This window comes from Salmo salar, chromosome ssa25, assembly GCF_905237065.1.
Source record: "Salmo salar chromosome ssa25, Ssal_v3.1, whole genome shotgun sequence".
Lineage (NCBI taxonomy): Eukaryota > Metazoa > Chordata > Actinopteri > Salmoniformes > Salmonidae > Salmo > Salmo salar.
In genome coordinates, this window is record NC_059466.1 from 24,594,494 (window position 1) to 24,738,672 (window position 144,179).

A 144,179-nucleotide genomic window follows, 5' to 3' on the forward strand; every position below is an offset into this window, starting at 1 on the left:
GGAAAACATCACGGGGTGTTAACTTTCTGAAGGCATTGTACATGGTCTTATGTATGTTATTTCAATCATGTTAAATCAATTGAATTACAGTGCCTTGCAAAAGTATTCACCCCCTTGGTGTTTTTCCTATTTTGTTGCATTACAACCTGTAATTTAAATTGATTTTTATTTGGATTTCATGTAATGGGCATACACAAAATAGTCCAAATTGGTGAAGTGAAATCAATTTTAAAAAAAGTTTACTCTAAACGGAAAATTGGTGCGTGCATATGTATTCACCCCCTTTGCTATGAAGCCCCTAAATAAGATCTGGTGCAACTAATTACCTTCAGAAGTCACATAATTAATTAAATAAAGTCCACCTGTGTGCAATCTAAGTGTCACATGATCTCAGTATATATACACACCTGTTCTGAAAGGCTCCAGAGTCTGCAACACCACTAAACAAGGGGCACCAACAAGCAAGCAGCACCATGAAGACCAAGGAGCTCTCCAAACAGGTCAGGGACAAAGTTGTGAAGATGTACAGATCAGGGTTGGGTTATAAAAAAATATCAGAAACTTTGAACATCCCACGGAGCACATTTAAATCCATTATTAAAAAATGGAACGAATATGGCACCACAACAAACCTGCCAAGAGGGGGCTGCCCACCAAAACTCATGGACCAGGCAAGGAGGGCATTAATCAGAGAGGCAACAAAGAGACCAAAGATAACCCTGAAGGAGCTGCAAAGCTCCACAGCGGAGATTGGAGTATCTGTCCGAAGGGCTACTTTAAGCCGTACACTCCACAGAGCTGGGCTTTACGGAAGAATGGCCAGAAAAAAGCCATTGCTTAAAGAAACATAAGCAAACACATTTGGTGTTCACCAAAAGGCATGTGGGAGACTCCCCAAACATATGGAAGAAGGTACTCTGGTCAGCTGAGACTAAAATGTAGCTTTTTGGCCATCAAGGAAAACGCTATGTCTGGCAAAACCTAACACCTCCCATCACCCTGAGAACACCATCCCCACAGTGAAGCATGGTTGTGGCAGCATCATGCTGTGGGGATGTTTTTCATCAGCAGGGACTGGGAAACTGGTCAGAATTGAAGGATTGATGGATGGCGCTAAATACAGGGAAATTCTTGAGGGAAACCTGTTTCAGTCTTCCAGAGATTTGAGACTGGGACGGATGTTCACGTTCCAGCAGGACAATGACCCTAAGCATACTGCTAAAGCAACACTTGAGTGGTTTAAGGGGAAACATTGAAATGTCTTTGAATGGCCTAGTCAAAGCCCAGACCTCAATCCAATTGAATCTGTGGTATGACTGAAAGATTGCTGTACACCAGCAGGAACCCATCCAACTTGAAGGAGATGGAGCAGTTTTGCCTTGAAGAATGGGCATAAATTCCAGTGGCTAGATGTGCCAAGCTTATAGAGACATATCCCAAGAGACTTGCAGCTGTAATTGCTGCAAAAGGTGGCTCTACAAAGTATTGACTTTGGGGGGGTGAATAGTTATGCACGCTCAAGTTCAGTTTTTTTGTCTTTATTTCTTGTTTGTTTCACCCCCAAAAATATTTTGCATCTTCAAAGTGGTAGGCATGTTGTATAAATCAAATGATTACAAATCCCCCCCAAAATCTATTTTAATTCCAGGTTGTAAGGCAACAAAATTGGAAAAATGCCAAGGGGGGTGAATACTTTCGCAAGGCAATGTATATTTTGCGACTAGGCTGCTGTCTGTAATTTTTGCCTGAATGTGTTTCGTGATATGTGTGCAATGATGTGCCCAATCTGTGATTTACTGCATTATTTAGTGCGTAAATAACGATGCATCTGGTATGATCATCTTAATGCTTAAGTTACATCGCAGCTGTAAACGAGTCCCTGTACTGGGCTGGTCTGGTTTTGTATCCACCATAGTTGCTGGGATCGTGCTGGAAAGGCCAACGTAAAAGAAAAATACATCTGGTCACCCCTCAGACATTTTAGTAAATTTCCATGTTTTTGTGGTTGGTCAACTTTACCTGACATCTGGCTGATTTCCATTTTTTTCCTCTGTTAAGGATTGTTCCATAGGTATAATTAATGCATAATGATACATGGTTATAAAGGCTTTTACATACTTATAAGAAGATATAAAACATTATACCTTCAGGCTTAAAGTAACATGTTAAATTTCCATGTTTTTGGCTCCAGAGTCTGGAGGCCCATTTATTGAACAGGTCCTGGTGCTACAGAACTACGCTGAAGGGTGGACTGACGGGAAATGGGAGGAGAAAGTGGACCAGCGACCCTGCGTTGAACGGTTATTGTACTCCAAAGACAAACAGGGTTATTACAGGTACAGTAATCACCAGTTTCAGAGATGGATAGGAACATAATAGATTCAACACTACATTCCAAAGATGCATAGGACTACTGCATGTGGACACTAACAATGAGTTTGGCATCTGTGCTTACCTACCTTTATGTCTCGCAAAGTTGAATTATCAAAGGTAAATACTTGCTTCAGCTATTAAAATGTGTTTTATGGCAGTGGAACAAGCTGTAGTAGTAGTAGTAGAAGTATAGTGGGTGTAGTGAGTATGACTTATATTCATATAAATACAATTGTCATGTTCGTTGTGAGCAGTTTTCCCTAATTTCAAAGCATGTCTCACCTCTTTCTTTTCCTTCCTCTCCCTCTGTTAGAGGATGGTTTTGGGGCTATGAGGAAACCAGGGGTGTGAACGTCACTTGTCTGTCAGCTCAGGGCCACGCCTCCATCCTGGCACCACTCCTGCAGAACAACATCACATCAACGTGAGTCAATAAATGTCCATGTGTTTGGCTAAGATAGATACAATTATTGAATCCGAATCTTGTCTAAGGATGTGATATAATTATACAACCACTACAGGTTTAATGTGGACTTCCTATTTAAACTAAAACAAAAAGTAATATTCTAGAGTTGGCAGCATAGTCTTTATTGGATTTGTTGTATGTACTGTATGAGATGTGGACATGTGTTCACTGATGGAGCTCTTTCCTTTCATATCCCCGCAGTTCTGTGATGTTGGACAAAGCAGAGACTGTCCTCCATGATCACTACGCAGGAAAGGACTACTGGGATGTAAGTCTGATGTCAAGTTGTAAAGAATGTATCTGTCTGGTAATGGTTGACAGCCTACAATCATACAGTTGAAGTCGGAAGTTTACATACACTTAGGTTAGAGTCATTAAAACTCGTTTTTCAACCACGCCACAAATGTCTTGTTAACAAACTTTATTTTGGCAAGTCGGTTAGGACATCTACTTTGTGCATGACATAAGTAATTTTTCCGACAATTGTTTACAGACAGATTATTTCACTTATAGTTCACTGTATCACAATTCCAGTGGGTCAGAAGTTTACATACACTAAGTTGACTGTGTCTTTAAACAGCTTGGAAAATTCCAGAAAATGATGTCATGGCTTTAGAAGCTTCTGATAGGCTAACTGACATCATTTGAGTCAATTGGAGGTGTACCTGTGGATGTATTTCAAGGCCTACCTTCAAACTCAGTTCCTCTTTGCTTGATATCATGGGAAAATCAAAAGAAATTAGCCAAGACCTCATAAAAATAAATTGTAGACCACCACGAGTCTGGTTCATCCTTGGGAGCAATTTCTAAACACCTGAAGGTACCACGTTCATCTGTACAAACAATAGTTTGTAAGTACCACGCAGCCGTCATACCGCTCAGGAAGGAGACGGTCTCCTAGAGTTCTGTCTCCTAGAGATGAACGTACTTTGGTGCGAAAAGTGCAAATCAATCCCAGAACAACAGCAAAGGACCTTGTGAAGATGCTGGTGGAACGAGTAAAACGAGTCCTATATTGACATAACCTGAAAGGCTGCTCAGCAAGGAAGAAGCTGCTGCTCAAAAACCACCATAAAAAAAACAGCCAGACTACAGTTTGCAAATGCACATGGGGACAAAGATCGTACTTTTTGGAGAAATGTCCTCGGGTTTGATGAAACAAAAATGCAACCGTTTGGCCATAATGACCATCGTTTTGTTAGGAGGAAAAAGGGGGAGGCTTGTAAGCCGAGGATACCATCCCAACCGTGAAGCACGGGGGTGGCAGCAGGTTTTGGGGGTGCTTTGCTGCAAGAGGGACTGGTGCACTTCATAAAATAGATGGCATCATGAGGAGGAAAATTATGTGGATGTATTGAAGCAACATCTAGAGACTTCAGTCAGGAAGTTAAAGCTTGGTCGCAAATGGGTCTTCCAAATGGACAATGACCCCAAGCATACTTCCAAAGTTGTAGCAAAATGGCTTAAGGATAACAAAGTCAAGGTATTGGAGTGTCCATCACAAAGCCCTGACCTCAATCCCATAGAAAATTTGTGGGCAGAACTGAAAAAGCATGTGTGAGCAAGGAGGCCTACAAACCTGAATAAGTTACACCAGCTCTGTCAGGATGGATGGGCCAAAATTCACCCAACTTATTGTGGGAAGCTTGTGGAAGGCTACCCGAAGCGTTTGACTCTGTAACGGCTGTCTTCATAAATGGACCAAGGCGCAGCAGGTATGTGAATACTCATCTTTAATTAAAAATAAGGAGTAAAGCATCCACTTAACAACACAAAAAAGCTGACAACAGTGCCAGTTCTGCAGGCTATAAACACAGTGCAAAAACAACCACCCACAACCCCCAGTGACAAACATACTCCTACATATATGACTCCCAATCAAGAACAACAATCCCCAGCTGTTCCTGATCAGGAGTCACAAGACACACAGAACATTCAAACACACACACAAGACTGCCACGTCCTGACCCCCAAACTACTACAACAGCTCCATCTGCTGGTCAGGACGTGACAGACCCAAGTTAAACAATTGAAAGGCAATGCTACCAAATACTAATTGAGTGTATGTAAACTTCTGACCCACTGGGATTGTGATGATAGAAATTAAAGCTGAAATAAATCATGCTCTCTACTATTATTCTGACATTTCACATTCTTAAAATAAAGTGGTGATCCTAACTGACCTAAGACAGGGAATTTTTACTAGGATTAAATGTCAGGAATTGTGAAAAACTGAGTTTAAATGTATTTGGCTAAGATGTATGTAAACTTCCGACTTCAACTGTATATTGTAATTAATTATAGGTCATATTTCATAGAAATCTGGTAACACTGGTAGTTACTTTAATGCAGAGTAGTGAATAGTTCTTCCTGATTTGTTTAACACTCCTCCATTTTGCCTAAGTCTTTTTGTGTCTTCTCCTCTGTAGACTCGCCGCAGTATGGTCTTTGCCAAACACCTGCGTCTCCTAGGGGACGAGTTCCGTGCAAAGTACCTGAACTCCACAGACGAGCAGGACCAGACCATATACAACGAGGACTGGACTCGCATTAAGGTTTTCAGACCTTTTCACATACATACACACCTTGCACATTTAAATTATATGTATTTATCTATCCACATTGATTATTTGTTGCACTAGCAACATGTACTGTGTTGGGAAAAATGGGGGGGAAATGTCTTAAGCTAAGAATAGTTCTGTTTTGCTATTGGTGGGTAATTTTAATTGGGCATGAGTGGTTTGACGTGTTATTCATTTCTGTGTGTAAACTCAGAATAAGCTGGGTTCTGCCAGAGGGGGGCCGTACCTGGGTGTCCACCTGAGAAGGAAGGATTTTATCTGGGGTCACAGAGAGGATGTGCCCAGCCTCAAAGGAGCTGTCAAGAAGATCAGGAACCTCATGAAGAAAAACAAACTAGACAGAGTCTTTGTTGCCACTGACGCAGATGAGGAAGGTACAGTTGTACTTTGGTGCCATTGATTGATGTTGAAAGTAAGATAAATAAGTTGAAAATAAAGCCATTCATATTTGCAGCCCTAAGGAAATAACAAAATAATTGTGTTAGGAATTAGAATTTCAGTTGACTTTTGAAATGGAATTGACCCCAACCGTATAACCCAGTAGAGGCTTGGCAGGTTTATGCTGTCTGTAGCCTACTCCACAGAGAGTCTGTGGGTTATACAATGACATTAAGGATTGTCTTTTTCATCAGCTCTCCAGACAAAATTATAATTTTAACGGTCTAGATGAAAATAATAAATTGTGTGAGATTTAATCAGGTAACAATAATGTAAATGCCTGTGCCAAAGCCTGCCACCTTATCCCCCAACGGGGATGTTTCTTTATAAATGCCTAATTGTCCTTTTTTCTACTGTACTTTGTTTTTTGATTATGCTTACATGTGTATGATATAATGTATTATACAGTAGAATTTGAGTTGTTGTTTTTGTATTATTGTATCATTGTGGAGTGACACTTCAATACACTTTTCTAATCTAATCTCTAGATCTAGACAATAGGGCCAGTCAGAGTATGGCTCTAAGGCCAGTGTGTTCCTGATGAGGCATCTGTCTGTCTTGTGCAGAGCTGGAGGAGCTGAAGAAGATATTACCAGAGATTACACGCTTTGAGCCCACCTGGGAGGACCTGGAACTACTCAAGGACGGGGGCGTGGCTATCGTCGACCAATGGATCTGCGCACATGCCAGGTACAGCTCTCCTCACAATGAATGCTTCTATGTTCCACCATTCAGTTGAAAGAACATGTTGCACAATGTGTGCAGACTGAGGGTGGGGAGCTGTGACAAGTACACATGATGCAGACATTCTTGTACTTTTCTTTTGTTGAAGTGCACGCGATCATACTTTAGTTAAACAGCTTTTGTTACCCTCACGTTCTGTAGGCTACAGTAGGATAGTGGGTCATGTGATACTACTTACAGTATTGTAATTATTTTATTAGCATGTAGGTGTCCTTTTAAGATCATATTTTTATCAAATGTCTGTAAAGGTAATTTGATTGTCAGAGCAGTGTAAAAATAGGCCGAAACAATTCCTTAAAACATTTTCGAGGTTTGCTTTACATCATCATTACTCGACATCAAAATGTTTAAATGTAATAAGCCACCCATGATAGAGGGATAAACAGTATCATTTAAATATTCTTGAAGGAGTAAAGTAAGATCATTGAAGTTTCTGTATCCCATTTTAAATGTGAGATGGAAGATCTAGGTGTTCATGATAATACTCTGTACTTCAAACATACTGTATATATATTGTACTCTATGTTGTCCAAGATTCTGCTGTTAAATTAAGTAAATATTTTCAACTGAACTAATGGATCATTTGGTACAATAGTTGTTTTTGTCACCTGTGTAAGTCAGACCCACATATGGACCTGAAAGCCATTGTCCCTTAAAATCATCTGAGGGTGCATTCCAGTAACATTAGATTCTGGATCACTCCACTAGAAATCTAATACAGTACTGGAGTGTTAAACACATAATTACACTTCTACTGCACTTTAGAATATTTGCACTGCATTTAAATCTATATTATTAGCCTGTTGTGTATTGTATGGGGTGATGATGAATGTGAAGTCTATTGTATACTGTATTTCGTGTGTTGAAGACTTTCTATTGATTCGATACTTGTAAAATGGACTTGTCTTTCTTAATTGCCTCTGGTGGGATAGATAAAGTTGCATTGAATAACCTCTATCACCCTCCCATTTCCCAGGTATTTTATCGGAACATCTGTGTCGACCTTCTCTTTCCGGATCCACGAGGAGAGAGAGATTCTGGGATTCGACCCCAAAACTACCTACAACCGCTTCTGTGGGGACAGTGAGAAGGAGTGTGAACAGCCCACACACTGGAAAATAGTTTACTGATGCAATGACGTGACATCCCTCTCAACAGCTCTCAAAGAACATGCCAATTGCAGTGTTAAAGTGGAGCTTTGTTATTTTTAGATATACAGTTGAAGTCGGAAGTTACAATACACTTAGGTTGGAGTCATTAAAACTTGTTTTTCAACCACTCCACAAATTTCTTGTTAACAAACTATAGTTTTGGAAAGTCGGTTAGGACATCTACTTTGTGCATGGCACAACTAATTTTTCCAACAATTGTTTACAGACAGATTATTTCACTGTATCACAATTCCAGTGAGTCAGAAGTTTACATACACTAAATTGACTGTGCCTTTAAACAGCTTGGAAAATGACAGAAAGTGATGGCATGGCTTTAGAAGCTTCTGAATGAATAATTGACATTATTTGAGTCAATCGGAGGTGTACCTGTGGATGTACTTCAAGGACTACCTTCAAACTCAGTGCCACTTTGCTTGACATTGTGGGAAAATCTAAAGAAATAAGCCAAGTCCTCAGAAAAAAAAAATTGTAGACCTCCACAAGTCTGGTTTATCCTTGGGAGCAATTTCCAAATGCCTGAAGGTACCACGTTCATCTGTACAAGCAATAGTACGCAAGTATAAACACCATGGGACCACGCAGCAGTCATACTGCTCAGGAAGGAGATGCATTCTGTCTCTAAGAGATTAACTTACTTTGGTGCGAAAATTGCAAATCAATCCCAGAACAACAGCAAAGGACCTTGTGAAGAAGCTGGAGGAAACAGGTACAAATTATCTATATCCACAGTAAAACATGTCCTATATCGACATAACCTGAAAGGCCACTCAGCAGGGAAGAAGCTACTGCTCCAAAACCGCCATAAAAAATCCAGACTACGGTTTGCAACTGCACATGGGGACAAAGATCGTACTTTTTGGAGAAAGGTCCTCTGGTCTGATGAAACAAAAATAGAACTGTTTGGCCATAATGACCATCGTTATGTTTTGAGGAAAAAGGGGGTGGCTTGCAAGCCAAAGAACACCATCCCAACCGGGAAGCACGGGGGTGGCAGCATCATGTTGTGGGAGTTCTTTGCTGCAGGAGGGACTGGTGCACTTCACAAAATAGATGGCATCATGAGGAAAATTATGTGGATATATTGAAGCAACATCTCCAGACATCAGTCAGGAAGTTAAAGCTTGGTCACAAATGGGTCTTCCAAATGGACAATGACCCCAAGCATACTTCCAAAGTTGTGGCAAAATGGCTTAAGGACAACAAAGTCAAGGTATTGGAGTGGCGATCACAAAGCCCTGACCTCAGTCCTATCGAAAATTTGTGGGCAGAACTGAAAACGCATGTGTGAGCAAGGATGCCTACAAACCTGACTCAGTTACACCAGCTCTGTTAGGAGGAATGGGCCAAAATTCACCCAACTTATTGTGGGAAGCTTGTGGAAGGCACCCTGACACGTTTGACCCAAGTTAAACAATTGAAAGGCAATGCTACCAAATACTATTTGAGTATGACCCACTGGAAATGTGATGAAAGAAATAAAAGCTGAAGTAAATAATTCTCTCTATTATTATTCTGACATTTCACATTCAAATAAAGTGGTGATCCTAACTGACCTAAAACAGGGAATTTTTACTAGGATTAAATATCAGGAATTGTGAAAAACTGAGTTTAAATGTATTTGGCTAAGGTGTATGTAAACTTCCGACTTCAACTGTATATATATACAATATATGTTCTAATAGTGTTTTTGTTGTGTCATGTTTTTATTGTTTTGAGAATTGTGCAAACTGTGAATAGACAAAAAGCTTCAAATACGTTTTATAGGTCAGATGTTTTCAAGGTCACCACTTTATTTTCACTTGTTTGCACTCATGTCTGCTAACTTTACATATATAAACCATTGTTTTATCAATCATGATGGCACCACCTATTATGTGTGAAAATGATAATCAGATTTGGCTGCAAATAATGGTATACAGTTCCTTTCAGAAAGTATTCAGACCCCTTGACTTTTTCCACATTTTGTTACGTTAAAGCCTTATTCTAAAATTGATTAAATAAGAAAATCCTCAGCAATCTACACGCAATACCCCATAATAACAAATCGAAAACAGGTTTTTAGATTTCTTTGCAAATTTATAAAATATAAAAAACAGATTATTTACATAAGTATTCAGACCCTTTTGCTGTGAGACTTGAAATTGAGCTCAGGTGCATCCTGTTTCCATTGATCATCCTTGAGATGTTTCTACAACTTTATTGGAGCCCACCTGTGGTAAATTCAATTGATTGGATATGATTTGGAAAGGCACACACCTGTCTATATAAGGTTCCACAGTTGAAAATCCATGTCAAAGCAAAAACCAAGCCATGAGAGCTCAGAGACAGGATTGTGTCGAGGCACCGATCTGGGGAAGGGTACCAAAACATTTTTGTAGCACTGATGAAGGTCCCCAAGAACACAGTGGCCTTCATCATTCTTAAATGGAAGAAGTTTGGTCGTCTGGCCAAACTGAGCAATCGGTAGAGAAGGGCCTTGGTCAGGGAGGTGACCAAGAACCCACTGGTCACTCTGATAGAGCTCCAGAGTTCCTCTGTGGAGATGCGAGAACCTTCCAGAAGGACAACTATCTCTGCAGCATTCCACCAATCAGGCCTTTTATTGTAGAGTGGCTAGACGGAAGCCACTCCTCAGTAAAAGGCACTTGATGAAAACCTGCTCCAGAGCGCTCAGGACAACAACCCTAAGCACACAGCCAAGACAACGCAGGAGTGGCTTTGGAACAAGTCTCTGAATGTCCTTGAGTGGCCCAGCCAGAGCCCGGACTTAAACCCGATCGAACATCTCTGGAGAGACCTGAAACTAACTGTGCAGCAATGCTCCCCATCCAACCTGACAGAGCTTGAGAGAAATTCTATAAACCTGTTTTTGCCTTGTCATTATGGGGTATTGTGTGTAGATTGATGAGGTAAAATAACGATTTAATCAATTTTAGAATCAGGCTGTAACGTACAAATATGTGGAAAAAGTCAAAGGGTCTGAATACTTTCAGGGGAATTATTTGTTGGGTTAACATGAATTGAAAGAGCAGTGTCTTCTTTCATTTACTTCTGCCAATTCAAAGTCTATTTGGTTGTGAATCTTCCTTATTATGTTGTACCACATTTTGGTGAGCTTGAGAAACCTTTTTTCTTTTTCTTTTGTTTTCCTTTGTGTGTAGCCTATGATAGAAACTTTGCTGCTTGGTTGACAATGCAGTTTTCCAACAGAGAGAAGCAGATAAGTGGCTAAATATAGTATGTTGATGTGCCATTTTTGTTCCACTTGACCTGTTAAAAGGTAAGTTCAAAGCCGCATAGTGAACATGGATTAATATTTGAAACCCCAAATATAATCTTTTTTTTATATGATCAGATATCAACATAACTCTGACAAAGATTACAATTACAGTAACGTTTGTTCTACAGACTACATTTTTGTATTTTTCCACTTGTATGTCTGTCATTTGGGAAAGGATTTAATTTTAAACTATTTTCAAGACTCATACCGTATTTTCCCTGATTACATAATCCTTTTTCTTTCCTTTTTTTCTTACAACAAAAGGACTGAGACTGACACAAAGCTTTCACCTGTCAAGATGTTCTAAGGTGACCGCCATTAAAGAGACTATTTTCAAAGAACTAGACCCAGCCCTGTTTTTATTCCTGAGAAAGCATCTATGTTCAGTGTCGATGAGGACATGTATTGGTTCATTTCAAGAGGAAAAACCTCAGAATGTATCTTATCAGTTGATCAAATACACTTTGCTTGTACAATTGAGAGTTTATTGTTTTAATAATGAGAGTTGACTACTATAGCACAACAGTAGGCAATAATCATATTCAAGAGTTGGCTATTGCCACTAGTTGTTTGGCTATGAGAGAGGAGTTTTGCAAGTCATTGTATATGTTTTTCAGGTTTTTTAAAGTCTGAAATAGTTCAATATACACTACCGTTCAAAAGGGTGGGGGTCACTTAGAAATGTCCTTGTTTTTTAAAAGAACACCAAATTGATCAGAAATACAGTATCGACATTGTTAATGTTGTAAATGACTATTGTAGCTGGAAACGGCAGATTTTTTTTTTAATGGAATATCTACATAGGTGTACAGAGGCCCGTTTATCAGCAACCATCACTCCTGTGTTCCAATGGCACATTGTGTTAGCTAATCCTAGTTTATCATTTTAAAAGGCTAATTGATCATTAGAAAACCCTTTTGCAATTATGTTAGCACAGCTGAAATCTGTTGTTCTGATTAAAGAAGCAATAAAACTCGCCTTCTTTAGACTAGTTGAGTATCTGGAGCATCAAATCAACTTTTATTTGTCACAGGCGCTGAAAAGAACAGGTGTAGACCTTACAGTGAAAAGCTTACTTACAAGCACTTAACCAACAATGCAGTTTTAATAATAGAAAAAATCAACAAAAAAATAAACGTATAATTAAAGAGCAGCAGTAAAATAACAATAGCGAGGCTATGTACAGGTACAGAGTCAATATGCGGGGGTCACCGGTTAGTCGAGGTAATATATATGTATATGTGTAGGTAGAGTTATTAAAGTGAATTATGCAAATCAAATCGATTACAGGCCCAAAATGGCCAGAAACAAATAACTTTCTTCTTAAACTTGTCAGTCTATTTGTCACGATGTGCGCAACTGGTTGCAGGAGAGCAGAGATGGGTGAAAACAGGTGCACTTTATTCATGCCCGAGGAAAACAGCGAATACGCACAAAGTACACAAACGGTACAAAAAAACTAAACACACGGGTAAAACACATACCCGGCGCAAACCAGCCTGAAGCGAACCACACGTAACAAACAAACAATTCCACACACAGACATGGGGGGAACAGAGGGTAATATACAATTTGTCAGATGAGGGAATGTGAACCAGGTGTGTGGAAAACCAAGACAAAACAAATGGAAAATGAAAAGTGGAGCGGCGATGGCTAGAAGACTGGTGACGTCGAACGCCGCCCGAACAAGGAGAGGGACCGACTTCGGTGGAAGTCGTGACACTATTCTTGTTCTGAGAAATGAAGGCTATTCCATGCGAGAAATCGCCAAGAAACTGAAGATCTCATACAACACTGTGTAATACTCCCTTCACAAAACAGAGCAAACTGTCTCTAACCAGAATAGAAAATGCAGTGGGAGGCCCTGGTGCACAACTGAGCAAGAGGACAAGTATATTAGAGTGTCTAGTTTGAGAAACAGACGCCTCACAGTCCTCAACTGGCAGCTTCATTAAATAGTACCTGCAAAACACCGGTCTAAATGTCAACAGTGAAGAGGTGACTCCTTGATGCTGGCCTTCTAGGTAGAGTTGCAAAGAAAAAGCCATATCTCAGACTGGCCAATAAAAGTAAAAGATTAAGATGGACAAAAGAACACAGACACTGGACAGAGGAAGATTGGAAAAAAGTGTTATGGACAGACAAATCTAAGTTTTGAGTTGTTCGGATCACAAAGAAGAACATTCGTGAGACGCAGAGAAAATGAAAAGATGATGGAGGAGTGCTTGACGCCTTCTGTCAAGGATGGTGGAGGCAACGTGATGGTCTGGGGGTGGTAAAGGCCTGCTGGCCCCCCTACCTCTGAGGAAGCACAGTTCCCGCTCAGCCCAGTCAAAACTGTTCGCTGCTCTGGCACCCCAATGGTGGAACATGCTCCCTCACGACGCCAGGACAGCGGAGTCAATCACCACCTTCCGGAGACACCTGAAACCCCACCTCTTTAAGGAATACCTAGGATAGGATAAAGTAATCCTTCTAACCCCCCCCCCCCTAAAAGATTTAGATGCACTATTGTAAAGTGGTTGTTCCACTGGATATCATAAGGTGAATGCACCAATTTGTAAGTCGCTCTGGATAAGAGCGTCTGCTAAATGACTTAAATGTAAATGTAAAGTGGTGGTAAAGTGGGAGATTTGTACAGGGTAAAAGGGATATTGAAAAAGGAAGGCTATCACTCCATTTTGCAACGCCATGCCATACCCTATGGACGGCGCTTAATTGGAGTCAATTTCCTCCTACAACAGGACAATGACCCAAAACACAGCTCCAAACTATGCAATAACTATTTAGGGAAGAAGCAGTCAGCTTGTATTCTGTCTATAATGGAGTAGCCAGCACAGTCACTGAATCTCAACCCTATTGAGCTGTTGTGGGAGCAGCTTGACCGTATGGTACGTAAGAAGTGCCCATCAAGCCAATCCAACTTGTGGGAGGTGCTTCAGGAAGCATGGGGTGAAATCTCAACAGATTACCTCAACAAATTGACAACTAGAATGCCAAAGGTCTGTAAGGCTGTAATTGCTGCAAATGGAGGATTCTTTTACGAAAGCAAAGTTTGAAGAACACAATTATTATTTCAATTAAAAATCATTATTTATAACCTTGTCAACGTCTTGACTATATTTGTTATTCATTTTGCAACTCATTTCATGTATGTTTTCATGGAAACAAGGACATATCTAAGTGACCCCAAACTTTTGAACGGTATGTTAGGTTTACACAAGCACTGTGTTTTCTCAACCAAATACCATTAGGTTAGTATAATATCTTTATTATGAATGAATAACCAGTTTTAGTAGTAAGGAGATACAAAGAGAGAGGGAGAGCACAAGAGAGAAAAAAATAGACCAGTTTTAGTAGTAGGGAGATACTTCACTTTAGGCAGACACCATAGTGAACTGAGTGAGGTGGCTAGAAGCCTTCTGAAGGGCCTCAAATCAGGGCATGTAAGTAACTTGACTCCTTTGGCTCTAAAAAGGACAGACTGTGTCTAACTCTGATGAACCAGCCCTGATTTACATCTCCCTTCCCCATGAAAATAAAGTCTATGAATATAGGTCCATTATCATTTGTACACAGTTTCAATTTGGTTTTAATTATTTAAAAGAATACTGAGGTTGTTTAGTTGTTTTTTTTACTTCAACCACCTGTGGGCCGGATTGGACCCCCTCGTGGGAATATGTTTGACACCTCTGATCTGAAAGCACAACCAAATTCCAATGGAAAAACAACGTTGGATTTTTGGTTTGGTTATCAACAAAATGTGTTATCACTGTGCTTTCAACCATTTAAAAGCACAATAATGTTCAAATACAATGTCAGATATTTTGTTTATTTATACAACAATTTAACTGTGCTTCATCTAATAGCACAACCAAATGACCTGGATTGCAGTTGAGATTACATTAAAAGTACATAGCGCAAGTTATCAATACTGTTCAGGATTCTGCACAGATTATTAAAGCAATTGTGAAGACTTCCACAGACCTGTCACCTTTGCAAGCTTTATATGATTACATAAGACATTTATAGTTCCATTAGGCCAACCTCAAAATGTGGCAATGGATGTGTTACTCATTTTAAGGATAAATAACTACTATTACATTAGTTTGTAAGATTAGGCTATTTACTGTATTACAAAAATATTACTGTAATTGTGTTTGGTTGACAACGCAACCAAACATCAACATTTAAAGAATGTCTAATGCTTGGATAGTTACATTACAAATGAATTACATACAGTACCAGTCAATAGTTTGGACACTCCAACTCATTCAAGGGTATTTCTTAATTTTTTACTATTTTCTACATTGTAGAATAATAGTGAAGACATCAAAATGATGAAATAACACATATGGAATCATGTAGTAACCAAAAAAGTGTTAAACAAATCAAATATATACACTGCTCAAAAAAATAAAGGGAACACTTAAACAACACAATGTAACTCCAAGTCAATCACACTTCTGTGAAATCAAACTGTCCACTTAGGAAGCAACACTGATTGACAATACATTTCACATGCTGTTGTGCAAATGGAATAGACAACAGGTGGAAATTATAGGCAATTAGCAAGACACCCCCAATAAAGGAGTGATTCTGTAGGTGGGGACCACAGACCACTTCTCAGTTCCTATGCTTCCTGGCTGATGTTTTGGTCACTTTTGAATGCTGGCGGTGCTTTCACTCTAGTGGTAGCATGAGACGGAGTCTACAACCCACACAAGTGGCTCAGGTAGTGCAGCTCATCCAGGATGGCACATCAATGCGAGTTGTGCCAAGAAGGTTTGCTGTGTCTGTCAGCGTAGTGTCCAGAGCATGGAGGCGCTACCAGGAGACAGGCCAGTACATCAGGAGATGTGGAGGAGGCCGTAGGAGGGCAACAACCCAGCAGCAGGACCGCTACCTCTGCCTTTGTGCAAGGAGGAGCAGGAGAAGCACTGCCAGAGCCCTGCAAAATGACCTCCAGCAGGCCACAAATGTGCATGTGTCTGCTCAAATGGTCAGAAACAGACTCCATGAGGGCCCGACGTCCACAGGTGGGGGTTGTGCTTACAGCCCAACACCGTGCAGGACGTTTGGCATTTGTCAGGGAACACCAAGATTGGCAAATTCGCCACTGGCACCCTGTGCTCTTCACGGATGAAAGCAGGTTCACACTGAGCACGTGACAGACGTGACAGAGTCTGGAGACGCCGTGGAGAACGTTCTGCTGCCTGCAACATCCTCCAGCATGACCGGTTTGGCGGTGGGTCAGTCATGGTGTGGGGTGGCATTTCTTTGGGGGGCCGCACAGCCCTCCATGTGCTCGCCAGAGGTAGCCTGACTGCCATTAGGTACCGAGATGAGATCCTCAGACCCCTTGTGAGACCATATGCTGGTGCGGTTGGCCCTGGGTTCCTCCTAATGCAAGACAATGCTAGACCTCATGTGGCTGGAGTGTGTCAGCAGTTCCTGCAAGAGGAAGCATTGATGCTATGGACTGGCCCGCACGTTCCCCAGACCTGAATCCAATTGAGCACATCTGGGACATCATGTCTCGCTCCATCCACCAACGCCACGTTGCACCACAGACTGTCCAGGAGTTGGCGGATGCTTTATTCCAGGTCTGGGAGGAGATCCCTCAGGAGACCATCCGTCACCTCATCAGGAGCATGCCCAGGTGTTGTAGGGAGGTCATACAGGCAGGTGGAGGCCACACACACTACTGAGCCTCATTTTGACTTGTTTTAAGGACATTACATCAAAGTTGGATCAGCCTGTAGTGTGGTTTTCCACTTTAATTTTGAGTGTGACTCCAAATCCAGAACTCCATGGGTTGATAAATTGGATTTCCATTGATTATTTTTGTGTGATTTTGTTGTCAGCACAATCAACTATGTAAAGAAAAAAGTATTTAATAAGATTATTTCTTTCATTCAGATCTAGGATGTGTTGTTTAAGTGTTCCCTTTATTTTTTTGAGCAGTATATTTGAGATTCTTCAAAGTAGCCACCCTTTGCCATAATGACAGCTTTGCACAATCTTGGCATTCTCTCAACAAGGTGTGCCTTGTTAAAAGTTCATTTGTGGAATTTCTTTCCTTCTTAATGTGTTTGAGCCAATCAGTTGTGTTGTGACAAGGTAGGGGTGGTATACAGAAGATAGCCCTATCTGGTAAAAGACCAAGTACATTTTATGGCAAGAACAGCTTAAATATAAAAAGAGAAATGACAGTCCATCGTTACTTTAAGACATGAAGGTCAGTCAATCTGGAAAATTTCAAGAACTTTGAGAGTTTATTCAAATGCAGTTGCAAAAACCATCAAGCACTATAATGAAACTGGCTCTCATGAGGACTGACAAAGGAAAGGAAGAACCAGAGTTACCTCTGCTGCAGAGGATAAGTTCATTAGAGTTAACTGCACCTCAGATTGCAGCCCAAATAAATGCTTCACAGAGTTCAAGTAACAGACACATCTCAACATCAACTGTTCAGAGACTGCGTGAATCTGTTGTATTCGGTGCACTTGACAAATAAACGTTGATTTGATTTGCTCTGTTGAACATATTCTTTGGAATGACTTCAATAGCAACAGTGAATATATTTAGTTATGAAGAGGTTTCTTAATAATCATTCTCAACATAGCACATTGCTAATCGTCAGTGACAAATATAAAAGCTAAGCAGTGCTGGTTTTGGTTAAAACCCTGGATGAGAGACCAAATAGCTGCATGGCAACACTACTGTAGGAAGTGATGCCCAGCCTATTGTTACTTGTTTTGATAGTGGATATAAAGTTGAAAATCTGACATTGTTTCAAAGGCACATATTCAACATATTTTATACAAGATTTGTCTATGTTGAAAGTGGGATACAATAATGAAATAATCCTGTGGTTAAAATGTCAATCTCAAAACAACAGTTTATGTTGATTACTTTTTACAAATCCAGTGTATTTTAAACATAGATCCACGTCACAATACGTTGACAAATGACGTTGAAACAAACTGATTCAACCAGTTTGTGCCGGGTAGGAAGCTGTGGTTTGCAATATGTAACGTGTTTGGTAACGTAGACTGCCTATTTCTTGCCACTCACTATTAAGACCACAATTAGCTATTGGGGATCAGCATTTACAACACAAATCGAAGGCAAATTAACTTCATAGACAACATTTTGTAGCCTGCATTAAAATAGTTATAACATTTTATAATATTAGCTTGGGAGCGAATTTTACGCACGCACGCATGCACGCACACACACACACACACACACACACATTCAAATAAACAGGACAGGCAAGTTAAAACACCCGCCCCTTAGTCTACATTATTAGTCCATGACTGTCTTTGAAGCACCTACAGAAGCCAAGAATCACGGCAAAATAATTTGGATTCAGACAACACTGGACTGTAACTGTTGGCTGGGCCCACAAGTTATTCCGCATATTATACTAAATCACGAAAAGCTGTGGATTGAAGTAGCCTGTTTTCTTTATTTTCTTCAAGTTGTTCCGACTGACGGAGAGCGGCTGCTAGGATTTACTTTTACGATGTCCCGGTTGGAGTCTGTCGATAATATCCGATAAGGACTTTAGGCTACCAGGGAAAAATTAAGAAGAAAATGTAACCTATTTGAAATTGAAATGTTATTTTCGTGTTATATGTTTTGTGTTCATTTGAATATGTTCTAAAGATGATGATAGCCAGGCTAATGTGGGGAGAATCTGTAACATGATCGAATTGATATACAAAATAATGTTGGCCTAGATCTGGTCAAATTGTATTAGGGAATTCAGGTCATGGTCTAGTTTCTCTATCTTTAAAAAAAAATCTCTAACTATTTACAACCAATGTTATATTCACAGAGACACAAAGTAGATAGACTACATTAAAGCCAGTTGCTCAGATTGTAATGCATTCCAAATAACACGACAAAACTCCACACTTTTCCTATCTTAGAATTCGGCATCAAGGAATCCATAACGAAACCCTATAGGTTTTTTCCATAGTGTCTGTTAAATGCAATGATTTGATGACTTTATATAACGGTACAAATAGTACTGATTATATTATAGTACTGAGCATATTATAATGATTAGTATTTTATAGTATTCAACAATGACATATACATCATTTGACAAGTCCTTTTTCCCCCCCCATCGTTTTCTCCTCCAGCTTCCTTTACTGATGGCCGGATTTTTCCAACAGCTGCGACTTTTACTTTGGAAAAATGCCCTTGGTGTCATTAGACAACCGGTAGGTAAAAAAAAACAAGCATTCCATTGGTTTATTGTGAAAGCTATTCCTTCAATAATTATATGAGGAGCATGAGTGACATCTTGAACGAAAATAATGTCATGCCAAACTAATTTTGTCATGTTCTAAGTCTCTGATGATCTATTACACATTAAGACACACATTTTATATCACCATTACATGTTCTGTAATTTTAATGCACTTATACAAATTTATACAAAACTATGAACAAATGAAAGCAACATTGACTGTCTTCAGAAATTGTATGTATTTTTATCTAGTCTAAACAATGTAAGGTGTTGTGTGTGTTAGGGCTGGACTGTCTGATCTGAAACTTTGCATTCTGTCCATCAGGGCTGGACTGTGGCCCTCCTGGTTTGGCCACTGGTCATCTTCATCATCCTGGCCATCACCCGCTCCCAGTTCCCCCCTAAGCTGAAAGACTCGTGTAAGTAAAGGACCGTTTCTAGAGAGGTGCACTGATTTATGACATTGCGTAATAACTTGTTGGTGAATCTATGGCACATTTAAAAAAATATTTACTCCTTGAGATTAGAAAATACATTAGTCAATACTAAACTAAAGTGATTTCACTTGAGTTAATCATATACCATTTTTTTACAGGTGTATGTGGTCATTATACTACTGCGTTAAATTACATTTCCTTTAGTGACAGAGTTTAACTACTGTGTTTGCTTCATCTTCAGTCATAATGTTTTGTCCTGGAGATCTTTTCCAAAGCTTGAAAACAACAGATGAAAAGATTTGTGTGTATGTTTCCCTCCCTGACGTAAAACTCTAAAGAGTTAGTTAAGATGGCCAATGTGACGTGGGAGATCTCGTGACCCTCACAAAGCTCCTCATCATGTGATTCAGCAAATAAAAGACAACTAACAATACAAATAGGAGTGACCGAATTGTGTTAGAGTTGAGATGCCATCATGATTGGTCTATGGGCTTTCGTATAGCAATACCAGTAAATTGTGTTGTTTCTGTCCAGTTTTAAGTCAACAAAGCATGACCAAAATAACTTACATTTAAGATGCATAATTGGTAGGGCTGGGAATTGCCATTGAACTCACGATACGATATTATCACGATACTTAGCTGCCGATACAATATGTATTGCGATTCCTATGATTCTCACGATTCTATATGTATTGCAATTTGATACTGTGATTTTATTGTGATTCGATGTTCTGAACATATTGCTGACCACATGTCTGCTGGAGAGGGACAAGAGAGAGCCATGAGAAATCTAGTTTTGATCAGTCATGGAAATAAAAGTACTGAAAACAAATTGGCTCCCCATTTAGAAAGAAGATGGAGAACAAGCTATGAAGGAAAAGTACTGGAGTTTTGGTGCAGGTACAGCCAACTAGCGCAAAAATAATATTGCGATATTGCCAAAAACATAATATCCCGATATGAAACTATCGATTTTCCCCCCATCTGTAATTATCGAATAGGATTTTCCACCTGCCAGTCCCAATTATTTTAGCTTTGTAGAATTGACAGACAAGGTATAATTTGTCTGTCAACGCCAGGGCAGGGAGGGTTAATGATAGTGACCCTTGCCCTAAATGACTTGACACCACAGAGGTCATTCAGAGGCCTCCATTGTTTCCAGTGTGGTGATGTGTGGGTGCTCCAGAGATTGGATGGAATGTTTATTTACTGAGGTTAGATGAAATGAAAGACACCATCTTCTGTTCTTCATTGCTCGGAATGTCCTATGTCCTCCATCAAGTCATATTCTCATAGTGTTTGCTGTATTATCAGTTTTTATTAGTAATGGGCCGGTCAAATGATGAGATCAGTATTTTTTGTAATATAGATCATTACATTTCTCCATATTCATTACCAATCCAAATAATCAGGTTAGCGTTCACTGTATATGTGTTTGATATTGCTTAGTCATGTTTGTGTAACCTTTTGATCATGTGACACCTGTAGGTGTGACAAGATTAATGACCTCCGAGACAGGTCCAGTGTTTCTTCATGTTTCTTCCATAGGCTCTCTGGACATAATGGACATTTGTTTGCTTAGAAATCATTTCACCATTTGGAAAATTATTGCACCAATATAAGTTATTGTATTATGATGGAATGTAAATTATGCAACAGAACTATGTGAACTACGTTAAGGGTATTTGAAGTAATAACATATTATTAACTATCATAAGGTGATTCATGTGAGAAACAGTGGGCCTAATAATTACCAGTAGTTTCCACTTTATTACTATGTTATTACCTGTATATTCCAACAGTATTTGGTGTCAGGTAGTTACCAACTATGTTGAATTGTTTGTAAGTAAGTCCTATAAAATACACATTTTTACTTTCCTATGAAATACCAGTTACTTAATACTGAGAAACATTACTGTAATGTCTATATGAAATACCAGTTAATTAATACTGAGAAACAGTACTGTAGTGTCCATATACAGAGTATGTTTCTATTCCATGTTATAATGTTAAGTGCTACCCAAATGACTGAAATCCTTCTGTTACTCCGTTAATGACTGTTATTGGGGTGTCTGTCTGTCTGTCCCAGGCTATGTGGCCCCGAGGAACCTCCCCAGTACAGGTTTCTTCCCCTTTCTCCAGACCCTCATGTGTAACACAGACAGCTCCTGCCACAACACAACTCGTCTGTTTGCCAAGAGTTCAACTAAAAACACCAGGGCATCCTGGACAGAACACGATGCAAAGAGGTACTCTGTCTTCACATAACTTTGTGGTTTTATATAGTGCTTTTCCAGATGCTCCAAAAAAAGTACTTTGCATAGTAAGGGGGGACATTCAACTCATCCATCATTGGCCATTCTCATACAACATTCTCCTGGACCTGAACTACTGTGCTTCTGTGGTCAAGATATCTATCAGAATTGGATGATGCTGTGGTTTTGATTTTGCAATTCCACTGCCTAGAAGGATAGAGTCAGGGAATAGTGTGAGGAAACAGGCTGTCTTTGATTTTAGAGCAGAAAGGCCTCATGAGTCATAATATAAGTTATAAAAGTCAAACCTCAACATCCACCAGAACTGAACAAATGAATATAATGATAACCCAAAAGGATTTGTTTTTACATTAAGTCGTTTGTGGATGTGTCACATCAATTATTCCTCTCAGATTCATCAATATTGTGATACCACTGAGGAATAAATATATTTTTGTTTCGCTTTGAGGCTCATTTTATCTTCTGGTATAGTTTTAGTGAGTAGAGAGACACAAAGAGACAGGCCGGAGATCAGCAACCCCACACAGCACAGAGGAGGGAGACTCCTTGATGGTACTGCATCACGTCACAAGGGAGGGGATTAGTGTCTTCATGGAAAATTACCTTGGGGGGGGGGGGGTAAGCCTCAGACAATAAACACAATCTCTGGAATGCTTTCTAACTCTGTTTTTCTCTGCTGACTGATAATGGCCTGTCGTCCACAGCAATGAGAATGTCGTTAATTAGATGTTTTTTTGTAGTAAAGTTTTGAATTTATATTGGTCAACAATATCATTTAAAATAATATGTTTAAGGTAAGATAGATTTTAGTCATTTTCTGAACATTTGACCTTGGAAAAGTTTTGCTATGTAGAGTTAGGTGTGTTGCATATTTCAAGTTCCTCTGTGGAATCAACTGTGACTCCATCATTATGTTAAGTCCATGCTGCCATTGTCACTTAATTCTACCTATTGTTGTTGAGCATAACAACATTCAATGAGGGTACCAACATTAGGAGAACCTGTTTGGTTTCCCCTTTACCTGGTGTAATACCTACCTGATTGCATGGCTGACTGACAGATTGCTTTCACAATGCCTCGCCCTTCATAGCTTCTATTTTCTACATTTTTGTTTGGACACATCTTTAGCCTTTTATAAATCCTCATTATCATCGCCATTCAAGTGTAGTAAGTGTTTGTTTGTGTTAAAAACAACAGCTATTACATAAGTAACTGATGGGTGTTTGTTGTCAAAGTGTAGGGTTGTGTGAAAAGATTGTGAAGAGGCTATGCATGATGGTAGGCATTTGTAAAGGTCATTGGTTGTCATTGTACTCTACTGTATGGTACATTTGTACTTTCTCATACTGATGCCTTTTATTTGAATAGCCTAGGAGGCTGTCTGTTTCTGCTCTCTCATTATTGAATTGTCATGCCAGACTGTTTGGCTTGACAATGAAAGCAATGGAGTTGGAAAGAGCACAAACAGATCTGAAACCAGTCTAATTGGTCCCCTCTCTCACCTTACCCTCTCTCTCCACCCCTTCTCTCCTTGCATAACCACTCTCACTGTACTTTCTCTCTCCTCTCCTCCCCCTCTCTCCATATATAACAGGGTATCCCTGTTGCCCCATGGCACCCCCATGCTAATGGACATTGGGATGGGTGGTAGAGTCCGTGCTGTGCTGCACGAGACATCTGACCAGCCTCAGATCATGGAGCTCTGGGACAAGTTTCTGAGTAGGTCCACTTCCTCAGTAACAGAAAACCATGGTCTGGTCCCAGATCTGTTTGTGCTCTTGTCAAATCTATTGCTGTCATTGTCAAGCCAAGCATTTCTGTCAATGTTTGGCATGATAATAAGTAACAAGAAGTTGACATGATAGCACAAACAGACTGGCACTCAGGCTAGAGAAACCATAGGAAAGTCTAAAAACATATAGGCGAACTGCTAATAAATACTACACTCAATATGACTATGTTGATTTGTTTCCCTTGTAGCCTATGTTAACAATCTTTGTGGCAATGTCTCTTGTTTATATTTGTTACAATTTATACAAGGATGGTGTAATGAATGGTACCATGCTGGCCTATATATTAACTATATCCTTCATATTTTCCAGATGCCAGCCACCAAGATAAATCAAAGTACAACTCTCCCATGGAGGGTTTTAACAACACCCTACTGGGAGACAAGGTGCGTCTGATGGAAATCATCAATATGTACAGTACCAGTCAAACGTTTGTACATTGTAGAATAATAGTGAAGACATCAAATCTATGGAAAAACACATACGAATCATGTAGTAACCAAAAAAGTCTTAAACAAATCTAAATATATTTTATATTTGAGATTCTTCAAAGTAGCCACCCTTTGCCTTGATGACAGCTTTGCACACTCTTGGCATTCTCTCAACCAGTATCCAAAATAAAAAAAGTACCCTCTGCCCGGGCCTGACAGTATTTAAATTGAATACAGTTTTGGACAGAGGCTATTGTTATAAAGTTTGTTTTTTCTGGGGTCATATTGACACCTGAGGCATCTCTTATTGTAGATAACATGGATGGCTAACTTTGTCCTTTGGGTCATCATGACTGAGGTGGAACAGTAGTAAACTGTAATACTTCTAATATAATTGCTACCCTCCAGTAATCTCTTTTGAAATACTCATTATATTACAGATGTATTTGTTTGGAAGTGTCTATGGTGTGGAGTACTCTATACACGGGTTATACAGTGTTCATTTCCCTGCAGTGTTAGATTTAGTGTAGGTCTGTAATGTTTGGAAAGAAGGACAAATATGGCAACCCATAAATCAATCACAAGAGTATTCTAGCCTGTTAGAACAGTTATATGGGTGTAGTCTACTGTCTTAGGTTACTCAGAACAACCTTTTTCGACAGTGATTATGTTAAGAAAGTGGTTTGTATTGAGATGATGTGCTGTATATATAACTATTTCCAAATACCTATGTGCCATCCTTCTACCCTGTGCGAGCGAGCAGGAAGCGCTGGATGCGATGCTGGATTCAGTGAACCTGTTGAAGAGGTCTCTGTGCTCCTTCTCCCTGATGGTCCTTAACGGGTCCTCCATGTCCTCCGTCGACCCCCTCACCTATGGACTGGTCACCTTCTGCAAGTCCAACAACACCCTGCTGGAGGTCTCACTGCTCACCATCAACCAGGTGTGTGTGTGTGTGTGTGTGCTCTCAAATTTCCTCTTCCTCACTGTTCCAACAGTGACAAACAAGACTTGGAAGGATGGCAACACAATACTAATATTATGCAAATTCAGACATAAGATAGATGGATCATGTTTGATTTTTAATGTTGAAGCATGCTGCTGGTTCCCTCAGTTGCTGACGGACCTGTTGCTGAAAGACCCAGCGCAGGCCCTGACCACAATGGGCACGGCAGTTGTGGTGTTTGAGAGGCTGCAAAGGGAGACTTCGCTGTGGGAGGGGCTACTGGGCCTGCCACGTCTCCTCATGCCCACCACCCCTGATAAGGTCCTGGATCAGGTGCTGGATGAGGGGGAGAGTCTTCTGCAAAACATTAAGAGGTAATGTATTAATCAAATGTATTTTACATCAACAGTTGGTCATTTGTGGCTCAGTTGGTAGAGAATGCCTCTTAGAAGTCTTGCAATGCCAGGATCATGGGTTTGATTCCCGCTAATGCCATCCATATGAAAATGCATGCATGCATGATTGTAAGTCGCTTTGGATAAAGCCTCTGCTCAATGGCATTTACTATTATTAGTTGTCACAAAGTGCTTATCAAAGTGCTTACCAAAGTGCTCAACAAAGTGCCTAACAAAGTGCTCAACAAAGTGCCTAACAAAGTGCCTAACAAAGTGCTCAACAAAGTGCCCAACAAGGTGCTCAACAAAGTGCCTAACAAAGTGCTTAACAAAGATCCTAACAAAGTGCTTAACAAAGTACCTAACAAGGTGCTTAACAAAGTGCCTAACAAAGTGCTTAACAAAGTGCTTAACAGTAACCCGGCCTAGAGCACAAAGAGTAAGCAGAAGCACACCGACAAGGAAACAACTAACTAGAAAGAAGGACCCTAGAAAGGAACCAGGCTCTGAGGAGAGTATTGTTGAGGAAGCGGGCAGAGTTTGGGAGGAGAGAGATAGTTGTATTATGGAGGGTATACTGTTGATGGAGTTTTACACTGTACTGACCTTAGCTTCCAACCCTGGGTGGTTCTGGGTGTAGGGTGTAGTTGCCCTTTAGATGGTGATTTGGGGTCAGTTTTGCATTTCCCCCACCAATGGTTTAGGTTAGGATTGGGAGAGGGGAAGCTGATCCTAGATCTGTACCTAGGGGAAACTTCAGCCTGTAGCGTGGTTCTGTGAGTTTAGCAAGAGATAGATAGTTGTAGAGTACAGGATGAACTATAGAGGGAGTTTTTGACAAACACTGCTGCCCTTTACCATTCCTTTTTATCTCAACAATCTGGTTTGTCAGCTGCACCATGGTGGAAAAATGCGTACCTCCTAAGCTGTGTGTTAATCATGATGAATGACAGGCTCTTTCTTCTCCACGACAAAAGTAATGTCAAAACTTGTTTCTTTAAGATATTACATAAGCATAATGAACTCATCTTGCTGCAGGTGTCTGGAATGTGTGTGTGTGTGCGTGCGTGCGTGCGTGTGAGTGTGTGCGTGTGTGCGTGCGTGCGTGCGTGCGTGTGTGTGTGTGTTTCAAGTTTTATTTGTCGTATGTACGGCATACACATGTTATACACGAAACGAAATGCTTACTTCCAGGTTCCTTCTCGACAATGCAACAACAATAAGAAATAAGATACGATAAGAATACAAACATAAAGTAAACTGCTCAGTAGAATAGAATAAACATTGTAGCATAAGTATAGTACAGGAAGGCACAATTTATGATCCAATATTGTGCGTGTGTGCGCTACGTGCATGCGTGCATCCATGTGTGTGTGCTTCCGTGCATGTGTGCACATTCAGATATTTACATGTCTGTGCTCACCATAGCCTACATTAGTTGAGTAAATCATTATCAGGCATCTGTTTTCTCCTCCTCCCCTTTCCTCTCCTGTGTAGGACTATGGCTGCCATGGAGAGCAACTTCCCAGAGGCTAATCTTTCAGCTATCTCCATGGTGAACCCTGCTATTGTCGGAAGCATCAACCTGCTCCAGTACATCAGGAACTGGCATGGCAAAGGTACAGTACCTATGCCAAGAACAAAGCAATCAACAAAATCAGATCTGTTTATTAGACAATTTATTTAAACACAAGTAGAAAAAGACAACATGCACAAAAAATTTATATTTACATTGTGGTCCTCTTTAAATCACCTCCAACCTTTTTCTTACATCACGTTTGATCTCCATGTCTATTTACTATCTCTATTGGTTTCTGATGACTCTCTTATTAACATCCTTATTCTTTCTGTAATTACTACTTTACCTCAAGCACCAAATGCCCATCTGCACTCATTTACATGTTTTTGATTTGTCAGTGTATTTATTCAGTTGGGAAGACATACATATAATCTGATGCTCAGAATCAGATGCATTTTACATTTTTTAATTCAGACTCCACATGCAAGCCCACAACAATAATCCTTTATCCCAAGGGAAAACCCCTAACTAAAGCACAATACTGTTTTGCTATGTTATGACGTTATCATCCGGGTTAATACAAGATGCAATGGCCCTAATAACTATTAAATAAAGTATCAGGAATTTCTGACCTGTTGCTTTTGGATAAACAATTTGTGCTAGAATAAATACTGGCAACTACAAAACTCTTACTCATTTCAGTTCAGCTTTGTGAGTCAGCCAGGTTATTTGGAAGAGGACAGAGGTAGTGTTTTTATTTGTCATGACTTACAGAATCAAACAACATTCTTTTGATTTAGAAGGGAACACTATTGAAGAAAAAAGAATGTGAATGTACGTCCAACATTTATACTAGACCAAAATACAAACCCCTCAGAGGAATGTTGACTGTCATGTTTTCAGCCCTCACTTGTCAGTAACCTCTTTAGATAGGCCACTTTTATCTGACATTTCTCAAAATATATGATTTTACACAGATGTCTACATCACCCTTGGTGATGTTATCATGGTGCCACCCAATACCTCAGCACCAGCAGCCGTCAACGCCCTCATGCAGCAGGTCAGGATACCACTAGACAAGGTAAACCTCCCTTCCCTGGCCAAAGACCATGTTTGAATGCTTTAGAAATGTGAGTTAAGCTTCCCTAGCCTGGTCCAGATCTGTTTGTGCTGTCTAGGTAACTCCTGTGTTCATTGTCGTGTTACATTAGCAAGACAGCACAAACATATCTGGGACCAGGCTAAAGATTCCATTCCCTGGGCTAAATCTGTTCTTAGTACAGCACAGTATGTGTCTGAATATCCTCCAGTAAATAAATATTTAGCCTGTATGACGGGCATGCTAAATAATATAATCTGATTAGTCTAGGTACCAGGAAGTGACTAGGAGCGCTTCTATCTGATATCAGGATGGATGTAAAACCTGTTCTTACTCAACAGTGATACTCATCACCACTTTTCTAAAAGGGACATTATAGAAGTATCCTTTTGAAGGAGATATGTACAATTACTCCTAAAAAATTATGTTAGTTCAAAGTAATTATGGGATTATTAAAGTATAAATTACTTTACTGATGCATACCCAAACATGAACCTCTCCAACCCCAACCTTTAGGCTGTGGTGCTTACAATGGACAAGGCACTCCTGCATTCCTACATATGTTCAGGAAACCTCAGTGTTGAGCTCCAAGCAGCTTGTACTGGAGGGACAATGGATATGCTGCTGGGGTGGATCAGTGCCGACAAGGTGGCCCAACAGGTATGTGTGTGTGGGTAGGTGGCGATGTGTTTTGGCATCAGCGCAGAGATGAGCAGAGAAAAGAGGAAAACAGACAGTGAAGGTGATGTCTGGGGTAGGGCCGTTGCTGTCTTTCATTTCCTATCTGAATAGCATTACAAACCTTTTTTCCCCTTATTCTATTCTCTGTTGTTCAAATGTAAAGACATTAATATATTATATAATTCCACTTTCTCTCTATCTCTCTTCCTCCTTCTCTCTCTATTTTTCCCTCCCTTCCTCGCTCTACCCCCTTCTCAATACATACACTCAATCAGAGACACAGCTGCAAACCAAACAAAGGGTTACCTTGGTAACATCCTAGCTTCAACAACATAACAGAGCAGTGGGGACTGATGGGGGAACTCACAGGGCCATCTGTATAACAGGACCCCAGAGATTACCAATTACACCTTTCTGCCAGGTTGCCACGAGGCTAGGGGTAGAGCTTTAAACTTATTACCAGTCAGAGGCAGAGGCAGTGAGCTAAGCCGCCTCTCATCTGTGTGCTCACTCACTGAACTGTCTGGTTCAGAAATAATATATTTCTTGGATGATAGCCTGACTGTTTTTTCACTAATGGACTGATCTTGTGATCAGTGGTTATTGTACATACGTACAGTAGGCTAACATCAATCTCTTAAAAGCAGAGGGAATTACGATGTCATTGGAGATTCATTGATTAGAGGTCAATTCCATGTTAATGCAGTCAATTTAGGAAGTAAGCAGAAATTCCAATGAAACATTTCCTCATTGATAAAAAATGTCAGCTTACTTCCTGAAATGAAATTGACGCCAACCCTGGTTCCTTATCTCTTCCCTCTCTCCTCCCCTTTATCTTTCCATCTTGACACACTTCAGGCTGACTGTTTGATCTCTAATGGGATTATATGATGATCAGTGGTAACTGTATTAAACATACTGTGCATACAGTGTCGCAAAGGAGATTGGGGTTCAATGGGGTTTATTGGTCCTCTGTGTGACTTGCTGTGTTTCCCCTCCTCAGAGCCTCCTGGCCTGGAGTAAAGACACTGCTCCGGGGGATGTGACCTTCACCAGAGGCCTCGTCCATAGCCTGATGGGACTGTTTGTGGCCCCCGAGGGCCAAGGCTCCTCCAACAACACCAGGTCCCAGCGTAGCAATGACATGCAGCCTCAGACCATAGAGGAAGAGCTGTGAGTGAATATTGTTTTGTTTCTCTCATTGTGTAGTTCTGGTGCTAGATACATGTCAAATACTGCACATTGGCAGTTCAATATTTAATTTCTCATTCAACAAGGTTTGGAAATAGACTTAAAGTAGTCGTCGGTGATGATAGGACTTTCACTTGAATCTACCTGAAATAGGTGTAACTGATCTTAGTACCTGACAGCTTCAGAATAGTCTATAAACTCCATAAGAAAGTATATTGCCAAGCAAAGAAGCCCAAAGTCTATCCATAGTGTCCATTCGCCCATGGGTGACATCTAAACTCTGTGTTGGCAGGTTCCTGAGTGTGGGCTCAGTAGCAGTGGAGCTTCTAAAGGGCATTCCTGGCTGGAACTACGTTCAGATGGCCCTCACCACCAGCCATGCCTCCATGCAGCTGGCTACGACAGGCTTGGATACTCTAGTGGGTATGTACTGTGTGTATAGTACTGTATGGGTGCTGCATATACTGTATCCGATGAAGGTGAACTGGAACTGTATACTTTTGTTGTGCCAATAAAGCATTTTGAATTGAATTGACCATGGTCACCTTGTGTTTTATTTCTGACACACAGAGATGATGGGGAAGGTGTCGACGGACGCCCATACCTACCAGGATACCTTTCTCTCCCTGATGTCCAACCAGGCTGCTGCTGACAACTTTGCTGGACAGGTCATGGACTCAATAGTGAAGACAATCATGAAGGTGAGTGGACTGGCTTTAATTAGGAAAAGCAGGCAAAGCTGGTTGAAATGACATCATAAATAGAACTAAAGTACTTATAACCTGTACTTATAAACAAAACATGTAAAGTGTTGGTCCCTGCAAACTTAATGCCTCCTTGGTTAACATCATGGGAAAATCAAAAGAAATCAGCCAAGACCTCAGAAAGAAAATTGTAGACCTTCACAAGTCTGGTTCATCCTTGGGAGCAATTTTCAAACGGCTGAAGGTACCATGATCATCTGTACAAACAATAGTACGCAAGTATAAAAACCATGGGACCACGGAGCTGTCATACCGCTCAGAAATGAGACGCGTTCTGTCTCCTAGAGATGCAAATCAATTGCAGAACAACAGCGAAAGACCTTGTGAAGATGCTGGAGGAAACAGGTACAAAAGTATCTATATCCACAGTAGAACGGGTCCTATATTGACATAACCTGAAAGGCCGCTCAGCAAGAAAGAAGCCACTGCTCCAAAACCGTCATAAAAAATCCAGACTACAGTTTGCAACTGCACATAGGGACAAAGATCATACTTTTTGGAGAAATGTCCTCTGGTCTGATGAAACAGAAATATAACTGTTTGGCCATAATGACCATTGTTATGTTTGGAGGAAAAAGGGGGAGGCTTGCAAGCCGAAGAACACCATCCCAACCATGAAGCACGGGGGTGGCAGCATCATGTTGTGGGGGTGCTTTGCTGCAGGAGGGACTGGTGCACTTCACAAAATAGATGGCATCATGAGGCAGAAAAATTATGTGGATATATTGAAGCAACATCTTAAGACATCAGTCAGGAAGTTAAAGCTTGGTCGCAAATGGGTCTTCCAAATGGACAATGACCCCCAAGCATACTTCCAAAGTTGTGGCAAAATGGCTTAAAGACAACAAAAAAGGTATTTGAGTGGCCATTACAAAGCCCTGACCTCAATCCCATTGAACATTTATGGGCAGAACTGAAAAAGTGTGTGCAAGCAACTAGGCCTACAAACCTGACTCAGTTACTCCACCTCTGTCAGGAGGAATGGGCCAAAATTCACCCAACTTATTGTGGGAAGCTTGTGGAAATCTACCCTAAATGTTTGACCCAAGTTAAACAATTGAATAGAAATGCTACCAAATACTAATTGAGTGTATGTAAACTTCTGACCCACTGGGAATGTGATGAAAGAAATTAAAGCTGAAATAAATAATTCTCTCTACAATTATGCTAGGTAAAGCTCCGCCTTATCTCAGCTCACTGGTCACTATAACAACACCCAACCGTAGCACGTGCTCCAGCAGGTATATCTCACTGGTCATCCCCAAAGCCAACACCTTCTTTGGCCGCCTTTCCTTCCGGTTCTCTGCTGCCAGTGACTGGAAGGAATTGCAAAAATCGCTGAAGCTGGAGACTTACATTTCCCTCACTAACTTTAAACATCAGCTATCTGAGCAGCTAACCGATCACTGCAGCTGTACATAGTCCATCTGTAAATAGCCCACCCAATCTACCTACCTCATCCCCATATTGTTTTTATTTACTTTGCTGCTCTTTTGCACACCAGTATCACTACTTACACACCATCATCTGCTCATCATCATCTGCTCATCTATCACTCCAGTGTTAATCCGCTGAATTGTCATTACTTTGCTACTATGGCCTATTTATTGCCATGCCTCCTCATGCCATTTGCACACACTTTCTTTTTTTCTATTGTGTTGACTGTACGCTTGTTTATTCCATGTAACTCTGTGTTACATGGATCTGGCACAGATCTGGGGAAGAGAGTTCCTCTGTGGAGATGGGAGAACCTTCCAGTAGGACAACCATCTCTGCAGCAATCCACCAATCAGGCCCTAAAGGTAGAGTGGCCAGATGGAAACCACTCTTCAGTAAAAGGCACATGACAGCCCGCTTGGAGTTTGCCAAAAGGCACCTAAATTCTCTCAGAAAATGAGAAACAAGATTCTCTGGTTTGATGAAACCAATATTGAACTCTTTGGCCTGAATGCCAAGTGTCACGTCTGGAGGAAACCTGGCACCATCCCTATGGTGAAGCATGGTGGTGGCAGCATCATGCTGTGGGGATATCTATTAGCGGCAGGGACCGGAAGACTAGTCAGGATCAAGGCAAAGATGAACGGAGCAAAGTACAGAGAGATCCTTGATGAAAATCTGCTCCGCAGCACTCAAAACCTCAGACTGGGGCGAAGATTCACCTTCCAACAGGACAACGACCCTAAGCACACAGCCAAGACAATGCAGGAGTGGCTTCGGGACAAGTCTCTGAATGTGGCCCAGCCAGAGCCTGGACTTGAACCCGATCAAACATCTCTGGAGAGACCTGAAAATAGCTGTGCAACAACGCTCCCCATCCATTCTGACAGTGTTTGAGAGGATCTGCAGAGAAGAATGGGAGAAACTCCCCAAATACAGGTGTGCAAGCTTGTGGCGTCTTATTCAAGAAGACTCGCGGCTGTAATCGCTTCCAAAAGTGCTTCAACAAAGTACTGAGTAAAGGGTCTGAATACTTATGTAAATGCAATGTTTCAGGTTTTTATTTGTAATAAATTAGCAAAAAATTCTAAAAACATGTTTTTGCTTTGTCGTTATGGGGGTGTTTTAACAGATTGATGATGAAAAAAAGATGATGAATACTTTCTGAAGGCACTGTGTATGGGTTATATGACTGATATTTTCAGTGAAATGGTGTTCTTGTTGGTTTCCAATAGATCCTAATGGCTCAGGGACATTCATTCATTCAATCATCAATTAATTAATTAATTAATAGATTAATTCATTCAATCATTAATTAAGAAATAAATAAATGCATGTATTCATTCATTCATTACTTGTTGGTTTCCAGTAGGTTCTAATTGCTCAGTGACATTCATTCATTCATCCATCCATTCATTCATTGCTTGTTGGTTTCCAATAGGTCCTAATATCTCATGGACCAGTAAGGTGTGAAGATCTGCTGGGCCAGTGGTCCTGGATCTTCTCTCTGAGCTCCATGGACCCCAGCCTGTGGAATGCCCTCTTCTGCCCAGGGAACAACTCTCGTCTCCCAGACACTCTGCTGGCTGAATGGATGCCTGTGGTTGCCAAGGTAAGTCATGTGTACCTGGACAGCTCTCACAGGTTGTGTCTTATTGGCTAGGTCTCCCTAGAAAATGAGGTTATGATAAAATAACTGAAGACTAAAAGGTTATCACAAAAGCAGAATAAAAACAACACAAACCTCCCTCAGACCCAATACTGGTTTAGACCATGTAGGTCATTTCTATTAGAAACATTGATGAATGGTCTGTTGAGAATACAGTTGGTCGTAAACAGTAAACAGAAACTGTGTCATATATGAGCCTATGGATTTTCTTTCTATATTTTTTCCCCAGAAACCATTTTCTGTCATTTTGAGAAGTTACTTTAAGTACATTTTTTGGGATATTAAGACATTTTAGAATAAGCCAGCAATTGTTGTTATGTTATATCCTAAAACATGTATATTCAACTTTCTTTGATCATTTTGTAATTTCCTTCTATATCCAAGGCGACTCAGCTTATGAACATAGTACAGGGCACTACCACCGCCAATGTCACCCTTCCCATGATCCTCACTGAGTGGCATGCACTGGCTGGCTCTTTTGTCAGCGGTGAAGTGGCCTTGAGGAACTTCAGTAATCTGTTGGATGCTGCCTACCTGGTGGGCTGGGTCCCTGAGAACATCGCTGCAGTGGACTGGACACAGATTCTCATGACAAGGTTAGTATGTACACACACTAATGAAGGCCCTTTGGCCGAAACGTTGGTCAAATAAATTGACCAAGTCGAGATGAGTGTGTACTTTCTTTTTCATTTGTCATGGTCAGTGTACCTTTAGTAACCACAGAATGACCATACTGTCTTGAGATAATATAATCAAGGTTTGTGTATAAATTAGTATACAATATCCTTGCATCCACAAGCGGAGTTATCAGTGTGTACAGTACCAGTCAAAAGTTTGGACATACCTACTCATTCAAAGGTTTTTAATTATGTTTACTATTTTCTACATTGTAGAATAATAGTGAAGACATCACAACTATGAAATAACACATACAGAATCATGTAGTAAAAAGTGTTAAACAAATCAAAATATATTTTATATTTGAGATTCTTCAAAGTAGTCACCCTTTGCCTTGATGACAGCTTTGCAAACTCTTGGCATTCTCTCAACCAGCTTCACGAGGTAGTCGCCTGGAATGGATTTCAATTAACAGGTGTGCCTTGTTAAAAGTAAATGTGTGGAATTTCCTTCCTTCTTAATGCATTTGAGCCAATCGGTTGTGTTGTGACAAGGTAGGGGTGATATACAGAAGATGGCCCTATTTGGTAAAAAACCAAGTCCATATTATGGCAAGAACAGCTGAAATAAGCAAAGAAAAACAACAGCCCATCATTACTTTAAGACATGAAGGTCAGTCAATACGGTAAATTTCAAGGACTTTGAAAGTTTATTCAAGTGCAGTCGCAAGAACCATCAAGCGATATGATGAAACTGGCTCTCATGAGGACTGACAAAGGAAAGGAAGACCCAGAGGTACCTCTGCTGCAGAGGACAAGTTCATTAGAGTTAACTGCACCTCAGATTGCAGCCCACATAAATGCTTCACAGAGTTCAAGTGACAGACATATCTCAACATCAACTGTTCAGAGGAGACTGCGTGAACCAGGTCTTCATGGTCAAATTGCTGCAAATAAATCACTACTAAAGGACACCAATGATAAGATTAGACTTGCTTGGGCCAAGAAACACAAACAATGGACATTAGACCGGTGGAAATGTGTCCAAATTTGATGAGTACAAATTTACTCCGCCGTGTCTTTGTGAGACGCAGAGTAGGTGAACGGATGATCTCTGCATGTTTTGTTCCCACCATGATGCATCGAGGAGGAGGTGTGATGGTGTGGGGGTGCTTTGCTGGTGACAGGGTTAGTGATTTATTTAGAAATCAAGGCACAATTATCCAGCATGGCTACCTGTAACAAGTGCACTGAGAGTCTGGAAGCAAGTTCAGTGAGTGAATGTTTTAATAAATAAAAGTAACATAATACAAGACAAGGAAACACAAACAATGCACAGACATGAAACAGAAACAGAAACAATGACGCCTGGGGAAGGAACCAAAGGGAGTGACATACATAGGGCAGGTAATCAAGGAGGTGATGGAGTCCTGGTGAGTCTGATGACGAGCAGGTGCACGTAACGATAGTGACAGGTGTGCGCCATAACGAGCATCCTGGTGACCTAGAGGCCGGAGAGGGAGCACACGTGGCACTACCACAGCATTCTGCAGCAATACGCAATCCCATCTGGTTTGCGCTGAGTGGGACAATAATTTATTTTTCAACAGTACAATGACCCAAAACACACCTCCAGGCTGTGTAAGGCCTATTTGACCAAGGAGAGTTACGGAGTGCTGCATCAGACGACTTGACCTCCACAATAACCCGACCTCAACCCAATTGTGATGGTTTGGGATGAGTTGGACCGCAGAGTGATGGAAAAGCAGTCAACAAGAGCTCAGCATATGTGGGCACTCCTTCAAGACTGTTGGAAAAGTATTCCTCATGAAGCTGGTTAAGAGAATGCCAAGAGTGTGCAAAGCTGTCATCAAGGCAAAGGGTGGCTACTTTGAAGAATCTAAAATCTATTTTGATTTGTTTAACACTTTTTGGTTTCTACATGATTCCATATGTGTTATTTAATAGGGCTGATGTCTTCACTGTTATTCTACAATGTAGAAAATAGTACAAATAAAGAAAAACCCTTGAATGAGTAGGTGTATCCAAACTTTTGACTGGTACTGTAGGCGAGCCGACATCATGAAAATATTGAGTCTATCAACATGCATTAGCAAATACAACATGCAGAAATGGTACTGAATACGTCATTGATGTAAAGTGAGATTCCACTTGACCGTTGAGTCACAGTAATCTCCTTTTATGCGCTCTGGACATACTTTGGTAGGTCCCTACTTGCTAACGACCATCAGGTCCTAACAACCTGGTACTCAGGGCTCTATTGTCCCTCCATCAGGTCCTAACAGCCTGGTACTCAGGGCTGTATTGTCCTTCCATCAGGTCCTAACAGCCTGGTAATCAGGGCTGTATTGTCCCTCCATCAGGTCCTAACAGCCTGGTACTCAGGGCTGTATTGTCCCTCCATCAGGTCCTAACAGCCTGGTACTCAGGGCTCTATTGTCCCTCCATCAGGTCCTAACAGCCTGGTACTCAGGGCTCTATTGTCCCTCTAACCACTCTGATGTCAATGCAAATGAAATCAAAAATCACATCCAACACTAATCATCAAAACAGTATGTGCTTTTAAATCTCACCTCACTGTGATGATCAATTTGAAGAAGGAAGTTCAACAACAAGTTGAAGCTGAGTGGAAAAAATTGTTGTTTTGGATGTTGTTTCAAAGCCTTAACATAACAAAATGGATACCACTTTCTAAGGTGATGATTAATTCAAAGCACCCATATGCATATTAGAATGAGCCCTAAAAACTAATTTGTACAATACATATCCCACCGCTTATTACGCATGGCAGAAAAACATCAAATAAATCTGATTTAAGATGTCCTTGCTACATCATTCTCACGTCACCCCGCTCCTCCGCTCTCTCCACTGGCTTCCAGTTGAAGCTCGCATCCGCTACAAGACCATGGTGATTGCCTACGGAGCTGTGAAGGGAACGGCACCTCCATACCTTCAGGCTCTGATCAGGCCCTACACCCAAACAAGGGCACTGCGTTCATCCACCACTGGCCTGCTGGCCCCCCTACCTCTGAGGAAGCACAGTTCCCGCTCAGCCCAGTCAAAACTGTTCGCTGCTCTGGCACCCCAATGGTGGAACAAGCTCCCTCACGACGCCAGGACAGCGGAGTCAATCACCACCTTCCGGAGACACCTGAAACCCCACCTCTTTAAGGAATACCTAGGATAGGATAAAGTAATCCTTCTAAACCCCCCCCTTAAAAGATTTAGATGCACTATTGTAAAGTGGTTGTTCCACTGGATATCATAAGGTGAATGCACCATTTTGTAAGTCGCTCTGGATAAGAGCGTCTGCTAAATGACTTAAATGTAAATGTAAATCATTGGTCTGGCCTATACTCCAAAATGAAACAAATTGGAGTAGGCCTAATCACCTTTGAATGTGTATTGTATTATTATGCATACTGGATGGACTGGTTCACTTATGCTATGCCCCAAATTTCTATTCATGAGTCTGGGAGAGAATGAATAGCCCTAGGCGTTGCTGTTGGTTCATTGATTGTGTAGGGGAGCTTACAGGTAGCCTACAATTATAGTGTGTTTGTATTTGATTTTGAATAGCCTAGTAATAGGGTATTTTTTTTATTTTCATAATTAATCGGGTGGCACATTACCTTTAGCTATACAGAATATCTCACCACCAAGTGTTTCCATCTCCTACTCTCTCCTTTATTCCTTTCTGGAGCATTCAGAGAAGCTGTACTTCGTTGTGAAAACATGTTACTATTGATGTTCCCAAACACATTTCACTTGGTTTCCCAAATTAAGCACTGGGTAGCTGCAGAAACAGGGTTGGGGAGCCCACGTCATGCAGAGTGTGGACGAAATATTAACTGTCGCGCAGCAATAGCATGCACCTCAAACAGTGGTTGATGCATGAAGTGAAATAAGTGTTCTTGTATTTATTTTGCAGCTGCTCATATTAAGCACAGCTCTGCTATAAAACCGAAGTAGGCTACCAGGAATCATTGAAAAACGGACCGGTGGGAAGCTTGCGGCCTCCATTCACTGTCTTTATCCCCGCCCCCTGTTCCTGCCCATTTGATAATGGGCCGTTCTAAATCGAAACTAATTTGACATATTTGTGAAGACAAGATAAATTGAGAATAATCTTATGGGTGAAAATATGATCACTTGATGAGAGAACAGCTGTGCATCCTGAGGTAATGAACAGAGTGCAAGCTTTCTCAAATCATCAATAGCCTATACTTTTGTCATGCAGCCCATATATGTTTAGATTTCTAAGACATTCTAAGGTTTATCATTCACAACAACATTTTCCAAATAAATCAAAATCTATCTTATAGGACCTGTTTCAAATGATCACTTTTACACTGGTAAAATCTTATTTTATTCAGCTATATTCAATTATATTCTTCTTACTATAAAGTCATATAATATAAAATAATGGCACGGGACTTTTAAACATATCTTGTCAGCTATATGAACAAACCTAAAGCCTACGGCATGGAGCATAGCCAGATAACATACAGTATGCCAACTCATATTCTGTTAATCTGAAATACATTTTCTTCATATCATAATGTTTCTTTAGACCTGACTAAAATAAATAATAGTTTTATTGTGATGGTGCATATTAAATTGATTACTTAGACTTTTTTAAATGTAGATGTTCCAAAGGCACATCAGCGGCTTGTATGTGTGGAGGCCTGGAGATGCTAAACACGTTTATGCTAATTAACGGTCAATTTTTTTGCATGACAATAGCCGGCTGATAAAATTTCATGACCACCACAACCCTAGCTGAGATAAGGTATCGCTATCCAAAATGTTAGTGGGATATGTAAGTGTGTATATGTTATGAGTTGGTTGTCATGTATAAACTCAACATCCATTTCTCTATGTCTCGCAGGGGTTTGGGGGCATTCATCACTATGGGCTCTCACCTCCAGAACAGCTCAATGTGGCCTTCTATGGAGTCATACTTCCACATCGCCTACTGGATAATGAACTACCAGCCCAACGTCACCGCTTCACCAAATTGTGAGTCAGGCACGCATACACCAATACAACAAACACATAAAGAACACACGCACACATAAGGTAAGGTACGTACAGTGCATTCAGAAAGTATTCAGACCCCTTGACTTTTTCCACATTTTGTTACTTTACAGCCTTATTCTAAAATTGAATAAATAGTTTTTTTCCCTCATCTATCTACACACAATACCCCATAATAACAATGCAAAAACAGTTTTTTTTTACATTTTTGCAAATGTATTAACAATAAAAACAGAAAATAACATTTACTTAATTATTCAGACCCTTTACTCAGTACTTTGTTGAAGCACCTTTGGCAGTGATTACAGCCTTGTGTCTTCTTGGGTATGACGCTACAAGCTTGGCACACCTGTATTTGGGGAGTTTCTCCCATTCTTCTCTGCAGATCCTGTCAAGCTCTGTCAGGTTGGATGTGGAGCATTGCTGCACAGCTATTTTCAGGTCTCTCCAGAGATGTTCGATTGGGTTCAAGTCCGGGCTCTGGCTGTGCGACTCAAGAACATTCAGAGACTTGTACTGAAGCCACTCCTGCATTGTCTTGGCTGTGTGCTTAGGGTCGTTGTCCTGTTAGACTGGGGTGAAGGTTCACCTTCCGAGGTCTTGAGCGCTCTGGAGCAAGTTTTCATCAAGGTTCTCTCTGTACATTTCTCTGTTCATCTTTCCTTCAATCCTGACTAGTCTCCAAGTCCCTTCTGCTGAAAAAAATCCCCACAGCATGATGCTGCCACTACCATGCTTCACCGTAGGGAGGGTGCCAGGTTTCCTCCAGACGTTTCCTCCAGACACTTGGCATTCAGGCCAAAGAGTTCAATCTGGGTTTCATCAGACCAGAGAATCTTGTTTCTCATGGTCTGAATGTCTTTAGGGGCCTTTTGGAAAACTCCAAGCGGGCTGTCATGTGCCTTTTACTGAGGAGTGGCTTCCATCTGGCTACTCTGCCTTAAAGGCCTGATAGGTGGAGTGCTGCAGAGATGGTTGTCCTTCTGGAAGGTTCTCCCATCTCCACAGAGGAACTCTCTTCCCCAGATCTGTGCCTCGACGCAATCCTGTCTTAAAGATCTACTGACAATTCCTTCGACCTCATGGAGTGGATTTTTGCTTTTGTCATGCACTGTCAACTGTGGGACCTTATACAGTGGGGGAAAAAAGTATTTAGTCAGCCACCAATTGTGCAAGTTCTCCCACTTAAAAAGATGAGAGAGGCCTGAAATGTTCATCATAGGTACACGTCAACTATGACAGACAAAATGAGAAACAAAAATCCAGAAAATCACATTGTAGGATTTTTAATGAATTTATTTGCAAATTATGGTGGAAAATAAGTATGTAAATAAGGTATTTTTTTATAAAAAAAAAAATAATAATTGCAAAAATGTTAAAGAAATCTGTTTTTCGCTTTGTCATTATGGGGTATGTTGATAGGGAAAAACATTTTTTTATTCTATTTTAGAATGAGGCTTTAGCGTAACAAAATGTAGAAAAGTCAAGGGGTCTGAATACTTTCCAACGGTACTATATGCCTTGTCCAAGACAGTATGGACCATAGGGCAGGAGCCTATTACCTGTTTTTGTAAGGTGAGGCAGCTTGATGTACAAGTAGACCGCCTGGAGGGTTAGGGTCAGTTTTAGTTCACAAGTACACAAATAGACAGTATGATATTTACTTCTTGTTATAACTGATCAGTTACGTGCCAAGAGAGCTAGCAATTTGATTACTCATTATAATGAGGAATAAACAAACGTTTATAGTCAGCAATATCCAGTATCCATATCCAATGCTCAAAGTTACATGCATTTTTGGCAATATAGCCACCATTGCACGTGTGTAAATTTCAATAATGTGACTACTCATTGCCCTGGTTGTCTTGGTGTTGTCATCAACGCTGAGCAGTAGCTCTGTGACAAAGATACATAATGACAAGATACTCTGTCTGGCCCAAATGGCACCCTATTCGCTATAGAGTGCACTTCTTTTGACTAGAGCCCCCTGGTCAGAAGTAATGCCCTACATAGGGTGCTATTTTGGATACAGGCTCTGTCTGTTCCACTCATGAGCTCTATCTGTTTTAAAACAATATATATGAACTGTCATAACAGGTACAGTTGATTCTACCACATACGCCTACATCTGCAATACTGGGTTTACCTGGCAGCAGTTTATCCCAACCACCGCTGCTCTGGTGCAGGAGTTTTCTGCTAATCCTGCTGTATTACTTAGGTAAGTAATCTCATAGGGCAGAGAAGGATAGAGCCTGGCCATAGGTGTGTAGTCTATGGTATAGGTTGTGTCCAGAATGGCACCATTTTCCCTACTTAGTGCACTACTTTTGACCAGGGCCCATTGGGCTCTTTTCAAAAGCAGTGCGCTATATAGGGAATAGGGTGCCATTTGGGATGCATCCCGTGCCTCTCAATAAAGTGTTATCTAACTACTGTAACTTCACTAATGCCACAGACTATCTCCCCTGGTGTCTTTCCTTCTCCTGCTCACATTGTGTCTAATTGTTCCTCATATTGTAATGACTCCGATTCACACTTACTTCTTGGTGATGCGCTCTCATTGATCTGTTTTGTTGTTGTCAATTGATCATATTTTTTATGACTAGATTATTATTATAACATATAGACTAGTAGATTATTACTAAAACAAATTATTTGTTATTGATTTTGATTAGTGGTTTATTAAATGTAAATGTACCTTTTCTAGTTGATTATGAGGCATGTGTTTGGTGCCAAGTGAGAAGATAACAAACATTTTTGTTATCTTTTCCACAGGCATGTCCAGGGCTCCTTGTCTTTCCTCCAGGCTGTCTATGGAAACATTGCCACAGGCCCAGTCACCCAGCTCCTCAGCTCTGACCTAGTCCTAGGGGACGGCTCCATCCCAGCCCTCCTGGAGAACCTGATCACCATCCTGAACAAGGACATCACGCTGGTCTCCAACCTCATGTCCCTGGAGCAGTTTAGCACCAACTCTGAGCTGCCCCTCTCTCTCCTGGGGGAGATGTTAGAGGCCCTGGGCCTGAAGCCTCTGGAAGCCCTGTGGACCGAGGGAGGTGGATCCCAGGCCCCCAATGCCTCATCTGTGATGGCCATTGCCCTGAAGGTAGCCAAAAACATTAGACAGAGATTAAGCCTAATTCTGGACAAGAAAGCATTTTCAAAGGAGATTCTTTATTGAGCATGATTTTTAGTCCAGGACTAAATTTAATCTGTGTCCGGGAAACCAGTATTTTGTATTTTGTATTTTGCAATTGTATTATTTATTCAAGATCAATGTTTTTAAGAAACTGTAGATTTGACTAAGCTTCAGAACATCATTAAAACACCCCAAAATATCATAATATGTAATAATAATAAAGTCAATGAAAACTTCTCAGGTGGCCAAGAACACCCGGCATCTAGTTACCGGGCTCCCTGTCGAGAACGCCAACATGCCAGACCTGGCCGGGGTGGAGGCTCTGCTGATGCAGTGGCTCTCAATAGCTCAGGGAAACCTGACCCTGCCTCTGTCTCTCAGTATGGGAGATGCTCTGACCACCTACTCTGGCTCTTTCAACTCTACCTCCCTGGCCTTCCTCAGACAGCTGCTCAATCCTCTTACCAACCAGAGCTCAGCGGGCATAGCAGACAACATCCTGCGGGCCATGGAGCGGCTGAAGACTGTGCTGGATGCTCCTAATGGTGACTCAACGCCCATTCTCCTGGGGTACGTGATCCAACTACAGGAGTTGCTGGTCTCGACTCTACAGCTACGCAGACATGAGCAGCTCTTGCTTCCAGATGGGAACCTCACCACAGCTCAGGTGACAGACCTCCATTTGGCTGTGGTGGACCTCTTCCAGCTCCTGTACGTCCAGCAGCTCAGCCAGGCTGGGGATCAGGCTGCCTTACAGACCCTGCTACAGAGACTCTCGGCCCTACTACCTCTCCAGCTCCAACAGCAGTACCTTGGGATGGTAAGCCACTTCCAGGCTGTGATGGAGAGCTTGGTGTCATGTACAGCGGCAGGTCAGGACTGCATGGCTGCGGTCCCACAGGTTGGTTTTGTATTTGTTTTGCTATCCATTGTCCTTCATTTTTTTTAAAGGCATTTTAAATCCAATGTATTATTATTTGTATTATTATTGTTATTATTACAGGTGCTCCAGATCCTGGCAGCTAGTGGGGACCACATGTTTAGTGGGGGCCAAGCTAAACCCAGCGTGTCAAACCAGGAGTCCATGAAAGTGACTGTCAACCTGCTTACTCTCCTCTTCGCCTGGCACGATACTGACATGTCTAACAATATGTCCGTCACGCCAGAGTCTGTCCTCAAGACCGTGGCCCAGACTTCCTTCTTCCTCCAGCAGATTATATCGACTCCCAACATCAGCGTATCCTCTCTCCAGCAAGCTATGCTACAATCCAACCTTACCCTGGGGGAGCTGGAGAAGATGGCTGCCCTGGCCAGCGCAACCAACGCACCAGCTCTCCTGGCTAGCATCATGGGCGTCATCAACGTGCAACAATGCCTGGAGCCCCAGCCCAACAATCCCATCAGCCTTGCCCAGTGTGCACTGGAGCTGAGTGAGAGAGTCACTGGTTTTATCCTAGCGCTGCCTATACCTCCGGGATGCCAGTCCAACTGCACAGCGCTAATCTCCCTCCTCCCCATCCTAGTCAACCACTCTGTGAGTATCGGCCTTGCCGCCGGCTCTGGCCCAACCCCACTTATACCAACAACTGAGGCTATCACAGTTACCATAGCCAGCATCAGCGAGAATCTACAGCATCTCAACCTGGAGTCTGTGGAGCTGATCAGTAACGAGCTCCATGTCCTTGAGGGTTTAATCAAACTGTCCGCCTCTGGACAGTCTCCAGTCTACTCACACAATTCCACTGATCCACTGATGCAGGACTCGGGTAATGTACAGAAGGTGTATTTGGAGATAGCACAGTGGTATCTGAGGAAGCTAGAGAATGTGACCAGAACCAGTACCTTCTCAGAACTCCTGGACCCTTTCTTCCATATGGCAGAGATGCAGCTGGCTCTCCAACTCTCTCAGACTGAATTTACCATCTTTGTTAGTAAAGAGGTTGAGTATTTGATGAGAAGTATCCAATACCCTATCAACGGGACAGACGTGAGTAAAATCGGCCAATCGGTCATCAGGATACTCAAGGGTAACCTGGACCTGTTCAAGTTAAACATTGCTTACCAAGCGGTTATGGGGAACAATTGGCTAAACTACAGCTTGATTAATGAGGCCGAATCCCTGATCAATAATGAACTCCCTGTGCTTGAGGGTTTGATCGAACTCGCCGCCTCTGGACATTCTCCAGTCTACTCACTCAATTCCACTGATCCACTTATGCAGGATCAAAATTACGCACAGAAAGTGTATTTGGAGATAGCACAGTGGTACCTGAGGAAGCTAGAGAATGAAACCAGCACCAGTGCCTTCTCAGAAATCCTTGACCCTTTCTTCCGTATCGCAGAGATGCAGCTGGCTCTCCAACTCTCTCAGACAGAATTCACCATCTTTGTTAGTAAAGAGGTTGAGTATTTGATGAGAAGTATCCAATACCCTATCAATGGAACAGATGTGAGTAAAATCGGCCAATCGGTCATCAGGATACTCAATGAAAACCTGAACCTGTTAAAGTTAAACATTGCTTACCAAGACGTTTTGCAGAACTCTTTCGGGAACTTAAACTGGCTAAACCACAGCTTGTTAAGCGAGGTCGAAACCCAGATCAGGGAGTACCTCAACCTGACACAGGATTGGCTGAGACAGCCTCGTGTGACCCAGGTCCTGACCAATATGCTGCATTGGAACATAAGCGGTGGGATGATGAACGTGACTACTCCTGGGATGGACCTCCAGCAACTTCTCAGGACTCTCGGCTCCCTCCTCACCCCAGAGCAACAGGCCTACCTCACAGCCATCCAACACAACAGCCAGGCTCTCAATCAGGTAATTTCATTTTACACAGGTAGTACCATTGAGGTCAGTAGACTTATTTTGCAATTTTACAATGTTGACAGTATTTGTAAATATTTTACTATGGGGTGAATTTGAACTGTCAATGGGATACAAAGTGAAAATTGGTACTTTTAAATTAGGATTACAGCCCCTATGGCTGTAGTATGACAGACAAACTAATTTCCACTTGGGGATTTATAACACAAAATCTGGTATCTTCTATTTTCTTCTCTTCTCTTATCTTCTCCCTTTTCTTCTATTTTTTTATTTTATTTTCTCTTCTCCGTTCCTCTCCTTTCCTCTCCTATCCTTTCAGGTTCTGTTGGTGGCCAGTCGGGAAGGAGGTCTGGGTAGTGACCAGTTCATCCAGGCGATCATGAATGCTACAAGCTCTGTCCTGAGTGGCTTCACCATGGGCCTCACACCACAGAACGTCACTACAGAGATCCAGGGTATTCTGCAGGGTGAAGAGGTCCAGATTATTTTTCAGGATGCCCTCCAGCTGGCATTCAGACCTAACATGAGCAACGCCCAGTCACTCAACATCACCATGGAGATTGTCAGGAGGGCGGAAGGCGTTGTTAGATTGCTGGTCCCCCAGGAGGCTGTTGGGTATCTGTTGCCAGGGTTCAGGTTCATTAGCACCTACCTTGAGACAGTCTCCAAGCCTGGCGGGCCTGATAAGTGGAATGAGATGTGAGTTGTACTGTGTGTGGACTGTCAATATTAATGTATTTTAGGTTGCGTCCCAAATGGCAGTAGTGCTGTGCGTGGATCCTGGCCAAAAGAAGTTTCGAGATAATAGGCTGCTATTTGGGATGTAACCTTACAGATTCTAAATGCTCACTGAAAATCAGAAGACGTCAGTGTTTTTTAGGATGACGTTGTTGATGATGACAAAAAATATTATCATCAGGTTGTTTTGTTACTTCCTCCCCTCACAGTGAAGATGATGACAAAGATCCTGCTACTTTTGCTGCTGCTGATGATGATGACGATAACATAACGATAACAATTACATTTTCTTTCCTCTCAGCATTGTGAACGAGCTAAAGATGGTCCAGGGCCTCCTGGCCCCTGACAGCAGTGCCCAGGTCTATCTCTCTTTCATCATCAACATCACTCATGTCATCCTGGACTCCAGCCAAAGCCAAGGCAAGTTGCCTATAACAGCTCCTCAATATCACTGTAGCACTACGTCCCAAATGGCACCCTATTCCCTACATACAGTAGTGCGCTACATTTGACCAGGGACCATAGGGTAGTTCACTATATAGGGAAAGGTGGCCATTTGGGACAGTGTGTCTACTGTCCTAATGGCCTGTGATATAGTACTGCTGGCACCATACACTTCATTATTAAATAACCCTACCAGGATCTCAGCCAGACACTTTAAGCACAGTTTACTGACATGCCAATGTCAGAGTTTGTGTCCTCTAGGAAATCAATGACTGTATCTGTATATTAACAGTGGCCAGAAATCAACATGGCAAAATACTGTACATCTATCTGTCTCACTGTCAGAATCTGTGTCTTCTTGGAAAACAATTAAGTTAGCTAACAGAAGCTATCAATGTGTTTGATTGTTGGCTACAGTTGTTATGTTAATAACTAACGATATGCTGTAATTTTTCAGAAATGTAACATTATTATCGTCAACAGGTAGCAACATGGGCCCTTGGAGCAACATGAGTCTATGGGCTAACATTGGTAATGATATGACTGCTGAAAACCTTTCAGAAATTGCTGGTCAGGTAAGGCATAATATATTACAGCTTTGCGTTTATTTTCAGTGAAATCTGTAATCTAATTCCTTCTACAACAGTAGCAGTTCTGCAAAGTCATCTTTATACATGTGCTGTAGGCTTGTCAGTTGTATGACATATACCTCAGGCAGTCAACAACATGCCAAAGCACAAAATGCTATCCAATGCATATATCAAGATTGTATATTTTGTGGTTTGTCCAGTTTACAGCTTAAAATATGTGTCAGTGTTTTTTCCTCAATGGGTTACTGACTTGCCTAGTTAAATGAAGGTTAAATAAAAAATTAAAAAATACAAAGATTGAGCTATCTCACTGACATTCAAGAGTCACAGTAGCTCATGGTGTGGACAATTCCAATAATAATTTCAGTTAGTCAATCTTTCCTTCTGTCTAATTTCCAATGAACAATTGAATACTTCATAATTGGAGAAGACTAACAAAGAAGGCAATTTCCAATGACACATATTATGTCTAATAACCATGCCTTAATAAATGGAGCTGTTGTTAATAGTTTTCCAATGGCGAACACTAGCAACATGACATTTTTGTATCCTTTCAGATGACTGGTCTTCTAAACTCTGTGCTACCCCTCATCCTTGGGCAGCAGGGTATCATGCCTTTCCCTCTGCCTTCTCCTGAGATGCTCCCTGAAATACTCCCTGTGCTGATACAGATCCTCACTCAGCAGGCTAACCAAAGCAGCTGGGATAAGTACGTTCAGGGGTCAGGGGTCATCGGTTCAAGGAAGAAGGTGGTATCTGGTTAGATAGTGAGAAGGGAGAGAATTACCATGGTGTTTTAACTATAGTAAGGAAGTATAGTATAGTATAGTAATACATGCTTGGGCTCCTGAGTGGTGCAGTGGTCTGAGGCACTGCATCTCAGTGCAAGAGGTGTCACTTCATTCCTTGTTTCGAATCCAGGCTGTTTCACATTGGGATGTGATTGTGCGTCCCATAGGGCAGCGCACAATTGGCTCAGCGTCGCCGGGGTAGGCTGTCATTGTGAATAATGATTTGCTCTTAAATGACTTGCCTAGTTAAATAAAATATAGTATTATATTTTAGTCAGTGGGGAGAACATTATCATGTTTGTTTTGGTAGTATAGTATTATATTGTATTGTATAGTATTGAGGGCCACAACATAATCACCTGTTATGTGTATATATATAGTGATAGTTTTAAGTTAGCTATATTGTAAAGTTTCTAAACCAAGTGCTTCCCTGTGTTGTCAGGTTGGAGGGGATGATTGGGGCCCTCCTGTCGACCCTCAGGGACACCCTGGTGTGGGACTCTGTCCCCCCTGCTGTTTCTGTGATGAGCCAAGTCATGGGAGCCTTGGTCAACAATATGCAGGCTGAGACAGGTGAGACTGAGAGGCAGCTTTCCATACACCCTTGACAGCACTGTTGTTTCCTTTGTACCACAGATCGCTAGTAATTCTGTACATTAGACATACAGTACATTAGATACACAAGTTAGGGATTTAGTGAACTGTAGCCTAGCATTGAAAGTTATTTATGCAAATACTTATCTTAGTTGCGCACAAATGTTCCCATAAGTGTCCCATTGTAAAACTCTTTCTCTCTCTCTCTCTCTCTCTCTCTCTCTGCCCCTCCCCTTCTCTCTTTCCCAGCATTCATCTTGAGTTTCCAGAAGCCACTGGCTGTCCTGATGTCAGAGTTGGTACAAGCTGTGAATGGCAGTGATTTCAACATGTCTGACGTGTCTGAGGGAATAATCCCTGCCATCGAGCTCACTGTGGAAGCTGCCATACAGGTTAGGTCAGAGCACTGGCTGCATTCTTTCTGTTTTCTTCTTTCTGCCTTACTGTCAACTGCTGGTTCTCATCCTCTTCGTGACATTTACTAGGTTACGTGGTTGGTAACACAATGTCCTCAGTGCTCACTAGGAATGTCATGCTCTTCACAATAAATAACACATGGGCCAATTTCATGAATTCATGTTCAATTGTTAAAGAACTGGTTTGATGGTTTCAGTGGAAGGGAAACTAAATAACTCAAGCTATGCTGCTGTTGAAAGACAATAGGCTCCTCATGTTTTGAACGTTCATCCTGACTTGAGTAGGCTATTGTTTGTCTGTTTAGATATCTGTCACTGAGAGAACAGTCTCAGGAATGGTCACTAATATACTTTTTTTTTATCTGGTTCAGAGATGTTCTTAATGACAACACAATGAGCAAAGACTGACCGTTGCTCTCTAAACAGTGGCCCAAGATCATTGTTTACAGTAAAAAAAAAGATATATATTCAGTTGTCCGTTGCCAAAACTGATTGCCCCAGTATCTCATACCCCATCTCATTGTCAGCTACATTACCTGTCAATGTTGCCTAAAAAAAGTTGGCTAGAACAGTTTCACAACCTTAAGAATCAGGAGGGAGACGTATCACAAGAGGTCTTTTCACATTACCTAGCCAAACCCAGCCAAACCAAACTAAGCAGTACTGAGCTGGCCAGGTTACACATCCACCATCGATGCCGGAACCATGCTGAAAAGGACAAGTTGAAATAAAATATGAGAGCCAGCACAGTTTAGTTTGAGTTGGTACGACAGAGTGAAAAGGGTTAATGTGGATCAGGACAAAGTTCTCCCCTGGGATTCCAGCCCACGCCCAAGCTTGGACAATAAGGTACAATAAAAGATGAATAGAAAGAGAATAGGTCACAGCTTCCCCAACTTCCTTTCAAGTTGTGGATGATCCAGCAAGGAAAAGAGGCAAGGAAAAACTACACCATTGAGTTTAGTTGTAGTAAGTTTTATGATTCATTCTCAATAGATCACCTTTCATGTGACCAAACTCTTAGTCATGCCATACATATTTATACAATAAAAATAAGTGTTTCTACATAAATATGGAGGCTAGACAAGTTTTATTGACACACTTCACCGTCTTACTTAATCGTCTGTTTTATTACCCTTCATATGATATACTGTATTGTTGTGTGTTTACCCTAGAGAGAATCTGATGACTGTCCACAATAAAGAAGTCAAATAAGGCCGATATTTTATCCCCCATTGTATGTATGAGACAGTATGGTGTCTTCAAGATTATCACTGATAACGGTGTGAATCTCCTTCCCTTCTCTTTACTGGAACTACTTGTGGAGAAGAATGAGTCCATTTTCCCACATTTGTCTTGATGTCAATTAGTTTATTATTATTATTATTTAATCCCATTCTTCTGTTAAGCTGTTTTGTTTTTTAAACAATTAAGTAGAAATCATAATTCACTGTCCCTCCTTGTTGCTGTATTTCACCCATCATAGGCTGCTAATAGGAGTAAGACCTTGGAGTGCAGGCAGGTCCTGAAAGCCTGGGAGCCAGTTAGAGAGGCGGCTGGGCTGAGTGAAGCCAGCCTGGGTTTGTGGTGTAACATCAGCCTGCTACCAGTCATGGAGGCCTATGCTGCGTCCAACTATGTCTATGGCAATCCAAACACGACCGTGAGTAGTCGTCACTAGGATTTCAGTTTGTAAAACTTCCCCACTAGAGGGCACTGTGGTAGCACCTAGTAAACTCTGCTGCTACGTTACTGACACAGCTCCTTTGCCTGTTGTCTTCTGTTGTGTTCTCTTCCCAGGGCATTGGGATGGGGCATGGGACAGTATCAATGGACACTACAGCAGCTATGATGGTGGCAGCTCTGCGTTCGTTCTACTGGGTCCAGGTTAACCGCACCATAGCTACTGAGCAGCTTGGTGCAATGCTGTTCAACACATTATACCAGCTACAGGGACTTAATATGACCGCCGAGGACCAGGCTCACTGGAACACACAGTTCCTCCAACTACAACTGAGCTGGAGGTGAGTCCTGTGTGGCTCAGTTGGTATAGCATGGCACTTGCAATCCCAAGTTCTGCAGGTTCAATTCCCCCTGGGGGCACCCAAAAGTGTCTGCTAAATATTATTATTATTATATATTAGTTAACAACTAAAACACTAATGCCCCTTTCACATGACTGATCTGAGCCAAGCTGAGCTGAGCTGTACTGCATTGGCCTGGTTACGTATCCACCATATGGTAGTGGCGGGAATGGACAATGTGAAATGAAAATATCAGCATAGGACGGTTTGGGTCAGAACAATAGTGTAAAAAGGGTATAACAGTGACAAATACTTACCTCACCAGACCTTTGCACAACGTTGGCATGACTTTGTTTCTATGTGCCTCTAATGGTTGTTTTGGGTCACCACAAGGTCAACTTTGACAGTCAGAGGAAGAGTGCAAGTCATCTCCGGTGCTGCTTTGTGTTCTTGTGTATTCTGCCTTTCTCAGTATACCCGATTGACACACCCTGTTTGCTTTTTAAGCTGTTTAAAAGCTGTTTCTCTGACTGTATTAAAAAAGCATCCCAGAGTAGGAGTGCTGAGCTAGGATCAGGTTCGCCCTGTCCATATAACCATATTCATTATGATCTGGAAGGCAAAACTGATCCTAGAACGGCCCTTCTTCTCTGACACACTTTGTGAATATGGGCCCTGGGAGTGCTCAAATACAAGACATCGAGAAGGACGAGGAAAAAAGCATTAGGCAGAATAAAATGTTTATCTCAGAGGGTTAGAGAGAGAATTAAATAACCAATAAAGACGCAAATCACAGTCATTTTATCACCTACACGCACAAACCAGAGGAAAACCAATTTAGATTCCTTCCTAAATTACATAAGAGAATTTGGAACAATCAAATGTGCATTAGTTTAGTTTGACTCTTTGCCTGAACACAGATCCTGTGACGTGTGTGTGTGTGTGTGTGTGTGTGTGTGTGTGTGTGTGTGCAGATAGTGATGTCTAACTATTATTCAGTTATCTGAGTGTCTTTTCCTCTTTAATTGATTTCCTTTTCTGTAATAATGAACTCAGTGCTGATAAGAATCACATTATACATATCTCATGGAATCAATCACGAATGCATCCCAAATGGCACCCTATTCCCTATATAATGCCCTACTTTTGACCAGGGTCCAATGTGATAGCGCTCTATGAAGGGAATAGGGTGCCATTTGGGATGTAGACCAAGTGTGACGGCGAGAGTCGTAGATCACTGACCACTGTAATGGAAATATCCCAAAGAAAGAAACAATCTTATACAACGGCCTAAATTATATCCCAAAATTATGAATAAGTACCCACCAAAAAATACATTATGAATTATGATTATATTCAATCCAGATTGAGAAATAATGGTATTACTGAGTCATTATTATTTTATGTAGGGGAAAGGGTAGCAGTTGCAGTACATGAAAGCATGCAGTAAATACATTCTCTGTTTCAATTTAACCACAGGCTATCCAACTTTAGCTATATTCTATTCTATTCTTTGTTTCTGACACTAACATATCTCTTGCTGCTATTTCACTAATGGGAGAGTAGTTTCACATAAGTAGCATTTCTGTCCTGCATGTATGAAATTACAATATCTGTGAAAGCATTCAGTTTATCTCGCCTTCCCTGTAGCTCAGTTGGTAGAGCATGGTGTTTGCAACGCATGGTGTTTGCAACGCCAGGGTTGTGGGTTTGATTCCCACGGGGGGCCACCACAGGAAAACATTTTTTTATGAAATGTATGCATTCACTACTGTAAGTCGCTCTGGATAAGAGCGTCTGCTAAATGACTTAAATGTAAATATCTATGTCTTTAACACATAGGGCCTGTTTCCCGGACACATATTCTCCATTGAGCTTGGAAACCGCTCCCTATTGTCCTCACTCACAGTCATAACCTTAAACATACAGATCTGTATATTCTTGTTGTAAATGATTAGTTGTACAGTCATTGGTCCTAATCCATGTATCTTGTCCTCCCCAGTACTCAGGATCTTAGGATGGCCTTGGAGCAGCTGGATGCCCTGGCCATGGACAACCCCTGGATGAGACCCTACCTCCTGGCTGTAGAGATGACCCTAAACTACACTCTGGAGAATAGCCATCTACTCCAGGTATCTTACAATCTCCCCTCAATGTGTGTGCGCGCGCGTGTGTGTGTGTGTGTGTGTGTGTGTGTGTGTGTGTGTGTGTGTGTGTGTGTGTGTGTGTGTGTGTGTGTGTGTGTGCGTAAACTATTCTATTCTATTTCAGAACTCCACCTCCGCCCAGCATATGTTCATGGAAGCCATGGAGATCCTCCTGACAGGCATGAACTTCACCGAGGACCTGGACCTGTGGATGCGTCCCTACCTCCAAGCCATGCAGATGACTATCAACTACACCATGGTCGACAGCCAGCTCCTCCAGGTGCTGTGCCATCTCCTTCCTTTGTGCCATTGATCAAGGCACTCACTTAACCTTAAAGTGCTCTCCATGCACCCTGTGGTTGCTGACCCCTGTGCCTCTCAACGTTTGTGTGTGTGTGTGTGTGTGTGTGAGTGTGTGTGTGTCTGTCTGTGTGTGTCTGTCTGGGGGTGTTGGGAAAAGGCAGAAGCAGAATTTCCATTTTCACCAAATGAACAATAAACGATTCTATTCTATTCTATTGCAGAATGCCACATCTGCCCAGCACCTCCTGATGGAAGCCCTGGAGATGCTCCTCACCGGGTCTAATCTCACCCAGGACTCCATCCAGGGCATACTCACAGGTACAACTTTGCACTGTTATGTCATTTAAAATGGTGTCTAATTATCACATAAATGATTGGTCACATGAACGTTACAAGACAGAAATTGAAACTCATTCATTCATCCATTCTTTCATTCATCCATTCATCCATTCACAGAGAACATCTTCTCCAGGCCAGACGGAGGGTCGATCAACAAGCTGCTGAAAGATATGATCAGGGAGCTGGTCCGTGTACAGTTGCTGGGAGACTGGCCTATGGTCTACGGCGTCATGGAGCAGTTCCTATCTGCCAATGCCACAAACCTCATCCTGGAGAAGGCTATTGAGTTCAGCGGCTGGTGGGGCTCCTCTACCGCTTCCGGGTTGGATCTGGTAACCCAGGCTCTGCCCAGGATGTACGAGGTGGTGAAGGCCTTCTTATCCACTTTGAGACAGATGAGTGTCCCCTTCCCTCCCATCTCTGAGATGTTCATGGAGCTAGCAGAGCACGTCATCACCATGCTCAGACAGGTATCCCAAACACATGCGTGTGGTTAATTAAGATATGATGTTATTATAAGTTAAAGAAAATAAACACAAAGCTTCAATTGCAAATCATATTCAAGTAGGTGCTGGCCTTTTTTTCTGAATTTTTAGGTATCTCAGACCAGTGATCTCTTCGCCCCGCTGGACTACTACCTGAGTCAATTACAAGACGAGATGACCGGGCGGAGCAGGAGTCCCTTCCCCCACCACAATGAGGGTGTGTCCAGGAGGGTCCGCCGCGAATTGTTGAGGGAGGAGCCAATGAAAGAGCCAATGGATGACTTCCTTGATCTGTTCTACTTGGACTACCCTGTCTTGTTCCAGGCCCTGGCGATGCCACCCACCATGCCAGACATCATGGAGACTGCCCATATGTTCTTCGGCAACCCTGACTTGTCTGTAGTGCTCAAAGGGGTCTCTAGGGACATGGGCATGGTACCACCATCACTACCACACATGGGGAACGTCTCCAGGTTTATGTCCAGGGCCGGAGCCGTGACATGGGGTCCCTCAGTCCCCCCTCCTCTGGACGACCCCATCGACGTGGCCCTAGGCATCCTCTCCTACCTCACCCTCCCCAGACAGTGGCAGGCGTACAGCCAGCTGTTCGTGGAGATAGCCCATGAAGACTGGGTCATGGAGGACTTGGCCAAGATACAGAAGTTATCAGCAGGCCTGAGCAAGATGGCGGACATGGCCATGGTGCTGTCCCAGCATCCCCCACTACAGGTCGCCCAGAGGGTGGAGCATATGGTTAGGCAGCTGAGTGCTGAGGTGGCAAGAATCATCTACAGTGGCCCCAATAATGGATCCAACATGGCCGTTCAGTTTCTCACCGCCTTCAACGACATCCTGGCGGATAACCTTGAAGAGGTCTCTGATATTCCATCTCAGGTCAATGCCATCATTCAGAACATCCTCAGCTCTCTGTCCAGACCAGAAGCTTACATGAGTCTGGCTCCGTACATGATGGCTCTAGACCAGACCATTGCTGTGTTCACCTCTTACCTACCTTCGGACAGCCTGATGTACCTCAACACCTCTGGCCAGATGGTGAAAGGCTTTGCACTGCTGGTTTCACACCCACGGGACATGAAGAAGATGATGAAGGCTACAAGCATGCTCTCTGCCTCACTGGATCCTCTCCTGGCCTCCGTTAGGGAGACAACCCTTTCGGACGGGAAGCCGATCCAGTCCATCACTCACCCTCTCTTCCTGAACAGTGCCTTAGCCACTCATACCCTGTTCAACCTCTCCACTGCAAGTCACAACTTCAGCAGCCCTCAAGAGAAAGAGGCAATGATCAATCAGACTTTCCTTGCCCTGGTGGCCTTTCTGCCTGAGGACGAGAGGATATACGTTCTCCCTCTGGAGCCGGTCCTTCTCGCTGCCCTCTCTGGGGTCTCCAACACGGCCCAGATCCCTCCATCCTTCCTGGGGATCTCCAAGCAGGTCACCCTGTCTATCCTTACCATGCTCAACCTAACCAACACCCCAACAGGGTACCAGGGGGACAGTGCTGGTGCCACGGTCCAGGTCCTGTTTAGAGTGTCACAACAGGTAATATTTGTGACTGCCTTTGACAGATATTATAATGTCTTATCTAGCTGTTATAAGTGCTTTATGAATGCATACATAAGGGGGTCAACAGTAAATATGTTAGCCATATTTGTAATGTTTCATATTGAATCATTACGTTGTAAATTGTTCTTGCAATTGAGCTTGTGGCTGACTATTTGTACAATGATTTTTGAACAATTAAAAAACATCATCATCATTATCACCAGGTGTCCACCAGCCTGTGGCAAGGTTTATCAATGCCCCAATCAGCCGTCCACGTACCCTCCGTGTTGGCATCCCTCAACCAGGCTGCCATGGCTGTGGCACCCCTGATGCCCGATGGCAGTGAACACTACTTCAATGTCTCCCTCCATATCTTGCACATCACCGCCATGGCTATCAACTACACCACCACCACTGGGGACATAGCCGGCGCTATGGCTGTCATCTCCAGCTCGGTTCAGCGTCTCCTGGTCTCTCTGTCTTCATACCCCAGCCTGCAGACAACAGGCAGTATCATAGGTCATTGTTTCTCCATCTTTTCTTCTACCAGGGAACTATGATACAAGGCTATGGCCCCTCTTGTGTCAGGGACTGGCAAGCTATAATTATATCCTCCATGGATGAGCACTTACAATTAAAATCAAACAAAACATTTTCTAAACATTTTAAATATATTGATTCAAACAAATTAACCAATATATAATTGTTCCTCCTTGAAGGAATGCTTACATTAAAACTAGCGCTGTAGAAATGAATACATCTGTGTCTGTTAACCATTTAGGCGACCTGGAACATGCGATCCAGAAGATGTTGCAGGTGTTACGGTCAGGCCGAGGCCCCCTGGCCCAGACTGCTGATATCACCCAGCTGCTTCTCCATAACGTTCAGGGTCTCCTGGGCCTGGCAAACACTAGCATGGAGGCCAGCGTGGCTCGTCTGGTACTGGCTGCAGCCAAGATGAACACTGGACATCTGCTAATGATGAACGAGACCAACTGGACACACAAGTTCGTTTTCTGTTTTTAGCCTGATTGTTTGTCCTGTCTTGCCAACTTCTATGGTCATTGGCATGAAAATGATCATAGAAGTTGGCTATAAAGCACAAACAGGTCTGGGACCAGGATAAGTTTTGCTGTTGCTTTGGAGATAAATGGTTAATGAAGCTGAATAAGTGTCCCATGATAATAGCCTGTGTTCACAGCTGTAGCATACAGAGATCTCAGCTTCGATGACTTATTATTTTATCTCAGAAGCAGTATTTTCCACTTACTTGGTATTTACTTTAATATTATCATCTACTAATATTATCATCTAGTCTGTTAGGATCATGTGCATAACAACCATGATGAAATATGTAACTAATGGGAGTTTACAGTACTACATGCAGAAATAAGAGGAGCAGCTGATGATGAGGGTTTTTCGTCTTCCGCCCACTCCCACAGGTTGTCGTTGGTTCTGACAGACATATCTAACAGGGTTCCCGAGGACCTTCCCTATGCTCCCCTTATTAAGAATATCACAATGGGCCTGGCCACTGAATCACAAGGTAAGCCTAGTTACTTTACTCTTCATTTACTCTTCATTTACAAATCAATAAATTCTTGACTCCCTCCCCCTCCTCTCTTAGTGGTTCAGAGGCTCACGGCTCAGTCGGGACTCCCTTGTAATGAGATGTATTGCTCAATAGGACTCCCGTGGTTTAAATGGAGGATAGATAAAGGAGACAAGAGTCTCAGTACAGACCTGACCGATTGATTTCAGAAAGACATTACAAAGACAAAAAAATCACATTTAGTTTCCGTCGTTAGTTTGATGGAGGGGAATCCGCTGAGTGGACAAGATTAGTTTACTTCATTCTTCCATTATTCTAGCCTCTAACCCTAGATTATCTCTAACTAAGCCTACATCACAAACGGCACCCTATTCCCTATTTAGTGTTGTACTTCTGGTCAAAAGTAGTGGGGTCGTTCTTGAGTTGCGGTAGCATTTGCGTCCCTTGCCTTTGCAACCATGAAAACACTTTAAAATTACAAATAGTTACACATCATACATGTTTTTGTTTATATTGAGCTGTTTATCAATTATAAAACATAATGCAAGTCCTTTATACAATGTTTATGCATTGTTCAAAGTACTTACAGTAGGGTAAGCAAATTGACTTGTTCCCAGTAGTGATGTGTAGAGTTAATAGTGACATATTTTGGGGATTTAGAGATATCTATCTATTATGAATGCTAGAAAGTGAACAAAAGTATTTATCATATTGTATAGATTATTAAAAACAAACAAAGCTATCAAAATACCTATTTTATTTACTAGTATAATTCCTGTCCCTCAGTTATACCATATGTCATTGGTGTTAGCGCCTTGAAAATCACTCTTTACGAAGACATACAAGGACCTTGAGCAGTCCCTCCAGTGGCAAACTGTTATCGGGGGAGGTGTCTATATTAAAGAAAAGTATTAGCTTATCACACCCTTTTAGTATGTCATCAATTTGAGGATTCCGTTGATCATTTGGTGTGTCTCAGTCCAAAGTGTCACTTGGTGTTACTAAATGTAAATAAAGGGAAATAACATTGTGAGCAAAATGTTTAATCATATCACTTTAGGCAATTATTTTTAAAGGGTTAATAACCGTAATTTGAGCATCTTTGGCCTCCATTTAAGAAAATATCCTCAACAACCTAAAATGTCTCATTAGTCTTACCATCATTGGTGTTACTACTGGTGGCACAATGTTATCATAATATCCAAAAATGTGTAAAGTCATTAAGCTGCCATATTAGTTGATTTAGAGTGGGAAGATGTACCTAAATACATTTAAATAAGAACATTCTAGAATAAATACATTTTTTCCAAAATGCCTCTAACTATATGTTCTCCTACTAACTCCACTTCTCTCACAGACAATCTAACCTGGTGTCTTTCCTCCTCCTACTCACATTGTGTCTAATTGCGTAGCGACTCTCTAGACTCCTACAGACCTAACCCTCACAGACAACCACATGCAGTCTTCACACTGTTAAATGTTCATATGCATAATTAGATTTCTACAGCCCCACGTGTCAGGTGTCCTCTGATACAGAAGTCAGAAGAAGTCAGAAGTCAGACCTTCCCTCCGCCTCTCTATTTAACCTTTATATAACTCCTACTAGGAACTCCTACTTGAGGATCCTGCGCAATCAATTATTTGTATACACTAGATGACTGGAAGGGGGAGCGGTTTTGAAGCCATTGTGCCTCCATGCTGGCACTACCCCACCATTGTAAAAAATATTTTGGAAGCTATAGAAATGCATTTATTAATGTCTACATTTGTTTTTGCTAATTTTATGATATTATCGACACCATAATGCATACTTTAAAGTTATATTATTAAACTGGTTGTTTGGATCCTGGATACTGATTGGACGAGCGGCTTTCCAAGCTATGCTGTATTGGCCGTCATAGACACACCAATGCCTGCTAACAGGTCCATCTGAAAATGATCACTCCATAAGAATATCATGCTCATGTTGCTGTCCCAGTCATCGCTTGTATTTATCTCTACTCGCACATTATTTCTCCTTGCATCCAGCCTAGCATTTAGTTTCGTACAGCAGGGGTTAATATAAGTCTCTCTGTCTGCCTGTCTGACCTCGGAAACAATGTTTCACTTATGAATTCCGATCTCTGTAGTACCATACATACTGTAGAGCTAGTTGAATCACACATCAACGTCTTTATCATGGACATATCCAAGTAAATGCCAATAGAACATAACTCAAACAAACAAAAATGAGGCTAGTGGACTGTCATTCCAGTTTCAATGTTTGCCATGACTGAGTTATCTGAAGTCGGTGACAAGTGACAAGAACATTATCCAGCCTGCATAGCAACCATTTTGTTTAGAACGGACGACCAGTCCTTTTGCATAGCAACTTTGTGAAAAATAATGAACAACTGGGTCGCGTTTGTAGCAACATGACCAAAAGAACTAACGACCACATTTTTGTCCAGACAATATCTTCAGGTGGAAGAATGAAATTTGATGAAAGTTTTGATGAAAATGTGTAATTCATTGTCATTTTAATATGTTGGTATCGTGTCGGTCCAAACAACGGCATTTACCTGTGACTGTATTCATGATACAGCACTGCCTCTTGGGCCTTATTGGTAAATTATGTGAGCGAAACATACAAAAAATATATGAAAATATATACATTTTCCTTAAAGTAGAATTTTTTGAAAGTACTAATATTACTGTCCCCACTACAACAACAAAAATATATACTTAAATACGTGTAATATTTTCCTTGAAACATTCAATTAAAATACTGTAGGATTCCGTCCATTCCTATGGAGGACTGCTCCTTCTGGGGAGTGCCAATATGGCTGACCTGTGGCTTCAAAGCCTCTCATTGGCCAATAAATAGCATCAGCAATCCAGCAATCATTGCGCACAATGTGTTTTTAATGTAGCCATATTCCAAACACCATTATTATATAATGGACATATTTCATATTGAAACCAGGCAGTGCAATAGGATAGGCTTAATAATGTGAGCTTTGTTAGAACTCCAGATAAGCCAGGAGGCATATGGCACATCTCCAAGAGAAAGACACTCTGCACCTTATTAAACCTTATTAAATCGCATTAGCCAAGTAAGAATTCAATCACTAAATACCCCCCCACACACGCATGCACACACACACACAAATATAATAGCTTTGTGACCACATTTTAATTGGCTACTGTACTTGTTTTATAATGCCATGTAACAAGGTTATATCTCTGTATATGCAATATAGTCACTTGAAAAACCGCACCACAGCTACTTCAGCTACAACCCTTTCATTTCCCAGAGGTATGATCCTAGCTTGAGGATCATACCCTTTTTATTATTTTCTCCACTGCAGTACCCCTGAGATCCTAAATGATTCAAAGAGTATGTTAAGTCACTCGCTTTTCTTCTGGGTTTTCAATGCAGTGCACCAATATTTACCATTCACCGTAGTTCGTGTCTGTTTAATTAGATGTTTCGCCTTGAGGTCTCACTGCTTTGACCAGAGACCTAAGTAGTGCACTATGTGAGGAGTAGGGTGCCATTTGGGACGCAGAGAGTTGGTCCCTTTGCCTTGTCAGTAGTATGCAGGGTCCCACATAATTTGGTGCTTGCTGTTCAGAGAAGCCACCCTGAAATAGAGGTGGTAATGATGCCCTGTGGGACACTGTGTTACCATGTCACCTTAACACATCTCTAATGCTCTCCCTTTCCCTCCCATGCTCTCTCTCTCCCTTTCTATCTCTCTCTCCCTCTCCCTCCCTCCCTCTCTCCCTCCCTCCAAAGTGAACTTACACCTCCTACTCCAGACCATCCAGTTAGGGTCTGAACTCTTCAGCAGCAGCTGGTCAGATGGAAACTTCAGCAACATACTGGTCAACCTGACCTCTAAGGTTAGAACACAGTACTTCTCATGAAACTTTCATCTGTAGGGCGAGAGGGATACAGAGGCTATTCTCTCTGGAATAATGTCTAGACTACCATAACATCACCAAGACTTGGGTAGACACAGACATTTGTTGCAACAGCGAGGAGCTACATGTGTTCTACAACAAGACACACATACAGCAACATGTTTTATGTACAGTGTTTTGACTGCTACCATTGGCCTTCTATACTGACAAAATTCACAATCCATATGACTCATCTTACACATTCTGCTTTGTGAGTGAGTAAGATTTTCAATGTAGGCCTATTCATTACACATTGCAAATAAACTTGTAACTTGTGTTGCAGGTGTGTGCGCTGGAGGATATGGACTCCATCCAGCAGGTGATGCAGGCTCTGTCTCTTGGCCCAGGGTTCCTGTGTGAGACTGCCATGCCCATTCTCCAGGCCTTCCACATAATGACCCGGAGTCTGGTCCAGGACAGCTCTGACCTGTTTGAAGCTCTGTTCGAAACCTTCATAGGAGACCCCAACACCTACAATGTCAACATAAACTGGTATGGAGACATTATAGGACATATGTAGACTTAAAAATAAATGAAGAACTAAATGGTATATTGTGTAAATGGATGTTATCGTTGACAAATGTTTGTGTGCATGTGTGTGATGTGCCTGTGCATGTTTGTGACACAGGACCTCTGCACTCACCCAGACGCTTGGCCTGAACATCAGCAGCCTGAAAACCCTCAACATCAACATGACCTCTCCAGGTATACCAATTACTTTTCAACATTTATTTCTTAGGATTTTATTGTTGTTTTTGACGGTGACAGGCATGGATGAAGGGGAGATAGATAGATTAATTAAGGGGAGATACAGAGGTGAGAAGGATGGTGAGGCCAGGATTCGATCTCATGCAGGCAGGGGGACAATATGTGCTGGAGGCAGTGGCCTTAACCACTAGACTAGATCAACTCCAGGCACCACTGCCCCATTACTTCAATTACTGCACTCGATAAGATAAGTCATTAATGAGCTAATTGCTTATTAATTCAGGGTTAATTAGCTAATCACTTAGATAATTTGTTAGCTAATTGCCTAATTATACTATGACGCGTAAAGCTCATGTAATGTATTTTGCTCTTCTGAACATGCAGCCCATACTGCTTTTAGAATGACTTATAATATACCACCTTTAAATATAATTATAACCTGGGTGGTTCGAGCTCTGAATGATGATTGGCTGACAGCAGTGGTATATTAGACCACACGTCTGACAAAACATTTACTGCTCTAATTACGTTGGTAACCAGTTTATAGTCCCAATAAGGTACCTCGGGGATTTGCATCGTGCATAAGAACAGCCCCTAGCTCTGGTATATTGGCCATATACCACACCCTCTTGGACCTTATTGCCTAAATATACACTACAGTTCAAAAGTTTGGGGTCACTTAGCAATGTCCTTGTTTTTGAAAGAAAAGCAAATTTTTGGTCCATTAAAATAACATAAAATTGATCAGAAATACAGTGTAGACTTGGATGTTGTAAATGACTATCGTAGGTGGAAACGGCTGATTTTTAATGGAATAATCTACATAGGCGTACAGAGGCCCATTATCAGCAACCATCACTCCTGTGTTCCAATGGCACGTTGTGTTAGCTAATCCAAGTTTATCATTTTAAAAGGCTAACTGATCATTAGAAAACCTTTTTGCAATTATGTTAGCACAGCTGAAAACTGTTGTTCTGATTAAAGAAGCAATAAAACTGGCCTTCTTTAGACTAGTTGAGTATCTGGAGCATCAGGCAGAGTTCCTCTGTCCAGTGTCTGTGTTCTTTTGCCCATCTTAATCATTTATTTTTATTGGCCAGTCTGAGATATGGCGTTTTCTTTGCAACTCTGCCTAGAAGGCCAGCATCCCGGAGTCGCCTCTTCACTGTTGACGTTGAGACTGATGTTTTGCGGGCACTATTTATGAAGCTGCCAGTTGAGGACTTGTGAGGTGTCTGTTTCTCAAACTAGACACTCTAATGTACTTATCCTCTTGCTCAGTTGTGCATCGGGGCCTCCCACTCCTCTTTCTATTCTGGTTAGAGCCAGTTTACGCTGTTCTGTGAAGGGAGTAGTACACAGCGTTGTACGAGATCTTCAGTTTCTTGGCAAATTCTCTCATGGAATAGCCTTCATTTTTCAGAAGAAGAATAGACTGACAAGTTTCGGAAGAAAGTTGTTTGTTTCTAGCCATTTTGAGCCTGTAATCGAACCCACAAATGCTGAGGCTCCAGATACTCAACTCGTCTAAAGAAGGCCAGTTTTATTGCTTCTTTAATCAGAACAACAGTTTTCAGCTGTGCTAACATAATTGCAAAAGGGTTTTCTAATAATCAATTAGCCTTTTAAAATGATAAACTTGGATTAGCTAACACAACGTGCCATTGGAACACAGGAGTGATGGTTGCTGATAATGGGCCTCTGTACACCTATGTAGATATTCCATTAAAAACAGCCGTTTCCAGCTACAATAGTCATTTACAACATTAACAATGTCTACACTGTTTTTCTGATCAATTTGATGTTATTTTAATGGACAAAAAAATTATTTTCTTTCAAAAACAAGGACATTGCTAAGTGACCCCAAACTTTTGAACGATTGTGTATAATACATACATATACAGTACCAGTCAAAAGTTTGGACACACCTACTCATTCAACGGTTTTTCTTTATTTTTACTATTTTCTACTTTGTAGAATAATAGTGAAGACATCAAAACTATGAAATAACACATATGGAATCATGTAGTAACCAAAAAAGGGTTAAACAAATCAAAATATATTTTAGATTTTAGATTCTTTGCCTTGATGACAGCTTTGCACACGCTTGGCATTCTTTCAACCAGCTTCACCTGGAATGCTTTTCCAATAGTTGATGTAATTCCCACATATGCTGAGCACTAATTGGCTTCTTCAATTGGGTTGAGGTCGGGTGATTGTGGAGGTCAGGTCATCTGATGCAACACTCCTTCACTCTCCTTCATGGTCAAATAGCCCTTACACAGCCTGGAGGTGTGTTGGGTCATTGTTCTGTTGAAAAACAAATGATAGTCTCACTTAGCGCAAACCAGATGGGATGGCGTATCACTGCAGAATGCTGTGGTAGCCATGCTGGTTAAGTGTGCTTTGAATTCTAAATAAATCACAGACATTGTCACCAGCATAGAACCCCCACACCATCACACCTCCTCCTTCTTGCTTCACGGTGGGAACCACACATGCAGAGATCATCCGTTCACCTACTCTGCGTCTCACAAAGACACAGCAGTTGGAACTACAAATCTCAAATTTGGACCCATCAGTTCTTGAAATTCTCCGTATTGACTGACCTTCATGTCTTAAAGTAATGATGGACTGTCATTTCTCTTTGCTTATTTGAGCTGTTCTTGCCATAATATGGACTTGGTCTTTTACCAAATAGGGGTATCTTCTGTATACCAACCCTACCATGTCACAACACAACTGACGCATTAAGAAGGGAAAAAATTACACATATTACATTTTAACAAGGCACACCTGTTAATTCAAATGCATTCCAGGTGACTACCTCATGAAGCTGATTGAGAGAATGCCAAGAGTGTGCAAAGCTGTCACCAAGGCAAAGGGGGGCTACTTTGAGGAATCTCAAATATCAAATATATTTTGATTTGTTCAACACTTTTTTGGTTACTACATGATTCCATATGTGTTATTTCATAGTTTTGATGTCTTCACTATTATTCTGCAATGTAGAAACTAGTAAAAATAACGAAAAACCCTTGAAGGAGTTGGTGTGTCCAAACTTTTGACTGGTACTGTATATGTCTATATACTTATATACACTGCTCAAAAAAATAAAGGGAACACTTAAACAACACATCCTAGATCTGAATGAAAGAAATAATCTTATTAAATACTTTTTTCTTTACATAGTTGAATGTGCTGACAACAAAATCACACAAAAATAATCAATGGAAATCCAATTTATCAACCCATGGAGGTCTGGATTTGGAGTCACACTCAAAATTAAAGTGGAAAACCACACTACAGGCTGATCCAACTTTGATGTAATGTCCTTAAAACAAGTCAAAATGAGGCTCAGCAGTGTGTGTGGCCTCCACGTGCCTGTATGACCTCCCTACAATGCCTGGGCATGCTCCTGATGAGGTGGCGGATGGTCTCCTGAGGGATCTCCTCCCAGACCTGGACTAAAGCATCCGCCAACTCCTGGACAGTCTGTGGTGCAACGTGGCGTTGGTGGATGGAGCGAGACATGATGTCCCAGATGTGCTCAATTGGATTCAGGTCTGGGGAACGGGCGGGCCAGTCCATAGCATCAATGCCTTCCTCTTGCAGGAACTGCTGACACACTCCAGCCACATGAGGTCTAGCATTGTCTTGCATTAGGAGGAACCCAGGGCCAACCGCACCAGCATATGGTCTCACAAGGTGTCTGAGGATGTCATCTCGGTACCTAATGGCAGTCAGGCTACCTCTGGCGAACACATGGAGGGCTGTGCGGCCCCCCAAAGAAATGCCACCCCACACCATGACTGACCCACCGCCAAACCGGTCATGCTGGAGGATGTTGCAGACAGCAGAACGTTCTCCATGGCGTCTCCAGACTCTGTCACGTCTGTCACGTGCTCAGTGTGAACCTGCTTTCATCTGTGAAGAGCACAGGGCGCCAGTGGCGAATTTGCCAATCTTGGTGTTCTCTGGCAAATGCCAATCGTCCTGCATGGTGTTGGGCTGTAAGCACAACCCCCACCTGTGGACGTCGGGCCCTCATACCACCCTCATGGAGTCTGTTTCTGACCGTTTGAGCAGACACATGCACATTTGTGGCCTGCTGGAGGTCATTTTGCAGGGCTCTGGCAGTGCTTCTCCTGCTCCTCCTTGCACAAAGGCGGAGGTAGCGGTCCTGCTGCTGGGTTGTTGCCCTCCTACGGCCTCCTCCACGTCTCCTGATGTACTGGCTTGTCTCCTGGTAGCGCCTCCATGCTCTGGACACTACGCTGACAGACACAGCAAACCTTCTTGCCACAGCCCGCATTGATGTGCCATCCTGGATGAGCTGCACTACCTGAGCCACTTGTGTGGGTTGTCGACTCCGTCTCATGCTACCACTAGAGTGAAAGCACCGCCAGCATTCAAAAGTGACCAAAACATCAGCCAGGAAGCATAGGAACTGAGAAGTGGTCTGTGCTCCCCACCTGCAGAACCACTCCTTTATTGGGGGTGTCTTGCTAATTGCCGATAATTTCCACCTGTTGTCTATTCCATTTGCACAACAGCATGTGAAATGTATTGTCAATCAGTGTTGCTTCCTAAGTGGACAGTTTGATTTCACAGAAGTGTGATTGACTTGGAGTTACATTGTGTTGTTTAAGTGTTCCCTTTATTTTTTTGAGCAGTGTATATTGTACTTTTTACCCTTTTTTCTCCCCAATTGGTAGTTACAGTCTTGTCCCATCGCTGCAACTCCTGTATGGACTTGGTAGAGGCAAAGGTCAAGAGCCATGCGTCCTCTGAAACACGACCCTGCCAAGCCGCGCTGCTTCTTGACACAATGCTCGCTTAACCCAGAAGCCAGCCGCACCAATGTGGCAGAGGAAACACCGTACAACTGGCAACCGTTTCTGTGTGCATGTGGCCGGCCAAACCCTCCCCTACTGACGCTGGGCCAATTGTGCGCCGCCTCATGGGTCTCACGGTGGCAGCCGGTTGCGACACAGCCCGGGATCAAACCCTTATCTTTAGTGACACCTCAAGCACTGCGATGCAGTGCCTTAGACAGCTGCTCAACTCGGGAGGCCAACGTATAAATATATCATGTAAAATATATATTTTATGTTTCCCAGGTGTGGTCAAGATCCTGTATTTTCTCTTCAGTTACTTGTTACATTTTTTTCTACAGGTGTGGTCAAGGTGTTGAACCTCCTGTATTTTCTCTGTAGTCACCTGTTGTATTGTATTTCCTAGGTGTGGTGAAAATGTCGGAGCTCTTGAGGAACAAGACAGCGTTTGCTCTGGAGGTCCAGCGTTACACTGACATCCCACCTGAGATCCTCCACCTGCTGATGGAGACCACCATGCCTAACAGCAACTTCCAGGTGAGCTCACCTCAGCTTATTCAAGCCACAGATCAGCTGTGATGCCCATATGATGTGTAACAATAACACCAAATACAATTATCTCAAAAAGAGAGAGAAATCATACTATCGTCATTTTTAGAAGTTGTCATGAAAGTCAGACCAGTCTTCAACCTCTCTATGTCTACTGTAGATCCTAGCCTGGCTGGCTAACATGCACCACTGCAGTGAAACATCTCTCTCTCTTCTCTCCATCATATGTTCTTACTCATCTAATTTGCTACTAGCTAGTACTATATCTAGTGATCTGACTCATACACAACCTCTATCTCCCCTCTATAGATCCTAGCGTGGCTGGCTAACATGCACCACTGCAGGGACCCAACCAGCCTGCAGATGAATAGCACAGAGCAGCTCCTCTTCCAGGTCTTCTGCAACCTGCCTATAAACCAGTGGTACAACTTTGTAGTCATCGTGGCTCGCTACATCCACATGGAGAACGTGATATACAGGGTATGTGTGTGTGTGTAACCTGCCATCTCAGCAGTTTTACAGTACAACTTCATAGTGCTATTGGCTTGCTATGTCCACATGGAGAGTGTCGTCTACAGGGTAAGGAATGGTTATGTCTCAGTGCTAGGGCAGGTCATGTAAAGGTTACACATCGGGATTCTCTGTGACTATATGTGCGTCTGGGGACCCAAACTGGTACACATTTTTGTTTTATCACTAGCACTACACGTCTGATTCCATTAATCAAAGGTTTGATGATGCGTTGATTGGTGGAATCAGGTGTGTAGTGCTAGGTATGTAGTGCTAGGGCAAAAACAAGAATGTGCACCCCTTTGGATCACCAGGACCGGGATTAAGAAACCCTGAGATAGGTAGACGTGTAATGCAATTAAGGACAGTAAGACCGAAGGGGATTCTGTCCACAGGCTCTCAGACAGAGAGTTCAGCTGTTTACAGCCTAGTCCTAATGACAGAGAGTTCAGCTGTTTACAGCCTAGTCCTAATGACAGAGGGTTCAGCTGTTTACAGCCTAGTCCTAATGACAGAGGGTTCAGCTGTCTACTGTCTAGTCCTAATGACAGAGGGTTCAGCTGTTTACAGCCTAGTCCTAATGACAGAGAGTTCAGCTGTTTACAGCCTAGTCCTAATGACAGAGGGTTCAGCTGTTTACAGCCTAGTCCTAATGACAAAGGGTTCAGCTGTTTACAGCCTAGTCCTAATGACAGAGGGTTCAGCTGTCTACAGTCTAGTCCTAATGACAAAGGGTTCAGCTGTCTACAGCCTAGTCCTAATGACAGAGGGTTCAGCTGTCTATAGCCTAGTCCTAATGACAGAGGGTTCAGCTGTTTACAGCCTAGTCCTAATGACAGAGGGTTCAGCTGTTTACAGCCTAGTCCTAATGACAGAGAGTTCAGCTGTCTACAGCCTAGTCCTAATGACAGAGGGTTCAGCTGTTTACAGCCTAGTCCTAATGACAAAGGGTTCAGCTGTTTACAGCCTAGTCCTAATGACAAAGGGTTCAGCTGTCTACAGCCTAGTCCTAATGACAGAGGGTTCAGCTGTCTACAGCCTAGTCCTAATGACAAAGGGTTCTGCTGTCTACAGCCTAGTCCTAATGACAGAGAGTTCAGCTGTTTACAGCCTAGTCCTAATGACAGAGAGTTCAGCTGTTTACAGCCTAGTCCTAATGACAAAGGGTTCCGCTGTCTACAGCCTAGTCCTAATGACAGAGGGTTCAGCTGTCTACAGCCTAGTCCTAATGACAGAGGGTTCAGCTGTCTATAGCCTAGTCCTAATGAGAAAGGGTTCAGCTGTCTACAGCCTAGTCCTAATGACAAAGGGTTCAGCTGTCTACAGCCTAGTCCTAATGACAAAGGGTTCAGCTGTCTACAGCCTAGTCCTAATGACAGAGAGTTCAGCTGTTTACAGCCTAGTCCTAATGACAGAGGGTTCAGCTGTCTACAGCCTAGTCCCAATGACAGAGAGTTCAGCTGTTTACAGCCTAGTCCTAATGACAAAGGGTTCAGCTGTCTACAGCCTAGTCATAATGACAGAGGGTTCAGCTGTTTACAGCCTAGTCCTAATGACAAAGGGTTCAGCTGTCTACAGCCTAGTCCTAATGACAGAGGGTTCAGCTGTCTACAGTCTAGTCCTAATGACAAAGGGTTCAGCTGTCTACAGCCTAGTCCTAATGACAGAGGGTTCAGCTGTCTACAGCCTAGTCCTAATGACAGAGGGTTCAGCTGTTTACAGCCTAGTCCTAATGACAGAGGGTTCAGCTGTTTACAGCCTAGTCCTAATGACAGAGAGTTCAGCTGTCTACAGCCTAGTCCTAATGACAGAGGGTTCAGCTGTTTACAGCCTAGTCCTAATGACAAAGGGTTCAGCTGTTTACAGCCTAGTCCTAATGACAGAGGGTTCAGCTGTCTACAGCCTAGTCCTAATGACAGAGGGTTCAGCTGTCTACAGCCTAGTCCTAATGACAGAGGGTTCAGCTGTCTACAGCCTAGTCCTAATGACAAAGGGTTCAGCTGTCTACAGCCTAGTCCTAATGACAGAGGGTTCAGCTGTCTACAGCCTAGTCCTAATGACAAAGGGTTCTGCTGTCTACAGCCTAGTCCTAATGACAGAGAGTTCAGCTGTTTACAGCCTAGTCCTAATGACAAAGGGTTCCGCTGTCTACAGCCTAGTCCTAATGACAGAGGGTTCAGCTGTCTACAGCCTAGTCCTAATGACAGAGGGTTCAGCTGTCTATAGCCTAGTCCTAATGAGAAAGGGTTCAGCTGTCTACAGCCTAGTCCTAATGACAAAGGGTTCAGCTGTCTACAGCCTAGTCCTAATGAGAAAGGGTTCCGCTGTCTTCTGTGTGATACTAATGTCCCTCCATATGTCTCTCCACAGCTGATGCTGTCCAATGAGATGCAGAGCATAGTGGGGTTCATGCTGCAGATGGTCATGTTCCTGACGGACATGATGGGCAAGCTGCTTCCTGCCATCGCCCACCTGCAGGACTACATGATCTCCATACGAGACCTCAACCTGGTCTCTGACCCAGAGTTCCGCAGTGTGAGTATTGAAGCATGATGCTGCGACAATCTGGGAGGATTGTAGCTAGCAGTTTGTCTTCCTGTCTCTGTCTTCCTGTTTCTTTCTCTCCTTCTGCTCATACTGAGACAAACACAGAATTAGATAGAACAGTAGTATTGTGTTTCTTTATGGAGACTCTATGGAGTATTACATAGAGCTCTACTCATACTGAGATAGTAGTGAATGGCTGAGTCTGATATAGAGCTCTACTCATACTGAGATAGTAGTGAATGGCTGAGTCTGATATAGAGCTCTACTCATACTGAGATAGTAGTGAATGGCTGAGTCTGATATAGAGCTCTACTCATACTGCGATAGTAGTGAATGGCTGAGTCTGATATAGAGCTCTACTCATACTGAGATAGTAGTGAATGGCTGAGTCTGATATAGAGCTCTACTCATACTGAGATAGTAGTGAATAGCTGAGTCTGAGAGGATTGCTGCTATCAGTCTGTGTTCTGGCTGCGGGTCGGTCTGGCTGTGGGTCTCTCTCTCATTCATCCCTCCTGACTCTCTTCTCTTCCCTCACCCAGATGGTGCATGGTAAAACCAGAACAATGTCCAGCAGAGCTACATTCACCACTGTGTCCAGAGCCATGTGTAACCATGGCATCATGTCCCTGTTTGGCATCTCCAAGCTGCCCATCATGACTGAGACAGACCCCTCCACACAGCAGGAGCACAGGATGGAGGAGCTGGTCAACAAGTTCAAGATCCCTCGCAATGCCAGTATGGAACCCACTTTGCACATGATCGATTGGTTGATTAGTTGATTGATTTGTTGATTGATATAATTTATTAGATCATTAAACGTAGTAGGCTTTTAGGCTACCTGGGGTGGCAGGTAGCCTCATGGTTAGAGTGTTGGGCCAGTAACCGAAAGGTTGCTAGATCAAAACCCTGAGCTGACAAGGTAAAAATCTGTCGTCCTGCCCCTGAACAAGGCAGTTAACCCACTGTTCATAGGCCGTCATTGTAAATAAGAATTTGTTCTTAACTGACTTGCCTAGTTAAATAAAGAATAAATAAAATAGGCTGCTGTAGCCAGAGACAACATTACATACATTTTACATACATAAGCACACATTGCTTATTTGATTTAAGCATAGACCCAGTGTTCAAAGCTGATTGAAATTATATCATTACAACAAGATTATGAATATCTTTATTTTTTATTAATTATGATTTAATATGAGGTTGAAAATTGTGACATTTTCCTATAAGAATGTAGGACTGACACATCTTATAACCTGCACCTTATCTTCCCCTGGCCAGCTCCTTTCTGTATGAACTTCTACCTGGACATGGTGAACACCACTGGAGGAGCCATAGCCTGGGCCTTCCTCAAGCCCATGCTGCTGGGACAGGTCCTGTACAGCCCAGACACACCACTCACTAGGGCCATCATAGAAAAGGTACAATCACACACACAAACACACACAACCATGAATACACACAAACATGTGCACACACACACACACACACACACACACACACACACACACACACACACACACACACACACACACACACACACACACACACACACACACACACACACACACACACACACACACACTACACTGTATCACCATCTGTATGTATTGTCTTCCAGTCCAATGCCACATTGCAGCAGTTTGCCAACCTGAAGATGTACTCCCAGGATTGGCTCCAGTCCTCTTCCTACATTATGGACTCAGCCAAGATACTGAATCAAACCCTGCCAATGCTCCAGGTATGAACCAGCTATTCTCAAAGCTACAATGGGTTTATATAAGCTACAATCAGCTTTTTTCTGGAATCCATGGCGGTGTCCCAAATGGCACCCTATTCTCTATATAGTGCACTACTTTTGACAAGGGTTCTGCTCAAAAGTAGTGCACTCTCTAGCAAATAGGGAGAACATTCCATCTATCTAGGAAAGTAGAGGAAAATACTAGAACGTTTTTTTCAGCAACTGAAAGTTTCAGCAACTGTATCTTGATGTTATTTTACTCAACTTCTTTCTCCCTCCTAGAATTCCCTTGGCAATTCCTTTGTTCAGAATTTCATTGAGATGCAGACAGACATTGATGTGAGCAAGATGAAGGATACTCTCAAGAACTTCTGTGAGTTTTGTATTTGAAGGTCTTACTTTGGAAAATGGGTACATACAAGACAACCCTGATCCCTTCTTCTCTAGTTACTTCCATGTAAAATATAAAACATATCAAGGCCTTCAATTACTGTTTTTTCCAACTGCTTACACACGTTTTCAAAACTGTCTCCTTTTTTTCAAGACTCTACACACAATTCCCAAAACTGCACACACAAAATGCAAAATGCCTCACATCTCCTTCAAAATGTAACACTGCATTCAAAATGCCATAAACACATGTCAGAATGAAGCATTTACATCAAATGGCAAACATTGCTTTCATAATAGTATATTTTTGGATATTCCATGTAAACACTGTTGTTCTAAATCTAAAGCTCTTTGGTCTTTCATTGGCTTATATCTACATTTCAATACAATGTTCTACAGTGAAAGTAATCTGCTGAGAGGGGTAACAAGTACACTGTAAACACCAATGCAATGTAGAAACAGAAAATATTTATTAGGCCAAACATTACTGTTGTATACAGTAGCATACAACAAAACCATAAACATATGTAAACCAAAAGTATATTCTTTAGAATACAGTAAAGAACACAATTGTGTGTGTGGGGTCCCGGGGGGGGCAGTCCAGGAATTGGTAGGGGGGGCAGTCACCAGTGCTAAGCCAAGCTTCATCTCTTCTCTGGGCTGGGTCTGGCCACAATACTTCGTCCACATCACAAGATACGTTTTCTCTTGCCAAACATCGAGGGAAGTATCTCCTAGCATGGCGTATCCAACCTTGGACAGAGGCAACCTCTATGTCCCCTCCATTGCCTGGAGAAGCGGCATGCGGGCATAGGGTTGGCGTACACTTTCCAGCGCCAGGCTGAGAAGAATTCCTCTATGGGATTTAGAAAAGGTGAATATGGGGGTAGGTACAAAACTACAAATTGTGGATGGGTGGCAAACCAGTTTTGGACCAGAACAGCCCGGTGAAAACTAACATTGTCCCATAAAACCACAAATCTAGCAGGCTCCTGATCTGGATCAGGGACAAGCATTGTGTAAATTGCATCCAGAAAAGTGAGCATATGGCCGGTGTTGTACGGACCCAGTGTGGCATTGTGATGGAGGACCCCGTTTTGAGTGATGACAGCACACATAATTATATTACCCCCACGCTGTCCAGGGACATTGGTAATTGCCCTCTGTCCTATTGTGTGTGTGACCTGGTGAATAAGTGTAGCATTTTGATTGGTTGTGTTTGGAAAAGGAAAGCAAGTCACAATTTTTGTGTTTTAGGTAGAGAATTGTGTGTAGTGTTTTGAAAAAAGTGTTTTATGCAATTGACAACTGAGTCAAAGGCTGAGAAATAGCTTATGGTTTTGGATATTTGGTGTGTAGTTTTGCACTTTGAGTGAGAAGTTTCAAAAATTGTGTGACATGAAAAGATTTTGTGTGTAAGCAGTTGGAAAAAACTGTAAGACACATTCCAATAAAATGTGTCTTAACATATCTTCTACATTCAAATTCCCTTCAGGGCAATACATGTTTTCATTAATTCATACATTCTTTATAATGTGGATCTTTTTTTCTTTAGTTTTATATTATCTTTGTATTTAATATACATCTTCCCCCTTGACCCCTGACCCCCTGACCCACTGACCCCTGACCCACTGACCACCTCACCCCCTGACCACTTCTCACTACTTAAATATCTTAATCTGTCTTAAGATATTTATCCACTTTATTAGCTATAGATCTTCTTTGTCTTTCTATTTTTATTATATCTAATAGACCCTTGTTCTCCCCCTAGCTAGCACAACGACCCTCCTGGAGAAAAACAAGGACATTGTGACCCAGATCACCACTCTGTCCAACCTAATGATGAACCTGTCCTCCTGTATTAACTTTGACCGCTTCCACGGCATCAACTCTACTGACGACCTCAACACCATGGCTGAACACCTCACCCAGACCAGAGACCTCTACGCCAGTTAGTCTATCCTTCATATTTCAAAATAAAAGCCTTGTGTTTTGACATTTTGCCCTACAGCCGTCTAGATTCCTATAACAATAAAGTTACTTAATATAATATTAAAGTAGTCAAAAAGAAAAGAAAATAGCTGTTTGTGTTCTGTTCCTGTGTCTCTTTCTGCAGGTATCATCTTCAAGCTGCCCAAGGATGATGACGACTCACACAGGAAGCGGCGAGAAGCCTCACGCTCCTCCTCCTCCGCGCTGCCTCCCAAGGTGGACTACACCATCCGCATGTCCATCGAGAACTCCATGCGGACTGACCGCTCCCGCAACCCTTTCTGGGTGAAGGACCCCTACATCTCCTCCTTGAAGACCCAGCGCTACAACCGAGGCTTTGTATACCTGCAGGAGAGCATCGACAGGGCCATCATAGGTAACGTTATGTTGTTGATGATATGTTTACATTTTGGGGATTTAGCAGATGCTCTTATCCAGAGTGACTTACAGTACAGTCAGTGCTTAGAACCCTTTCCACAGAAGGTTTTATGTGGAACTCAAAAGGGTTCTACCTGGAACCAAAAATGGTTATATCTGGAACTAAAAAGAGTCCTTCTATGGGGACAGCCAAAGAACCCTTTTGGAACCCTTTTTTTCTAAGGGTTCCAAAGGGTAGGTAAGGTAGGTAAGACACAACCCATATCATAGTCATAGTAAAAACATTCCTGAAAAAAGCAGCTGTCAGCTAAATCAGTGCTTTTAAGAAAAGAGGAAAACAACACTGTTCTGTGTTATGTGATGATGTGATGATGTGTTATGTGATGATGTGTTATGTGATGTGATATTTTACTGTCTATCTCATCATCTCTCAGAGACCCAGACAGGACAGCAGGTCACTGAGCCAGCCGTCCAGCTACAGGCCTTCCCTTACCCCTGCTTCTTCAAGGATGAGTGAGTAGGCCCAAAACACACACATGCACACATAAATGCAGGCACACACACACACACACACACACACACACACACACACACACACACACACACACACACACACACACACACACACACACACACACACACACACACACACACACACACACACACTCACAAATACACAGACACACAGGCACGCATATGCACACACATACATTATCTCCCCTCCTGTTGATGAGCAGACCCACAATAAAAAACGCCCTCATCTCTCATCCAGCCTCCGATCAGTTACACATAAACTACTAGCTATGTCCCCTGCATCAATACAGTACACGCTTCACCATAAATCATGGCTGAGAATAATGTCTATGTTTACATCTTACTGAGAGTGCTTCTGAAGCCAACATGGATATCTCATCTCGCAAACGCAGCGTAGCTGCTCTCCCTGCCTGGCTGCCTCCCATTCATGTGTGAGATATAATCTACGCCCCAAATGGCACCCTATTCCCTATATAGTGCACTAATTTTGACTCAATGGGCCTATGGGCCCTGGTTAAAAGTAGTGTACTATAAAGGAAATAGGGTGCCATTTGGGACGCAGGCATGGTGATCCCCGCAGCTCTGGTATATTGATTTATTAGGGAACAACACATTATTCCCGATACGATCACTTTGAAATATTACTTGTATTATAATAAACATTGACAAGGTCCATGTATCAGGGTATACCCTCTCTGATTATGGAAAAAAGCTTTGAGTTAATTACATGAGGTTAGGACATTGTCGTTGTTATTGTTTTTTCTAGGGCACTGTTTTTGTTTGTGTGTGTGTTATATACATGCTCATCATGATGTGTTCATCTGAGAGTGATTGTATGAGTGTGTGTATGCATGACTATGCAATCCATATTTTTAGCAAGTGAGCGAAAATGTTGTTTTTCTTTCTCAGTCCCAGTGCTGGTAGCTAGGCTGTGACATTGATTGATTGATTGATTGACAGCTGTCATGTCTCTTCCTAAGGTACCTGAACAGCATCGCGTTTGCCTTCCCTCTGGTCTTGATGATTGCCTGGGTTCTGTTCATCGCCAACTTTGTGAAGAAGCTGGTTCATGAGAGAGAGCTCAGACTTCATGAGGTATAGTAGCCACCAACCATCTCCTCTGGCTATTATGTCATTTCCTGTAGATGTCTCTTTCAAACAAACACATATTATGCAAATCACAAGGGTGGCAAGACATTAAAATGTATTAATTCATTATTCTATTCATTCATTCATTAAATTCTAAATAGTGTATTTGAGTCATGAGTTGTGATTGTTTGATTTCCTAACCCCTCCCTTTTGACCTCCACAGTACATGAAGATGATGGGGGTCAATCCCATCAGTCACTTCTTCGCCTGGTTCATAGAGAGTGCATGCTTCCTTATTATCACCATAATCATCCTCACCATCATCCTGAAGGCTGGGCGCGTCCTGCCCCACAGTGACGGCTTCCTGCTCTTCCTCTACCTCAGTGACTACGGACTCAGGTAGGCTACCTCAGGGTGGCAGGGTAACCTGTGTGTGTGTGTGTGTATGTCTGTATGTGAATGGGCATTTTTCAATTTCTATTGAAAAATGTGACATAGTATTCTCCTCTCCTCTCTTATATTCGACAGCATCCTGGCCATCAGTTTCCTGGTGAGCTCATTCTTTGACAAGACCAACATCGCTGGGTTGAGCGGCGCCCTCATCTACGTCATCAGCTTCTTCCCATTCATCGTAGTGATGTCACTGGAGAGCTCGCTATCGTTCTCCACCAAGAGCGCCCTGGTGAGGGGGAGGGAGGAAGGGAGGGAAGGGGCTGAGGGAGGGAGAGGGAGGGAGAAAGAGAGAAGGGAGAAAGTGAGAAATAGAGAGACAGATGGCGATCTAGAAACAGAGAGGAAAAGGGAGAGTAACAGAGAGAGATGGAGGGGTTGATACAGACCATTTTTTATTGATGTCCCTGTGTTATGCCTTATCCGTGCCTCTTGTTTCCCTCAGAGTTTGTTTGCCCCCACCTGTTTCAGCTACGCCAGTCAATACATCACTCGCTATGAGATTCAGGGAGAAGGTACGACATGCTGGGAAGATGGCTGTCTGTGTGTGTGTGCGTGCTAAGCATGTGTCTGTGTGTGTGTGTCTGTGTGTGTGTGTGTACGTGCGTGCATGCGTACGCTCGTAAATGTGTGGTGTGTGGGTATGTGTCACAAAGCCATCAAAGGTGCTTAAAAAACAAACTCATGAGGAGAAAGCAGCCTCTACACTAGCCACGAAGATAGAGAGCGATCTAACAAATTAACTGAAACCTTTTTATGTTCCTACTTTCTACTTTCTCTAGGGATCCAGTGGAGCAACCAATATGTCTCACCCATGGCCGGTGACACGTCATCCTTCGGCTGGCTATGTTGGCTTCTCCTCATCGACTCAGTTTGCTACTTCATCATTGGAGCCTACATTCGCATAGTCTTCCCGGGTAATAACACAACACAGCGTCAAGTAATAAAAACACACAGCAAGCCAGACTAGACTGGAGACAGAGTCAAATACTTTTCAACAGTTGGGATCAATTCCATTTCCATTCAGTCAATTCAGGAAGTGAAATGAAATTCCAATTGCCAATGTAACTCATTGCAATGAGGAATTGCATGGCATGTCAGTTCACTTCCTAAATTGACTGAATTGAAATGGAATTGACGCCAACCCTATAGCAAATGATATATTGCTTTTCCACTATTGATCATATACTTTGTGCCCATCAGGAAAGTATGGCATTGCTAAACCCTGGTACTTCCCTGTGATGCCCTCATTCTGGACTGGTCTCTTCTGCTGCTGCAGCAAGGGCCCTGACAAGGTCAACAGGGGACTGCTCTTCTCCAACATCATGAAGAATAACATCTCTGTCTTTCCCAATGAGAAGGACAACAAAGGTACAGTACTGCAACACAACAGCCTTCCTAAAGCAGCTTGCTGCACCTAACAGATCAAGAGATGTGACCGTGTTGTAATAGGTTTTGATCTCTCACCTCTCTCTCTCTCTGTCCCCCTGCTCCCTGCCTCCCTGTCTCCCTCCCTATCCTCCTCTCTCTCTCAGTTGAGGGTGGCTTCCCCTCTCATATGAAAGAGGAGATCTCAGGTCTTCCTGTGGGCGTGGCTCTCCATGGACTGACTAAGACCTATGGGGACAGAGCAGCCATAGAGAACCTCAATGTCAAATTCTACGAGGGACAAGTCACTGCACTGCTGGGACACAACGGAGCTGGCAAGACCACTACCATGTGAGTTCTGACAATGATCTATCTGTTCTCTACTTCTCTTTAATCAGATATAATCTATTAGGCACACTAGTTTATAATAGCTTATATACTGGTTTATACAATAGCCTGTAATACCTGCTATTAGGCACATTGTAATATGTCATTGGGGTTAGGGATTTAGGCCTGCTGAATATATTTATTCATTGCTTTTTCACAATCTCTTCTCTATTGAAAAACATGAGTTTATGTGATGTATTATTGTCTCTGTTTCCAGGTCTCTGCTCACCGGTTTGTTCGCCCCCTCCTCTGGTACCATTGAGGTGTATGGGAAGGACATGGAGACTAACATTGATGACGTTCGCCAGGAGCTGGGCGTGTGCATGCAGTATGACGTCCACTTTGACCATCTGACCACCAAGGAGCACCTGCTACTGTACGGACAGATCAAGGCACCACACTGGTCACAGAATGACCTGAAGGCGCAAGTCCGCAAGTGAGTAGTCACTTACCGCACTGCTGTTGTGTCTAACAGCAAGTCAACCTAAAGTACAATCTGAACCAAGATCACATTCATATCCGCCCCAAAAATCTCTAAATTACATCATATTAACCATGTAAGATGAACTGCCTTAGCACATAGATTTGTTTTTAGATTGTAGTGACTAAATATGATTGAAACGCTCTGAGTCAAATTGACGTTTCCCACATACAGTAACACGTCTTTTCCTTCTACTGTCTTTCCCAGAATCCTGGAGGAGACTGGCATGTATGCCCACCGACACAAGAGAGTGGGGACACTGTCTGGAGGAATGAAGAGGAAACTGTCCATCTCCATCGCCTTTATCGGGGGCTCTCGTCTGGTGGTCCTGGACGAGCCCACCACCGGGGTCGACCCCTGCTCCCGACGCGCCATCTGGGACATCGTCATCAAGCACAAGAAGGGTGAGTCTCACAGCCCAAATACCCCCACCCCTTCTTTCTCTCTCTCTCTCTACATTTAATGACGCAGAAATAGATTTTCTCCAAGTGCACATAGCAGTATAGTGTGTGTTGTGTGTGTGTAGCTGTGGAGAAAAAGAGATCCCACAGCATCTGTAGTGGGGCAGCAGAGGGATCGGTATCCGTCATGTGGTTGTGGAATCTTCTATTTAACACACACACATGCCTGCTACTTGATTGGGTTTGTCTCAGTCGATGTTACTGACAGTTGCTGCTCAGGGAGGGAAGGGAAAACTGAAAAGGTTCAGAATGGGATTGCTCATACTTTTTGTCTCTGTGTTGTTTGTCACATGTCTCTGTGTGTGGGGTATCTCTGTCTGTATGTTGGTGTTCCTTTGTCCTTTTCTTTTCCTGTTGTGTGTGTGTGTGTGTATGCATACATCTGTATGTTCGGGTGTGTGTGTGCGTCCTTGCATCCTTGCCTGTGTGTGCCTGTGTGTGTGTGTGTCCTTGTGTGTGTGTGTGTGTGTCTCTCTCTTTACCTTCTCTCAGACCGTACCATCATCCTGTCTACCCACCACCTGGACGAGGCAGAGGTGTTGAGCGACCGTATAGCCTTACTGGAGAGAGGAGGCCTCAAGTGCTGTGGCTCCCCCTTCTACCTCAAAGATAAGCTGGCCCAGGGATACAACCTCACACTCACCAAGAAGGTACTTATGAGCCTTATTATAAGACATTCAAAAAAAAACTCTACTGTACATGCTTATATCAAGTTTTAAAACTAACACAGGGACTACAGATGAAAACATTTATAGAAATGTTAATTGATGTGTATTGTCCCTGTCAAATAAATAACGTAATAAATATAGTAAATAAAATGGCCTGACGTAGGCCATACAGTATGAGCACTCCTCTTCTTCCTCATCCTGGTCTCTTGTTAGGTCCAGGCCCCAGACTCCCAGGCCAGGTTTGACTGTGTTGAGGTCAAGACGTTCATCCAGTCCCACATGCCAGATGCTCGTCTGAAGGAGGCTGAGATGGGAGACGTGGTCTACTCCCTTCCCCCGTTCAGCTCCTCCAATGCAGAGGCCTACCGCTCCCTGCTCTCTAGCCTGGACTCTAACCTGGACCTTCTACAGCTGGGCTGCTACGGCATCTCTGACACTACCTTGGAGGAGGTTAGAGATACACAGATGCTTTTCAATGTGGTGTGCACTCACAGAGTACACCAGCACTCATGCATATACAGTGTACTTCATATACAGAGATAGACACACTCAGATAATGTACATAACATGCAATTACAGTTCACACCCATTGACACGCTTATGTTTTTTGTGGTCTGTGCAGGTGTTCCTCCAGCTGACCCAAGATGATACAGAGCCTGCAGAAGATAAGCCATATTCTGTGTCTGAATCCATGCCAGACCTGTCTGCCTCCAGAGACAGCTTACCAGAGGACCTCCAGAACAACTCCATCTTCGGAGACAAAGCCAGTGAGTCACGTCCACTTCACTGCTTTTTGACGTCCTGGACTAGACTGACCAGCTATTATAGTGGTACCTTACCCAGGAGGAAGAACTCTGGTCCTTGATACAGGCCAGTTATTCCCATTCAGTTAATGAAAAACTCAGGAAAATAAAACATACATAATAAAACATACTTACTTAGACCTTATTGTGCCAAGTGGCATAGCAGGCCTCCACAAACATTTTACATTTGACATTTTAGTCATTTAGCAGACGCTCTTATCCAGAGCGACTTACAGTAGAGTGCATACATTTTTATTACATTTTTAAATACACAAACTCCCTCAATCTCTTCCTGTCCTCTGGGCTATTTTAGATGCCTCTTTCCCGTTGGGCCCTAGTCTGGTCTGGTAATAGCATCACACCAGCCTCTTACTACTGTAAGCCTTGGTACAGATGCTAATTCTACTAATAATAACACAAACCCTTGTTGTCCTGTAGGTCTGACGGGCTCGTCTACGGTGCACGGCCTGGCCCTGACCTGGCAGCAGGTGACTGCTATGTTGATGAAGAGGGTTCACCACTCCAGACGGGACTGGAAGGGTCTCTTCTCCCAGGTGGTTCTACCTGTCATGTTCATCATCCTGGCCATGGGTCTGGGCTCCATCAAGAGCGACCTGCAACACTTCCCAAAGATGGAGCTGTCACCTGCCCTCTACCACCTCGGACCACAGTACTCCTTCTTCAGGTCAGAGACACTGATAGACACATATTACTTACTTACACACACAAACACACACACACACACACACACTCACCCTCTACCACCTCGGACCTCCTTCTTCAGGTCAGGTACAGGACACACTGCACTGCTGCATTATGGGATAGGAGATCAAGGGCAGTATGTATCAAGTGCTGATTAAGGTTTTAGATCATAATGAACTGGGTGAACCTGATCCTAGATCAGCACTCTTTGAGACATCTGATATACAGTGCATTCAGAAAGCATTCAGACCCCTTCACTTTTTCCACATTTTGTTACGTTACAGCCTTATTTGAAAATTGGTTACATACATTTTTTTCTCATCAATCTACACACAATACCCCATAATGACAAAGTGAAAACAGGTTATTAGATTTTTTTGAGCATTTATAAAAAATTAAATACAGAAATACCTTATTTACATAAGTATTCAGACCCTTTGCTACGAGACTCGAAATTGAGCACAGGTGCATCCTATTTCCATTGATCATCCTTGAGATGTTTCTACAACTTGATTTGAGTCCACCTGTGGTAAATTCAATAGATTGGACATGCCTTGGAAAGGCACATTTCTGCAGCAGTGAAGGTCCCCAAGAACACAGTGGCCTCCATCACTCTTAAATGGAAGAAGTTTGGAACCACTACGACTCTTCCTAGAACTGGCCGCCCGGCAAAACTGAGCAATCGGGGGAGAAGGGCCTTGGTCAGGGAGAGGACCAAGAACCTGATGGTCATTCTGACATAGCTCCAGAGTTCCTCTGTGGAGATGGAAGAACCTTCCAGAAGGACAACCATCTCTGAGGCACTCCACCAATCAGCCCTTTATGGTAGAGTGGCCAGACGAAAGCCATTCCTCAGTAAATGCCAAGCATTGTGTCTGGAGGAAACCTGGCACCATCCCTACGGTGAAGCATGGTGGTGGAATCATCATGCTGTGGGGATGTTTTTCAGCAGCAGGAACTGGGAGACTAGTCAGGATCGAGGGAAAGATGAACAGAGAAAAGTACCGAACGATCCTTGATGAAAACCTGCTCCAGAGCGCTCAGGACCTCAGACTGGGGAGAAGGTTCACCCTCCAACAGGACAACGACCCTAACCACACAACCCAAGACAACGCAGGAGTGGCTTCGGGGACAAGTCTTTGTTTTTACACTGCTGCTTCTCGCTGTTTATCATCTATGCATGGTCACTTTACAAATTACCTCGACTAACCTGTACCCCCGCACATTGACTCAGCACCGGCACTCCCGTATATAGCCTCGTTAAAATGTTATGTACATTTCTTGTATTACCTTTTGATAGATTTTTTTTACTTGTTGGTTAAGGGCTTGTAAGTAAGCATTTCACGGTAAGGTTGTATCCGGCACATGTGACAAAAAATATTCGATTTGATTTGAATGTCCTTCAGTGGCCCAGCTAGAGCCCGGACTTGAACCCAAACTAACATCTCCCGAGAGACCTGAAAATCAAATCAAACTTTATTTGTCACATGCGCCGAATACAACAAGTCTTGACCTTACTGTGAAATGCTTACTTACAAGCCCTTAACCAACTGTGCAGTTCAAGAAGAGTTAAGAAAATATTTATGAAATAAACAAAAGTAAAAAACAAAAAGAAAAAAATAATAAAAAGTAACACAATAACATAACAATAACGAGGTTATATACAGGGCGTACCGGTACCGAGTCAGTGTGCCGGGGTACAGGTTAGTTGAGGTAATTTGTACATGTAGGTAGGGGTGCAGTGACAATGCATAGATAATAAACAGTGAGTAGCAGCAGTGCACCAAACAAATGTGGGGGTTAATGCAATGTAATAGTCCGGTGGCCATTTCATTAATTGTTCAGCAGTCTTATGGCCTGGAGGTAGAAGCTGTTAAGGAGCCTTTTGGTTCTAGAGAAAACAGTATATGACTAGGGTAGCTGGAGTCTCTGAACTTCAACTACATTCTTTCTTTCATTGGTTTAGCCTGTTTTATCGTATCTGGCATCGGTCGCATCAAGTCCATAACGGTTTGAGACAACATTATTCAGCCAATCTTGTGGCTGCCGTCACCTGTTCGCTGGGCGCGGGCCGAGACGAGGTCGCGGGACACCCTCTTGCAGTCCTTGGCCAGGCCCAGAAAGCACATGAGGTCTTATTTTATGGGCTTTCCTCTGACACCGCCTATTATATAGGTCCTGGATGGCAGGAAGCTTGGCCCCAGTGATGTACTGGGCCTTGCGCACTACCCTCTGTAGCGCCTTACGGTCAGATGCCGAGCAGTTGCTATACCAGGCGGTGATGGAACCGGTCAGGATGCTCTCAATGGTGCAGCTGTAGAACTTTTTGAGGATCTGGGGACCCATGATAAATCTTTTCAGTCTCCTGAGGGGGAAAATGTTTTGTCGTGCCCTCCTCACGACTGTCTTGGTGTGTTTGGACCATGATTGTTCGTTGGTGATCTCTCGACCCGCTCCACTACAACCCCGTTGATGTTAATGGGGGTCTGTTCGACCCGCCTTTTCCTGTATTCCACGATCAGCTCATTTACCTTGCTCCCATTGAGGGAGAGGCTGTTGTCCTAGCAGTGTCTCTGACCTCCTCCCTATATGCTGTTTCATCGTTGTCTGTGATCAGGCCTACCACTGTTGCATCGTCAGAAAACGTAATGATCGTGTTGGAGTCGTGTTTGGCCACACAGTCGTGGGTGAACACGGAGTACAGGATGGGACGAAGTACACACCCCTGAGGGGCCCCAGTGTTGAGGATCAGTGCGGCAGATGTGTTGTTGCCTACCCTTACCACCTGGGGGCGGCCCGTCAAGAAGTCCAGGATCTAGTTGCAGAGGGAGGAGTTTAGTCTCAGGGTCCTTAGCGTAGTGATGAGCTTCGTGGGCACTATGGTGTTGAACGCTGAGCTGTAGTCAATGAATAGCATTCTCACATAGGTGTTCCTTATGTCCAGGTGGGAAAGGGCAGTGTGGAGTGCGATTGAGATTGCGTCATCTGTGGATCTGTTGGGGCAGTATGTGAATTGGAGTGGGTCTAGGGTATTCGGGAGGATGCTGTTGATGTGAGCCATGACCAGCCTTTCAAAGCACTTCATGGCTACCGACATGAGTGCTACGGGGCGGTAATCATTTAGACAGGTTACCTTTGCTTTCTTGGGCACAGGGACCATGGTAGTCTGCTTGAAACGTAGGTATTACAGACTCAGTCAGGGAGAGGTTGAAAATGTCAGTGAAGACACTTGCCAGTTGGTCCGTGCATGCTTTGAGTACACGTCCTGGTAATCCATCTGGCCCCGCGGCTTTGTGAATGTTGACTTGTTTAAAGGTCTTGATCACATCGGCTACCGAGAGCGTTATCACATAGTCATCCAATACAGCTGGTGCTCTCGTGCATGCTTCAGTGTTGCTTGCCTCGAAAGCAAGCATAAAAAGCATTTAGCTCATCTGGTAGGCTTGTGTCACTGGGCAGCTCGCGTCTGGGTTTCCCTTTATAGTCCGTAATAGTTTTCAAGCCCTGCCCGAGCATCAAGCCCAAGCATCAGAGCTCTTCGGATGTGTAGTAGGATTCAATCTTAATCCTGTATTGACCCTTTGCTTGTTTGATGTTTCGTCTGAGGGCATAGCGGTATTTCTTATAAACATACGGATTAGTGTCTCGCTCCTTGAAAGCGGCAGCTCTAGCCTTTAGCTCAGTGCGGATGTTGCCTGTAATCCATGGTTTCCGGTTGGTTTATGTACGTACAATCACTGTGGGGACGACGTCATCAATGCACTTATTGATGAAGCCGATGACTGAGGTGTATACTCCTCAATGCCATTGGATGAATCCTGGAACATATTCCAGTCTGTGCTAGCCAAACAGTCCTGTAGCGTAGCATCCGCGTCACCTTACTACTTCCGTATTGAGCGAATCACTGGTACTTCCAGCTTGAGTATTTGCCTGTAAGCAGGAATCAGGAGGATAGAATTATGGTTGGATTTGCCAAATGGAGGGCGGGGAGAGCTTTGTATGCATCTCTGTGTGTGGAGTAAAGGTGGTCTAGGATTTCTTTCCCCCTGGTTGCACATGTGACATGCTGGTAAAAATTTGGTAAAACTGATTTATGTTTGCCTGCATTAAAGTCCCTGGCCACTAGGAGCGCCGCTTCTGGATGAGCATTTTCTTGTTTGCTTATGGCCTTATAGAGTTGGTTGAGTGCAGTCTTAGTTCCAGCATCGGTCTGTGGTGGTAAATAGACGGCTACGAATAATATAGATGAGAACTCACTTGGTAGATAGTGTGGTCTCCAGCTGATCATAAGGTACTCTACCTCAGGCGAGCAATACATCGAGACTTCTTTAATATTAGACATCGCGCACCAGCTGTTATTGACAAAAAGACACACACCCCCACCCCTTGTCTTACCAGACGTAGCTGCTCTGTTCTGCCGGTGCATGGAAAATCCCACCAGCTCTATATTATCCGTGTAGTCGTTCAGCCACAAGTCATGAAACATAAGATATTACAGTTCTTAATGTCCCGTTGGTAAGATAATCGTAATCGTAGGTCATCAATTTAATTTTCCAATGATTGCATGTTAGCAAGTAGAACGGAAGGCAGTGGGTATTTACTCGCTTGCCGGCTGATTCTCAGAAGCCCAATCTGCGTCCTCTTTTCCTCCGTCTTTTCTTCATGCAAATGACTGGGATTTGGGCCTGTTCCCAGGAGAGCAGTATATCCTTCTCATCGGACTCTTTAAAGGAAAAAGCTTCTTCCAGTTTGTGGTGAGTAATCGCTGTTCTGATGTCCGGAAGTTATTTTCGGTCATAAGAGACGGTAGCAGCAACATTATGTACAAAATAAGTTTAAAAATAAGTTACAAACAACGCTATTTTTTTTAACGAAATAGCACGATTGGTCAGGAGCATGTAAAATGTCAGCCATCCTCTTCAGCAGCATCTTTCACAAAATAGCTGTGCAGTGACGCTCCCCATCCAACCTGACAGTGCTTGAGAGGATCTGCCGAGAAGAATGGGAGAAACTTCCCAAATACAGGTGTGCCAAGCTTGTAGCGTCATACCCAAGAAGATTTGAGGCTGTATTCACTGCATCTTCAACAAAGTACTGAGTAAAGGATCTGAATACTTTTGTAAATATAATATTTCAGTTTTATTTTTTATTTTTTGCACAAAAAAATCAAAAAAACTTTTTTTGCTTTGTCATTATGGGGTATTGTGTATAAATTGATGAGGGAATAAAAAATAAATACATTTTTAGAATAAGGCTGTAATGTAACAAAATGTGGAACAAGTGAAGGGGTCTGAATACTTTCAGAATGCACAGTACAGTCCCAGATCAGTCCCGTCCAGTCACTGTTTGTCTATTGCTGTGCCATCTTTCTCATTTCCAGGTTGTAAGTTAGGTTTTTTGGGTAAGAGAGTAGAAGTTGCTTGAAGGGTGACTCAGATAAATGGTAGAGGGGGGAGGCAGTGAGAGGTAGAGAGAGCGAGTGAGATTTAGAGATAGAGGGAGTGAGATGTTGAGAGAGAGATGATTATGATGATGTGATCTGAGGTGTGAGATGAAAGTATGGAGAGAAGGAAGGAGAGAGTCGAAGTGACGAAGTCTTGATTGTGAAGAGCAGTTCTTTGATCTGAGGGAAGGTGGAGAGGAGAGGAGAGGAGAGGAGAGGAGAGGAGAGGAGAGGAGAGGAGAGGAGAGGAGAGATATAAAGGAGAGGATATGCAGAGGTAGGAACACATCAAACACTGTGTGCCCTCTCACTGTCCTTGGTTGACGGTTAAATGAGATTGAATTAGCCTTTTTTGATGTTGGGCTCATATTACCTTCCAAACCACTGTCCTAATTGGATCATTTACTAATACTGTACTGAAGGATTTGCTCAAAGTCACTTGAAAGTATAGCCTGGTCCCAGATCTGTTTGTGCTGTATAACAAACTGTCATGGTCAGTGGCATGCCAAATTTCAAAAACATGGCATGACAATGATCATAGGACTTGGCAAACTAGACAGCACTAACAAATCTGGGACCAGGCTAACTTGAAAGTATTAGACGAGACATAATGTTGCGTTCTGTAATAAGTTTGTCCTGAAACTTTTTGTTTTTATGTCGTCAACAGCAACCAGAATCCAAACTCCAGCAACCTGGTCAACTCTATGATGTCATTCCCTGGGATTGATAATGGATGTCTGAACAGCCCTGATAAACCGTATGTACCTGACCAACTTCTACATAATCACTGTGTTGAAGATAGATCTCTTACTTGTCTGGCTACTTTCTCTCCACCACATCTTCTCCTACTTTGTCTATATCTAGCACTTCCGAATTCTCTTCTTACCCTATTTTCCTTCATATGCCATTGTCAATCTTTTCCCTTTTAGTATCTGTCTTTGTTCCACTTCTCCCACTCCCCACTATCCTCTCTCCATACTCTGTACTCTTCAGTATTACTACATGGTGCATGTCTCTAAACGCCTGGAGCAGCTCTGCTTTGCCGTCTGTGTGTGTATGTATGTGTGCGTGCATTTGGACATGTGTGGGTCAGTGGCGGTCAGTGCCGTTTAAGATGAGGGAGGACGTTTTTCTTTTTTCATGAGCATGGCCTTATTTCTATTACAGCATATTGGATGACTGTCATTCATATTCCATTCACCCAGCTCAATGTAACATCGATAGGTTTAGTCTACTACATGATACTCTAATTTTCCCTATACTCATCATGAGGTTGCTACAACCTAGCCAATGAATGAAAGTTTACAACGTAGGTGTACACAGGTCGAGATTTTTTTTTGAGGTGACAGACAGTGACACATGGACAGCCAGTGACACATTCAATACCGCCTTGCACACTCTTGCCTGCATCTAGCTGATCTAGGGTGTAATCATTAGTCCAGCAATTAGCTAGCTGTAGCTTAAGCTTTCTGTACGAGAGTCATTCTCTGATCCTTTGATTGGGTGGACAACATGTCAGTTCATGCTGCAAGAGCTCTGATAGGTTGGAGGACCTCCACTGGAAATTGTCATAATTACTGTGTACGTCTATGGAAGGGGGTGAGAACCATGAGCCTCCAAGGTTTTGTACTGAAGTCAATGAACCCAGAGGAGGATGGAAGCTAGCTGTCCTCTGGCTACACCACGGTGCTACCCTACAGAGTGCTGTGAGGCTACTGTAGACCTTCATTGCAAAACAGTGTGTTTTAATCAATTATTTGGTGACTTGATTATATTTAGTATAGTTTTATCTAAAAAGGATAACTTTTGAAATGTTTTATTTTTTTATTATTAAATTCACTGAGGAGGATGGTCCTCCCCTTCCTCCTCTGGGGAACCTCCACTGGTGTGTGGGTGCGTGTGTGTTTGAACGTGTGTGTTTGAGGAATCATTGGTATTCCATAAACACTCTGTGTTTATAGGATAGATTTCCCCTCGCAGGCACTCAAATCAATGTTGGCACTCATGAACCAGACCTCAGAGGCACTATAAAATTGTCAGCCCAAAAAAAAAGACATTTAGCTAGATGTGCAGCTAGGCAGCAGGGCTTCTGTGTGTGTGTGTGTGTGTGTGTGTGTGTGTGTGTGTGTGTGTGTGTGTGTGTGTGTGTGTGTGAGAGAGAGATGCCCTGTGGACAATCACTGAAGAGTGCTGAGTGCCATGGCACTTCCTGACTACTGATTATATCTCTCCACCACTCTGTGATGTCATGCCTGTTTATACCTCGAGAATAAATACTGATTTACTGTCCATATGAATGGAACACTGGTATTGGTGTGTTACTGTGGTGGTGTTTATGCATGTGTGTGAGTGTATGTACAAGTGTAAGTGGAGTGGGTTAGCTAGTGTCATTGTGAATCAGTACATGTATGCATTGTAGTCATCTTACCATTTAAAACGGGCCTGTGGTTTACCTTGTGAATGTCTTTTGTCTTTTTGAAGGGTCTGCACCAGAAGCACCAAGTCTGCCAGCTGGGAAACTAAAGGAGACAGTTCAGTGCCGTTTGAGTCCTGCAAATGCAACAAATATCAACAGGTGGGTTAGAGTTCATTAAAGGACATACCAGTAAAAATCAGCAGATATTCTGTGTGTGTGTGTGTGTGTGTGTGTCCTACACCCACTCTAGTCTCCTTTCTGCTCCTCCAACCAGGTGTGTCAGTATAACCAATACCAGCCTCCCCATAAGATGAACCCCTCCTCCCAGATCGTCTATAACCTGACTGGCATCAACGTTGAAAACTATCTCCTGGCTACAGCCAACAACTACATCAGGAACAGGTAAACAGTATGTTTCAATGCAACCTGCATACACTAATGTGTCTGTTTCTAGATATGCTCTATACTGTATATCCCTCTCTCTCTATCATAACAAATCATAGGAAAAATATGTTTTCAATGACATGAAATATAAAGGATCACTGGCTGGACAGTAAATGAATGGGACTGGGGAATCTGATATCCTGAACTATGCATCCTCTTCCAGCTCAGTTCTGTTCAGTTCACTTTATTGGTCTCATTCAGGAATGAGTCTCATGCCTTGATCATGGAGTTAAAAAGACAATAACATTGGGTAATGACTTATTACTAATGAATAACCGATTCCTATATGAACAATTCATCATAGGTACGGAGGCTATGATTTCTCTCTCTCCCCACTGTCCTCTTTCCATATTCTTTATTATCCACCTTTACTAAGTGGTGCATGTATCTAAACGTGTGGTGTAGCTCTGCCATGTGTGTGTGTGTGTGTGTGCAAACATGTACATTATGTAAATAATAATCGATTATATATATGAACAAATCAACATAGGTATGGCGGCTTTGATTTCGGGGAGCCACTCCCAACTAGTCTCCAGATGGACCTCTTGGAGGTGCCCGCAAACCGAACCCTCTCCAAGGTAACTATAGTATATATATATATATATATAAACACTGAATATGTATGAAAATATATGTTTATGGGTTACTATAGTGTAACTGCCCTTCTGTACCTATATCAGTCTCCTGCTGTTATGTGCAGAATAAAAAACCCTTTCCTTACCCCCACCAAGAAAACAACAGTCTTAACTGCTCTTCTGTCCTAGTATATCTCTTGTTGGTAGCCTGGTCCCAGATCTGTTTGTGCTGTCTTGCTTGGCTTGATAATGACTGTAGCAGTTGGCTATACAGCACATACAGATCTAGGACCAGGCTATCTTGTTGTGACGTATAGTGGTTAAATTAGCCATGATTTCCTAATTGGAGCCGATATGATACAGAAGCACTAAGCACTGTACCAAGATGGAACGGGATTATTACACCATCAATGTCGTCTTTAACATCGTTCATCGCAGCTACTCGCAGCAATTATGTTTTTGGCTGAATCTGAAATGGCCCCTGAGGGATAATGATGCTAGCGATTTAGACTTAGACACCTCCTCAAGATAAGTGTATTATTAGAGATAAGATAATTAGAAGTAGAAATGTCGAGAAGCATGTGCTGCAATCCTGAGATATTCATGCATGTGTGTGTCTTCAAACTTTAAGTTTTACTTGAACTTGAACGTGTGTGTGTGTGTGTGTGTGTGTGTTTTCTTGTTTTCTAGGTCTGGTACAACCCTGAGGGTCACCATACCATGCCTGCATACCTAAACAGCCTCAACAACTTCATCCTACGTACCAGCCTTCCAGCCGGCAAGGACCCACAGAATTATGGTGAGTAGCGCAAGAAGCCTATTTTTGTGAACGAAAACAACAGCAGCTTTATCTCTAAAGACACCAGGAGCCTGTTTCACGCGCCGCTAATTCATCAAATCAGAGCTTGGAAATGCACCTTGAATAATTGTGATGCACCAGCTCTAGGGATAGCATAACAATTGTCATTTGATAAACAGTATTAAAAACTTGGTGTGTTGAAGCTAGCTTCTCAGGGGGTTCACACTGATCAGCCACACTACCTGGAATCACTTTCACTTTCAAATCCAATTGTATGTATCAGAACCAAGTTTTAAAACCAAGCTAATCTGCTGAAAGGGATTTAGGCACGCGCGCGCGCGCCACACACACACACACACACACACACACACACACACACACACATCCAGGCTGTATCACAACCGGCCGTGATTGAGAGTCCCTTAGGGAGGCACACAATTGGCCCAGCATCGTCCCGGTTTGGTCGCTGTAGGTCATTGTAAATAAGAATTTATTCTTAACTGACTTGCCTAGTTATATAAAGGTTAAATAAAATTTAAAAAAGTATAATAATAAACACACACACACACACACACCCAAACGTACACACACCCTCTGAAAATAGTTTTCAGAGAGAGACCCCTTTTGGATCCTATAGGCTGAAAGGCTCAATTTGGCACCCTTTATCAGAAGTATGCATTTGTACACTTCCTGCCATAGATTTAAAAGCAGTGGATTGTATAAACGTTGGCTGAAGGGTTTCCACCATTGTTAAATCCATACACAAAAGTGTTCACAGTTGGCTCATAGTAAGGTCAGTTCCATTGTTTAGAGCCAGGGGGCAGTAGTGTGTTCTCCTCAGTCTACAATCACTATGCAGGCTGAATACCAATCAGGGAGTGTTGAGAGGTGTACTCAGGGACTGAGGCAGGCAGACTGGCGTTTCAACCTTATTTCAGCACCACCTGAAATGTACTGTCTGCCCAGTCAATAAGCGAGCCGAGGGGAGGGTAGAGGAGGAAGGGAGGAAGGAATGCAATCATTCAAATGTAACCTGTAGACTCACACAGGCCAAGGAGGAGGAAGGAGAGGGAGGACAGGGAGGAGGAGGGAGGAGAGGAAGGAGAGGGAGGAGAAATATAGGGATTGTGTCGAGTGCTACTCTGGCTGACTCTTTTGTTTTATCCTTGGTTCAGTATATCTGTGCAGTGTCATGGTTTTATCTTATGAATGTGGCTAAATTGATTGTCTGTTTTTGTGCCTATACAGCCATCTCTGTGTCCAGTCATCCCTATCCTGGTGAAGTACAAGAAGAAGATGCCATGTAAGAACACAGTACACACACTCCCTCGTCCTCATCCTCTTCTCTCTCTTTCTCTCTCGTCCTCATCCTCTTCTCTCTCTTTCTCGTCCTCTTCTCTCTCTTTCTCATCCTCTTCTCTCTCTTTCTTGCTCTTGGTTCACTCTACAAAGTATGTTGCTTGTCGCTAAACGGAGTTACCATGCCTTTCATTGGTCCTCGTGAGATTGTTTCAATGTTGGTTGGCGAGCCAAAGCCTGATGATCCGGTGTCTGCCTGACATACCTAAAGATACTTCAATGTTTATTACTATCATTAACCTGTGTTGATATCTCCAAAAGGAAACCAGTCTAGTGCTAGACTGAGATAACAAGGATTATGTGGAGACTAACTCTGACATTTAAATTAAAGTCCTAATGTAATCTGACTTGCTGTATTTACCCATATCTGATTTGATAAATGGATTTTCCTGAGCTGGCATTATTGATCAGGGACAGACAGCAGGCCCAATATAATGTGTATGTGTGCAAAATGGCACCCTATTCCCTATATAGTACACTACTTTTGAAAAGGGTCCATAGGGCTCTGGTCAAAAATATTGCACTTTGTAGGGAATAGGGTGCAATTTGGGACTCAGACTATGTGTGTTTACTATTCAGGGTGGTGCAGAGGTTGATTAATTCACAGAGCTTCCCACTTCTCCGACCGTGGCTGTTTTTAACACTGACTGCAGGCTATTTTAGGGACCTGGGATTGCTCTTCTCAGTCGTAGGCTATGCATCGCGACAGTATTCCCCCACCCACAACCTGGGTTAGCTTTGTTTTTTTCAGACTAAGAGGAATTGACAGAGCAGAGGACAGAACCCTGCTTTCAGACAGATGTTCCCAATACTTTCATCATCATTATCAAAGATCTCTTGAGGTTTTGTGACCTCTTAACTTTTGCTCTTCCATCAGATGAAAAATCACAATCAATAGCTGATATTTGTTGTCTTCAGTTACTAATTGACCTAATTGACTAGGCTATACAGTGTGGCAGTCCACCCGACTAAACACACACACACACACACACACACACACACACACACACACACACACACACACACACACACACACACACACACACACACACACACACACAGGTCCAATTTTAGCCCAAAGCCTGTCATTTTGTTCTGAGGGAGAAGGTCACTGCTTTGATCAAGGGGTTCCCTTAAGACATTCATTAGTATCAAAGATCTGTTGAGTTGAGTCTCAACTGCTCTATTTCTTTTAACTTCAATCTTAACTTTTCCTTCAGATGAGAAATCAAAAATCACTAGCTAAAATTTGTGGTGTCTAATATCATTTTTGGCCTAACTCGTGTTTAAGATGACCCCAAATGATGTCTCGTCCTTACTATGGTGTTCATGCATCTGCCTTAGTGGGTTTCAGTATGGCCTGTTGGTCATACTGATAATAAGACTGTCTTTGCTTCTGGTTACAGGACACACAGCCTGTCTCTTTGTACCTCTGCCAGTGATTCTCTTTCATTTTTCAGCTATCCTCGTCCAACATATTCTCTTTGTCCATGGTCCTCTGTCTGTGGTCCTCCTGCCTCCTGCAGCCTAGCCAAAATGAAATGAAGAGGGAGGCAGAACACCAATCATGTAGGGTAGCTCGATCAAAAACAAAAGAAGTAAAGGGGAGGCATGAATCTAGCTGAGTGAATTTGAATGGGGAGGCATCAAAGACAACGACACAGTAGGCAATATCTTAAAGAGCTCCAGCCAGGTGCTATGAATCTGACAACCATGACGCTTCTCAACAATGCCTCTTAAAATATCTTTATCACATAGACGTCTCAATAGCAGGAAGCAGGTTCGATTCATAAATTGTAGGAGAGCTCTGGCAAGTGGTGTTGGTAAAACAGTAATTTCTTCTTCGTGGCTATTATCTTGTCACTGCTGGAGTTGGAACATCTCTCTTAGCGAGAGACCATTTATTATTAATGAAATCCTGTTTGTTGTGAGTTTCTCCAATGAACCCTTCAAATGAATTACTGGCTCAGCTGGCATGGAAACCTACTAACAATGTCTTCAAGCCTGTAAAATAAGGACAGGACAGTTCATAGGAGGACTAATAAACATGGGACACTTGGCTCTGGCGATCGATCAATCAATCAATCAATCAAATGTATTTATAAAGCCCTTTTTACATCAGCAGTTCTCCATCCTCTTCTGGCTATAAGAGGACACTTGGCTGTGTGATCCTCCAGCTTAGTGACCTCTCTCTCTCATTTTCTCTTCTCTTTCTCTCCCTCCCTCCATCTCCCCAGAGTGCAAGGTCTGGTCCATATCCTGGTGGCTGTGTGTGCCCTGACTGGCTACTCCATTATGACGGCTAGCTTCGCGATTTACGAGGTCCAGGAGCACCACAGTGGCTCCAAGACACTGCAGCACATCTCTGGGATAGGAGAACCCTTCTACTGGGCTATCAACTTCTTCTACGACATGGTAGGACTATGTCAACACATCATGCACGGCTAACTGATACGATACATTTCCACTAGCATTGTTGCATTGTCCAAAAATGCTAGCCAGGAGATTCTTGATGTTGCTCATCCTGCACATCCTTCATACAGTCAATGACGGCATTACGGCCCACACCTTTTCTTTATTTGTTTTGGGATTGTAGACTACAAGAATATGATGTTTAGCTGTTAAATGAATATGACTGGTATGAACTTGATTGATTTCCACTATTGAAAGAGGCAGTTGCCAGTGATTCTACAGTTTGATGTATGTGATGTATTTAAGCGACCAGTGTACTACGGTGTGTTAAGTGTTCCTGTTTCTCCAGGCCTTATACATGGTCCCAGTCGCTCTCTCAATTGCCACAATAGCAGCCTTTCAGCTCCCAGCCTTTACTGATAGGCAGAACCTCGCTGCTGTGAGTCTGCTGCTGGTCATGTTTGGGTAAGTACACACACACGCACACACGCACACACACACACACTCAGATGGACAGACACACACACACACACACACCTTGGGTGAGTGGGTATCACCATAGTGACTGCACACACAGTACAGGTTCCCTTATCCATGTCAGAGGTGAAGGATCTCAGTTGCTGGAAGATCACACCTTCCTTTCCTTGAGTACCATATACACAGTAGCTCCCCAGTACTATCAACTCAAGCAGGTGGGGAGGTTTCATCAAAGGATGAAACCATTTCTTGTCACTAAGTGATGGGTGGCTGCTTGCTACTGAACATGTTTTCTTAAGACCCCAGTCTATTTCACGCAAGGTAGAATGTGAAGCAGAATTCCATCAATTCAGAGCCTACTTCAGTGTGATTCCCTTTCACAGCAGCCTGTCTGTCTGCCTGCCTGCCGGTCTGTCTGCCTATACATACTCTGGACTGGTTTCTCTGCTTCTGTGTGGCAGCTTGGCTTGGAGCAGATGGTCTCTCCTATTTAGTCAGTCTGACTGCCCCACAGCCTCCTCCACCACCCTCTCATCTCTCTCACTCACTTCTCCCCCCCTCTCTATTTCTCTCTCCCCCTCTCCTCTCTTCCACTCACTTCCCTCTGCACACACTCTCCCTTGACCCAGGCACCCCAATCAAAAGAAAAAGGCAGATCATTTAGAGTAAGAGGAGAGAGGATAGGGCCTCACCATGGGGGAATATATAAAGGAACTCATTTATCTTCTTCTCTTTTAGCTTTTGTGGTTAAAGTGTTTACTCTCCTTGAAAATGGAGTTAAAGTTTATTTTATTTTTTCTTTATTTTTCAAAGTTCTCTGGCTTGGTCTCTTGTTTCATATAGTCATTCCACCGAGTCAATTACAATGAGATTAAGCAAATCATGCATTCATCATCTGTTGCAAGTGAATCCCGAACCCAGAAAATTAAATCGTACGTGCGCTAGCTCTATTCAAATCAAATGTATTTGTCACATACACATGGTTAGCAGATGTTAATGCAAGTGTAGCGAAATGCTTGTGCTTCTAGTTCCCGACCATGCAGTAATATCTAACAAGTAATATGACCTAACAATTTCACAACAACTACCTTATACACACAAGTGTAAAGGAATGAATACGAATATGTACATAAAAATATATAAATGAGTGATGGCCGAACGTCATAGGCAAGATGCAGTAGATGGTATAGAGTACAGTATATATATATGAGATGAGTAATGTAGGGTATGAAAACATATAAAGCGGCATTGTATAAAGTGGCATGGTTTAAAGTGGCTAGTGATACATTACATCAAGATGGCAAGATGCCGTAGATGGTATAGCGTACAGTATATACATATGAGATGAGTAATGTAGGGTATGTAAACATCATATAAAGTGGCTAGTGATAAATTGATTACCGTAAATTCCGGACTATAAGCCGCAACTTTTTTCCCACGCTTTGAACCTCGCGGCTTAAACAATGACGCGGCTAATATATGGATTTTTCCCGCTTTCAATTTTTTTTTCTCCAGAAAAACTCATTCTGTGACGTGCTCAGTTTTTTGGCGGCATGAAGCTTTCATTAGACCAATGAAATTGCCGAACGGGTTAAGGTCAAACAACTTTTTTGTTTACTGTTTAGATTCAATCGAGCCCTCTCAAACTTCCCATCATTCTGATTACGGTAGTCCTTTTGTCACCCTCATCATGGCAAAGACACGGAGAAATGCATATGATGCAGCTTTCAAGTTGAAGGCGATTGATCTGGCTGTTGGAAAAGGAAATAGAGCTGCTGCACGGGAGCTTGGTCTTAATGAGTCGATGATAAGACGTTGGAAACAGCAGCGTGAGGAATTGACTCAGTGCAAAAAGACAACTAAAGCTTACTGCAAATTTTTAATTTTTTGTTACAAGCCGTGTTTCGTTAAAGCCTATTTATTTTTGTTACAAGCCGTGTTTCGTTAAAGCCTGTGTAAAGTTCATTTGTTTCAATGTACCGGTAGGCACCTGCGGCTTATAGACGTGCGGCTTATTTATGTTCAAAATAAAATTATTTTTTAAATTCAGTGGGTGCGGTTTATATTCAGGTGTGCTTAATAGTCCGGAAATTACGGTACATCAATTTTTCCATTATTAAAGTGGCTGGAGTTGAGTCAGTATGTTGGCAGCAGCCACTCAATGTTAGTGATGGCTGTTTAACAGTCTGATGGCCTTGAGATAGAAGCTGTATTTCAGTCTCTCGGTCCCCGCTTTGATGCACCTGTACTGACATCACCTTCTGGATGATAGCGGGGTGAACAGGCAGTGGCTCGGGTGGTTGTTGTCCTTGATTATCTTTTTGGCCTCCCTGTGACATCGGGTAGTGTAGGTGTCCTGGAGGGCAGGTAGTTTGCACCCGGTGATGCGTTGTGCAGACCTCACTATCCTCTGGAGAGCCTTCCGGTTATGGGCGGAGCAGCTGCCTGTACCTGTCTGTCATTAGAGAGACTAAATGTCTAATGCATTGAACATTAAATAACATGTTATAATGTAAAGACTGACAAGTGTCATGTTGTCATCTGGTTTTCAGGTTTGCCACATTCCCGTGGATGTACCTGCTGTCAGGGGTCTTTAAGGATGCAGAGATGGCCTTCATCAGCTACGTGTGCATCAACCTCTTCATCAGCACCAACACCATCATCTCCACCTCCATCGTCTTCTTCCTGGGACAACTCAATGAGAACGATGAAGTGAGCAGCACAATGTAGACTGAAGGAGCCATTTTATGACTGGAGCCATGTTGGAAAGATCTTTCCCTGAAAATATATGTAGTTCAGACTTTTGTTCTGATTGCCTTTTTATATCGAAGGGGTTTCTGAGTCCATTACTCTTTAGGTTTGATAAAGCATTGTTCTTCTTAGGTAAACAAAGAGGGGTTTTGAACTTCCTTTCAATATTGTTAAATAATTGAACTCATTCTTTGTTTACTGAGCACCCCTTCTGCGAGTTATGAGATATTCCAGCTCCTGGATGAAGTGCTGACACCTCTCTCTCTCTCCCTATCTATTTTTCATTCTTTCTCTCTCTCCACAGAGGATACACGAGGTGTACAGCATCCTGTCCTATGTGTTCCTGATCTTCCCCCAGTTTAGTTTTGGGAACGGCCTGATGGAGCTGGCCAGGGTTCAGATGCAGGTTCAGATCCTCAGTGTGTATGGAGTGGAAGCGTATAAGAACCCCTTCGCCATGGACATGCTGGGCTGGATGTTCGTCTCCCTCTTCCTCCAAGGCTTCATTGGCTTCACCCTGCGTCTGCTGCTCAACAAGTGGCTCATACGTAAAGTCAGGTGAGTCTGCTGTGGTGATAGAGAACTATAGCAGATTGGAATAGGCAATGATGATATATGGATGTGGGAGGCATGGTGGGCATGTAGAGCACAATTAAACTGGTCCCAGATCTGTTTTTTCTATCTTACCAACTCCTATGGCATGGCAACGACCATATGAGTCGTTATCAGGCTATAGGGTCAATGGTGGAAAAGCGTACATTTCTGGTCCCCATATGTTGCTGAGTTCTTCTGTTACTGTTATCCTCATATGCATCTTTTCTCACATTCTTTCTCCCTTTCTCCTTCTTTGAGCAAGCCACTTAACCCTAATTTGCTCCAGGGGCACTGTACTACTATGGCTGACCCTGTAAAACATTTAATTGCACCTATCCGTTGTATGTGACAATAAAACATACTTTTTTTATCCCTTCCTCATCCCTCTCCTCCATAGGAACCTGATCTTCCCCAAGAAGGCAGTGATTCAGACAGGTAGCCTGGACGAGGATGAGGATGTTGCGGCAGAGTGCCAACGTGTGACCAGCGGAGCGGCTGTTACTGACCTGCTGCAGGTCAACCAGCTGACCAAGGTCTACCATCACCTGGCCAAGAAGGTCCAGGCCGTCAAGAGGCTGTCTGTGGGCATTCCTGCTGGGGAGGTAAACTCAGGCTCCGTCTGATTCTGCAACAATCACACCCTTTACAAAGTTTATGAAGTCACTATAAGATTTGCCAATAGGTCACTTTAGGCAAGTCTAAGGCAACTCCAAGTCTTAAGTTAAGTCTTTGAGGATGAGTCCAAATTAAGTCTCGTTCTGAATTTGGTACAGCGGCTGCTTTGGTCCTTGACATGAGTGTGGTTGTGTGGTTGTGCTGTGCAGTGCTTTGGTCTACTGGGGGTGAACGGTGCAGGGAAGACCACCACTTTTAAGATGCTGACTGGAGACATCAGCCCTACAGAAGGGACAGCACAGATCAAGGACTGGGATGGGTAAGGCTATGGTGTTATATGTGTTACATTACCTTATACAGTGCATTCGGAAAGTATGCAGAACGTTTCCCTTTCGCCACATTTTGTTACGTTACAGCCTTATTCTAAAATGTATGAAATAATTGTTTTTACTCACCAACCTACACACAATACCCCATAATGACAAAGCAAAAACAGGTTTTAAGAAATTTTAGCAAATGTATTAAAAATAAAAAACAGAAATACCTTATTTACATAAGTATTCAGACCACTTGCTATGAGACTCGAAATTGAGCTCAGGTGCATCCTGTTTCCATTGATTATCCTTGAGATGTTTCTACAACTTGATTGGAGTCTACCTGTGGTAAACTAAATTGGTTGGACATGATTTGGAAAGGCACACACTTGTTTATATAAGGTCCCACAGTTGACAGTGCGTGTCAGAGCAAAAACCAAGCCATGAGGTCAAAGGAATTGTCCGCAGAGCTCCGAGATAGGATTGTGTCGAGGCACAGATCTGAGGAAGGGTACCAAAACATTTCTGCAGCATTAAAGGTCCCCAAGAACACAGTGGCCCCCATCACTCTTAAATGGAAGAAGATTGGAACCACCAAGACTCTTCCTTGACCTGGCCGCCGGCCAAACTGAGCAATCGGGGGAGAAGGGCCTTGGTCAGGGAGGTGACCAAGAACCCTATAGTCACTCTGACAGAGCTCCAGAGTTCCTCTGTGGCGATGGAAGAACCTTCCAGAAGGTCAACCATCTCTAAAGCACTCCACCAATCAGGCCTTTATGGTAGAGTGGCCAGACGGAAGCCACTCCTCAGTAAAAGGCACATGACAGCCCGCTTGGAGTTTGCCAAAAGGCACCTAAAGGACTCTCAGACCATGAGAAAAAAGATTATCTGGTCTGATGAAACCAAGATGGAACTACTTGGCCTTAATGCCAAGCGTCACATATGGAGGAAACTTGGCACCATCCCTATGGTGAAGCATGGTGGTGCAGCATCATGCTGTGGAGATGTTTTTCAGAGGCAGGGACTGGAAGACTAGTCAGGATCGAGGGAAAAATGAACGGAGAAAAGTACAGAGAGATCCTTGATGAAAACCTGCTCCAGAGCGCTCAGGACCTCATACTGAGGCGAAGGTTCACCTTCCAACAGGACAACGACCTTAAGCACACACCCAAGACAACGCAGGAGTGGCTTCGTGACAAGTCTCTGAATGTCCTTGAGTGGCCCAAGCCAGATCCCGGACTTGAACCTGAATGAACATCTCTAGAGAGACCTGAAAATAGCTGTGCAGCGATGCTCCCCATCCAACCTGACAGAGCTTGAGAAGATATACAGAGAAGAATGGGAGAAACTTCCCTAATACAGGTGTGCCAAGCTTGTCGCATCATACCCAAGAAGACACAAGGCTGTAATCGCTGCTGAATACTTTCCTGAATGCACTGTATTTTACAAATATCCATTCATTAATGGATTTGAGTATATGATCCATTTGATTATCCCCTGCAATTATGCTCTTGTAAGATACATTTTTTAAAAGTGAAGTATACTTTTCTCACGTCACCTGCCTGTATTATTCAGAACCATTTCCTGAGAGCTTAGAAACCATTTCACCTCTTACACTCTTTTATCTCTATCTGCGTACGTGCTTTCAGGAGGATGGTTGACATCATTGACTGCCGTAACGAGGGCATCAACATCGGCTACTGTCCCCAAGTGGACGCTCTGGATGACCTGCTGACAGGGGAGGAGCACCTGTACTTCTATGCCCGCATCCGAGGCATCGCCAAGAGAGAGATTGACCGGGTAAGACATCCCACAACCATAGAGGACTTCCTTGTGACCGTGTAGAGGGTGGATTGTGTCACCTAGGATCTGGGTAACTGTGTTTCTCCCCATTGAGATATGGCCCTCATTTACACCCACAACAATACACATATCTTTCATCAAAGCACAGAGAACAACATCACCATTGCAGAACAACATTAAAATCTGAAAATAAAAGACCCATATCTAGCTAGGTACTGTACTCCTTTCTTCTTTGCTTTACATCAAAGCACAGAGAACAACATCAACAGAAGAACTTCAGAATCTGAAAATAAAATATTGAAATCTAGCTAGGTAGTGAGGTACTCCTTCCTACTTTGCTCTCATCAAAGCATGGAGAACATCAGAATAACAAAATAAAAAAAAGTTAAGATTGACATCTAGCTTGACACTGTACTCCTTTTGTCCTTTGCTGTCCATCAAAACACAGAGAACAACATCAACCGATCGACTTTAGAATCAGAAAGGATAAAAAAGTTCCATCACTAGCTATTGTAGTACTAAATGCTGGAACACTCACTCCGAGTAAGACCGAGAAACCCAGTGAAGAACCCTTAAAGATACAGTACACCAGGCTGGTATAAAGCTGAACGTAGTTTAGACAGAGCTGTGCTTGGTTACCTCTGTTTTCCAATTAAGGCAGACTGTAGTGGATGTATCAATGGATCCAGATGGATTTTTCTTCCTAGCAGAGAGATCATGCTATTATGAGAGGATCATGTTTGACAGTTCACCACAGGCACTGCTCCACCTAATTCATCACTCAGAAAGGTAATCAATCTGTGCATTCATTCTCCCAGAATTATTATGGAGAGTGAGTGTTTCTGATGTTTCCTCTCTCGCTGTAATACTGATGAAGTCTGCACGGAGAACAGTCAAAGATAATGAGATTTGAGATTTTTTTTCTATCTGACATGTCACAAAAGGTCACAGGTCACATGTGAGCACATTCAAAGCATTTTCAAAGAAACTGAATCATATTTACAGAGAATAATACATATTCATGATGACCCAGATCTGCTTACAAAGGGGGAAAGCTAGCATCCTTTGACTGTGGGTTTTTGAGGATGTCTAGCATCTATCAAGGGCTCCCTCTACCATCCTCTCTCTCCCTTCCTCCCCACCCTCTCTCTCTCAACCTCCCTCCCCTCTCCCCTCCTCCCTCTCCATCCTTTCATTTTGGACACATCAGCCCCATTACACAGATAGGCGCTGACAACCTCAATGATGTCACCAATAGATACAAACAGCCAATCAGACACAGAAATGATGCGGATGACTCGCCATAATCTCCATTATACCAGAGCCTTACAAGGGCTCTGGCCATTACTGCTGTCGTTACCATTCTCTGTTCCGTTCAGGGTGATGACAAAAATGGCTTTAATGTCCACAACAACAGTGGCTGCTAGTCTTAGGTAATTCATACAGATAGGTAGAGGGGGGAGGGAGAGAAAGAGAGAGAGACAACAATGGCTTTAATGACCAAAACAACAGTGGTTATAGTCTTAAGATAATTCACAGAGATAGGTTGGTTTATATATAGCCTCCCTCCTCTGTAATGCTCTTCATCAGACAGTCATAACTTGAGGTAATTAGACCAAGGCCTAATGCCTTAATGGGGTTGTTTCATATTTACATGGTTTAGCCACTATTTATTTAGGGGAAACATTATAGCTCGGTGGTAAAGGCCACCTGAAGAGAGAATAAAATAGCACTTTTAAACTAAATGTTAGTACACTTACTGTTAGTACAATCTAGGAGACCGAACATACTTTTGAAATAACTGTTAGATATTTTCTTATCAACGTTTTAGCTAGATAATCATTCAAAATTCACATTTGTTTGATGTTGTGTCTTTATCCATGGAACACATATGTTATAAAGCTGTTTATTATACGAAGTTAATCGAAGTATACCTGGGGCGGACCAGAGATTTTTCAGGACTTAAAGGGTGTGGACTTTGAAAGGCATTCTATATCTTTGCTAAGGACTATTAACCAGGAATACAAAAGACAATCATGTGTAAATGTTGTCGACCTATGGGAAAATAGCTCCTGCTTAAGATTGCTGTAAAGGAGCCTTAGTGTAGAATGAATATAAAACAGTTGCATTTAGAGCAGCTCCACTGTCTAGGGTTTTTATGGTGCATGTAATATGGATTATTTTAAATGCAACAAAAAGTCTAGCATACTGTTGTTAATGTCTTTGATGCACACATAGACAATTCAGTGTGTTGTTGCTCTCAGTCAATGTCAATTGCTTATTAGTCAACTCGAGCTTATAGCTTTTTTGGTTTAAATTGATAAATTGCAAGCAGAATATGTTCTTCCTCAGACTGGTTTAAGCTTGCAAATGTACATAGGTAGAGAAGACACGTAATATAGCACACAAAACAACCAAACCCACCCTTGATTGCCAAATGTCATTAAAAATGCATGGCGGAAAAGTCAAACTAGATATTCATCTGGGTAATAGGTATTTAACTGCTGGACCCCGGTGCTTTTAACCCAAACGGGTCTCTTTAACTAGGCAGAAGACACGTTTAAATTTCTAACCAAAAAGTAAAGTATCCTATTCTTCTTAACATTTCTCCATAGTAGGTTTACAGTATATCTGTAAGTCTTCAAGTAATAGCCCAGGAGTTTATTTGCTTCAATCACTGAAAACAACCAGTGCTTAGTAGAAAGATGCTTCTATTTGAGCCAGGCATCTATTTCCTCAATGCACACAGGTTTTGCTCTATAAAATGTTGAAAAGAATACCACACTGTTAATTGTAAACCTTATAATAACAAATCAATTGCAGATCAGACTTGCAAAGACTAGGCTGCCTATCATACACCCCCCGATTTTGCACTTAAGCATCATTCTCTGACTCGTTGAGCCTTGTATCCCACGTAGTTGAGCAGACCTTTATCATCTTTTGCACAATATTTACAGTACTCACTGAAGTTCACTCCTAAACAATGAATTTAGGCACAGGTTTATTTGAAACATTTATTTGCTGAAATGTGTGCTGATGCTCAGCTTGAAAAAAAGGGACAGGAGGCTATTTGAGATTGCATTTGACGTTTTACAGTACGTAACTGGTCTCGTTTTTAACCCAAAATAATCTTTAGAAAAATTTCAGTTTCTCACAAAATGGAAAATAAAGTATGTATTCTTCTTTTCTACATATATACGTAACTGGACTTTTTTTTTTACCCAAACTGGTTTCTCTTGTCCTTTCTCCCTCCCAGGTGGTCAATTACCTACTGAAGAAGCTGGAGCTGGGGTACCATAGACACACCATCAGTGACAGTTACAGCTGTGGAACCCGTAGGAAGCTCTCCACTGCCCTGGCACTCATAGGACACCCAAATATACTGCTGCTGGTGAGGACACACACACACACACACACACACACACACACACACACACACACCCCACACACACACACACACACACACACACAAACAGATAAGGCTGCTGGTGAGCAGCCTGAGGACCCATCCGAGAGCAACACTATTCATCAATCTGTCAAATTAACAGTGTGACATCATCATACCTACTGCTAACACAATGTTGCAGATACTCATCTCATACCTGTATGGTGTCCATTTTAGGAAATCCTCAGAAATGTGTTTATTACATTTTTTATTCATATTTTTTATTTCAGGGGGTACTGCAGCACCCTCAACACCCCTATTTCCCGTGGCTTAGGCCTCATACTGAAGCAAACATATTGCTGCTGCGCCTCCGGTGAAAGCCTTATCTCAGTCCTATATATGGTGTCCATATTAGGACATCTTCAGACAGACATCAGTCTCTTACCTCACCTTTACATAAGTCATAAGTCAAGTTTGACCACTACACGGGTCAAGCACCAGGCATTCACTCCTCCCTATTCCATCTCACTTGAACTCACCTCTCTCCTCTTTTCCTCTCTTCCCTCTGTCCCTCTCTCCTCAGGACGAGCCTACCTCAGGTATGGACCCTCGCTCCAAACGTCACCTGTGGAAGATCATCTCAGAGGAAGTCAAGGGGAAGTGTGCTGTAGTTCTCACCTCTCACAGGTAAACGTCCCTACCTCTCCAACGCCTCTACAATCCCATGATCTTTTTTTAAGATACTGTACTACAGCCTGTCTTTTACACAACATTTTTTAGAAAGTATCTTTAATAAATATATTGAGTGATCATAAAATTAGGGAAGGTACTAGGTTTCTGTGAAGCTACGCAGTATACTGTATGAGTTATAAAATTAAGCAGTAAGGCCTGAGGGGGTGTGGTATATGGTCAATATACCACAGCAAAGGGCTGTTCTTATGCACGACACAATGCAGAGTTCCTGGATACAACCCTTAGCCGTGGTATATTTGCAATATACCACAAACCCCCGAGGTGACATATTGCTATTATAAACTGGTTACCATTGTAATTAGAAGAGTAAAAATACATGTTTTGTCATACCCGTGTTATATGATCTGATATACCACAGCTTTCAGCCAATCGGCGTTCAGGGTTTGAACCACCCAGTTTATAATAATAATTCATCTCCCATCATAAGGACAACAATGGAAATACGTCTCTGACTTCCTTGTCTCATCCTCAGTGATTTTATGTGTTTTTTATGTGTGTTTTAAAATGGTCAACTAAACTCAAATGTGTGTGTGCTTGTTGCAGTATATGTTGTATATTCTGATAGATAATGGTTCATTTTCCCTCTATAACTTCTACTGTGTGTGTGTGTTCCAGTATGGAGGAGTGCGAGGCTCTTTGCACCCGTCTGGCCATCATGGTGAAGGGTCAGTTCAGGTGTCTGGGCTCCCTGCAGCACATCAAGAACAGGTCAGTGGCCTCTCGTCCTCCCCTCTCCTCCACCTCTCCTTCCTCTCTCATCCCCACTCAGCTAGTCATTAGTCACCTCTGGTCCTCTGCTGCTCTCCTCCTATTGTTTTCTCACTGATCTGTTGTTCTCTGTACCAGAGCCTATGCTGGGCTGGTTGCAGGTTTTTTTGTGTTGCCTTGCAAACTCCTATAACAGTAATTGTTTGGCATTACAACAGCCAAAGGAGATTTGGGACCCACATATTCCTATTGTTCTCTGACTCATCATTTGTTCCCTGTATCGTACACCTAGCCTGGTCCCAGATCTGCTTGTGCTGTCTTGCCAACTCATATGATCATTGTTTGGCATGAAAACGACCATAGGAGTTGGCAAGACAGTACAAACAGATCTAGGACCAGGCTATTCCTATTGTTCTCTGACTGATCTGATGTTTGTTTCCTGTACTCTAGGCTAGCTTGTTCCCAGATCTGTTTGTGTTGTATAGCCAACTACTGCACAATGACAACTCAAACAGATCTGGGACCAGGCTAACTGAATGCTAGGCTGTAGCTTGTAGACAAATATTAGTGGCGAACCGTGACTATTGGACCTAGGCCTTCGGTGGGGGTAAAAAATCTTCCAACACATTGTACCAAACTCAAAAATCAAGGAAAATAACAGAAACATAGCATCACTTAATGCACCCAACTGAATCAAACTGGCCTGAGGCTGAGCCACGCTTCGGGATGCCACTCACACAGACAGCCCCAGCACGGATAATGCTACTAGAAACAACAATCTAACTGCTTACACAACCTATGGTAGCCTAACACCATCACTATCATACTATCACCAAAAGCGACAACAGTGACACATCAAAGAATGTGAGTGTGACAGGCTGGTGATGCTGTAAGGACAGTGACTGTACTTTTTGTAAAAGACATAGCTAAGGCTGATAGAAAGACAACAGTCACACATAGCATGATGTTAAAGAATAAGCAGTACATTCACTCAGACATAACAAGCCAGTAGGTCTCAATCATAATACAAAAACCCAACCATTAGGCTAAGCATTTGCCAATCAAAATGTACAAGTCTTATTTCTCATTGCAAACTGTAACCAGTTATCTTAAAGAATCATCAAGGAGCCCACACACTCCAGCCACAAGCTGTTCACTCCCTTACCATCGGGCAGACGGTATCAGAACATGAGGTCTGATACCAACAGGCTCAGAGACAGTTTTCTGACATCACAGATTCTCATCAGACTAACTCCTTGAATACTCTACTCCTTGAAGTTTGCAGTTGTGTCTAAACACTATTGAGCAATATATAAAAAAATGTTTTAACCTCTTAGTATATGTACTTTACTGTATTTATAATTTGGATCTAGATTTTCAACAGTAAAAGTTCAAAAATCTCTGGAGGACGTCTTTAAATTCTTGTTGAAAGTTAATCTTGAAAAGGGCGAAGCTAACAAATTAGCAACAACATCCTCTTCAATAACACCTGCTGCAGCTGCCGCACACTAGCCTACAACAAAAGCTAAACTCAGCAAAAAAATAAACGTCCCTTTTTCAGGACCCTGTCTTTCAAAGATCATTTGTAAAAATCCATATAACTTCACAGATCTTTATTGTAAAGGGTTTTAACACTGTTTCCCACGCTTGTTCAATGAACCATAAACAATTAATGAACATGCACCTGTGGAACGGTCATTAAGACACTAACAGCTTACAGACGGTAGGCAATTAAGGTCACAGTTATGAAAACATAGGACACTAAAAAGGCATTTCTACTGACTCTGAAAAACACCAAAAGAAAGATGCCCAGGGTCCCTGCTCATCTGCGTGAATGTGCCTTAGGCATGCTGCAAGGAGGCATGAGGACTGCAGATGTGGCCAGGGCAATAAATTGCAATGTCCATACTGTGAGACGCCTAAGACAGTGCTACAGGGAGACAGGACGGACAGCTGATCGTCCTCGCAGTGGCAGACCACGTGTAACAACACCTGCACAGGATCGGTACATCCGAACATCACACCTGCGGGACAGGTATAGGATGGCAACATTAACTGCCCGAGTTACACCAGGAATGCACAATCTCTCTATCAGTGCTCAGACTGTCCGCAATAGGCTGAGAGAGGCTGGACTGAGGGCTTGTAGGCCTGTTGTAAGGCAGGTCCTCACCAGACATCACCGCAACAACGTCGCCTATGGGCACAAACCCATCGTCACTGGACCAGTCAGGACTGGCAAATGGTGCTCTTCACTGACGAGTCATGGTTTTGTCTCACCGGAGGTGATGGTCGGATTCGTGGTTTTTTTCGTCAAAGGAATGAGCGTTACACCGAGGCCTGTTCTCTGGAGCGGGATCGATTTGGAGGTGGAGGGTCCGTCATGGTCTGGGGCGGTGTGTCACAGCATCATCGGACTGAGCTTGTTGTCATTGCAGGCAATCTCAACGCTGTGCATTACAGGGAAGATATCCTCCTCCCTCATGTCGTACCCTTCCTGCAGGCTCATCCTGACATGACCCTCCAGCATGACAATGCCACCAGCCATACTGCTCGTTCTGTGCGTGATTTCCTGCAAGACAGGAATGTCAGTGTTCTGCCATGGCCAGCGAAGAGCCTGGATCTCAATCCCAATGTGCACGTCTGGGACCTATTGGATCGGAGGGTGAGGGCTAGGGCCATTCCCCCCAGAAATGTCCATGAACTTGCAGGTGCCTTGGTGGAAGAGTGGGGTAACATCTCACAGCAAGGACTGGTAAATCTGGCGCTGTCCATGAGGAGGAGATGCACTGCAGTACTTAATGCAGCTGGTGGCCACACCAGATACTGACTGTTACTTTTGACCCCCCCTTTGTTCAGGGACACATTATTCAATTTCTGTTAGTCACATGTCTGTGGAAATTGTTCAGTTTATGTCTCAGTTGATGAATCTTGTTAAGTTTGCTGAAAATAAATGCAGTTGAGAGGTGAGAGGACATTAGTTTTTTTGCTGAGTTTAGCTATCTAGACCGTGGGAAAACTACTGGTCGCTATTGCGCATTGACCTATTGGCCTTCGAGAAGACAGAAGTTTCCATACGTTTTTGGAAAAATGGTCCCATCCATTAATGTGATTAGTTGATTCCACTGTCACTCTAAAATTCTGCTCTATGGCAGGTTTCTGAGGGCCTAGCCAATGGCTGACTTAACTAATGGCTGATTTATGTCCCTAGAGACCGCCAAAGAAAAATTCTGATTGGATTTCTTTTCGGTGTTAACCCTTTCCTTTCCAACACAAACTGAAGAGATTAAATCAGAATATAATTGAAAATAGGAATATAGTTAGAATATAATTGAAATATTATTGAAAAGATTCAATAGAAATTAAAAGTAAATGTATATTTTAAAACTACAACAACTATTTTATAAATCCTTAGGCCTTCTCTGAAGTTGTAGAAGGCCCTCATGCCGGTTCTCTACTGCCTAATATCCCCCCTTCCAACAGACATTAACTGTGATTGGTCATAAAATAGTCAACATTCCTTCGTGATGATGTGTGTTTCTCTCAGGTTTGGCAGCGGCTTCACGGTGAAGATGCACCTGGCTGTGTCTTCCTGTGACGTGGAGGTCATCACCAATTTCATGCAGTGCCACTTCCCCAGCACGTACCTCAAGGTAAGATACCTGGGACAGTCTGGTCTGGGGGACTGAATGAACTGTACTGATCCCCAGAGGGGAAATCTAATTTGTGCCAGTATAAAATACATTTCTATAAAATTCCCACAAAGCACATTCACACACACTGTACCGTAATGGCAAAACGCGGTAACTACGAATTTGGTCAAACATCTTTGATCTGTTGTTATGGTCAGGTATATTATCTGATTAATGTTGTATTTAATTTTCTGACACAAGAACAAGCCAGTTAAGATAGTCAAGATAGAACAATACTTTGAAGTCAGATTTAGCAGTAAAACAAAATGTAGTTCATGCATTTTGCCTTTGTACTGTAGAACAGCACAGTTTATGACATGTGGCACCTGATTGATTGATTGAGATGTGCCCTAATGTCTCCTCCTCCCAGGACCAGCACTCTTCCATGGTGGAGTATCATGTGCCTGTGGCACCTGGAGGTGTGGCGGACATCTTTGACCAGCTGGAGTCTAACAAGGCCGCTCTGCAGATCAAGCACTTCTCCGTCAGCCAGACTACCCTGGATGAGGTGAGAGAGAGGGATGATCTGAAAGAGGGAGGGAAGGATGGTGGAGGGTGGGGGGGTGGAAGGGAGAGAGAGGGACATGGAGAGAAAGGCAGATGGAGAGAGTGTGTGATGGGGTGTGAGAATAAGAGAGAGAAAGAAAGAGAGAGAAACCGAGGGGGGGAGTCTGTTGGAGGGAGAGAGAGACCTAACAGACTTAAAAGGCCATTATGTCTTCACACTTCAGAAATCAAGGTGCAAAAAGAGATTTTGAATCCTATTCAGAGTAACTGACAGAGGGTATGAACCTACAACCAACACTCTTAGAAAAACAGGTTCCAAAAGGGTTCTTTGGTTGTCCCCTTTTTGGATCCAGGTAGAGTAATTTTGGGTTCCATGTAGAACCCTCTGTGAAAAGTATGTAAAGCAGTCGGAACAACCAACCCAGTCACTGATCCTGTTGAATCATTCATTCCCCTCCAGGTCTTCATCAACTTTGCAATGGGGAAGGTTGGCATCGAGACTATCCCAATCCACAGCGACGAATATTCCGAAGCAGACAGCATCAGCCTCGAATCCATCGCGGCTTCAGATACATAGCTTTGGCGGCCATCTTGTTCACAATGCATCTGTTTGGAGACACAAACTGTGACGGAAGAAGAGCAACATTTGCACTAGATAGAAATTAATAAACAGATCTAAGTTTTAATAATAATGGAAAATTTAAAATATGAATCAACCTGCAATCACTATACTTAATTTTACATTTTGTAATTTTGCTTTAGTACTCTTCTCAGTTTCACTTTTATACCTTCTGAAGGATAAGTTATGAAGTCACTTTGTTGCCACTTTGGACTGTTAAATTGAACAGGGTGTGTCTCTTGTTGTTTCATCAGGTAATGAGATTCATAGATTTAATGGCCTTCCTTCGTGCCTAAGATCAAATACATTGTATTGTCATGTTATTATCATTGCAAATCTGAGTACTGCGGTGGAGTCACTGCTCTTTAGCAATAGTTGTAACCATAGAGAGATAAGCATTCTCCACTTTTATCACTCTGTATTCCATTGGTGAAACTCATATCTTTTGTTGATTAAATTCGATTGATTTGGCCCATTGATTAGAATTATATATATATTTTATGTAGCCTACTACCTAGTATATCTACAGAGGTTCTCATACTTATGGTGACAATATTATAATCACGGCTATTGAGGTAAAAGTCAATACAAAACTTTTTGGCATCCTTAACACTTCCTCTAATGGCATATCTCAATATTTTATTGTTCACTTTCCTCCTAATGCACAGATCCACATGGACATGAATGTACTGAACTTATTTTTTACATTTAATAAAGCTATTATATGATAGCACACACAGTGTTGCTTGTTATAACGTCATGAAACATGACTTTATCCATTAGGCCATATCTATTGAATTTCACCATGTGCAGGAAAATGACTCTCCTCCATCCTAGTATGATTAAAGATTGTTGTTAGCTACCTTCATCTTCATCATAATTCATTGTCTATTCATTCTATGAATAATAAATGAATGAATAGAAATACAGTTTAGCTGGCCGCCTGGCAGATGTTTCCCCATATAGACGGGTTAGCTGACAATGTCACGAAAACAATGTGCAAGCTTCAATGTGGCAGAAGTTTGTGTGTTGTGATTCTAGATAGACAGATAGCTTGCAACAATGACAAGAAGCTAGCATTTGGGGAATTCTAGGTTGCTCGTTTCAGCTCTTATCTTGTTACTGATATCATGTCTTGAGGTGTTTTGACTGATGTCACGTATACGCTAATATGGCTGAAATCCATTAGCTAACCAACAACTGTAACAGTGTATTTGAGAGACAAGTGCTCATTGTGGAAATGTATTTATGTTTTCAAAAAACATTGGAGACGAAATATGGTTTGCGTGTTGTCAACAATCTAAGCCAACCACGTCTGTTTCGCCCCATTGTTGCGCCAAGCCTACATTTGCTTTCTATGGGGACAGGCTATGCTGTGTTGCCAACAATTTTTCAGTGAGATCTGCAATTGGCTCCTTGATTTGTCACTAGACGTCACATCACCAAATTGCCTTTCTGCAGCACGGCTGCGATCCCCACGTAGCTTTTTCACCCTTTCCCCCCTTCACATCCCCTCCCCTTTTACTTCTTTGCCTGTGTGTGCGCCTCTGCTGTGACTTATGTTATACAGCTTCACCCACTCTCATTTGCAGCAGAATTTAGTTGGAAAAGTTGCTAAATGCAGGGGCAGACTGTGACAAAAATGAAGCCCTGGCATTTCAGCAACAGTAGCTCACATCATCATAATTAACAGTAAGGGTTGATTACTTAAAAAAATATAATATAAATATCAACAAACTGACAGTACAGTTGAAGTCAGAAGTTTACATACACTTATGTTGGAGTCATTAAAACTCGTTTTTCAACCACTCCACAAATTTCTTGTTAACAAACTTTAGTTTTGACAAGTCGGTTAGGACATCTACTTTGTACATGACACAAGTAATTTTTCCTACAATTGTTTACAGACAGATTATTTCACTTATAATTCACTGTATCACAATTCCAGTGGGTCAGAAGTTTACATACACTAAGTTTACAGTGCCTTTAAACAGCTTGGAAAATTCCAAAAAATGATGTCATGGCTTTAGACGCTTCTGATAGGCTAATTGACATAATTTGAGTCAATTGGAGGTGTACCTGTGGATGTATTTCAAGGCCTACCTTCAAACTCAGTGCCTGTTTGATTGACATCATGGGAAAATCAAAAGAAATCAGCCTAGACCTCAGAAAAATCTGGTTCATCCTTGGGAGAAATTTCCAAATGCCTGAAGGTACCACGTTCATCTGTACAAACAATAGTACACAAGTATAAACACCATGGGACCACACAGCCGTCATACCGCTCAGGAAGGTGACACGTTCTGTCACCTAGAGATGAACGTACTTTGGTGCGAAAAGTGGAAATCAATCCCAGAACAACAGCAAAGGACCTTGTGAAGATGCTGGAGGAAACAGGTACAAAAGTATCTATATCCACAGTAAAACGAGTCCAATATCGACATAACCTGAAAGGCCACTCAGCAAGGAAGAAGCCACTAATCCAAAACCGCCATAAAAAAGACAGACTTCGGTTTGCAACTGCACATGGGGACAAATATCGTACTTTTTGGAGAAATGCCCTCTGGTCTGATGAAACAAAAATAGAACTGTTTGGCCATAATGATCATTGTTACGTTTGGATCAAAAAGAGGTAGGCTTGCTAGCCAAAGAACACCATCCCAACTGTGAAGCACAGGGGTGGCAGCATCATGTTGTGGGGGTGCTTTTCTGCAGGAGGGACTGGTGCACTTCACAAAATAGATGGCATCATGAGGTAGGAAAATTATGTGGATATGTTAATGCAACATCTCAAGACATCAGTCAGGAAGTTAAAGCTTGGTTGCAAATGGCTCTTCCAAATGGACAATGACCCCAAGCATACTTCCAACGTTGTGGAAAATGGCTTAAGGACAACAAAGTCAAGGTATTGGAGTGGCCATCACAAAGCCCTGACCTCCTCCTATAGAACATTTGTGGGCAGAACTGAAAAAACGTGTGCGAGCATGGAGGCTTACAAACCTGACTCAGTTACACCAGCTCTGTCAGGAGGAATGGGCCAAAATGCACCCAACTTTTTGTGGGAAGTTTGTGGAAGGCTACCTGAAACGTTTGACCCAAGTTAAACAATTTAAAGGCAATGCTACCAAATACTAATTGAGTGTATGTAAACTTCTGACCCACTGGGAATGTGATGAAAGACATAAAAGCTGAAATAATGTCACGACTTTCGCCGAAGTCGTTCCCTCTCCTTGTTAGGGCGGCGTTCGGCAGACGACGTCACCGGCCTTCTAGCCATCACCGATCCACTTTTAATTTTCCATTTGTTTTGTCCTTGTCTTACACACCTGGTTTCATTCCCCCAATTACTTGTTAATTATTTAACCCTCTGTTCCCCTATGTTTGTTTGTGAGTGATTGTTTGTTTGTAATACGGTCCATTATTGCGGGCTCGAATTATTGCGTTGTATTTGTGAATATTTGAGTAAATTACATTTATTACTCATATCTGCTGTCCTGTGCCTGACTCCTCGACACCAGCTACACACAACGGCAATATTTCAGAATCACTAACCACCGAATGGAGTCAGCAGGAGCAGACGCCCTCCCTGTGGCGGTAGAGGAGCGCATCCAGCAGCACGCAACCATGTTGCAACGTCTGGGCACCGCCATGGATCGCGTGCTGCAGACGATGGATCGTTGCGAGAGAGGAGGAGGTCTTCCAGCGCCTCCACCAGTCCCACTACAGCAGACCCCACTGTCCACCCCTCCTTCACCCGGTCCCAGCGGGATTCGGCTCGCGCTCCCGAGGGAGTATGATGGGATGCCTGCCGGATGCCAGGGTTCCTACTCCAGCTGGAACCCTACTTGGCGACCGTCCACCCGGCTCCTTCGGAACGTGAGAGCGTCTGCCCTCGTCTCCTGCTTCTCAGGCAAAGCCCTGGAGTGGGTCAACGCCGTATGGAGTGAAGGAGACGCGGCGTTGGACCATTACGCAGAGTTCACCTGCCGCTTTCGGGCGGCTTTCGACCACCCGCCTGACGGTCGAGCGACGGGTGAACGTCTGTTCCACCTGAGGCAGGGGACGAGGAGTGTGCAGGATTTCGCTTTGGACTTCCGGACCCTGGCCGCCAGCGCAGGATGGAACGACAGGGCCCTGATCGATCACTACCGGTGCAGTCTGCGCGAGGACGTCCGTCGGGAGTTGGCCTGCCGAGATACCACCCTCACGTTGGACCAGCTGGTGGACCTGTCCATCCGGCTGGACAACCTGCTGGCTACCCCCGGACTTCCGGATCGGGGCCTGTCAGTTCCATCCCCCAGCACCTCCGTTCCGACGCCCATGGAGCTGGGAGGTGCTGCGCTTAGGGCGACCGGAGGAGGGGCCATTCCCTGCACCATCTGTGGCCGCAGAGGGCACACTGCTGGTCGGTGCTTGTAGATTCAGGCGCTTGTAGATTCAGGCGCAACTGGAAATTTTATTGACCGTTCATTTGCCCACAGTTTAGGGATCCCCATTGTTCCTGCGGATATGCCCTTCCCTGTGCATGCCCTAGCTAGTCAACCATTAGGTTCAGGGCTGATTAGAGAGGCCACCGCTCCACTAGACATGGTTACGCAGGAGGGTCACAAGGAGAGAATCAGTCTCTTCCTTTTTGATTCTCCTGTCTTTCCCGTGGTGCTGGGCCTACCCTGGCTGGCCTGTCATGACCCCACTATTTCGTGGCAACAGAGGGCTCTCAAGGGGTGGTCACGAAAGAGCTCAGGGAGGTGTGTAGGGGTTTCCATCGGTGCGACTACGGTGGAAAGTCCAGACCAGGTCTCCACCGTGTGCATCCCCTCAGAATATGCCGATTTGGCTCTCAGAAGGCGACTCAATTACCATCCCATCGACGGGGGGATTGTGCGATAAATCTCCTGGTAGACGCAGCACTTCCCAGGAGTCACGTGTATGCTCTGTCACAGGAGGAGACGGCGGCTATGGAAATATATGTCTCCAAATCCCTGGGGCAGGGATACATTCGGCCCTCCACTTCACCTGCCTCCTCGAGTTTCTTTTTTCTGAAGAAGAAGGATGGGGGTCTGCGCCGCGTATTGACTATTGGGGTATCAATCAGATCACGGTGAGGTACAGCTACCCACTGCCTCTCATCGCCAGTGCGATCGAGTCAATGCACGGGGTGCGCTTCTTCACAAAATTGGATCTCAGGAGCGCTTACAACCTGGTGCGTATCCGGGAGGGGGACGAGTGGAAGACGGCATTTAGTATCACCTCAGGGCACTATGAGTACCTCGTCATGCTGTACGGGTTGATGAATGCTCCATCAGTCTTCCAGGCCTTTGTTGACAAGATTTTCTGGGACCTGCACGGGCAGGGTGTATCAGTGTATATCGACGACATTCTGATATACTCCGCTACACACGCCGAGCATGTGTCCCTGGTGCGCAGGGTGCTTGGTCGACTGTTGAAGCATGACCTGTACATCAAGGCTGAGAAATGTCTGTTCTTCCAACAGTCCGTCTCCTTCCTAGGGTACCGCATTTCCACTGAAGGGGTGGAGATGGAGATGGAGTGTGACCGCATTTCAGCTATGCGTAATTGGCCGACTCCCACCACGGTAAAGGAAGTGCAGCGGTTCCTAGGGTTTGCCGACTACTACCGGAGGTTTATTCGGGGCTTTGGTCAGGTAGCGGCTCCCATTACCTCACTGCTGAAGGGGGGACCGGTGTGACTGCAGTGGTCGGCTGAGGCGGACAGGTCTTTTGGTCACCTGAGGGCTCTGTTTACCTCGGCTCCCGTGCTGGCTCATCCGGATCCCTCTTTGACGTTCATAGTTGAGGTGGACGCGTCCGAGGCTGGGATAGGAGCCGTGCTCTCTCAGCGCTCGGGTACGCCACCGAAGCTCCGCCCCTGTGCCTTCTTTTCGAAAAAGCTCAGCCTGGCGGAGCAAAGCTATGATGTGGGGGACCGGGAGCTGTTGGCTGTCGTCAAGGCTCTGAAGGCGTGGAGACATTGGCTTGAGGGGGCGAGACACCCCTTTCTCATCTGGACTGACCACTGCAATCAGGAGTACATCCGGGCGGCGAGGAGACTGAACCCTCGCCAGGCAAGGTGGGCCATGTTTTTTACCCGTTTTGTGTTCACTCTGTCCTACCGACCAGGTTCCCAGAACGCTAAGGCAGACGCACTGTCCCGGATGTATGACACAGAGGAGTGGTCCATGGATCACACTCCCATCCTCCCGGCCTCTTGCCTGGTGGCACCAGTAGTGTGGGAGCTGGACGTGGACATTGAGCGGGCGTTACGTACAGAGCCCACTCCTCTCCTGTGTCCAGCTGGGCGTCTGTACATTCCGTCTGCTGTCCACGACCGGTTGATCTATTGGGCCCACACGTCACCCTCCTCTGGTCATGCTGGCATCGGTCGGACAGTGCGCTGTCTTAGTGGGAAGTACTGGTGGTCCACCTTGGCCAAGGACGTGAGGGTTTATGTTTCCTCCTGCTCGGTGTGCTCCCAGTGCAAGGCTCTCAGGCACCTGTCCAGAGGGAAATTTCAACTCCTACCCATTCCACAACGGCCGTGGTCGCACCTGTCAGTGGACTTCCTGACGGATCTTCCTCCCTCACAGGGCAACACTCCCTACGGCCCTACAGACTGCGGAGGCCCTGTTCACTCACGTCTTCCGGCACTACAGGGTGCCTGAGGACATAGTCTCTGATCGGGGTCCCCAGTTCACGTCCAGGGTATGGAGGGCACTCATGGAACATCTGGGGGTCTCGGTCAGCCTCACCTCAGGTTTTCACCCCGAGAGTAACGGGCAGGTGGCGAGAGTAAACCAGGATGTGGGTAGGTGTCTGCGGTCATGTTGCCAGGACCGGCCGGGGGAGTGGGCAGCGTTTGTCCCCTGGGCAGAGATGGCCCAAAACTCACTCCGCCACTCCTCCACTAACCTCTCCCCCTTCCAGTGCGTACTGGGGTATCAGCCGGTTCTGGCACCTTGGCATCAGAGCAAGATCGAGGCTCCTGCGGTGGACGAATGGTTTAAGTGCTCGGAGGAGACCTGGGACACCGCTCATGTGCACCTGCAATGGGCCGTGAGGCGGCAGAAGGCAAGCGCTGACCGCCACCGCAGTGAGGCCCCGGTGTTTGCACCGGGGGACCGGGTCTGGCTCTCAACCCGAAACCTGCCCCTCCACCTGCCCTGCCAGAAGCTGGGCCCGCGGTTTGTGGGGCCATTCAAAGTCATGAGGAGACTGAACGAGGTATGCTATAGGTTACAGCTTCCCCCAGATTACTGTATTAATCCCTCGTTCCATGTGTCTCTCCTCAGGCCGGTGGTGGCTGGTCCACTCCAGGAGTCTGAGGTGCGGGAGGTTCCTCCGCTCCGTCTGGACATCGAGGGGGCCCCGGCGTATACTGTTCGAGCCATCCTGGACTCGAGGCGTTGGGCGAGGGGCCGTCAGTACCTCATGGAGTGGGAGGGGTACGGTCCGGAGGAGAGATGCTGGGTACTGGTGGAGGACGTCTTGGACCCTTCGTTGCTGCGGGAGTTCCACCGTCTCCATCCGGATCGCCCTGCGCCTAGTCCTCCGGGTCGTCCCCGAGGTCGGTGTTGGCGCGCTGCTGGAGCCGCGCGTCAAGGGGAGGGTACTGTCACGACTTCCGCCGAAGTCGGTCCCTCACCTTGTTAGGGCGACGTTCAGCGGTCGACTTTACCGGCCTTCTAGCCATCGCCGATCCACTTTTCATTTTCCATTTGTTTTGTCCTTGTCTTACACACCTGTTTCATTCCCCCAATGATTTGTTCATTATTTAACCCTCTGTTCCCCTATGTTTGTTTGTTAGTGATTGTTTGTTTGTAATACGGTCCGTTATTGTGGGCTCAAATTATTGCGTTGTATTTCTGAATATGAGTAAATTACGTTTATTACTCATATCTGCTGTCCTGCGCCTGACTCCTCCACACCAGCTCACAAAGACTTTATTACAATGTCCAATTTTTTTCAAATGGAAAGCCAGCTACACACAGGCAATATTACAAATAAATAATTCTCTCTAATATTAATCTGACATTTCACATTCTTAAAATAAAGTGGTGATCCTGACTGACCTAAGACAGGGAATTCTTACTCCGATTACATGTCAGGAATTGTACAAAACTGAGTTTAAATGTATTTTACCAATTAGCAGTACTGTAGAAACTATATACATTACAACGGAACGATTTGACTAGTGTAATGTTAGCTAGCTACATAGTTGTCTTTGTATCAAGATAAAGGCGTAGTACAGAGTAACTATCGAGGTTAGCTAGCCAGCTACATTTTCTAACATAGTCTACGCGTCCACTGCTAGCTAGCTAACCATACCAGCTAGCTGTATCATTTTTAGTCAATAAGCGTTTTGCAACGTAAGCTTAACTTTCTGAACATTCGAGATGTGTAGGCCACTTGTGTAGCTAGCAGGACTGACTTTGTGTTAGCTAGCCAACGTTTAATTACTTCTGCGTTATGAACTAGACACGGACACGAATGATCCATTGGTAGCTTGTTGTTACCAAGTATTGGTGCTAACCGTGTGTTTATAGGATGCTAGCATGCTAGTTAGCTAGTTAGCTACGGCGTCATAGGACACGGTGCACTAGGTGGGTTTTCACGGAAGAATACTGTACCAAGTCATCTAACTAAGTTTGAGCCTATTCCTGGAAACATTGAACCACTGTAGTTTACATCAATTTTAATTTCTAGTGGTAGCTAGAAAAGTTATATTTTAGCGTTTTAGTGTTTCAGTGAATTGTTAGTGAGGGAGGCCCTGCTCTCTCGCTTCCCCAATTTTTTTGTTAATTTTCATGCCAATCTCCTTTGCATTAGCGTAGCCTCTCCTGTAGCCTCTCAACTATGTGTCGGTCTATCCCTGTTCTCTCCTCTCTGCACAGGCCATACAAATGCTTCACATCGCGTGGTCGCTGCCACTCTAACCTGGTGGTCCCAGCGCGCACGACCCACGTGGAGTTCCAGGTCTCCGGCAGCCTCTGGAACCGCCGGTCTGCGGCCAACAAGGCAGAGTTCATCTCAGCCTATGCTACCCTCCAGTCCCTCGACTTCTTGGCGCTGACGGAAACATGGATTACCACAGAAAACACTGCTACTCCTACTGCTCTCTCCTCGTCTGACCACGTGTTCTCGCACACCCCGAGAGCATCTGGTCAGCGGGGTGGTGGCACTGGAATCCTCATCTCTCCCAAGTGGACATTCTCTCTTTCTCCCCTGACCCATCTGTCTATCTCCTCATTTGAATTCCATGCTGTCACAATCACTAGCCCATTCAAGCTTAACCTCTCTGGGCTAGGCGGGACGAATTCGTCCCACCTACGCAACAGCCAGTTGAATCCCGTGGCGCGATTTTCAAAAACCTTAGAAATGCTATTACTTCGATTTCTCAAACATATGACTATTTTACAGCATTTTAAAGACAAGACTCTCGTTAATCTAACCACACTGTCCGATTTCAAAAAGGCTTTACAACGAAAGCAAAACATTAGATTATGTCAGCAGAGTACCCAGCCAGAAATAATCAGACACCCATTTTTCAAGCTAGCATATAATGTCACAAAAACCCAGAAGACAGCTAAATGCAGCACTAACCTTTGATGATCTTCATCAGATGACACACCTAGGACATTATGTTATACAATACATGCATGTTTTGTTCAATCAAGTTCATATTTATATCAAAAACCAGCTTTTTACATTAGCATGTGACGTTCAGAACTAGCAAACTTCCGGGGAATTTACTAACAATTTACTAAATTACTCACGATAAACGTTCACAAAAAACATAACAATTATTTTAAGAATTATAGATACAGAACTCCTTTGTGCAATCGAGGTGTCCGATTTTAAAATAGCTTTTCGGTGAAAGCACATTTTGCAATATTCTCAGTAGATAGCCCGGCATCACAGGGCTAGCTATTTAGACACCCAGCAAGTTTAGCACTCACCAAAGTCAGATTTACTATAAGAAAAATGTTATTACCTTTGGTGTTCTTCGTCTGAATGCACTCCCAGGACTTCTACTTCAATAACATATGTTGGTTTGGTCCCAAATAATCCATTGTTATATCCAAACAGCGGCGTTTTGTTCTTGCGTTCAAGACACTATCCGAAAGGGTAAAGAAGGGTGACGAGCACGGCGCATGTTGTGACAAAATATTTCTAAATATTCCATTACCGTACTTCGAAGCATGTCAACCGCTGTTTAAAATCTATTTTTATGCCATTTTTCTCGTAAAAAAGCGATAATATTCTGACCGGGAATCTGCGTTTAGGTAAAAAGAGGAAAGAAAATAAAGCACGGGGTCGACTCGTGCACGTGCCTAAGCCCATTGTCCTCTGATCGGTAAATGTTTTTCAGCCTGGGGCTGCCTCGATATCATTCAGCTTTTTCCCGGGCTCTGAGAGCCTATGGGAGCCATAGGAAGTGTCACGTTACAGCAAAGATCCTCAGTCTTCAATAAAAAGAGCCAAGATAAACAACAACTTGTCAGACAGGCCACTTCCTGTTCAGAATCTTCTCAGGTTTTTGCCTGCCATATGAGTTCTGTTATACTCACAGACACCATTCAAACAGTTTTAGAAACTTTAGGGTGTTTTCTATCCAAAGCCAATAATTATATGCATATTCTAGTTACTGGGCAGGAGTAGTAACCAGATTAAATCGGGTACGTTTTTTATCCGGCCGTGTCAATACTGCCCCCTACCCCCAACAGGTTAAGTCAAACGACACCGCTGGTCCTGCTCACATTGCCCTACCCTATGCTTTGACCTCTTTCTCCCCTCTCTCTCCAGATGAAATCTTGCGTCTTGTGATGGCCGGCTGCCCAACAACCTGCCCGCTTGACCCTATCCCCTCCTCTCTTCTCCAGACCATTTCCGGAGACCTTCTCCCTTACCTCACCTCGCTCATCAACTCATCCTTGACCGCTGGCTTCGTCCCTTCCATCTTCAAGAGAGCGAGAGTTGCACCCCTTCTGAAAAAACCTACACTCGATCCCTCCGATGTCAACAACTACAGACCAGTATCCCTTCTTTCTTTTCTCTCCAAAACTCTTGAACGTGCCGTCCTTGGCCAGCTCTCCTGCTATCTCTCTCAGAATGACCTTCTCGATCCAAATCAGTCAGGTTTCAAGGCTGGTCATTCAACTGAGACTGCTCTTCTCTGTGTCACGGAGGCTCTCCGCACTGCTAAAGCTAACTCTCTCTCCTCTGCTCTCATCCTTCTAGACCTATCTGCTGCCTTTGATACTGTGAACCATCAGATCCTCCTCTCCACCCTCTCCGAGTTGGGCATCTCCGGCGCGGCTCACCCTTGGATTGCGTCCTACCTGACAGGTCGCTCCTACCAGGTGGCGTGGCGAGAATCCGTCTCCGCACCACGTGCTCTCACCACTGGTGTCCCCCAGGGCTCAGTTCTAGGCCCTCTCCTATTCTCGCAATATACCAAGTCACTTGGCTCTGTCATATCCTCACATGGTCTCTCCGATCATTGCTACGCAGACGACACACAATTAATCTTCTCCTTTCCCCCTTCTGATAACCAGGTGGTGAATCGCATCTCTGCATGTCTGGCAGACATATCAGTGTGGATGACGGATCACCACCTCAAGCTGAACCTCGGCAAGACGGAGCTGCTCTTCCTCCCGGGGAAGGACTGCCCTTTCCATGACCCTGGACAACACCCTGTCGTTCTCCGCTAACATCAAGGCGGTGACCCGATCCTGTAGGTTCATGCTATACAATATTCGCAGAGTACGACCCTGCCTTACACAGGAAGCGGCGCAGGTCCTAATCCAGGCACTTGTCATCTCCCGTCTGGATTACTGCAACTCCCTGTTGGCGGGGCTCCCTGCCTGTGCCATTAAACCCCTACAACTCATCCAGAACGCCGCAGCCCGTCTGGTGTTCAACCTTCCCAAGTTCTCTCACGTCAACCCGCTCCTCCGCACACTCCACTGGCTTCCAGTTGAAGCTCGCATCTGCTACAAGACCATGGTGCTTGCCTACGGAGCTGTGAGGGGAACGGCACCTCCGTACCTTCAGGCTCTGATCAGGCCCTACACCCAAACAAGGGCACTGCGTTCATCCACCTCTGGCCTGCTGGCCCCCCTACCTCTGCGGAAGCACAGTTCCCGCTCAGCCCAGTCAAAACTGTTCGCTGCCCTGGCACCCCAATGGTGGAACAAGCTCCCTCACGACGCCAGGACAGCGGAGTCAATCACCACCTTCCGTAGACACCTGAAACCCCACCTCTTTAAGGAATACCTGGGATAGGATATAGTAATCCTTCTAACCCCCCCCAAAAAATATGTACTATTGTAAAGTGGTTGTTCCACTGGATATCATAAGGTGAATACACCAATTTGTAAGTCGCTCTGGATAAGAGTGTCTGCTAAATGACATAAATGTAATGTAATGTAATATTTGGCTAAGGTGTATGTAAACTTCCGACTTCAACTGTACATGTGTCAGTGTCTCTCTGTTTTCTCCCTATGTCCACTACACAGCTGAGATGTCTGTGCCACTAAGCCTAGCATCACTGGGACCAGAGGAGCACACTGGGCCCAGCAACCTCCTAGGATAACACTTTATTTTTAAGGCTCCATAATAAAACATTTAAAAGCATTTATAAGGCGTTTACAAACTGTTTGCTCACCATTTTCTAATCATTGCTCACACATTTGTAAATGTTACTTAGCTAATTATTCACACGTATAAATATTTCCTTAAACATCCTGTGTCATGTGCTTGTTCTTTTACAAGGTACAGCAGGAATGGCCACCAATGGCATGCCCTTCGTTTTGTGAGAAATTACACTGGTCACTCAAAACATTTCTGAAGTGTTTATAAAGAATAAATAGCACTCACTTTAGATTAGGGACTGAAAAAAAAACTTTACTCATGACTAATAAATGGTTTATTAATGTGAGGGGTCTTCGAGAAGACAGAAGTTTCCATACGTTTTTGTAAAAATGGTCCCACCCATTAATGTGATTAGTTGATTCCACTGTCACTCTAAAATTCTGCCCTAATACAGTTGTATGGCAGGTTTCTGAGGGCCTAGCCAATGGCTGACTTAACTAATGGCTGATTTATGTCCCTAGAGACCACCAAAGAAAAATTCTGATTGGATTTTTTTTCTCTTCGGTGTTAACCCTTTCCAACACAAACTGAAGAGATTAAATCAGAATATAAATGAAAATAGGAATATAGTTAGAATATAATTGAAATATTATTGAAAAGATTCAATAGAAATTAAAAGTAAATGTATATTTTAAAACTACAACAAATATTTTATAAATCCTTAGGCCTTCTCTGAAGTTGTAGAAGGCCCTCATGCCGGTTCTCTACTGCCTAATATCCCCCCTTCCAACAGACATTAACTGTGATTGGTCATAAAATAGTCAACATTCCTTCGTGACGATGTGAGTTTCTCTCAGGTTTGGCAGCAGCTTCATGATGAAGATGTACCTGGCTGTGTCTTCCTGTGACGTGGAGGTCATCACTAATTTCATGCAGTGCCACTTCCCCAGCACGTACCTCAAGGTAAGATACCTGGGACAGTCTGGTCTGAGGGACTGAATGAATGAACTGTACTGATCCCCAGAGGGGAAATCTAATTTGTGCCAGTATAAAATAAATTTCTATAAAATTCCCACAAAGCACATTCACACACACTGCACTATAATGGCAAAACGCGGTAACTACGAATTTGGTCAAACATCTTTGATCTGTTGTTACGGTCAGGTATATTATCTGATTAATGTTGTATTTAATTTCCTGACACAAGAACAAGCCAGTTGATCAGAAATGGTTGTCTGTCTAGATAGAACAATACTTTGAAGGCAGATTTAGCAGTAAAAGAAAATTGGTTCATGCATTTTGCCTTTGTACTGTAGAACAGCACAGTTTATGACATGTGGCACCTGATTGATTGAGATGTTCCCTAGCTAACCAACAACTGTAACAATGTATTTGAGAGACAAGTGCTCATTGTGGAAATGTATTTATGTTTTCAATAAACATTGGAGAGGAAATACGGTTGCGTGTTGTCAACAATCTAAGCCAACCCCGTCTGTTCCGCCCCATTGTTGAGCACATGTCTGTTTTTTTGCTAAACAACAAACCTGTCTATAGGCTTGCATAGGCCTAGCCTACATTTGCTTTCTATGGGGACAGGCTATGCTGTGTTGCCAACAATTTTTCAGTGAGATCTGCAATTGGCTCCTTGATTCGTCGCTAGACATCACATCACCAAATTGCCTTTCTGCAGCACGGCTGCGATCCCCACGTAGCTTTTTCACCCTTTCCCCCCTTCACATCCCCTCCCCTTTTGCTTCTCTGCCTGTGTGTGCGCCTCTGCTGTGACTTATGTTATACAGCTTCACCCACTCTCATTTGCAGCAGAATTGAGTTGGAAAACTTGCTAAATGCAGGGGCAGACTGTGACAAAAATGAAGCCCTGGCATTTCAGCCACAGTAGCCCACATCATCATAATTAACACTAAGGGTTGATTACTATTAAATATATAATATCAATATCAACAAACTGACAGTACATGTGTCAGTGTCTCTCTGCTTTCTCGCTACGTCCACTACGCAGCTGAGATGTCTGTGCCACTAAGCCTAGCATCACTGAGACCAGAGGACCACACTGGTCCCAGTAACCTCCTAGGGTAACACTCCATAATAAAACATTTAAAAAGCATTTATAAGGCATTTACAAACCGTTTGCTCAACATTTATTAATCATTACTCACATATTTGTAAATGTTACTTAGCTAATTATTCACACGTATAAATATTTATATATTTATATTTCCTGTGCTTGTTATTTTACAAGGTACAGCAGGAATGGCTACCAATGGCATGCCCTTCTTTTTGTGAGAAATTACATTGGTCACTCAAAACATTTGTAACGTGTTTATAAAGAATAAATAGCACTCACTTTAGATTAGGGACTGAAAAAATACTTTACTAATGACTAATAAATGGTTTATTAATGTGGGAGTAATTATTAATAAATGGTGAACACACCATTTATAAATGCCTTATAAATGGTTTATGACAGACCCTTAAAATAAAGTGTAACTCCAAAGTTATTATATAATGGAATTTATTAAGTGATTTTCTTCGTCTAATATATGTGTTTATTCATTAACAACTATACCCGATGGGTGGTACTACATATCTACATATGTCAAATTAGTCCATTTCAAGTGTTCGCCCTGCCCACTTTAGATAAGTGTTTAAATAATAGTCTACATATAATTCAATGGAGGAAAACAGATAGAGAGAAGGAGAGTGAGAGACTGCCAGTTCCTTAATGTTTTGGCTGTAGCCAATGGCTACATTAAAGACGTCTCTGTTTTCTTCTATTGAATTCAATATACAACATTATGTGTTGGTCAAAGGAAGATGCTGGCACTAGTCTATGTGGATGTGGATAGATTTCCAGCATTTTGCTTCGTCTGGGCATGCCACGCGTGTATGCGTATCTTTCTGCCAAGAAGTGACGGGACTATCAGCGAATGAAATAAGCGGGATAGGCAGGACTTTCCTAATCCAACACCAGAGTCACTTGTTACTACAGCTCATAAACTCACTCACTGGGCTGAAGAGATTCAGAAGCAAATAAACATTGACTAAACAATTAAAATACACAGACAGTCCCCGAATTGACCTTTACTGTAATATATGATGATTGTGTTTAGTAAAAAACACTGTATAAATGTCTAGTAGATGGCTATTGCCTTACCTATGTGTTATAAAAGCCAATCTAACGGCTTGTTAGGCTATATTGCAAGAAGCCTAGTGTCTAAATGTTCTCCCGAATCCCCCTTTCCTTAAATAGCCTACTAGAGTAGGTATTAAAAATATATTTCATACAATATAGCCTACAGCCAAAATATTAAGCCTAACTAGCAGTAGTAAGCTACATCAGTGGTTCTCAACTGGTTTTGCCTTGGGACCCAAATCGAACCAGGTTGTCTCAGTTGCGACTCAATATTTGCATCGCGAAAAGAAAGTACAATCTGGAGACCGATGTTAATGCTATATTGATTGTATATGTAGCAATTATATGACAAGGGAACAACATTCCCACCTCCTTCGTTGTTAATAATTAAATGTTGCCCATATTCTTGACGAAGAATGTTAATAAACTCACTGGCTTGAGACCACACAATCAAACAAAATAGAGCTGATAATAGCTCTATATTGAAAATACCGTGATTGAAAACTTGTTCCGAGATGAAATTATTGTACTAAAAAATAATTAATTACCATTTCTACACACTTTCTACCTGGTTTTACTTGTTTAAGTTCAGAGTGGAACATTTTTTCATTTAAAGTTAAATAATATATACAGTACCAGTCAAAAGTTTGGACATGTAACAGATGTATATCGTACTCTCCTTGCGTTGTGTTTTCTCCTAATAAATCACATCAGCCAGTGGTCCCAGTTGAGCATCATTTATTCCTGTTGTTAAATGAGAAACAGCACGGTAGTTGTGCAGGGCTTAATGATACTGATAGCTGTCGATGGCAAAATCCCTTGCATCACATTTTCATACTGGGTCACAAAATACAAAAATACAATACAAAATATAACATGTGTAAATACCTGTTGTTAAATGAGAAACAGCACGGTAGTTGTGCAGGGCTTAATGATACTGATGGCTGTCGATGGCAAAATCTGTAGCACGAAGACAACTGTGTAAACAGTGGGCTTATGTGACCATTACATCAGTGTATGCTAGCTAACACACTTATCTACAGCAATCATATGCCAAAGCACATTCCAGAAAGCCCCTCAATCCCTAACAGGTACCATATACCCACACATGTATAAATCAGTAACGTACAGCAAACTTGTACACATTGTAAAATATAAAATATAAAACAGTATTCAGAACGTAACCTACACCTTGCATCACATTTTCATACTGGGAAGACCTGACGTTCGCGATCTCCCCCTATCTGCAAGCGGGGCCAATCACAACACACCTTATTGTCATCAGCTGAACCAACCAATACGAATGCTTGAACATTAAGTACACATTTCTTTAGAGGCAAGTGGAAACATAACCAACCCTGTTACAGACACACCTACTCATTCCAGAGTTTTTCTTTATTTTTACTATTTTCTACATTGTAGAATAATAGTGAAGACATCAAAACTATGAAATAACACATATGGAATCATGTAGTAACTTAAAAAAGTGTTAAACAAATCAAAATATATTTTATATTTGAGATTCTTCAAAGTAGCCACCCTTTGCCTACTTTGAAGTCATAAACATTTTTAAGTCATAAACATTTTTAAAACAAGCTCATGATCTGCCGGCCGTGTCCATATTTTAAATCTAAAATTTTGGGGGGTCAATTTCGTCCAGCCCATCCAATAAAAGATGGTCCGGGCCTTCTGGCATTTGCCAGAATTGCCAGACAGACAATCCGCCCACGGCTAAATGCTATCAAACCATAGAAACCATTGGTGTCAAAACTGCCCTAAGGCAATCTTTTACCAAGAAGTCGCGAGAAGTGTCTGAAACTCGCTAAATATAGAAACAAAATTATGTTAATGTTTTGCATGTTACTGTTTTATAAAAAATACAAATACAAAAAAATCGCTAAGTTGGCAACACTAGGCAGGTTTCCATTGACCCAGGGATGTGATTAGTACTTTTTTACTTTCTGAAACGTTCAATTGAATGGAAACAGTGCTGTACTGAACAAGTTGAAAACTGGGAGAGGTTGAGTTGTGGGTTGGGGACACTGAGGTATAATAACAACTGAAGACTGAGTCCAAGTTGTCAGACCGTTGTTTTCAAGATATTGTAAAACGGGCAAGGGCAATAGGCTTTCAACTGTGCTCAGAGGGTATTTTCGGTATTGCAGTTTAGCTGCAGTACGGACTAGAAAGACAATTCCCATTGACGGCCATATAGAGAAGTCACATTTTTAAATTTCAGACAAGACACTTTAGTTATCAACTTTGTAAACAAAACTTCAATTGAATTATTCAAGTAATTGTCTTAGAGGCCTATTTCCCCCCCATCATTCACAGTTATTAACAGTTCATGCTGTGACGTGGGCGAGCCTATGCCACATGCACACGCTGAAGGTAAAACTCACTCGCTCTCTCGACCTGCTCGAGCCTAATGTATCTGAAGGAGCCAAGGGAATTCTTTGCACCAGACAGAAGCAAGAAAAAGAGTCGCAGCAAGAACCCGAATATGCCATTGTGTTCAGCTCTCAACAGCATCAAAACATGTTTTTTGTTATTAGGATTTTGTTTTAATGGTTGTTGTCATGATGAATGTAGATCGGATAACGATTTGTGTTGCATTGGAATCTAACACATAGCTAGCTAACGGCATCTTGACAGGGTTGTTTGCTAGTTGCTAATATAGCTATAAACACAATGTCTGATAAGATAATTGTGAGGGTAATATTTATTGAGTGACATTAATTGAAATGCTGTCAATAAGGCAACATAGTAGGTGGCACGACTGGCGGGGCTTAGTTAGCTAGCTAGCAATCTGACGTTCGAGTTCACGTGAATCAACGTTCTAGCTAGCAAGGTAGCTATCTAGCTAAAATAATTGATCTAACTAGAATCCACGTGGATCCATTTAAGCTAGATATCTGGCTAGTAGTGAGATCGCAAGCTCACTAACAAGCTACATGTGACAGACCTAGTGTGACTCCAAGTCACTATAACTAATGTTAGCTAGCTACTTTGTCCCCCCAAATAAAATGTATTTTCAAACTATGCAGTTTGCCTAGCTAGTGATTCTCAATAGCCAGTAGCTATCTTGTTTAGCCCCCATTTAAATAACATTAATTGAGGATAGCAAGCTAGTGTGCGTCAAATCGCATTAAATAACTTCCACAAACACTTGTTTCTATAGCTGACTAGGTAAACACCAATACTATCCTGCTATCTAGCTCATACATGCTAAGTAAAAGTTGGGCCAGGTGTAATTACATTGATCATTTTGTCTACATTGCTTGACAGCAAAGTTATTTTAGAAGATTCAGATGAAAAGGTGGTCATCAAAAGCAGTCACAATGCCCCAGGGAAAGATGAAGAAATACAGTAGGTACAGCGGTAAGTGGCAATGTTGATAATGCGAAAGCGTCTGCTGCACATGATCACACTTACTGTGTAAGTAACATCGTTGAGGCACTTGATGATGAGGATGTTGATCACAGTGATATCACTGTGGTGCTGGATATGCATGATGACACCAGTTGTATGTCAGATGTAGCCCTACATCACAATGATATAGCTGTGACTGTGAATGAATGTGTGGCGCCAGAGGTCCATAATACTGGGGTTAATGATCATGTTTATGTTGTTGAGGACACCCCTTGTGTTCCTGAACACAACTATAGGAGGCTGCTTATGTCACCAGGTGATGTTTCCACACCTCAGCTGAGCAGAGTGGATCCAAATCCAATACCCACAAACCTACGCTCTCTATCCCAGTTTGCCCGCAAATGTTTTCCATACTTTTTTATTGGCGCGAGTGACATTTACCATTTGTTTTCACATGCCACTTACCTGAAGTCCTCCTCTGTGTGTTCCAGCTAACGTTGTTAATCGCATTTTATCCAATTTCACTTGTGTGTTCCAAGCCAGCCGCTGTTGATTCCTTGCCTCTACCAGAGAGCTACCTGACTGACTTCAATGGAGCTGGAGGCTGCTGACGTCACCAGGCAATGTTCCCACCCCTCAGTTTAGCAGGTTAGCCAATTTGACAAACCATGCAGTAGATCCTCAATGGTACAGTAGTTCAGCGCGTTGGTTGAATACAAAGATTCTCTTTTATATTCTACTCTACATTTGGATTGACAATGGTGCTTGTGTGCATCTAAGATGTTTTATGAGCTTTGATGAGAGGCATAACCATATGGCTTTAGAAGTATAACACAGAAACTATTGATAATGCTATCCATAAATCTTACAAACTAGTTTGTTGGTCTCTTTCCTACAGAATATAATTGTACTCGTAACTCTGATTTGGACTGCTGGTTTCTGTCAAAACACCCACACTGATGAAAGTGACCTTGTGGAAAGCCTAGATATCATCAGTCTTTGGGCAAATCCTGATGAGGTTAAATCATGTCCTCTGTCACTTCCTTCCTTTGTCTCTACTCTACAGCACGTGGACATTGCAGCCTTCCTGATCAAGTTCAAAAGCAAGAGAGCTCTCATCGTTTTTTTAATGGTAGACATGGTGGATGTATGCATGTGTTATATATTTCTAGTTGCCCAAATAAATATGTGATTTACAATGACGTAGGCTGCTCATTATAATTCCCATTCAATATATTTTGTCACCCAGTAACGCCTCCTCCATCAGGCTGATGATATCCTTGCCCTGTTGATGGACAATATGCCCCCAGATGCAGAAAAGAGGGAGCACCAGCTCGGCTCATCAAACTGTCCAATCTCTGGAGGTGACAACAGACATTGCTCAATCAGCACTTGAATTTGGCTCATTTGCTAGCCAGCTGAATGGATTAAAGTTTTAATACACAAATCCTTTAGCTATTGTATTTTAACATTTTGTGTGTATTTCGTAGAAGCTGGCAGGATATTGGGGGGGCTGTTCTGAGGTTCAAACAGTTTCATTGTTTAATATCTGCTCATTATTATACTGAGCAATTACAATTACAAAATATAAACTCAACTTGGAACAATTCAACGATTTTACTGAGTTACAGTTCATAGAAGGAAATCAGTCAATTGCAATAAAGAAATTAGGCCCTAACCTTTGGATTTCACATGACTGGGCAGGGGCGCAGCCATGGTTGGGCCTGGGAGGGCATAGGCCCACCCACCGAGGAGCCAGTTCCAGCCAATCAGAATTAGTTTTTCCCAACAAAAGGGCTTTATTATTACAGACAGAAAGTCTTGATGGTATTTGTGAAAGAAAACAAGTAGGTGGCCAGTAGAAGAAGACCAATTTATTTTACTATTTACAGATAACATTTAAGTGATAATGCCCGAGAAGCCGGGGTTTGGAGGATATTTTGTCACGGGTATTGTTATATCCTATATATCCTCAAAATTCCGGCTTTGAGGCCATTATCACCTTTATACAATGGGTTACTAACATATTCAAATAATGATTGACATATTTTCATGAAGAAAAAAAATATTGTCCCGATACAAATCTAGGGTTGCTACCCAAGCCGGCTGGCCGTTTGTTCGCGCTATTGGTTCAGTTGCCAGAGATGCGACCTAGTCGTTCAGTCTTTTTGTTTTGTATCTACATACAGGCTGGCAACGTTCTTATCCCTTGCTTGTTAGCTAGCCAACTATGGCTAACTTACAGTCACATCAAACAGTGCAGCCAGAATAACAGCAAAGTAGCTTATTTAAGCTGTTTGCTAGTGACATTTATTTTGATACATCCATAACAATGAGCTAATGATGTGCAATTTTGCCTGGCGTAGAAACTGTGCTCTCTCGTTAGGACACTTGTTCAGATGAGCTAGCCAACACAATCACTTCAGACTGAAGCTGGAAAGACGGCAAACTAGCTGCACTTTGTTTTGTTTTACCTGTTTTCTATTGATAGTTCTTTGTATATATCCATAAATATGATGCTGATTCATAATTTCAACAGGCTGACAAAAGCTGCCTGCCTGTCTCATCCCGACTCGTTCATTACTATGGAATATTTGGAGATTGAATTTGAATATTGAAACAGTGTTGCAAATGTCGGAGAGACAGAGCAATGTTTATACAAACCTCTGCTGTTGAAAACAATGTTTGTCTAAAAGAAAATGTGAGATAATGTCTAGATGCTTTTTTAGTGGAGATCAAGTTAATATATTCCTTGGCTGGCCTGATAGGACAGTGGATTGCTTAATCAGATGGAACAGAGTAAATAGGAATTTTTATGTCATAGATTTAGCCGGTGGTAACTTGTGGAATAGACACCGGCTGGAATGTGGTTTTAACCAATCAGCATTCAAGATTAGATCCACATGTTGTATAAATTCAGAATATTCCACATAAATAGGAGCAAATTAACATATAGTTTACATCAGGATGAACAATCTTCCACTTCTGTAAGGGGTTCTTGTCATTCTTACTCTGATGCAGCACTTGATTGTTTTTGAATAGCAGGACAGACATAAAGTACCTTATGCTGCACTCATGTTGGTAAAAGACAGGTCAAAGAGATCTCTTGGCAGGGGTTAAAGGGTGGACCCCCTAATGTCACAGCAAATAGTACAATGCATTCGGAAAGCATTCAGACCCCTTGACTTTTTCGACATCTTGTTACGTTACAGCCTTATTCTAAAATTGATTTAAATAGTTATTTTTCCTCATCAATCTACACACAATACTACATAATGACAAAGTAAAAATGGTTTAATTTTTTTGTGCAAATGTATAAAAAAAATGTGTAAGTATTCAGACCCTTTACTCAGTACTTTGTTGAAGCACCTTTGGCAGCGATTACAGCCTCAAGTCTTCTTGGGTATGACGCTACAAGCTTGACACACCTGTACTTGGGGAGTTTCTCCCATTCTTCTCTGCAGATCCTCTCAAGCTCTGTCAGGTTGGATGGGGAGCGTCGCTGCACAGCTATTTTCAGGTCACTCCAGAGATGTTCGATTGGGTTCAAGTCCGGGCTGGGCCACTCAAGTGTATTCAGAGACTTGTTCTGAAGCCACTGATGCGTTGTCTTGGCTGTGTGCTTAGGGTTGTTGTCCTGTTGGAAGGTGAACCTATGCCCCAGTCTGAGGGCCTGAGCAGGTTTTTCATCAAGGATCTCTCAGTATTTTGCTCCGTTCATCTTTCCATCGATCCTGACTAGTCTCCCAGTCCCTGCTGCTGAAAAACATACCCTGTCAACTGTGGGACCTTTTATATAGACAGGTGTGTGCCTTTCCAAATCATGTCCAATAAATTGAATTTACCAGATATGGACTGGAATCAAGTTGTAGAAACATCTCAAGGATGTTCAATGTAAACAGGTTGCACCTGAGCTCAATTTTGAGTCTCATAGCAAAGGGTCTGAATACTTATGTAAATAAGGTATTTGTTTTCTTTTTAATATATTTGAAAAAAAAGTCTAAAAACCTGTTTTCACATTGTCATTTTAGGTATTGTGTGTCGATTGATGGGGAAAAACATTTATTTAATCAATTTTAGAATAAGGCTGTAACGTAACAAAATGTGTTTAAAAAGTAAAGGGATCTGAATACTTCCGAATGCTCTGTCTCTGTCATCACTCCTAATATTGGTTGGACATAACTCACAATGTCAGTGGCTCTGTAAATACATAATGTTGTGAGGGTCTTATAGAATCCTGGAGTTGGTATATTATATTACTTGTACATAAAGCTTTTGTGAAATAATACAAGGCCATTTTACTGATGAATTGACTGAATAATAATTCAACCTGTGTCCCAATTAACAGGCAAATCATAACTATAACTTGCAGAAACTTCTTTCACCAACTTTTCATTTTGTAACAGGTGGTATGTATTGTTGTGTTGAATAGAAAATATACAACTGCTAGGTCTCCTGAGGTGCACATGTAGAGCTAGCAAGAGCATGTATGATTTAGTCCTCGATAAATTACTTGCATACACAAAATTGCCTTTCATGTTTAGAGTGGTTGTGGGAACTGTGGTGCCTGCAGATTTCCCCTCCCTCACTGGTGATGTTGCAAAAGCAGATTTCCCCTCCACCCAACTTGTCGCAGCCATGCTGATCGACGTCCCAACCTACACTGGCAGAATGCCCAAAAGCTTCCTGAGTCCATGCTTGTGATGACATTGCTGCTCGTGCTCATTCTCGCGCTGCTCCGGTGGAGTAGTCCCAAAATGGCAGCAGCCACGATATAGCGTTTGCGAACGTGAGTAGATTACAGTATGTTGAAAACAATGGTCGGCCATCTCCAGTTCTTTATACCTCAGTTGGCCAATGTTCCGGTTTAGAAAAATGGTTTCGACTAATACAGTTTTCATTTGGTAGTGCAGTTTAACTGATGCCCGGCCCAGAAAGACAATTCCCATAGACGGCCACATAGAGAAGTCAGATTTGAAAATTCCTGTCGGCTCTACTTTTGGTGGGATTAACCTCATGTTGGTTTGCAATTATAATATTGACAAAGTTCCAGTGAAACTTTCTGCTTTTCATCGGCAGGTTTTCTTGTCATGGTCCTTAATTTATAAGCATAATTTTTCTCCGCACAGATATTATATATGTAATAATCGGGACATATTGTATAAAAATACTTTTCTTTTTAGAATATTGGTTCCGAAATAATATCCTATTGGTGAGCCAACTGGTAAATGCAGAGGGTCTTTTACTTAGTTTTAAGGAATTCTTATCAATTTACAAGGTCCTTGTAACACTTAAAGATTTTGCAATTGTTTTAAATGCCATTCCCGCAAGTGTTGATTTATTATTCAGGAATGTGTCAAGACCTGACCCTCAGAGCCTACCTTCCATTGACCCTGTTGACTAATCAGTAGGAAAGATTTTCTCTTTTCGTCCATTCAACAACAGGGCGATACGAACCTTGTTTCAGCAGGATGTTGTATCTATACCTTATGTCATGCCTTATTGGAATGGATTTATTGATAATATCTGTTGGAAAAAAGTTTGGATGTTGCCACACACATACCTACTTGTTAACAAAATTAAGTACGTTTCCTTTAAACTTATTCATAAATATTATCCTGCCAACCACTATATGAAGAAGTTTAAAGAAAACATCAACTCAAATTGTACCTTTTGTAATGACCACCCAGAAACAGTGTTGCATCTTTTTTGGCATTGTATTCATGTAAGAAAACTGTGGCAAGACATCAGTAGATTCATAATTGAACACATTTATGAAGATTTTACACTATTGTGGAGAGATGTGCTGCTTGGATTCTTTACCTACGATATAAATAAGCTGAAACAATTTTATGTAATTCATTTCATTCTTTTGGCCAAATTTCATATTCACAAATGTAAATTTACAATCAAAACACCACATTCTCTTACCTTACAAAAAGAAATTGAACTGTATTTTAAGACAATTAAATACTCTACTAACAAAAAATCTGTTAGAATAATAAGTGTAATTCGGTCCTTTTGTAATGTGATATTGTACCCCCTAGCGGCTAGGGCCTAGCCCAATTGTCCTTTGTATATTATTTATATATACTTGTGTTCCCACATATACTTCCTGTATTGATTTGTTGTTACCACACCCACAAAGTCAGAAGGCCCGTCTTCTCGACCAATCAGACGAGGAAGTGTGATGATACGTATGCCGGCTTACTGTTCGTAGGAAATTATTAAACAGATGAGGGAGAGTGATGACGCGTATGCCAACTGGCATGCCGGGGCAGACGACAGACATGCATTTCTGTTATTAGTGATCCATCAATGATTTGGTTATTTATTAGCTATAATAAAACCAAATATTCTAAATGCAAAGTGGTAATCCAATGTCTTATTAAAACTCAGCTAGCAAGCTTGTCATGTTTGCCCTTACTCATAGTTACTTGTCTTAACCCAAAATAGGTTTACTTCAAATCTGCATAGTCATTATTTAACTTAACATAGCCTTGCAGTCTACTCTTGGTATTTTGCAACAGTTTCTGTCTCTGTACAAATGCATTGTCTTCAACGTGTAATAATAATTAATTAATTGGACTTACGTGACACTTTTCTAGACAACTGAAGCTCTTTTATAGTATAAGGGAAAACCCAACACCCTAACCCCACTTACAAACTCTTTGTTTTGATTTATCTTATTGGCCCACCACCCTACTTTGTTTTTCTTTTTATAGATATTTGTTACTTTTACATTATTCATACACTTCACATACAGTGGCAAGAAAACTTATGTGAACCCTTTGGAATTACCTGGATTTCTGCATAAATTGGTCGTCAAATTTGATCTGATCGTCATCCAAGTCACAACAATAGACAAACATAGTGTGCTTAAACTAATAACACACAAATTATTATATTTTTCTTCTCAATATTGAATACATCATTTAAACATTCACAGTGTATGTTGAAAAAAGTATGCGAACCCCTAGGCTAATGACTTCTCCAAAAGCTATTTGGAGTCAGGAGTCAGCTAACCTGGAGTCCAATCAATGAGAGGAGATTGGAGATGTTGGTTAGAGCTGCCTTGTCCTATAAAAAACACTCACAAAATTTGAGTTTGCTATTCACACGAAGCATTACCCGATGTGAACCATGCCTTGAACAAAAGAGATCTCAGAAGACCTAAAATTAAGAATTGCTGACTTGCATAAAGCTGGAAAGGGTTACAAAAGTATCTAAAAGCCATGATGTGCTGAACTTTCTCCATTTATAGACAAATTGTCGATAAATGGAGAAAGTTCAGCACTGTTGCTACTCTCCCTAGGAGTGGCCGTCCTGCAAAGATCACTGCAAAGATCGAGTCTACGATACATAAAACACTAAACAAGAATGGTGTTCATGGGAGGACACCACAGAAGAAGCCACTTCTGTCCAAAAAAAAACATTGCTGCACATCTGAACTTTGCAAAAGTGCACCTGGATGTTCCACAGCGCTACTGGCAAAATATTCTGTGGACAGATGAAACTACAGTTGAGTTGTTTGGAAGGAACACACAACACTGGAGAAAAGAAAGGTACAGCAGACCAACATCAAAACCTCATCCCAACTGTAAGTTATGGTGGAGGGAGCATCATGGTTTGGGGCTGCTTTTCTGCCTCAGGGACTGGACAACTTGCCATCATCAACGGAAAAATGAATTCCCAAGTTTATCAAGACATTTTGCAGGAGAATGTTAGGCTGTCCGCCAATTGAAACTCAACAGAAGTTGGTTGATGAAACAGGACAACGACCCAAAACACAGAAGTAAATCAACAACAGAATGGCTTCAACAGAAAACAAAAAAAACGTCTTCTGGAGTGACCCAGTCAGAGTCCCGACCCAAGAATATTGCTGAACTGAAACAGTTTTGTAAAGAGGAATGGACCAACATTCCTCCAGACCGTTGTGCATGTCTGATTCGCAACTACATAAAACATTTGGTTGAGGTTATTGCTCCAAAGTAGGGTCAACCAGTTATTAAATCCAAGGGTTCACATACTTTTCCCACCCTGCACTGTGAATGTTTACACAGTGTGTTCAATAAAGACATGAAAAAGTACAATTGTTTGTGTGTTATTAGTTTAAGCAGACTGTTTGTCTGTTGTTGTGACCTAGATGAAGGTCAGATCAAATTGTATGACCAATTTATGCAGAAATCCAGGTATTTCCAAAGGGTTAACATACCTTTTCTTGCCACTGTACATGGTTCTTTTATACACAGTATTACATGATCGTAATGCTTACTGCTTCCAAAATAAAACTATACAAATAATGTTTCTTTGCAGGACAGGGATTGACCTGACTTTCAAGAATTACTGAATTGCTTCGCCTCTGGGTGGGCATCAGACATCTCTTCTTGTCATTTACAGTAATGCCCAGCCCGCCGGTGTGGGTCAGGAGCATCTCTCTGTCTGACAGGTCCTGGGTCCTAGTCGGGGCACAAATCAGCCAATCACCCTGGTAATTGAGGATCAACAATCCTCGGGATGTGAGAGGTGCCAGGACAGCGTCCATGCACTTTGTGAAAGTGCGGGGTGCCAAGGAGAGTCCTACGAGAAGAACCATGAATTCGTAAGCCGTCCCTTCGAAAGCGAATCGGAGGTCCTGCCAATGAGCTGGGTGAACAGGAACATGGAAGTACGCATCGCTCAGGTCCAGCATAACAAACCACTGGTCCCTGGAATGGCCTGCAACACGGGGGCTGGGGACAGCATGTGGAACCTCAGTACCTTCAAGTATCCATTGAGGTTGCGGAGGTCCAGATTTGGTCGAAACCCTCCGTCTCTTTTGGGGACCACAAAATAATGGGAGTAGAACCCACCTAGCCGTTCTGATGTCTCGATCCTGCGGATGGCACCCTTGTCCAGGAGTGAGGAGATCTCCAGCCGCAGGATTTTCTTCAGGGGGTCGGCTACCGTGGTGACACGAAGGCCCCTGAAGGACGGGGGCCGGCACCGTATTTGGAGTTGGTACCCCTCGAGCATTGTAGACAACACCCCGTGGCACGGGCCATATCCCTCTGGAGCAGGGAAAGCAGGCGAGACACTTCCATTGCTTCCCAAAGGAGCTCCTCTGTGCCCTCCTGCAGCCGGGGCAACAGAGTCTGCAGGTAGGCCTGCAGCAGCATGGCCTCGTTGGTAAGGCAGCCAAGAGAGCAGAGGGACCCATATGTGTCTTTCAAGTCTGCATCAAAGACTCTGGAGGGTCCCGGCTTCAGTCGCGGTTTCTGCCCTATAATCTCCCAGTGCGGGAGGACCATGGCAGCTATCATGGTGTCCATGGTCAGGTACTCCTGTAGGCCGAGTGACTCTGCACCTGCAACATAACTCCATGGTCCAGTCTCTTCTGTGAGTCGGAAGCGCCCCCTGGCAGAGGCCCAGCTCTCCTGCAAGGCCTCACAGAACTCAGCAGAGATGGGGACAGATGGAGAGTCATCACTGTCCACCAGTTTGATGTCCAGTGCAGTGGCTACCCGAGTGAGTAGGCTTCTCATAGCCTCTCAAGCCGCTGGGGGTGATGAAGCCCTCCTGGCGGCTTCTGATGGCCTGTCAGCCTGGTAGCCCTGCAGTGCCAGTATCGTCCCCCAGGAACAGCCCATCACTGGCCAACAGGTAACAGCTGTCATCACCATCGAAGCTATCAACTTCCGGATGCAGGGCATGCACCCTCTGTTCAAGGTGGTCCCAGCGGTCCGACTCCTGCCCCCGTCCAGGACTGGCATCAGATGGGCTCTGCCTGCGGTTGCTCCGGCCACGCTTCCTAGGAGGGGTACCTGGCTCAGTAGTGGGACTAACAGCTCGCTGATGCACCACTCCTGAGGGAGGGAGCTCATCCCCAGCCTGAGGCCGAGCCTGGCCGACCCAATCGCGCATGGCCTCCATTGGCACAGGCACAGGCGTTCTGAGAACACCACACAAAACAGGCATCCAGTAGGGCGCTCCACTGCCCTCCACATGGCTCAAACCCAGGCAGTGCATACATGAGGTATGCGGATCCCCAGGGGGGATGCCAACATCATACCTGTCACAAAGGGAAGCCATAAGCTCAGCCAAGCCAACAAGGCCACGGAGCAGGGGTCTGGCGCCCTGGGAGAGCTTATGCCGTGACTCGCTTGGAGGAATAGGAACCCGGTGAGGGATAATTACCTAGTACCTCTGCAGAAAACGGTGAAGACCCGTGTGGGACAAGCAGGCAGACAAAAAAACAGCAACCAGGTAATGGATTTGATTTATTTGTTTTATGCCAACTGCAATATTACCCGGTTGAATATCCAAGCAGTAAAAACAGCACGATTTGATGGAGTAACTCCGTTCAGGAACTCCAAAGTTAATGTCTCAATGTAGTGGAAAGCCCACCTTGACTCTTACACTCTGCAGGGGAAAGAACAAGACAAAAACCCACAGGGTAATTAGCAGGACCCAACGCGGGGAGCAGCATGTTAAAGCAATTCACAACACACACATAGAACAAGCCAGTCGGTAAGTTGTGTAAGGTAAATTAAAGTTTGTGGCAGCAAGAGCCAACATACTAGTGGATGCACATGGAGTCGTAGTGTAACACTAACGAAACACAAGTACGACAAACCATGGGCGGAAGATACAGATCAACTGTGCGCAGTGAGTGGAGCACTCAAGAGGAGGGGCTGGCCATGTGCCCAGCTGCTCCAGACAGCAAACAGCGAGTGAGTATACTTCCACGCAAGATATTATACTTATCAGTGACTTACCAAGTGAACTTCAGAAAGTTTGTACCTCGAACCATACAGATGTCCGCCGAGAAAATTAAAGAGAACGTGTGTCGCGGCCATGGGGTCTATATATATGGGCGGACCCCAGCCGTGACACAGGTGTACACGGGAGTAAATCTCTAAATTCTCACCTCAGATGTATCCCTCTTCAGCGGAGTGATCCAATATAGTAAAACACAACCACAGATTATCCATCATATAGACCCCTTTCCAGTACGCGACACACTGACGTCACCCACAGATGTGCATGACTCTTGGCGGCAGTTAGAAAGCTATCGCAATTTGTCCCCATTTATCATACATTTAAGTTTTTATTACTTCTAAACAAAATAACTTTTGGGTTCCCATGATGTTTTGATTCTAGCATGAACAATTACTAAGATTATATTTGGTTGTGATCTTTGCACAATAACTATTTTGGCTGCTGCAGTTGTGAGCTAGAATACAAATGCTAATTGAAATAGGCTGTAGAAAAAGCTAGCCAAGGAGGCATTTTACTGGTTGAAGTTTAAGTGTTTTTTTAAAGTATAATGCAGTTGATTTGCGATTATAACACAGACATTATATTAAGTAGGACATTCATTCATACGAGCCTTAAAATCTGATTATAATCCAAAAGTGTTGTGAAAATTTCACTCATAAGCAACATTTATTTTGCTGGCATTCTATAAGAACTTCCCCATGTTCTGCCACCTACCTACGCGCATCTCCTTCGTGCGGCAATGTATGCAAACACAGAAAGGGGTCTATAGACCAGATACTCAAGTGGCGGCTCTAACAATTTAAATAAATGTCTTCAAAAATGGAAGGCAGTCGGGAGGAGGCAAGATCAGAGTGGATCATTCTATCCAATGAGTGGGCATGTGTGAACAACGGGCACAACGCCCCAAAAATTGTTTTCTTATCAAAGTTACTCAAAGTACACTCATGACAACCAAATCATTGTGAAACTTATATTCAATCAAATAAGCCACATGTAGAAAATAAACCATACATTTTTTGTTAACCAAATTCAACACTCATTGACCTCCAAACCAAAACTCCTCGCTTGGCGAGTTAAAAAAACGCCACCTGCTGGAGAAAACAGATTTTAAACCCAGTTATTCCTCTCACTTCACCGTTTCCTTTCTGGCAGAACTCCTATCCACGGTACTGGTAGGAGTATTTAGAAAGCAATCTTGTTGTATGAATTTCCGATAGTGGAAACGATGCATTTCGGATAATGGAACCTAATCAGTGCACCAACGAAGGCTGGACAAAAACTAAGGGAGCTGTGACGCATATTCGAAAACTTCTGCTATGCTCAAAAAGGTAAACTGATTTGACTTTTTTGTTATGAAACTGAGCATTTGGCCGGGGTAGGCCATCATTGTAAATAAGAATTTGTTACAGTCTTGTCTCATCGCTGCAACTGCTGTACGGACTCGGGAGAGACGACGGTCGAGAGCCGTGCGTCCTCCGAAACACAACCCAACCAAGCCGCACTGCTTCTTGACACAATGCCCACTTAACCCGGAAGCCAGCCACACCAATGTGTCGGAGGAAACACCGTACACTTGGCGACCATGTCAGCGTGCACTGCACCTGGCCCGCCACAGGAGTCGCTAGTGCGCAATGGGACAAGGACATCCCTGGCGGTCAAACCCTCCCCTAATCCGGACGACGCTGGGCCAATTGTGCGCCGCCCCATGGGTCTCCCGGTCGCGGCCGGCTGCGACAGAGCCTGGACTCGAACACAGAATCTCTAGTGGCACAGCTAGCATTGCGATGCCTTAGAACACTGCGCCAAGAATTTGATCACAGGCCCAAGAATTTGTTCTTAACTGACTTGCCTAGTTAAGTAAAGGTGAAATAAATATCACAGAACTCTTCCATAACTTTGACTCACTGCTTAATCCCTCAGGCCCCAAAGATTCAGGTACTTTACAAAAGTATTATAACCTTAGTATAATGACTGTCACTGAACAGGATAGAATAGACAAATATTTTACTGACAGCACTGAACTCTTCCACAACCTAGACTCACTGTTGATTCCCCCCGAGGACAGGTTAAGACTGTGTCACTAAATATGATAATAAGCTCGACAAAGGACTAAGCTTTCCCATTGTTTCCCCTGTAGGTACGTACAACCTGTAGGATATGAATGATAGTATTGTTTACATAGGTAGGCCTATATCCCTAAGCCCTGAATGGCAGTATTACCATGTATTCCCTCTGTGATTTTTCCTTATCTCCCATCAGCCTCCCTGTTAATGACAGTAATAATACATTGCTATTATGTATGGTGGTGTTTAGCTTGTAGACCTCTGCTCTGACAAACAGGGGGGATGTTCATGTTGTCGCAGTGGTAGAGGACTACACTGACTGGCAGCTACATGCCCCCCTGGGTCACCAAATTAGATGCTAGCTTGCTTGCTAGGCAGAACAGGCTGGGTGTGTGACAAGCAAGGCAGACTCTG

At 42.9% G+C, this 144,179-nt stretch overlaps 2 protein-coding genes and 1 long non-coding RNA gene across 6 annotated transcripts in view; all 3 read left to right on the forward strand.

Moving 5' to 3' along the window:
* pofut2 (protein O-fucosyltransferase 2) overlaps nt 1-7,878 on the forward strand; it is a 16,398-nt gene extending 8,520 nt beyond the window's left edge. For both annotated transcript variants that reach the window (XM_045707635.1, XM_014173724.2), the window contains 7 exons: nt 2,192-2,336; nt 2,687-2,797; nt 3,041-3,107; nt 5,269-5,394; nt 5,615-5,795; nt 6,426-6,549; nt 7,580-7,878. In XM_045707635.1, the coding sequence (XP_045563591.1) occupies nt 2,192-2,336; nt 2,687-2,797; nt 3,041-3,107; nt 5,269-5,394; nt 5,615-5,795; nt 6,426-6,549; nt 7,580-7,733 (908 nt within the window). In that variant the 3' untranslated portion in view covers nt 7,734-7,878. The remainder of the gene's footprint in view (nt 1-2,191; nt 2,337-2,686; nt 2,798-3,040; nt 3,108-5,268; nt 5,395-5,614; nt 5,796-6,425; nt 6,550-7,579) is intronic.
* Nucleotides 7,879-18,114: 10,236 nt separating this feature from the next.
* On the forward strand, nt 18,115-112,534 carry abca12 (ATP-binding cassette, sub-family A (ABC1), member 12). 2 transcript variants are annotated; one of them, XM_045707784.1, is made up of 82 exons: nt 18,115-18,662; nt 19,215-19,295; nt 19,650-19,743; nt 21,853-22,012; nt 23,634-23,758; nt 24,142-24,215; nt 25,024-25,203; nt 25,375-25,580; nt 27,099-27,220; nt 28,098-28,201; nt 28,736-28,879; nt 29,904-30,073; nt 30,384-30,514; nt 30,662-30,792; nt 33,734-33,904; nt 34,346-34,557; nt 39,491-39,621; nt 41,737-41,857; nt 42,415-42,745; nt 43,020-43,679; nt 43,782-45,599; nt 45,925-46,304; nt 46,645-46,763; nt 47,271-47,362; nt 47,935-48,086; nt 48,611-48,741; nt 49,012-49,154; nt 50,665-50,841; nt 50,979-51,202; nt 53,205-53,334; nt 53,474-53,629; nt 53,874-53,970; nt 54,109-54,461; nt 54,588-56,036; nt 56,264-56,558; nt 56,821-57,046; nt 57,482-57,585; nt 61,373-61,479; nt 61,823-62,031; nt 62,168-62,244; nt 67,492-67,622; nt 67,944-68,114; nt 70,515-70,679; nt 71,234-71,429; nt 71,976-72,115; nt 72,316-72,435; nt 72,718-72,808; nt 74,597-74,776; nt 74,942-75,193; nt 75,630-75,708; nt 76,710-76,824; nt 77,042-77,217; nt 77,347-77,500; nt 77,714-77,783; nt 78,051-78,185; nt 78,472-78,639; nt 78,804-78,987; nt 79,241-79,459; nt 79,712-79,908; nt 80,458-80,615; nt 80,847-81,083; nt 81,256-81,400; nt 81,875-82,121; nt 88,249-88,338; nt 90,063-90,156; nt 90,272-90,399; nt 90,932-91,019; nt 91,707-91,815; nt 93,064-93,118; nt 95,412-95,589; nt 95,936-96,051; nt 98,616-98,775; nt 99,119-99,372; nt 99,806-100,010; nt 100,233-100,342; nt 101,987-102,137; nt 105,397-105,531; nt 106,109-106,212; nt 106,894-106,986; nt 110,531-110,636; nt 111,046-111,183; nt 111,643-112,534. In XM_045707784.1, exons 2-82 carry the CDS (start codon nt 19,227-19,229, stop codon nt 111,757-111,759), a joined length of 15,936 nt encoding a protein of 5,311 aa, XP_045563740.1. In that variant the 5' UTR covers nt 18,115-18,662; nt 19,215-19,226; the 3' UTR covers nt 111,760-112,534. The 2 variants fall into 2 exon arrangements, with proteins under 2 accessions (XP_045563740.1, XP_014029202.2); XM_014173727.2 differs by lacking the exons at nt 18,115-18,662; nt 19,215-19,295; nt 19,650-19,743 and adding an exon at nt 22,511-22,591 and having other exon boundaries at nt 21,945-22,012.
* Nucleotides 112,535-129,484: 16,950 nt separating this feature from the next.
* Nucleotides 129,485-133,125, forward strand: LOC106586442 (uncharacterized). 2 transcript variants are annotated; one of them, XR_001324192.2, is made up of 3 exons: nt 129,504-131,589; nt 132,008-132,073; nt 132,191-133,125. It is a non-coding gene; the product is annotated as an uncharacterized lncRNA (long non-coding RNA). The 2 variants fall into 2 exon arrangements; XR_001324191.2 differs by lacking the exon at nt 132,191-133,125 and having other exon boundaries at nt 129,485-131,589; nt 132,008-132,143.
* Nucleotides 133,126-144,179: the final 11,054 nt, after the last annotated feature.

What these genes read in the sequence shown, in the direction of transcription:
- abca12 (XM_045707784.1), top strand. Translation starts at nt 19,227, where the DNA reads ATGGCCGGATTTTTCCAACAGCTGCGACTTTTACTTTGGAAAAATGCC. An exon ending in CTGACCCAGAGTTCCGCAGT is followed by an intron (nt 70,680 to 71,233) that starts GTGAGTATTGAA and finishes TCCCTCACCCAG; the next exon opens with ATGGTGCATGGTAAAACCAG. An exon ending in TGGCTCATACGTAAAGTCAG is followed by an intron (nt 99,373 to 99,805) that starts GTGAGTCTGCTG and finishes TCTCCTCCATAG; the next exon opens with GAACCTGATCTTCCCCAAGA.